A 144,179-nucleotide genomic window follows, 5' to 3' on the forward strand; every position below is an offset into this window, starting at 1 on the left:
TGTTTTCACTTCAAGGTCAAGTGAACTCCAGCTGCATCTGGGTGTTACTCATTTGCCGATTCAACCAACATTCCTCAACTACAAGTCCATTGCACAACATGTTGCAAAAATACTTTTAATACTTATATCTGTGTATTTTTTTCACAGACCTACAAAACATAACCCAAAACAATATATTGTGTGAAGGGTATTCATTTCTACATTCAATAACCTTTTCATTACATTTTCAAGCATGCCATGTTAATGTTTGTAATCTGGTAGGAGGAGTCATTCTACGAACACACGTTTCCACAAATGTGATACAAAAAGCCACCCCACTAGGATCCACATTTGTCCTCCATTTCCTCTTCAGGACCATCATGGACACACATCATGTTTTGCTTGTTCTGCTGGTGAGTGCATGCACTGTCCAAGGTAAGCAGCCATGAGGATTGTTCAATCAAAATGTAATTCACTCAGATGGATTTTTCAAAGACTTTTCACTTTTTCTTACAGTCACTGTGGTGCATGACTCCTGCACTGTCCTTGTTTGTATTTGCTGGGGTCACTCATGTTGTATCGTGTCGAGCTTAAAAAAATAGATCTATCTATCTATCTATCTCTCTATCTATCTATCTATCTATCTATCTATCTATCTATCTATCTATCTATCTATCTATCTATCTATCTATATACAGAGAAAGAGTGAGAAAGAGAGAGAGAGATCTTAAGTGCCCTCAGTCCCTCTCCAACCAGTATACTGGGGAGAATACAATGGTTTGTGAGATATCAGAAAATGAGCCGTGTTTACTTCATCTGTTTTTTTTTAAATGACAACGTATTGTTTTTCCCTCCCTCCATTTATGCCATCAATAGGCCAGTTAAACCACAAATACAGAATTAGTTTGGATGTCCACTTTTTGTGCCAATATTGGTTTGGTGAGTGGTTTAATGAGATTTTTTTTCCCCAAATGAAATTTATGTAACTTGGCTCAGTAGATTTTGTGAAACACTGGTCCAGGTTGCACAGTACTTGTGCGCACTGAACTAGTATTTGTTTACACAATTTTCATGGTTCCAAGAATTCATGCATAACTGCAGCGATCAATATATAGCTGGATCTCTGAACTCAAACAATCCAAACGTTGTATCACACTCTATTTTCTGGTCGATTTAAGAAGATAATAAAACAAAACATAGTGCTAAGCTTTGATTGGCATACCAGAGAACAGCATTAGGCTTGTTAATGTAAGTGTAATTTACAGTGGTGTACAATTGCAATACAACGCAATGTAGGATGTTCCTTTCAAAATGGTTCTACACCGCACAAACAACAACCCCAAAATTTTGGATTACACCTCTCTGACTGCATTTGTGAATCTACCTGTTTCTTTTAATAGAGCTTTGTGAATCTCATGATTCTCATCTGAAAGATTGTGCCAATGTACTTTCCTGATAAAGTGTGTTGTATAAACATAACTCTTAGCTGACTAAAGTTATTGATGCTTAGAATGGGCCTGGTTTCATTAAAACGCATACACTGACAAATCTTTGCACTTTGACACGTATTGATGTCCTCAACAGGTTTATTTATTTGTTCTTGTTTACCCAGCAAAGTCCATATTCAAGACAGAATAAATAATGAATGAAAAAGCCCTTTTTAGCCATACTCTCTGTTCCAACAGAACGTTTCTTTATCAAACAAGATGGGAATCCTACTACCAGGACGACCAGGCTGCAATGATGCAGAGTGGGCAATATTTAACAAAATATGGAGGTATATATTGATAGTTCGAATAATGTTATTTGATGAAGCGCTGCAAGGAGACACACTCAGTGAAGTAGTTCCTCCTCAAAACCTGGCCCAGTTGGTCAATGCAGAATCCTCCATTGCAGCGCCTCCAACACTTCAGATGTTGTACCAATCAGTCAGTGCGGAATCCGTTTAGCAACATCCAATCTGCTCATCGTCACATATTCCCCTGTCCAACCCCGCAAAAACACGTGTGGCAGGTTAATGGAACACTCTGTCCCCAGGTGTGAGTGTGAGAGCGGACGGTTGTTTGGGAAGTACCCCGCCTACTGCCCGAAGACAGCTGGGATAGGCCCCAGTACGCCCCGCGACCCTTGTGAGGATAAGCGGATTAGAAAATGGATGGATGGAAATAACAAAAGGGTAAACAAAGCATACGGAATCATAAAGACTTAATGAATAGGAGTCCAAAGGACTGCACACAGGTAATGAACCAAAAATAGGACTGGACTCTCAAACGGGAACTGACAGGATCACCAACAGAAGCAATGACCCAACAAAGACTGAAAGGAAGAAGTGAACTAACTGACGAGACAACAAGGAATGTCCGGACTAGACACAAAGGAGCGAGCTGATTGGTTAACACAAAGGACCAGGATGACGAGAACAACGTGGAAACAAAGAAGACAAAAGCATACAGGAAGACAAGGCAAATCATGAAACAAAAACAAATGTAATCTAAACAAAACAATCATTACAGATGATTGGAAATGTCTGAATTGTTTCACACCAATCATGGTTGCTTGTGAAATAACTTTATATATATAGCATCTTTAAAAATACATATTTACAAAGTGCTTTGTCCAACTGAAATAGCAAATAGTGATAATGGACACTAAAACTGTCTAATTATATACTGTATATATAGTTTCTATTCAAGGGCCAAGTGAAAGCAGACTGTTTGAAGATCTGTTGCATAGATACAATAAACTGGAGAGACCAGTCTACAATGAGTCTCAGATTCTTAACGTTGAAGTCGGCATCATCCTGAGGCAGATCATGGATGTGGTGTGTACCTTGTTGTTATTATTATTATTATTGTTACTATTGAAACGCTACAAGTACCTACCAATTTGCTAATTACGTTTGAAAACAAACACACACACACACATATATATATATATATATACACAGTATATATACTGTACATACATGTATGTAATCTAATTGGATTTTGAAGAGCTATCAAATGCCAGCCCATGATGAACTATCAATCTTAAACTCATAGGTGCCACAATCGATCATTTTTTTTTCTTCTTCTCAAAGGATGAGAAGAGCCAGGTGTTGACAACCAACATTTGGCTGCAAATGGTAAGATTTCCAAGTCTGAACACTTGCAATAAAAGCATTAGTTTGTTGATAGAAGGCCTTTTTGGGGAATACAAGCTCACAAATGGCCTATGAAAAATTTACAATGTCAAATATATGTTTCGTTTTATTTCAAATCAGAAATGTAAACATTTGAAAAGGTTTATTCACGAGTATGTTTCAAGTGACCCATGTCCGCTTTAAATGATGCACCCTGCATGTGGAATACAGTATACCACTTTTTTGTAAACCCTGGACCTTTTCTGAAGACTTGTTTACTCTTTTCCCCTCATTCTACCCACAAGAGGCAGCAGTGAAACCGTACTTTTTACATCAAGACTGACAAAATCATCAATATTGTATTAGTTTATTGTGCAATTTAAAAAATGGTTCGCAATTAACTGAAAGACTCATCCTGCCCATCAATTGGTGAAAATATATCTCTTCATTAAACTTAGTTCAACACTGTCTGCCTCTATTGTCGTGTATGTGCTTATGTGTGTTGGTACTCCGTGGAGTTTCAGACTTTTATGTGGCATCATGCTTCGGCTTGCTGAATTGCTAAATTGGGGGTTATCCCAGAAAGGTGGTTCAACTTTGAGTTGACTTCCTCTGAAATTGAGAACTCTAAATATTCAGTCCGAGAATGACTGATCTTAATTAGTCCAACCAACTCTGAGTATGTTCACTTTGAGCTGAACACGTGCACATAATGCGCAAGTGAATGTAGACGTTCAAATGCACTTTTTCACGCAAGGACTTCACATTTCCAGCTAAGTCATGTTTGTCTCAGGTGGGAGGGGACTGACACAAAGTCAGCCAGCAGTTTGTAGCGATATGTTTTGAGAAGCAATGACTCTGAACTTCTCGTACCGATTTTCTGGACTGGATAATTCAAAATTCCCCACATCTGTGGGTTAACTTAGTTCTTACAAAACCTGCTTTCTCGAATGGCATGTGAATTGTGAGAAAATGCTATATAATTATAATTGTAATTCTTTGCTCCACAGTCCTGGCATGACTATAATTTAAAATGGGATGCAGCTCAGTATGAGGGCTTGGACACTCTACGAATTCCTGGTGATCTCCTTTGGAAGCCTGATATTCTACTTTATAACAGGTACAACTGGATGCGCATGTGAATGCAGCATGACAGATTTTGGTGTAAAGGAGCACTTTAACAATTTTATATTATGTGTAAGGCCCGGTAGTCCAGTGGTTAGCACGTCGGCTTCACAGTGCAGAGGTACCGGGTTCGATTCCAGCTCCGGCCTCCCTGTGTGGAGTTTGCATGTTCTCCCCAGGCCTGCGTGGGTTTTCTCCGGGTGCTCCGGTTTCCTCCCACATTCCAAAAACATGCGTGGCAGGTTGATTGGAAGCTCTAGATTGTCCCTAGGCGTGAGTGTGGGCGTGGATGGTTGTTCGTCTCTGTGTGCCCTGCGATTGGCTGGCAACTGATTCAGGGTGTCCCCCGCCTACTGCCCGAAGACGGCTGGGATAGGCTCCAGCACCCCCCGCGACCCTAGTGAGGATCAAGCGGTTCGGAAAATGGATGGATGGATGGATATTATGTGTAGTAGTAGCGGTGGTGCTGCTGTTATTGTTGCTTACATATGTCCTTGACTTACGGTGCGTATTATACGTACTGTCAATAGCGTACAGTATTTGTGTCCTTAAATGTTTTGTCACTATATGAAATATGAGCATTAATAACATGACACTAAGTTTATTTGAGGTCATAATGAATTCATCTCTACTAGAACGTTTTTGAAACCCAAATTTACTAGTTACTTTAACTTGAAATAAATACAAATATTCATAAACAAAAATGATGGGAGCAACCAAATTTGATTTGTCATTTATTGCAAGGAAAGTTCATTGCAAGAAAGTGAAATTAGGCAAACTCAGTTCGGTTATCCTTTACTCATGGTAAAAATCGTTCCCATCCATTTGTACTGAACCATCAAGTTGAGACTGGGTTCAATGCAGATGCAGAACATACATGGAGCATACAGAGCATGGAAAAGTGAACCATTTCTGTTTGTTGCCACTTTTTGAGACCACAAATCGGAACATGCTGTCAAAAGTTAAAGAAAAACAGTATACAGGATATTTTACTGACAATACAATACAATACAATACATGCTGATTTATATAGTGCTTTCACAACAGCGGCAGCTGTAACAAAGCGCTTAACAAAACAGTTAACATAAAGTAAAATGATAAACAGAACACATAACATAAAACACGGACAGTCGGGCAGTCCTAACCACTTTTCCGTCACACGCTTTGTTGTTTGAAGCAGTTTGAGATGAAAGAGGAGAGAATCAAAGTGGATCAGAGACGTCACGCTCAAAATGTGCACACGTCGGCTACAAGCTAAGTTTCAAAGTCAACAAGAAGCTGTAGCATCCATTGACGAAAAAAGAGATTGGTTCACTTCTCCTGTCCCATGGAAATCCATTTCAATTCCAAGTGGCGGCTCTCGGTTCCAAATACGCATCGGCGCTCTGCGCCAACGCTCCTCTCTCCTCATCCTCAACTTCAGCAGCCATCCATCCAGCCGCACCAACACCGACTGTCCAACAGTGCCGACATCTCCACTGAACAAAACAGGGTTGTGAAAAATGCTGCCCATTACAGGCGCAAAAAACACAAGGTCTGTCCAGCACCGACAGTCAATGGCGCCGACATTCCTCCCAATCAAAATCTGTGCTGGTACAGGCGTGCTGCCGAGAAGGCGCAACCACCAAGCACAGATACTTCTCCTTTGACGAATGTCGTGGCCAAAAAACGCTGAAAACAGTCCATATCAGGTCCACACGATGAAACAACAAGCAACATGTGACAAAACAAAAGACAAAAAGAACAAAAAAGCAAGGCTTTTGAAAAAAATAAACCTCAAATAAATAAATAGTAATCAACAAAAAATGTGGTTTTAAGGTAAATAAAGTATTTGCTGTACAATCTTGGACAAAACAATTAGGGAACCTCCTTTCACATTTAGAAATACTGTAGTTACACAAAAAGAGAAAAGCAGAAAAGGACACACTGCTCACAGTAGTATCTGTCAGGAAATTCAGAGTTCTCTGGACAGAAATTGACTCGTCAAATGTGCACTCAGATAATTGACAAAAAATTTTAGTGGCGTAATACAAAAAATGCACAAGACCGACAAAGTACATCAAATGATGCTCGTTACAATAAAAGAGAAAAAATGAAACAAACCAAAAACACTTGCAAAAGGCAAGGACAAGAATGAATCAAAATGTCTTGTTCTGAAAAGACAAGAAACCCCAAAATGCATACAATATAAACCGAGACTATGATTAACAAACAAAAAACTACTTTCATGCAAAATAATGCAAAAAATATGGCGAAGCATAAACATATAATATAAAATTCGAACACTTGGAGACAGAGTCGTGAGCAAGGCGAAAAATCCAACACTGGGCGGTCGGCATGGCAGTCTTGACTGAACTCCACTGTAGCCGGAACTGAAACAAAGCAGAATCATGACAGTATGCAAGACATTTAAGATGTCCTATACAGCATGTACACAACCATAATGGCACCACTCGTGTAAAAGTCATTTACTTTCAGATGGCTCTCAGTGTACCGTACTGCACCTGTCATTAGTGAGAACAATTGAAGCCAAGTTGCACAAAGTACACACATGTAAATAAAATACTTTCAAGGATTTGCAACCACGCTATTTTATTTATTTTTGTATTTATTTTAACTGCATTCAGAACAGAACTAAAAAGAAAGGCCAAAACAACCAACATACCAGAACAATTGAATTAGCTAATTATGCCAACTGAAAAAAAATACACTATTTTGACATCGTTTTTATAAAGTAGGACCCCAAAACACACATGCAAGACTGAGCGATCAAACAAGACTTATATTAAGTTAAGGGAAAAGCTTGTGTTCTGTTCCTACCCTCCACTGTAAAACACCAGATTTTAAAAAATGCTGCCAAGGTGCCCTTGCAATTCAATTTAATAGCAGGGTGTTGACATTTTACAAAGTCATCATTCAAATATTCAGTACGGTGCATGCTCACTCACTGGTGCTTTTGCATGATAAAAGTGTTTTTACAGGTCCAGTCAAAAATGGCTTTGAAAGGTGTGTCAAAATAGAATCTATGTCATCCACAGTGCCGACCAAAACTTTGATCCCACCTTCAATTCCAAAATTATGGTTAGCTCCTCTGGCAAATGCTTGCGTATCCCTCCAGGTAAGGAAAATTGTAGTCCACCCTCGCGCTTGCACAAAAGCATTATTGAACACATTCATTTTACCTTAATGAGCCTTCAGTAACTCAAGTGTCCCGTTATGTTTGTCAATTTTGAAGTACATGTGCATTAGTGTGACAGAAGCTGTTGTCGTTGATTACTCCCTTCACTGTGAAACGCTTCATCCCCTCTTCATCCTTCAAGAAAAAGATCTGTCCTGTCCTCTTGCCTCATCATTTGAATTAATTCCAGCACTAATGGCTCTCTCAATGTGTTTCTTCTGCATTGATTGACTTCGTCTGAAGAAATTGCCTCTCAACCATCACTTTCTCAATGCTATGCATTTAATCATTATTTGGATGGCACTTGCCTCCTGAATGATTACTGTCTTCATTGACCATATTATTATTTCCTCTCAATACATGAACTCCTGATGTTGATTTCCTGCTGCTTTTTTGGGGGGTCTCATTACTTCATGCGTGTCACTGCTTCCTTTAGAGTAGATGAATATGATGTCACCCTACTATGTGTCTTCTTAATTCCTTATTTGAATTTATTTCCCTGTCAGGGATATTTAAGAGCACCTGCCGAATTGATACCCGCTGGTTCCCCTTTGACATCCAGAAATGTGACCTCAAGTTTGGCTCCTGGACTTATGGGGGCTTGTCTTTAGACTTATCACTGATCGAGGCAGACATCAGTGAATATGTTCCGAATGGAGAATGGGACCTTGTTGGTAAGAATAATTTGACATTGTGCATCACAACCATGGATTCTCATACAAGGCGCTTTTTGTGGCATCCTCGGGATGGAATGCCCATCTCTGTTGTTATCATATCGTTATTGAGGTATCTGTCATGAGTATCAAGATATAACATTTTGTCCATGTCGCCCAGAACTAGAGGGATGGATGGATACTGTGAAACAATCATTTTTTTTGCATGAACTGTTTCCAGATTTTCCATGAGTACACTCAATTATGTTTCATTTTGCCTCACAGTGGTTTCAGGAAAGAAGAATAACCGCATTTATGAGTGCTGTACGGAACCCTATCCTGATGTCACGTACACCATAGTGATGCGCAGACGGACTCTCTTCTATGTACTCAATCTGCTCATCCCCTGTATCCTGATCTCCATTTTGGCCCTTTTTGTCTTCCTGCTGCCTGCTGACTCAGGGGAAAAGACAACGCTGGGTAGAGTTATTCGCTTTAATTTTGTTAAAATTCTATGTACCCGACAATTGTGATTCCTCTGGAATTTAAATTTGTATTGATAGCCTAATAACATCCTAATAAAAACGGGGTCTATTTAGCATCAGAGTTAAAATTTACCTCCAAATTAAGTAATTGCTTGTAACACAAAGCCGTTCGTTCATGTAAGGTTCATGCTAGCTAGAGTTTCACTTAACAAGTTTGACTAGTTGTGAAATAAGCAAGTGGTGATGCTGAAAAAGTAATATTCGTCTCCCGCAACCAAATTTTTCACAATAACACACACGCACATGCACATGCACATGCACACACACGTACACATCACTGGCGTCAGGCCGAAACCTCTTATGGCAAAATGTATTTTTAAAAACTCTATATTATTAGTTAGTCCACACAAGTGTGCTATTTTTTCAAATTACTGACAACTCTCAAGTGTTAAAAAGCGTGTGCTTTGTGTAACGATGCAATGTTTACCATTCAACAAACATGGGATTTTTGGGGTCTCCCGAAACTAATTTTTCTTTAAATGACAGTAACAGTTACTTCATCAAAACAATATGTGTTGTTCTGCATGTTTGTATGTAAGATGCAAAGGCTTTGCAGGTTTGGTTTTGAAACACTAACTGAGATTTGGTATTTTCAGGAATCACAGTCCTACTCTCCCTCATCGTCTTCATGCTGCTACTCGCAGAAATTATGCCAGCCACTTCAGACTCTGCCCCTCTAATAGGTAAGCGGGGAATTTCAGAATCTGTCTGGAAGGGTTTCAATTAAATTAAGCAGCCCCCCAAAACGCTGGCCGGGTATTTGCATCATTCTTTCATATCTGCACTTGAACTACAATTTGTTTGAGCCCTGAATCAGAGGAGACAGGCTCCAGTTTACCCCACACCGATCAGGAGAAGTGGTATACTGTATCCGATGGATGAACTAATTGACCAATAATATTTTCCACTATTCTTTCACTTTCTAGTTCAGTACTTTGTCATTACCATGGGCATTGTTGCGCTCTCTGTGATTCTCACGGTTGTGGTCCTACAAGTTCACCATCGTGACCCTAACGCAGTAAGGATGCCAAAGTGGGTGAGTGTCCATTTTGTTGAATGAGAGAAAATCATCCTCACATTGCATTCAGCTTAACCTTTATGTTGGACTGGTTTATTTCTTGTTGAAATAAAATCCAATCCTAAAACTTGTACTGTATTGGCAGACACATGCAGGTAGTTCCTGTAAGCTTTTGGCAAGCCAACACACTACAACTGTTGGGAACTCTAAACTGCCCTCGCCAGGGTGAAATGCAACTTTCAGTATAGAGATGAGTGAGAAGATACGCTGTGGGACTCTGTAATGGTGTGATGTGAGAACGAGTGGCATGAAATGTTCATCGACATACAATCAAGTCTCATTATTGATACGCAACATGGTGGCAGTGGTTTGCAAATATGTTTGAACATATACGAACACACCTAATTCATTTAGCACAATTTAAAAAAGCACAAGGAGGGAATGAAGCCAGAAGGGCTTGTCCAAGATTCAACTCCCATTCACAAAAGTATATCAAATGAAAAGTTTCTGGATGAACAGTGCAATTGAAAAGACGAAATAAAATAAATATTAACAAAATCAGGCATTACAGCATGCACATAAATGTAGACTTGACATTTACATTCATTATAATGAAAATAAAGGGGAAGAAATACGATAAATTTACTCAGAATTTAGGCGCCTCAGTGATTGACTGGTTATCACGTCGGCCTCACAGTGCAGAAGTGCAGGGTTTGATTCTGGCTCTGGGCTTCCTGTGCGGAGTTTGCATATTCTCCCCGTACCTGCGTGGGTTTTCTCCAGGTACTCTGGTTTCCTCCCTCCATCCATCCATTTTCCGAACCGCTTGATCCTCACTAGGGTCGCGGGGGGTGCTGGAGCCTATCCCAGCTGTCTTCGGGCAGTAGGCGGGGGACACCCTGAATCGGTTGCCAGCCAATCGCAGGGCACACAGAGACGAACAACCATCCACGCTCACATTCACACCTAGGGACAATTTAGAGCGTTCAATCAGCCTGCCATGCATGTTTTTGGAATGTGGGAGGAAACCGGAGTACCCGGAGAACACCCACGCAGGCCCGGGGAGAACATGCAAACTCCACACAGGGAGGCCGGAGCTGGAATTGAACCCGGTACCTCTGCACTGTGAAGTCGACCTGCTAACCACTGGACTACCGGGCCGCCCTGGTTTCCTCCCACATTCCAAAAACATGTGTGGCAGGTTAATCACACACCCATAATTGTCCCTCGGTTTGAGAGTGAGCGCGGATGGTTGTTCGTCTATGTGTGCCTTGTGACTGGCTGGCAACCGGTTCAGGGTGTCCCCTGCCTACTGCTCGAAGACAGCTGGGATAGGCTCCAGCACGCCCCGCAACCCTTGTGAGGATAGGTTACTGAAAGAGCTGCTTCGTGATTTGGTGACATCCCTCATGGGATAACTCAGCAATGCATTTCATATGAACAATATTAATGAGTCATATCTCTTTTTGTTGCTTGATTCCAAAGATCCGTGTGGGCCTCCTTGAATGGTGTGCCTGGTTTCTGCGCATGAAGCGTCCAGGTGAGGACAAAACACAAAGCAATCCGACCAGCATGGATGTCAAAGCCAGAATGGAGAGTGGTCACTCGGCCTCACCAGAGCCTGGTGAGGGAGAGCTTCTCCTCACCAAATATCCGAGCCCCACAGTCAGCAGCAGCGAATCAGAGCTCGCCAACATCCTTGATGAAGTGCGCTATATTGCTAAACGTTTCCGTGACCAGCAACAGGTGGAGGCCATGCGCAGTGATTGGAAATTTGCTGCTGCTGTGATCGATCGTCTTTGTTTCGTGATTTTCTTGACATTCATTGTCCTCTGCACCTTTGGGTTTCTTATGTCAACACCAAACTTTACTGAGGATGTTTCCAACGTGCTCTTTTGAGAATGTGGTACAAAAATAAATGCCACAGTGAAGGCAAAAATTCACATCATTTATTTATCATTTTTTTAAGCACGTGGTCATCTAGAAACAGTCAGTCTGGTGGATCACTATATATTGTATGTTAGTTATCCATATACTGCCAGGGTATGGCTAGCATTTGAATGTACAGTGCCTTGCAAAAGGAGTCAGTCCCTTGACTTTTTACCATTATTGTGACATTACAACCATTAATTCAAACAAGTTCTTTATTGGAACTTTATTTGATGGATCTGCACAAATGAACGTGTGCTGGTTATTTTATCTTAATGCTTGCTATAATCACATCAATTAGCAGAAGACTGTATATCCTCAGTTGGATTATTTAATCACGCCTAGAAGCTCGACGATACGAGGCCGCTCTACCGCACAGTTGTAGGTTCAAAATGATACCTGTTCTTATTTTGTTTTTGGCTACACCCATGCAGGAGAGCAGCAAAACTTAACAAATGAATGCCAAAGTCCCAAATCTGATTTAAACCATTTGAAGAGTGTATACAATACAACTGCAAGTACGATGTGTCTGCAATATGAACGCTCATTCGTTCACATTCGACCTCGACATGATTTAAAGCCCAAATTTTCAACTCTTGGAGTGGTTTATAGCTAAGTGTGAAGCGGTTGGGATGCTGACCAGCATCTGCAATTCTAAAACCATGATACTCAATCGGAAAAGGGTGAAGTGCTCATCGATAAGATCCTGCCCTACGTGGAGAAGTATAAGTATCTTGCAGGCAGGTTGGCGCAGTGTGTGCAGTGATTCGGACTTTGCATTGGTCTTTTGTGGTGAAGGAAGGAGCGCAACTGAAAGTGGAAACTCTACCTGGGGCCGACATTCCCATAACGTAGATGACGCACCACGTGCCGGGCCCCATCATCTATGGGAATGGTCTTTGTAAGTGGTAGGTGGGCTTTCGCTTGTACAGCGCTTTTCTACCTTAAGTATTCAATGTCGTGGGATTTTGGCCTATTTTGTACTTTCTGTAAATCTTGCAAAGTTTTCTTTTGGGAAATCAGACTGTCAGTGGGAAGGTGTGGCTGAATCCCATAGGCTCAAAGGTGCATTACGGTTTGGCTTGCAGTCTGCCACGGATGTCAGTACATTCCTTCCTCCTGGACTGCGATATTGTGATGGGTTCCTCATGTTTCTAATGTGGGTCTGAGGATGGCTCTACACCAGTCTTCCTCAACTGGCGGACCGCGATCCACGACCGGACCGCCGACCTCCTCTGTCCGGACCTCCTCTGTCCGGACCCTCGGCAAATTGTATAAAATAATCAATTATAAAGTGATTTTTACGTTATACATTTTATATTTTTAGACTATAATCTGCGCATTACCACGATCGCTTGTTAAAATTATCCGTTGTAGTCTTTGCGTGCACTAACAGATGTATTGCAGAGGACCGCAGCAGCTCGACTGTGTGTGTATAATGTTTTGACTAACTGGAGACCCTGGCTGAGCAGGGCATGTCGGCGATAACGATGCGCTGATTGGCTCCTCTGAACTTAAGGTGTGCCCATACATAAGCGTCAGCATATACGATGCGCTGATTGGCTCCTCTGAACTTAAGGTGTGTCCATACGTAAGCGTCAGCACGCGTCTATCCCAATACACACGCATTCAAAATGGATGATTGTGTCAGGAAACAGACGCATGCGCGACGCCACAGTGTGCCTACAGCTTCAGCCCAGGAGAGCCGCACACAGACAATTAGACAAGACGAATCGCGGGAGGTTTCGATTGTGTGCAGTTTTGCTCCCGTCTACCCGGGGATCTTTGCAGCTGTTTAACAGCAGAATAGCGCAACATGGTAAATGAACATCACAATGGCGTCCTCAAATAATATTTGCATGCCTCAGACATTGCATTCACCTTTAGTGGAAGAACAGCACTGCACATTCGTGTGCTCCCTTGTGTCAGTATTTAAAATGGTTCTTAACTCCTCTTCTGATATATTTTTCAGTGATTTCAGAGGGGATGTGAAAAGGGGAATTGTACAAATGAAAAGGATATTTTTGTTTTCATGTTTAGTATTTATTTTGGTAAAATGAGTATTTTGTTTTGCTTTTGTTAAATTAAGGGAAAAAAAAGACAACTACTGTTTAACAAAGTTAAAGTAAAAAGGTCTTATTTCCCTAAAAGGGCTATTTCTATTATTAAGCAGGCACAACTTAACAAAATATAAGAGTTCCTGTGCCTCAACACAATACCTCTCATTATTTGCTGTGTACTGGCAAAGTGAATAATCGTTATTTTCACGCACCCCATTATTGGTCGGTTGTGAGGAGTGTTGATTTGTATAAGCTTGGCTTGACCATACTAAATGGGCATATAGCCCTGCTCCCCATGACCACCGTGCATGGGACCGGACCTTGGTCTTATTAAAAAAAAAATTTTAAAAAGTGGGCCGACAGCATTTCTAGTTGAGGACCACTGCTCTACACTCACAATCTGATCGATAGGACAGTTGCCTGAAAATTCCAAGCTGTGTCTCTCATTTGACTCACTGGAGCATTTTATAATATGGATGGTGCTGGTCAGGGGGACAGAGCGTTGCATGTTCTAGGCCAGCTATCGAATAAAAGATGGAAATGAGGACTATTTCCAGGGTGACCACAAATCACTGCTGAACAAAATACAGAGCAGTGAACTTAAGGGGTGCACGTGCAACCACAATTTTTTTTTTTTTGGTTTGTTTTTCAACTGAATTGCGCAGGTACGTCTTCTCATATTTCCTTGAAAAAACATAAGAGGTGGCAGAGGACTTCAGTAGAAGAAAATGTCACTCAGTGTCGTCCACAGTGCAGCAGAAAGTTTTGGTACGACCTTCGATGACAAACATTTCTTTCTACCTCAACTTCTTTTCTTTCTACTTATTCTATGCCCTCTTCATACAAAAGCACAGTGCTCTGTCACTAAATTCCTTCTGTATTGCTTGCCTTTGTCAGAAGGAAATTGCTTCTAAACTGTCTTCCACGGGAACGTTCACTGAATACTGTGATCACATCACAAAATCTATAATAATCATTTAGTCATAGGTTATTTGTCCTCCTTCTATTTCAATTTATTCAGCAACCTCATGATGAACATGGCAAGACCACTTTCTCACATTTTTTTTTCATATAGATTGGAGTTTGGACGGTGCTCAATAATTACTATGTAACCATTTTCACTATATTATTAATATTATTATCATTCGCTCTTAGTACTTAACTCCAAAGGTTGTCAGAGAACCTCTTGCTTTTAAGTCGCTCATTTCAAATGTCCCACTGCTTTCTTTATCCAAGAAAATAAACATTGTTTTTTTTTCTCACAACAATGTGTCTCCTTTGTTTTTTCCTATTCCCGACATTTATTTCCTTGTCAGTGATGTTAAGGAGCACCTGCGATATCGCTCTCCGCTGGTTCCCCTTCGATAGCCAAAAATGTGACCTCATGTTTGGCTCCTGGAATTAAGGGGGCTGGTCTTTGGATTTAACCGTGAGAAAGGCAGACATCAGTGACTATCTTCCTCGTGGAGAATGAGACCTTGTTGGTGAGAATAATTTTATATTGTGCATCACAAAAACAGATTCTAACACATAATAGATGTACTGGTGAGGGAGAGGGCGGAGGAGAAGTCACTGAACTCAGATTTGAAGATACTTTCAGAAGATGTGGTGCTTACATCTAATTCGAGAAACACTTTCTGTAGTTTGGAAACATGCCCTCAACTTTGTCTCGTGTCATGGGTTAATTTTTAGTTCAAATATCACAATTTCCTGTGTGAGGTTAGTGTCGGTCAACAATGAAAAATGTTGTGCAAGTGACTTCCAAAATGTAATATGTTACATACGACTAATTACTTGCGCAAGGCCCGGTGATCGACTGGTTAGCACATCAGCCTCACAATGCAGAGGTGCAGGGTTTGATTGTGGCTCCGGGCTTCCTGTGTGGAGTTTGCATGTTCTCCCCGTGCCTGCGTGGGTTTTCTCCAGGTACTCCGGTTTCCTCCCACATTCCAAAAACATGTGTGGCAGGTTAATGGAACTTTCTAAATGGTCCCCGGGTGTGATCGTGAGCGCGAATGGTTGTTCGTCTCTGTGTGCCCTGCGATTGGCTGGCAACCAGTTCAGTATGTACTCCCACCTACTGATCAAAGACAGCTGGGATAAAAAAAAAAATGCAATACAATAAATCTGGTCTTTTCTGTCTTGTGGATGTTTAATGCATGTTTTGGAATACGGAAGGAAGCCCTAGCATCCGGAATTCAATTCCAACCTTAAGAACTCCGAGGCAAACATGCGAGCCACTTGTGCAATATGTTGCAGAGATAGCTTGGATGGATGGATGTATGGGTGGGTGGGTGCTATGATAGATAGATAGATAGATAGATAGATAGAATTTCATTCCACGGGGTAAATTCGTTTTTCTATCTTCATGAAGTTTTTCAAACCTTTCCACGTAACCAGTGTTTGTGTGAAAGGTAAAAAAAAAGAGACATGCACTAATTCATCATTTTGATTTGATGACTATGATACGTGACATCAACCATGAAAAAAAATGATGATGGTGGTAATATGGTGTTTAAATAGTAAAGATGTGGGGTATTTGTGCCGGGAATTAGTGAAATATTTACTTCCAAGGTGCGAGCGTCAGGTTAGCTCTCCCACAAGTAACCAGTAGTCATGATGATTTTGACAATTCACACATATCTTTGATAATGTTACCGGCATTTAAAATGATTAGGCCCTCCAGTGAATATGATACAAACGGTCACCACCCGTTCCTTTTGAACCGCGTTCGAAACCGACCGCTTTTAGGCCAAATGTATCTGTGTCATTTGCTTGCTTGCTGACCAACAAAAATTTACCAGGAATGAGCAACAGCGATCTATTGAGATAGATTGTGACCAATTATCTTTACTGTAGGAAAGAATGTTTGGCCAACTACCAGTAGTTTGAAAGCTGACTCAACTGCTAGTGTCTCTTTCCCCACATAAAAACCCCTGCATAATCCTGCAAATTAATCAGATTTCAGTTTCAATTTAAATTAATGTACCTGTAATTTTATTCTGTGTCTTTGTCTTCTAACTAGTTACACTTTTTGTAGCCTGAGTATGTAATGCGGGTACATGTATTCTGTTACTCCTCAAGTAAGGATGTAATTATGTAAGTAATCCTTATACTGCTGTGCCGTAGCAAACCTTTAGATGTACAGTATACCCTTTTTACTTTATCAGCCTTTGCCTTTTATATTACAATGGTAAAATTTAAAAAAAAAAAGTTGCTCTCTACTACACAGATGTTTTTATTGAAGCACAAAAATATGATGTGATTGTCATAGAAGAAACGAATTGCCGCAAAGAAGAGGAAATGTGCAAAATAAAGAGATATTTTGAGAACTTTATTTCATCAGTGCCCTATTCACAAACTGCATCCGTGCATTTCAGCACAAGACTCCACGCTTTGCTTTCTTGCCACAGGTACATATAATAAATCCAAGTAAATATTATTGTAAAATACAAAATTATTTGTAATTCGTGTGATTTTGAGAACCACACTTAAACTGTTTGTGGTGCGCCTACTCTTGCTTTTACTGACAACCGCTATAGGAAAGGTTTATATCAAGTCTTGAGCTATTCCACGTCTAAAGTAGAAAATATAACAGTGGTTCTGTGTTTCTGTCTTTTGGATGCGATAAATAAGATGTAGTTTGGGGGATTAGTCCCTTCCTTTGAATTTGAGGTCAAGAGAGGTCAAGAGATCAAATCAAGAGGTCAAGTCTTGCTATCCTTGTCCACAGTCTCGTCACCTCCCGTATTGATTATTGCAATTCACTTCTTTTTGGTGTCTATCACAAATTCCTCCATAAACTTCAAGGGGTCCAGAATTCTTCAGCTCGGGTCATCACTTGAACCCCCTCCTTTCATCACATCACCTACAAAATAATACAAAAAAACTTCTCCATACATTTAAAGCCATCCATAACCTTGCCCCCCACAACACCGCCCCCCCACCCTATCTGTTTGATCTTCAAATTTCCGTACCCCCTCGTTCCCTCAGGTCCTCATCCTCCCACCACCTCTATCTACCCTCTGCCCGTCTCAGCACGATGGGGTGTAGAGCTTTCAGCCGCTCTGCCCCCAAACTCAGGAACTCCCACCCAACATCTGTAATATTGATTCTCTTCCCACGTTCAAATCCCTTATCAAAACCCACCTATTCAAAATCACAGACTCAATTTAAATTGATCTCTTCTTTTATTATTTATAATTTTATCTGTGGTTTATTGTTCTTTGTTTTGTCCTTGATTGTAAAATGTCCTTGAGTGTTGTGAAAGGCGCTTATAAATAAAATGTATTATTATTATAATTATTATTATTATAATTATTATTATTATTATTATTATTATTGTCTGCGTTGTATGGAACTCTGTTCCAGTCGTACAATTTTTTCTTCAGGAAGGCATTTCGTGCTGCACCGTTCATTTCGTGTGCTGGTCTATAATTCAACCGGTTGGAGACATCTCCATGATCCCGAGTTGGTTGATTTGACAACCTATTTTTTACTGGCGTGGTGACATGGCAGACTATTTGTTGCGGTGGTGTTTGGAGCAATTACAGAGCAAGTTTGGTCTGGAGGCATCCGAAGATATCGTCAAGTAAGAAATCTTTTCGATGACTTGCAGCCTGTCTAAAGCGAAGACTGACCTACGTTCGTTTGTCAAGCTAGCTCGTCAGACGAATGTGATGAAATAAAAAAACTACAAAAAATTGATTGATTTTCTCCCAACGTCCTTTTTATGAAAGCTTGTCATTAAATTTGTGAACAAGCAGGCTCAGGTTACGAGTTAACGACAAGCTCCTTCAACCACTTGGTGAGTTGAACTCACTTTATAAATCCTTTGTTTTGTTTAAAGATAGAAAGAATATGACATTGAAGGATAATTCTGTAAAAGTAGGTGGTGATCTCCAGATAATAAATACTTTACTTGTTTGGTGATTATTTATTCATTGTTTTATGATTTAAACTAATGAATTTATTTAGAATATCTCAAATGATTTTTTTTCTTGATCATTGTATTGTCTGTTCTGTTATTTTATTGTATGTGTTGCAGCTCCATTGTAATAATAATCATACAATAGTACTTTATTAGTTTTTTTTAGCGCTTCTTTTTTTGGACGCTCAAAGGCGCTTTTCACAATAAAAGAGAACATAATGACAGCAAGAACAATAACCATAACACAAATAAAGACAACAGAATATTGAATTTAAAAAAAACAGTTTTAACCAGTGGTTTTTGAGGAGGGATTTGAAGTTTAGGAAAATTTAAATGAATGTTTCAAATAAACTTTAAAAAAAAGGAAAACGTGTTTGTTGACGGGAAAAATAGGCTCATTATTATGTTAGCCAATTGTGTAGTTGTCCTTTAAAGTGAGGATCATGCATACGCGATTGAAGTTGATCTAATATGGACAATCTATTCTTAAACTAGTATAGATTATTGACTGTCCTGTTATAGACTGGAAGCTTAAAATTTAATGTATAGAACTGAATGTGTGCATTTCTATGGAAAAAAATAGAATATTATCAAACCATCACTGATGCAAGAAATATGATTTCCAGACATTAAATGCAAGCATCCTTTGCAAGGACGGGGCACAGTCAAGTATGATGTTCCTGTTAATTGTATTGTATGTCATCCTGTTGTTTAGATACATTATATCCATTGAAAAAGCTGAGGAGATTGAGGAGTATGTGGGCGACCTTCTCCAGGGCACAGATGGGAAGAAAGGACAGTTCATTGAGGAGTTGCTCTTCAGGTGGAAGAAGACTCAGAGACAGGCTGGAGACACAACTGGTCTTTTCCTTCTCAAAGAGTCAATGTCAACAAGAGGTGGGCAGGCATTATTTTCAATATGAGTAAAGCGTCTCTGAAATATTCATTTTACAATATAAATAAACGGTTATGATATTTGATCGGGGAAAAATAAATACAGAATGTACAGCACTTTGTATGCAGCAATGGCTGTTTGAAGGTGCGATATAAATACAGTTGCGTTGAGTTGAGAATGCTGATTAATCAGCCTATTATGCACATAATAATCTTTTGGGTCCTACATGTCCCGTAACAGCATTTTCTCTTTTTAACGGTAATTTTCTATTGACATTTTCCATAAAGTTCTTAAAATACATTTTGTGAAACTGTTTGAAATGAGTGATGGCTTTCACCTACGGTAAACGGTGATGCAACGAAGCAAGCTATTTTCTGGTTTCAAAAGCATAAGCACTTCAACTGCCGTGATACGACATGCAGTAACAGTCCAGCACAGTGAAGTTGGTGGCGGCAATGCTCCCAACAAAGGCAATGCATGCACATTGAAAATAAGTCATAACTTGCTCTTTTATCAACCGAGTGTCATTGATCTTCTTCTTCTTATTATTATTTGTCAATGCCAAAGTGTGTTCTTTCAATATAGCACCTAATCTTGCTATTTTGGTTTTCGTTCCATCCACAAACATCGAACGCACCAACACTAGCTTTAACCTCACTGTTGGTAGGAGTGTGTCATCGGTAAAATATGAAATAGTGACACCCTGGTCAATTCCTCCATATCAGTTGTAACGTATATGTATGAGTTACTGATTGACTGAACCTTTGAATGGCTGTTTTTGGCTGACAAACATCTTGCATCAAGGGATACAAGTTTTTGTGTAGTTTTCTGTGTAATCAATGATTATAGATGTTTGAAAGGTCTATAATCAGTTGGGCTCTAATTTACAACATTATTCTTATTAATTAGACTCCCAAGATACAACCAAAGATTCCCAGAAGAAGTCTAAACGTAAGGGTCGGAACAAACAAGAGGTGTTGACCGTGAGCCAAATGGACCCTGAACCAGAGGCAGTCAAAACTCCCATGGATCTAATGAGGGTCAGTACACATTGCCTTGAATATTGATCATGATCTGTATACAACACATTTGCGGCTTAATATGTTCTTATTGTTCTTATTTTCTCCACCTACAGGTTCAAGAAAGCACCAGCACTTCTTCAACAAAAAAGAAAAATAAGTTCACAAACCTTTATGCTAAAGAGGGTCAGGACAAGCTGACAGTTGTACTTCCCGGCCGGCACAGCTGTGAGTGCCTTGCTCAGAAGCACAGACTCATCAACAATTGCATCAGCTGTGGTCGCATTGTATGCGAGCAAGAGGGATCCGGGCCTTGTCTCTTCTGTGGTAGTCTGGTACAAAAAATTTTGTTCATCTTTTTTGCCCCAGTCTATTATAATGTAAAGTTAATCTTTATCTTTGGACATCTTTCTATCCCATTTCAGGTTTGCACCAAAGAGGAACAGGAGATTCTGCTCAGAGACTCAAACAAAAGCCAGAAACTAAGAAAGAAGCTGATGGGAGGTGAGAATCTGTGGTTAGCAGTACTGCAAGATATGAACTGTGTAGTATAAGTCGCAACTTGGTTCAGTAACCTTTTCTTTGGCGTTTACGGTTTAAACTAAAATGACTGACGGTTATTTTGGATTTTTCAATCCCACAAGCATCAATTTTTCATCTCAACTAATTTTCACTGACCAAAATCACACTTATGAATACTAATGAATGTTTCAGTGAGCTCCATGTTGAAGTGGTGACTGTTCACATTTTGAAATAAATTCTCAACATGTGACCGGTATTTAGCTCTTCTCTGGTCAAGCGATTGACCTGGCTTTTGAAAAAGGCAATTGAGCCCCTGCATAGCTTCTAGTAAATGAATCAATGAAAACTCTGGACCATATTTTTTTTTTAAATTTTTTTTTTGGTTGTGCAGATTTTGTTGTGGCACAAGCAGTATTTTCTCTTCTGTTTGCAATTGTGTTTATTCCCGACAGTAAAGTCACCAGTTTTGAAAATGTGAAAAAAAAAAACAGTTCAAATTTTGGTCTATTCATTGGGTGCATTTTATATACTGTTGCGGTACCTACATTGTATTTTACAGTATTCATATATTTCTTTGCGACAGATTGTGGTGAAAGAGATTACCTGGCACATCAAGAAGCCAAGATGAAGGCTGGTTTAGAGAAGGCTGTCCAGCACAAAGACAAACTGCTGGAATATGACCGAACGAGGTAAAATAAGTTATACAGTATTGTAAGTCTCAGTCCAATCGGAATCACAAAAGTTTGATATAACATTGTGCTGCTGTTTTATGTGCAGTGTCAAGAGAACTCAGGTACTTGATGATGAGTCTGATTACTTTGCCACTGAATCAAACCAGTGGTTGTCAACCGCTGAGCGTGACAAGCTAAGGAAAAAGGAAGAGGAGCTGCGCGAACTTCGCCATGCATCGCGTAAAGATCGGAAAATCACCTTGGACTTTGCTGGTAGACAAGTCCTTGATGAGAGAAACAACTTGAACGAGTACTACAACAGGTGAGCATGAAGCAGTTACATCATTTCACTCGTGAGTCTCATGCTTGCAAGTGTCAATCACAATTGCTCACTGTTGGATATTTTTACCATGCAGATTAGATGAGGCCCTCCAGGCAATGAACATTGACTCTGTGGCCAAATCCCCATTGTATAAAAGACAAGGTGGAGAACAGAACCTCAGAGAGCTGGTCAACCCCAATATAAAGCAGAGAGCACCAGAAGTAAGTCGCTTTTTACACACTGTATCTCACCTCTGTTTTACCGCTTTCCTTCTGTTTTCCTACAGACTTTTTCAAAGGAAGTCTGCCTTCCTTTGTACTAGAAAGTACATATAGGTCAAGAAATGGGCCTTCCTTAATTGGAATTGTGAATTAAGACCACTCAATGGCGACATAATCATTGAATAGTTTGAAAATGTAATGGCAAAAAGTTGACAGTTCTTGATGGAGAATAACCAATGAGAACATTCGTCTGTGCATTCTATCTACATGATGGCCGACAATACTAAGGGGATTATCAGAATAAAAATGAATGTTTTTTTTAAAAAAAAATCCAGATTTGTTGATTTTCCTGGCAATCACTTGACATTGTTGGCATGAGAAGATCAACCCACAGGCGATATAGCCCTGTGGCCTTTATTATAGTGTCTTAATAGTTTCATATTATTCTGCCACTTGTTGAACTTTGTCAGTCCCTTAGCCGCTGCAAAAGTTGTCGAAGAAGCCTGCTCTATGGAGCCTCGGGCTTAATGCTAAAGGGTCTATTGCAGGGCATAAAATTCCACATTATTCTCCCATTTGTTTAGTTATTTATTTCATATTGCGCCATCCACAGACCAATCACACATCCGTACGATATACTCCGGACTTCATTTGCACAGTCAAGCTGACAGGACCGTAGCAGCAGCAGTTTATCAGTCAATATTCTGTCCAACTGAATTCACATCTCAGTTTGATGAAAAGGACATAATAAGATGTAAGTACAAGCTGGACAGGTTGAAGATCAAAGATGCACCTTGAGTGCGTTCTAGAACTATTACGACAGCATATGGGGAACATTGCACTGGTGAGTCCTTGTGATGAAGCAAAGGCTCTGAAGGTTAGAAATTTAGGTCACGTGACGTGTATACTTTTGCGCAAGAAGAGCATGCGATCTCTCTCGGTCTTTCTGTTGCACCCTGTTGATGACACTCTCACACCTTAAATTTTCATTTCGCTGCGCCATTATGCAATTTTATCATGCGTTACATAGAGTCCCTTAAATCTTTATCCATCTCCAGTTAAAAAAAAAATCATAGAGCAGCTTAGCATGATCATGACAGACATGGCTCAAGCAAATAACCTCCCATCCTGCGTTGAAGCTGTGCACACTCGGGCATCCTAATGGCGAAATTAGAGATGCAGGACTTCGCTGAAATGAAACTCTTGATAGTTCTCCTGTCTGTATTTCTTCCTCTTCCTTTTAACTCAAATTGACCAGACTGCATGTGTCTCTGTCGATACAATTTACCCCCATATTAAACATGGTGCAGTAAAGCTTGGTATGCTTTTCATTATTCAATCTTTCAAAGGCGACATCTTTGGTTTTTCCAGCAATTCGACAGAGACTGTGAATTGGAATTCTGTCAATCAAGCACCAATGTCCGAGTGACAAAAAAAATTAAAACATGAGCACACACTATACTGTTAAATGGTTGTTTCTCCAGATGGGCATGCGTAGCACTTCCTTTATACACCCAGTGTTCTTTTGTCCTGTTTATATTTTTAGTGGGTAGATGTTGGCAGCAGAGAAAACAACAAAAGGAACATGGAAAAAGGACAGAATTTGGCACAGGGTAATAGAGGAGGAGAGCGGTCCAGGTTGCGTCTCCAAGACAAAGAGCTGCAGGAGATGTGTGATGGTGGCTGGTGTCTGAGCATGCACCAGCCATGGGCATCACTCCTGGTCAAAGGCATCAAAAGGTACGAAGTTTAAAAATGTAGTAGTGATCTCTCGCTAGTAATCGAATGGTTCAAAGTACGAACATGGAACTCTTTATGTATAGAGTTGAGGGCCGAACTTGGTACACATCTCACCGCGGCCGTCTTTGGATTGCTGCCGCAGCCAAGAAGCCCACTCCTCAGGAGACCGCTGAGGTGGAGGCCATGTACCGTTCCATCTCCCAAAAAGGTACAATGTCAAGTCGAAAATGTGTATCTTCTCTAATTTCATGAACTTCATTATTACATACTGTATATTGCATTAGACAGTGCACTCTGGGAATCAAGTGGCTCGACCAAGTGACATGTTCTGCATTGATAGCACAAACGTTTGCATTCACACACAAAAAAACCCCAATGAAAAGCCTTTGAGAATTGCGCAAGCTATGGCTTATTTTCAATGCATTTGTATTGGCTTGTACTTCTATGGGGACAAGCGCCACGCTGTCAGAGGGCTAACATTAGCATCAGCATCTTGCTTTGTTGCGCTCAGCTCAGCTGTTGGAAGCATTCAATGGCATTCAAAAGTTTCTTAATGGGTGGTGATTTCTGTCTGAACTTGTTGACATACAAGGTTGATTGCTGCAATCATCGCAATAGTCAGTCTTGTATTTATTTATTCACACATTACGGTGTAGCAGAGCACCGTGAAATGAAGCGCCTCTATTTTCGTTCTACACATTTTTAGTATGAAATTAATGATTGAGTTAATTTTCATACTCATACTCCTCCTTCAACTTTTTTATGATACTCTACTTCTACTTAATTAAATTAACTATTAAATTATTAATGTCATCGTAATGCTCATGCATGATTGGCGACAGGAATGCATTTTGTTTCACCCCTTCGAGCCCAAATGAAAATTCATTCCATTTGGTAATTGGCTTTCATTCAAATTGGAATACAAGGCTCTGTTTCCCTGACTAGTGATTGTCTTTGTGTTTAAGCTGTGTAGAACATTTGCAAAAATCAGCTTTTAGGAAAAAAATTATCCACATTTCCCCCTTTTTGTGACATGTTACAGACCAACACAATAACTAAATTAGAAATTGTTTGTGCCAATGTCCTCTTTTTGAATAATAAAGGGATAGACATTTTTTTAAAAGTCTGATTAATCAATTGATATCAATTGAAAAATATGGAGACTAATCAAATTTTTAAGAAGCATGGTGGTTGTAGCTCTAAAATGTTAAATTTTACACCAAATCCATTTGATTGGTATCGGCCGATCACACTCAGGGATGATCGTCTCGGTAACTTAAAACCCTGATCGGGACATCTCTAGAAAGAATCCTTGAGTGATTTTATTTATTCTGCCTACATACACTGCCCCTGTTGGTGAAGTAAAACAGTCAAGAGAAGTGTAGACATTCTGCTTTCACAAAATTGAATTTCACTGAAAAAGATGGTGCCCTTTGAAATGATTGGAAATAATCTGACCATTGGTACATGTTCAACCAAAGGTGTTTTCTCATTAGAATCACAGGTGTCTTCAAACTTGTCACGGTCAGTCAGCCTATTTAAAGGGCAGCAAGTAGTCACTGTGCTGTTCAGTGACATAGTGTGTCCAGTGAATCCACTCAAGATAACCAGAAGAAGCAAAGGAGAGAGTTATCTCAGGAGATTACATTGAAAATTAATAACATAACCATTCATACTGCAAAACCTGGAACTTTTTGCCAGGCCCTCCGCCACTTCTCAAATTTGCGTTGTGGTGATCACTCTATTCACTGGACCTTGGAGTTGCACATTGCATTGACCTTCACCTGGCACCCTCCTGGTCAGTTCTTAAACTCTGTTGATCCACTGGAGTGATTGGAGCATAACTTTAAGACGATTTCAGACTACATGAATGTAGCCCGATTTTGAGACAACATGTGTTACAGACAAAGGTAGTGTTTTGTAGCTGATTTTTCTTCTTTTTAACTGCATAAACTGTCAGCAGGGCACTGCCAGAAGTGAGGACCTGTGTTGAAAACGGCTTATATTCTGTGGTGGGTTTTGCCTGCTTAGGAACTTCTCGACAAATTTTGTTCATTGGGCCAAGATGGATTAAAAATAATAATAATAAAAAAGTAGTTCATCATGACAGTACATCTGTCCAAAAACTGTTCCATGAGCCTTGTTATATCATTGTCTGCAAGTCGTTCTCCTATGGCACGGCTGAGGTCTTTTCCTGAGTGTGGCATGGCATTGCATATGTACTTAGTGTCCAAGTCTGCTGCAGTCAAAAACTTTATTCCAGATTTGTGCCACATAGATGCAATGTATTACACAAAAGGACATTGAACCTGTGTTGGAAATAACTGTTCGTCAACCATTTTGTGTTTCCCAGAACACACAGTTCTGAACAAAGTATCTCAAAATGCATGAAATAGCAGCAAATTTGCCCGTCTGCATAGTTCCAAATGAGTGTCCTTGATATCATTGCGTAAATAGTGCAGCAGCTCTTGATATCGGTCTCGGAACATTGTGGATGTGATTTCAGGAATGCGAAAAGCATTTTGATCAGCAGGCATGCATGGCACTGGTTCTGCTAATCGCTCCTCTGGAAAAAAAACAGCAATGCCTTCAGCTGGAAGACACTTGTACTCCAATCAGGGTTTGTTCTGCGGGCCTTATGTACTGTGCAGTTCTGATGGTCATCAGCATTTTGATGTCAAATAGACAGAGGAAGCTTTGCAAAGGATGAGCAACCCTGTGTCTTGCAAATTTGCAAACGAGCATGTAGCGGTGATGAGGGCTAGTGGTGATCACCCATTTGACTGGACATTTGAAATGCAAATTGATTAATGGTAAGGGCCACAAGACCATCTGACTGCCCAAACTGCATGAACTAAATATCAGACTATCAAGGTATTATTGAGAGAAATATGCTGCCCAATGTCCAAAAGCTTGGTTTCAGTCACAGGTCATGGATCTTGCAACAGCTAAAACACACACAAGAATGGCCAAGAGCAAAATATTGGATGATTCCAAAGTGGCCATCGATGAGCACCTATCTAAATCCAATTGAACATCTGTGAAAGCAGCTGAAAAATGCCATCTGCAGAAAGCACCCTCCAAACCTGTGACAACTAGAGACTTTTGCTCATGATGTGTCGGTCAAAACACCAACTGAGAGGTACAAAAGTCTCATTGAAAGTCTATTAAAAAACCTTTGATTGTAGTAATTTCCTCAAAAGGTTGTGCAACAAAATTTCAATTTAAGGTTACCATCATTTTTGTCCAGGCCTATTTCATTAGAAAACATTGAACCACAGTTCAAAAGCAATTTCATATTTTCATGTATTTTTTTAAATTAATACATTCTTTTGTAATATTTAATATCCATCCATCCATCCATTTTCCGAACCGCTTGATCCTCACTAGGGTCGCGGGGGGTGCTGGAGCCTATCCCAGCCGTCTTCGGGCAGTAGGCGGGGACACCCTGAATCAGTTGCCAGCCAATCGCAGGGCACACAGAGACGAACAACCATTCACGCCCACACTCACACCTAGGGACAATTTAGAGCGTCCAATCAGCCTGCCATGCATGTTTTTGGAATGTGGGAGGAAACCGGAGCACCCGGAGAAAACCCGCGCAGGCCCGGGGAGAACATGCAAACTCCACACAGGGAGGCCGGAGCTGGAATTGAAGCCGGTACCTCTGCACTGTGAAGCCGACGTGCTAACCACTGGACTACCGGGCCGCCCTAATATTTAATATTAGTATTATAATTATTCAACAGATGGGTACCAACACTTTTGTCCACTTTTGTACTGCAAAGGTGATCATTTGGGCATCTGGTTGGCATTTGATATGCGAATAGGTCTCACACCGACAGAGGTGATCATTAATTGTAATTCCAAACTTCCGGGATGAACTGTTGAGTATTGAAAGCAGAAAACCACTAGCCACCATCAAAACGTAAACAGCCTTCGAAGACCACAGAGGACAGCTTAATTGCCAATTCCTGAAAAAAAAGAAATCACGTAAACAGCAAAATAAAATCAAGAAGAATACAAAAGGTAGTTGTATCATTGTTTAATCAAGAGACAAGAATAAATAAAGGCTTTAAAACAAGATACAAATGACTGGTAACATTTACGATACTCAAAGCCAAAAATACATCTGATGAAGCCTCCTATAGGAATGTTATTGATTTTGTAGCAAGGCGTCAAGTCCGTATAATGTTACAAATATCCAAGGTACAGTAGTGTTGGCTAGATCACCTTTATTTAATGTCAACATCATCTTGCAAAGCATTATTGGACGCTCTTTAATGTTGGTGCTGTATTTCTATTCTTGCCTGCTTAGACCTCAGGTTTCCTTCTGAGTATCCCACTGGCTGCCTGTTGGGTTGTGTCAACATCACCGATTGCCTTTCTCAAGACCAGTTTCGAGAGCAGGTTAGTGAAATATACGGTACTTCTTTAAATGCTTCTTTTTCCTGTCATGTTTCATAGTAAAGAAACAATGGCGCAAACAAATGGAAAAAAAATCAAATTAATAAACATTGTGAATTTGTGACATGTCCATTTAGTTTAACCCCCCCCCCCCCCCCAGATAGGCACAGTTGCAACGAAATGGACATCTTTAAAATGATGAGGTTTTCATTGCAATGTTTGAAAACTTTAAATTATTCAATCTTTGGGGAATTTAACTGTTTTAGGTTGTAAAATAACCTTGAAATTACAGTATATTATTAGCAGGAGTGATTGTTGTAGTGTTTGTATAATAGATGCAATGCCATTTTGCTACCAGCAGAGGTCAGGCTGCACCTCTTTACTCATACTTCCCTGATACATGCATACAACAGCATACCATATTTGCCACCGGAGGCAGTACACGCCACAAAACTAAACCTGAAACTGAAATCTCATCCTTCGTCCTACGACATGACAAAATGGTGGTGCTTCTACAATTTATTGCCAAAAGTAAGTTGTGTGCCAAGTAATGGGAAAAATAAAATCTCATCTTTTGAGTCCGCCTGAGAGCAGTAATGCATTTTACTCACTGACTGGACACATATGTTGTGGTGCTCCCCATGCTTTCTACATGATTTCTTTCAATGGGCACTTAAATAAAATCCATTCTGAGACGGACTGGGCCCCTGAAAATATGATCCCATTCCGCTATTAGGTCATCACATGCCTACAAGGTCAATAGCTCATTTGTCACCGCAATAAGCAGCTGTAATACTACTGCTCCCATTTCAGCAGGCCACATTATAGCTTAATTGGACACTGGCATTTGTCGGTTTGATAAGGTATCATTCTATTTGTGATTTCACAGCAAACACACGCGGGAGAGGGAATGTGTAACGTTAATTCTACTGCACAACATGTCCTTTTTCCTAAAAGTCATCATAAATACACTCTTGGGAGAATAACAGTCATTCCATGCATCTCAAGTATGCTTGCATATCTTTACCGATGTAGGTTTTCAGAAGTGTAGAAAGGGTGGAAACAAAACCTTCAGTGCTCGTACATGGTTTGTATTCTGACTACTGGTATCTGTTTATTTCAGGGCTTTCCCCTTTTGTACTCTGGCCTCATTCTCTCCTCCAGCACTCATTCCACCCAGGGCTGTAAAATCATGTTTGCAGGCTGTGTGACTGCCCTTTCATCCTGTGAAAGGGTGTGTGCATGTGTGTGTGTCCACTTGTGCACAGGAGCCATAAATAACACCCCCACCCCACAAAACGCCCCAGTGAAAAAATAAAGGCAGATGTAGATTAAAAAAAAAAGAGGAATAAAAGCACCAAAAATGTAATCATGGTTCTAAATCTGAACAGTTGTCCGGTTTCTGTATTTACCATTTGGAAGAGGTTGGGCCAGAGACTGTTAGCTGGTTAACACAGCTCTTAGTCTGCTCACATTCATGTAAGTTGACATGTGAGTGTAATGCTTAGTAGCACATATCCATGCTCCTCGGCTGGAGGAAAAGGATGAAGTGTAGGATTTACAGGCCATTTCTGGCAGCTGTGGGTGGTTAAAGGGGGGTTGTGGAACACTGACAGCCATTATTCTTCAGGCTCTACTCAACTTGTTTCTAATGGAATATGAGAGATTTGGAGAAAGTGGAATATGGGGAGATGAATTTTGCATGAAGCAACCCAGAATCCCCAAATACTGTACTTGAAATGATGTAAATACTTCAATGATGTCATGTACACTACCTGCATTTGCGCTCCAATTTTAGTGCTGTTGGACAAAGACCATTATGACAGAAACCCCCCAAAAAAACAAACATCCCAGGCGAACTCGGATCTCCCTTGGTTCAATTCCTTCCCTCATTAGAAACTAACGAGTGTATTGATACCTTCTCCCAGTAATCTCTCTGCCTCCACAGCTCCCCTTCCCCCCCATACAATCGGTAATTGGCTAGCTATTATGATCTGTGCTCAGCCTCGCCACCTCGTCCCTCTCCCTGTGCTCACTCATCAGTCCGTAAGTGGATATGTACATTCGACTTGGCAACGATCAGATTGGTCTATTTGTTGAAAATGATATAAGGCATTCTACAAAGTGATACTGGGAAAGCTTTTGGAGGAGTACTGAGATAAATGGATTGGATGTGTTGTGTACCTTGACCGAGCTTGGGTGGTGTATAAACGAAATAAACACACTTCAGTAATAATGCATTTCAAATCTTTACATTATTTTTACACTGCGTACATGTGTTTGTTTATTCTTGGTTTTGACTCGCAGCACAAGCAAAGGCACAGCACACCCCATACAGAGCCTAAATAGCACTTTCTGCTGACTCCTGCAGTGAAAAAATTGATTGGATCAATCCACACTCCTAATAAGGATTTGATTTGTTACCGGGCTGCAAAGACCCTGTCTCCAGATGGCGAGCTACAGTGAATACAAGTCCAAGAGGTTTAATCTCCTGGACAAGCATGCCAAGAGCAAATCCAGTGACTCTTAAATTCTGCATTGATTATACTGAATGTTTAACAGGGCAAGAAGCCAACATGGTCTCTGTATGTGCTATTGCAACCTACAATGAATCACTATCAAATATCATCACCAGTTCCCTCAAGTTGAAATGTTGACATTTTGATGGAAAAGTCTTCAGTCAGAGGGTTTTATTGTTCAGTAACAGCACAGACAGTGGTGCCAAATCTGTTACGTATAACAATATTTTATTAACCTCTGGTGTCAGGAGGCCTGTGGAGTAGCAGCTTTTTCAAATCAGATAGGCACTTACTTTACACAAAGGTTTACGACTTGCTGTTTGCCAAATGGTGAGGACTGATGCGTTACATTTCTACTTTATCGTAATGTTAAGGTTCATACATAGCCCAGTGAATAACATGAATTTACAGAAAGGCATAATATACAAGGAATTCATCATTTTACCAGAAATGGTTTACAACCGTTGTGTGTCTGTGTGTATGTATGTATGTGTATATATATCTATATATATATGTACATACTGTATGTATATGTATGTGTGTATACATATATATATACACATCTACATATATATACTGTATATCTATCTCAAGGGAAGAAAATGTGTCTGCAATACTGTGAAATCTGGTGATGGATTGTCAAGATCTATCTATCTATCTATCTATCTATCTATCTATCTATCTATCTATCTATCTATCTATCTATCTATCTATCTATCTATCTATCTATCTATCTATCTATCTATCTATCTATCTATCTATCTATCTATCTATCCATCTGTGTACATAACAGATAATACAATAGATTTGGGCGGATCACCGAAAGTGTGGTCGAAAAGATGGTCAAATGCTGACCCACTTTGAAAGTCATTATTTTCTTCCCTTGACAATTAATCTCCAGATTTCACAATATTGCAGATATATTAGAGAAATTTAAAAAAAAACAACTTGACGAGATTTGTGCTTTCGTTTGTTTGTGAATGTATTTTGAGTGTCTGAAAAATAGCCGTCGCGGCCACTTCTTTGTACCATGACAATACATCCATGCAATTTAGAGCCCATTATTCCCTTAAAATGTGTCAACTTCAAAAACAGTTGTTACCAATAAACTTGCAGAATGTCAATGCAACAAAATACCATTTAATTGAGTCCCATGTTGTCCGTAATTTGATAATGTGTGACCAGAAAAAAAATAGCTCTTGTTCGTTACATGCATTGGTTGCACTAATGATTTACGACAATAATTTACTGTATACTTAGAGCTGAATGACTTTAAAAAGTTGAACCGGAAGTTCAGTGGGTTTGCTGCAAAATACAATATCCATCCATCATTTTTCCGATCTGCTTATCCTCACAAGTGTCACGGGGGGTGCTGGAGCCTATCTCAGCTTCGGGCAGTAGGCGGGGGAACACCCTGAACTGGTTGCCAGCCAATCGCAGGACACACATAGACGAACAACATCCACGCTCACACTCACACCGAGGGACAATTTAGAGTGTTCCATTAACCTGCCATGTATGTTTTTGGAATGTGGGAGGAAACCGGAGTACCCGGTGAAAACCCACGCAGGCCCGGAGAGAACATGCAAACTCCACACGGGGGCCGGAGCTGGAATTGAACCCAGTATCTCTGCATTGTGAGGTCGATGTTCGAACCACTGGCCCACAAGGCCACCCCCAAAATACGATAATAACATTTTAAATTAAATAACCCCCCCTTTTTTTCTTTTTTCTTTTTTTTAAATTCTGTGAATACCGAATCAGCTATGTGTGAAGCGTGGCATCCTTTTCTTGGTCAGTTGTACGCACTGTTTCTTGTGTATTTCTGCGTGCGAGTTGCCAGGATTTTAACGCAACATTTCAGCTGCAGACATTTACGTATTTTCATTTTCATATAACCATTTGAGCATCCTTATTTTTCACACACTGCAACCCCCCCCCCCTCCAAACTGTCGAAACCAGGGGAATTTACACAAACAATCGGACTTGATATGATGCGTTGTCTCCCGATTAAATGGTTGTTTCGCCATGTCACAGTGTCTCATCCTGCTTCGTTTTTGTTTTTTGTTTTCCGACACTGAATGGGCGAGGCAATGGCATTTGTTTTTAGTGCAGAAACCTACCAACAAGTGGTGCAATAATTGTTCTGTGAATACTGTAACCAATCTGAAATCGCTGCAGAGAAAAGTGTGGGATTCATTGCATTATTTGCAGACACACTTTTGTGTTTTGGCATGCCCTTTGACGCATGTTATCCTGGGGCAATTTGGACGGACAAATTGGCCCTTTGCCGGAGTGCAAATATGGGAAATATTTACCACGCCACTCCCCATTTCAACTAGTCATTGGCAACGTGGCGAACGGGGAGTACGAACCCTGCCTAGCATTGCTAGTTAGAACATGCATTTTGTGTTTGTACACTATCATGTAAAGATGTGGAAAGTTGGAAGTAGGAAATTATTTGTTTTAAAATGCAAGAAAGCTAAACTTAGCTTAGCATGAGGGAAAATGTGTAAAAGAAATAAATAGTGACATACTTCCCTGGTTCCTGTGGGCGGTCAACCACATTCTCCACCACCTAGATATGCACCACTCACTGGCTGGATCTTTTTTTTTTTTCCCCTCTCCCACAACTTTTTGCACACATTTTCATGAATTTTCTTTACTATTAGCTGACTTTAATTTTACTTTGCAACCATTTTAGCAAACTTAAGGCTTACCTGGCAATGCTGTGCAGAGGTGTGTTGACACCCAGACCGTCGGATTCGTTGGGGAACATTCTTTGGTGGGGGTGCAAACCCATTTGATTATCGATTTAGTCAATTCCTCGGTGCAATAGTCGATAGGATAATCAATTCTAAAAATACATGACAGTGACAGTTCTAATTGATATGTTTCATTGAAGAAATGTATTGAAATCTTGTTTCAAACTGACACTTCTCAAGCTTGGTTCTTTTAATATTTGTACATGTATATCTCATGCCACTGTATCCACACTTGTGCCATAGCCTTATATACTCCATCATCTAGCTGCAAGCCTCTCCCCTTATCAGCAACAGAAGTGATGTTTTCTGTTGAATTCCGTTTGTACAAGCGCTGCCTTTGACTTCTGGAGTGGAGCTCCATTGCTTGTTAGGCTGGTTGGGAGCTCAATCTAATGCCTGCATTTCCTTGTGTGGTAATGTGATATTTATATGCTGAAAGCCTTCCCTCGAGCAAGCCACACAGAACCACACGCACACACACGCACACTCACACTCTCACTCTCACAAAGAAGACTCTTAGGATATGTCGGATGCATTCCAAAGGAACTAAAGTTGCTCTGTAAATGCAATTTTTTTCACTCTCCTCTCTTTGTAACATTGTGTAAATGCTTTCTCTCTTCATATTTTCCCCAGTTTTGTATCCAACGGTGTGTTATTTTCAGGCCAAGACTGTGGAGTAAATTAACTTTTGCGTAGGATTCAATTTATGTTCTATCAACACACATGCATACTTCCCTCTCACTCTGCACAATCTCAGTGGCACTTTAGTACGCTCCTCCCTTCCCCTTACTGGGCAGTTTGCCATAGCAGAGAGGTCAAACATCATGCTATCCCGCAGTCGTGTGTAGAATGCATTCAGCTCATCGTCCCCAGGCGCCGGATGACAACCAAGCGAACCTCAGTCACAGGTTTCTGACAGCATGAAAAATACATAGAACCATCTGGTTGGCAAAAATGGTCTTCTGCACTGTTTAGAATTTGACTGCTGTCCTCAATCCACTTCACTGAATGTCAGTTAGGGTAATTGGCTTTGAAGCCCTTTTCATAATATGTAGAGCTTTGGCTTTTTGCTCTGCTTAAATCATGAAAAATGCTCATTTTTTGTTGTGTTGATCCATGGAGCAATGATACTGATATGGGAGGATTTTTAAGCGGCTTCGTTCTTTGACTTAAAAGACAAATGAAAATGAAGGTCAGGACTGAATGCATTTCCTGAAGTGGCTTATATTTTCATGGTCGATAATAAAGTGTATGAAACAATTCATATTTGTAGTCATGTTTGGTGTAAGTGTTAACATGAGCATGAACAAGAATGCCTGCTAAGAAATAACAGCACAGCTACATATCAGTTAAGTCGAAGACAAATATTATCTATCAACTGTCAAGCAGTGGAACGAAAGCATTTTCAATTCTGACTCAACCTGTTCTTGCTTTGTTATTGGGTAACACATAAGTGGATGATTGCTTCTCCTTTGTCAAGTAGTACAAGGATTCTATTGCTTTTTGTGAGTACTTTTCAGACCTCTCTCACACTTATACTGAAAATAATCCTTATATCCTAATTTGTCAAAAAGCAAAAATCAACACATTATAGCTTGTATAGACTTGTACTCCCCTGATTCAGAAACATCAAGATAATGTCATAGAGTAGCATATTTGGACTCAATCTATACATTCTTTTGTCCTCAATTGTTTATTTTCTGAAATAGTGCACAGCCCATTTGGCATAAACCCATGTATGAAATGCTAAAATGAATTCAATAGCTTGCCACATGCAGTCTCAAATTCCCTGAAATGTGCTGTAATGAAGCATAGAATCAATATGTTAGCCAGCTGTCTTTCCTTTTGCTCATGTCCGTTGTTTGTTTCACTGGCCCCAAATGACCTTTCGTCAGACCAGAGCTGTGTTTGCATTTTGTGTGGTGAAGTCTCCAAGTTTGTACTTGCATAAAGTCATCAAGAAGCCATGCTATCATATACCGTTACGAGGAAATGCAGATTGTAATATAAACATATTTTCTTTGCTTTTTCCCCAAAGGCTATGCTTGTCACGAGTAAAATGTGATCACACGTTTATGTTTTTGCCTCAGCTGTCGAAGCAAGTTCACCATAACAACTAACAGAGCAGCCCTGAGTGCTCCAATTTAGACATTGAGAAAGTCTCTTCCACTGCCTGAAACCTGAGTGTTCTTGGTGTCGCTTGGAACATGTCCACTTGGCATCTTCCTCCCAGGAATATGTTGTAAATGGGAGCTGCAAGGGAAGCTACATATTCCGACAGCATTGTTAATCTTTGACAGAAAATATATAAGCCTCGATTTATCGCAAGACACAAACATAGGGCCTCTCAGACTCGGCAATTTGTACATAGCCGAGTTGGGGTATGCATATGGGGTATGTAGTATGGGACGTATCACGAGACATGGGTTGCGATATGATCCGAGGACGAACACACATGTGCACGCACGCATGCACACACACACAGACATGAAAGTGTGAGCTTTGGACATACAACTCAATTGACAGTATTATTTACTTTCTATGGCGGCCTATATCCTCTGCTTATGTGTACAGCCAACGTTAGAGGACACTCACTGTCGCATAGATTGACAAGCAGGATTGTAGGTAGTTTTACTTTAAAATTTTGCTTGGATATTGGAGACAACACAAGTAATTTGCGCACTTTGCGAAACCAAATTTATTCACCATATTCATTTTATGTCATCATCTCAGAGCAAAATACTCTGATCAAGTTATCTGATCAAGTTTTAAATGACAATTCATTTGATGAAAGCACGAAGAAAAATCCAAACCTTTCTGACCCTCTGTGAAAGAGCAATTGCCCCCTGAACATAATAACGGGTTGAGCCCCCCTTGGCAGCAATAACTGAAATCAAACGTTTGTGATAATTGGTGATGAGTCTTTCACATCGCTCTGGAGGAATTTTGTTCCACTCTTCTTTGCAGAAATGTTTGAACTCCACTATATTGGAGGGTTTTCTAGCATGAACTGCCCATTTAAGGTCACATTACAATCTCTCGATTGGATTAAATATATACTGTAATATATATACTGTTTATATATATATTTCTTTGAGCCATTCAATGGGGGACTTGCTGGTGTGTTTTGGATGTGTTGTCCTGCTGCAGAACCCAAGTTCGCTTCAGGTTGAGGTCACGAACAGATGGCCTGACATTCTCCTACAGGATTTTCTGGTAGACAGCAGAATTCATTGTTCCATCAATCACAGCAACTTGTCCTGATCCTGAGTGAGCAAATCAGCCTCAGACCATCACACTGCCACCACCATGCTTCACTGTTGGCATCATGTTCTTTTTATCAAATGCTGTGCCATTTTAACGACAGATGTAACAGGCTGTACATCTTCCAAAAAGTTCACTTTTTGACTCGTCAGTCACAGAATGCGTTTCCAAAAGTCTTGAGGATCATTCAGATGTCTTTTGGCAAATGTGAGGTAAGCCATTGTATTCTTTTTGGACAGCAACTCTCCCATGGATGCCATTTTTCAGTCCTCATGTGTGTTATTCTTAACATGATTCTTATTGATCAATCTCAAAATTACTTTCTCTTTGACAATGCAACATCAACTTCACCCCCAAATTTTGGGGGGTTTCCTGAAAAGTGATCATTTTGGAGATACAATCCCAGCGAATATGGATCATGCTGAAAATCTGTTTACTCCATGAGGCTTTTTTTTACTCCTTGCTTTAAATATTGCCTGATGTTCCCACTCATATTTTGGTAATTATATCGAACCATATCAGGCAGAAGCTCTTGCCACACTCCACTGGCCAAATATGCTGTCAAACGCTTTTGCAGATTTAGTCTGTTGAGGAGAGTATTGATTTCTATGCAACATCATTTCCTTTCCACTGAAATTCTGGTGGTGTGTGCAGCAATAATGCAAGTCAGCATAACGACTTGAATAATGCTGCCACTTGATTATTCGCTACCTTCAGCCATTAATACTTGTCTAAAATCATGGTCAATTTTTTGTCTGCAAAACAAACATTCTATATGTTCATGACAGAATTCAGGCTAATGTTTTTGTATTAAATTAGGCCCTCTGTGAATTTATTTTTAATTTACAGTACATTCAATTGTCATAAAATGATACAGTGTCATCCCCTTGTCTCATTACTTTACATTTAAATTGTCTAATTGTTTTCAACGATGAGACCTGATACTATTCTTGAAATATGCTTTCATTCAGCTGCATATTTGAATTCATGAGAAATTCCGAGATGCCTGAAGTATATAAAATAAAATTGGTTGATATTTTCTGCAGTAAATGGGAGCACTTTGTAGTGTTCTGAGAAAAATAGAGTTGGAAATCAGATTCAGGAGCGAATTTGATCATGCCATTAATCTTAATTTCAGGTTTGACATTTTAGGAACTGCTTTTAGAAGGCGAATTTTAAAAAAAAATATATAAATCTGTACCATTCAAGGAAATAAGATAACCTTTATTTGTCCGACACTAGGGAAATCTGCAGTCTACAGCAGCAAAATTGGGGGGGAAGAAAAAAAAATCAAAACAATTTCTAATCTTGAGTAATGTAAGGAGTCAATTCAAAATGTAGGGCTGGATGATTTTGGAAATAATCATAATCACAATTATTTTGATTATAATAAAAACAATTATTCATTGATTTCAAAACTTTGTATTTATTTAACAACTAAAATTCAACTAATCCACATGACCATCATAGCCTCATGCCCATTCAGACCTACAAGTTGAACACTTCATTCTCGAATTCCATACTTTCTGTGAAATGCAAATGACCTTGTAAATATCATGTGAAATACAAGCCACTTGTATTCGTGTTCGATTGCATCTACATCCTTCAAGCCCCGTGTCTTTGCACACATTCAAACCGTGAACAAGCATCTCCCTTATTTCTTATGACAGGCGCCAAGTCATAAAAATACAATCAATCTACAGTGATCCCTCGCTCTAACGCGGTTCAATTTCCGCGGCTTCGCTGTTTCACGGATTTTTTTAGTGCAGTTTTTTTAATGCTTTTAAACAGTGAATTGCGTTCTGCATCCTGATTGGCTAAGGCACTGACTGGCGTGAACAGTCTCCGCACCTCGTCTCTGTACAGCTTACCAAATTTACCTTTGCAAATTTTTGGTCTTTGGTTACATTGTATCAGTGGCGGATGCTGGTCTGTCAAGGAGGGGAAGCTTAATTTCGGCCTACATCATAAAATGTGTCCGTTTATTTATTCGTGAGTTCTACTATCCGTTCCTTTTCAAAAAAATGAAAAGGATGCTTTCACCATAAGATCGGTGATTGGCTCATTTCGCTGTCAATCAAAAGGAGATTCAGCCTCAGAGAGATCATCCAATCATCATGCAGAAAAGCTGAGCTTCCTGGTCAGCTTATAAACACCCACTGTCCATAGACTCCCAGAGACGCTGAGCGTCCGATGGGCGGGACAAAACCAGCATTTATCTAATGACTCGTCTCGTTTCAATGCATTGGGACAACCTACACTGAACTCTCTAGACCAGTGGTCACCAAATTACGGCCCGCCTCCACATTTGGTCCGGCCCCCCTGAACAATACCAGAGAGTCTTTTGATTTATTTTTCATCTATGTATATTTGTATTTTATCATAAAATTTGGCTTTTGCAATAAAATAGTAATAAAATAAAAAATTAGTTATGAACTATTTTCATGATTAACTATTAGCGAGTGACAATTTCATAAACACATACAGTATAACGTGACATTTGTTCCATCCTTCTGCGGTCTGTGCCGTTATCTGGCAACCCCAGAAAAAAAAAATCCTAAACCCGTCCCTCTCAAAGAGAACGTAATCATGGCGAAAAGGTGAGGTAAGAGAAAAAATTTTATTCAGAATACAGGGAATTTAACCCAAAATGGAGAAACAATTTTTTTTTTCAATGCAAAGAAAGATTGTCTGTCTCATCTGTCGGTGGCGGTATTCAAAGAATACAATCTGCGGAGACACTATGAATCCCGTCACAACAACAAGTACGATTTTTTGCATGGGCAAATGAGAGCAGACAAACTGTCAACGCTAAAAAGAAGAACGTTAGCTCAGCAAAATACATTTGTACGCCAAGCTCAGCTGAACCAGCCATCTGTTTGGGCTAGCTTTCGGTTTGCTCAACTGATAGCAAGCAGCGGTAAGGAGAGTTTGTCAAGAAATGCATGAATGCTGTCGCAGAGGTGGTGTGTCCCGTCTTTAATACCGCGAGTGTATCAAAAAAAGTTATTTGATTTTGTGTGGGTTTCTGGGAAACAATACATTTTTACATCTAGATCAGTAGTGGGCAAACTACAGCCCGTGGGCCGAATCTGGCCCGTTGGTCTTTTTAATCCGGCCCGCCGAAGGTTGGTCCAAATTAAGGTTCGATGTGAATGATTGCATTCATTTCAATTGGACTTGTAATGACAGGCATTTCACCGCCAGGTGGCGCATTGACTTGAAGTTGCAGAACACGGGGGGGATCTTTTCGACCACCTAGGACCTCTGTATCGCTCTACTTCTACTGGTCTGATCCCAACCCATCTGCAGCAATGCACAGGCTAAAATAGGTCATCAACAACACTGTTGTCATTTTTAAAAAGTATATTAATACAGTACTTTCATGCTTTTTTTCTTTTGATATTTGATGATGTAGAAGAGAGTCGTGTCGTAACAAGTAATAAGAAGCTTATTCGGAACAAAAGTTGAGCACATTGAGCGCATATTTTGTCAATGACATGTCCACACAATTGTACGTACACACATAAATTTGATCACTTACGTTTTGACATTTTAGGGGAAGCTGAGCTTCCCTTGCAGTCTTAGAGCAATCACCTCTGCATCGGATATATAGTTCAGTATTGTATAATAAATGTAAAAAATAAAGCTGACTATCAAGGACCAAGTACAACTTTATTGTCAAATGTGCTGTATGCAGCACATTTGAAATTTCGTCCCTCTCACATTTTTTTGCATTTTTTTATAAATCCAACTTCACGGATTTCACTTATCACTGGTTCTTTTTGGAACGTAAACCCCGCGATAAACGAGGGATTACTGTATACAGTAGACATCATTGTATTTAAAACAGTATTAACCATATTTACAATTTCAGATGTCTAAATGGGTGAAATAATGAAGCTTGGGATGAAAACATTTCACGCACATATCCCACTGGCCAAGTTTGTTAACTGGAATGATGAGGTCTCCAGCCGCAGCTGGGGGCCTTGCCGCTCCTCAGGCCTGACGGTCGTGGCCCCCGCCTCACAGCTGGCGGCTTTAGGCGGCCATTGGAGGGCTTCAGACACCACAGAGTGATGCTGGCGAGCTGTTGACTCGAAGAGCCAAATTAATGACACGGAGCTCTCCATTCAGTATGAATGAGTGCTGGCGGCGAGCTTTACATGCAGCTTGAGAAGTCATGATTGCACTATTCCATGATCATCCATGGTACATATGAAATTATAAATACATGTATGATAAAATATTGTTGTAAAACACAACATTTTTATTGTTCATACTGTATTTTTGTCGAAAGGGCGGCTGGCCTGGGAGTGTCTGTGTCTCGCTGTCCTCAGCCCGGAAATTGATTTTTCGTGTATCCAGATTGTGAAAGCTTTGTCCTTTTGACAGGCTGCACTATGCAACATAGCCACATCATGCAATGGCAATTCCTATTTTGAATTGCCACAAAAACATTGGCCAAGACTCATCACTTGTGCAATGTTATGGCTAGAACCCTAGCAGCTTGAACTGTGCAGCACATGCTTACGGAGTTCAGTTGATCCATCACCCATCCCAGCCCGCGCCTCTTGTAATGGAAAAGAAACTTGTCGTGTGGTGCCAGGACAGGCAGAGTGGTCTGGTGTGGCACTCTTTGGGCCTAATGGAAAAGCGGTAAAACACCGCACGAATTACGCGCAATGCTCTTAAGAAAAAAAAAAAAAAAGAAGGTGGAAGCTGTTTTTAGCTCAAAAGTAGGTGACCAACTCAAGGTAACAACTAAGCACATGGACATGTGGACATTTTAAACTTGCCATCAATAAGAAGAAATCAAGAATTCAAGGATGGGGTTCTCTTCAAAATTCCTCCCGTGATTGCCTTTAAAGTGACATTTCCGCAGAGTTTGAATGAACACACAGGGAAAAGCTTCAACTGAATTTCAAAGCAACCATTCCCCTCCAGAGACAGACTGGCATGTTCATCAACCATCTCAATTACCATGTGATGAAATCATATGCTCGCTGTGAAATACTTTGTTTCTTTTGGTTAAATAAGAGCTTTTTTTTTTTTTTTTTTTTTTTTTTTTTTTTTTTTTGCTCACAGCACCTGTGCTACGAATAGCCGGGATTGTGGCCCTGATTTGCAAAAAGAAAATATTTGATGGGACCTGAAATCTATTGAGGACTTTGATTCCCTCAATTCTTCGCTTTTAATTTAAGTCACGGGTTGGAAGCTTAAATTGTAATTGTCTACTTGCTGTCTCGAAATATCCGGGTTTTTCCTGGCTCACATTGAGGGAAAGGTGGTGCCATCTTTACCATGCGCCATGACGTGCATGTATTCTGTAAATTAAATAGACTCACTTTCTTTGCCCCACGGACCGGTTTCATGTCAGACAATATTTTCAGGGACCTGCCATTTAAGGCCGGATAGATACAACAATATAATACTGTATGATATGGCCTGCATGAAAAGTGCAGTGGTTTCGAGACATAATAATAAACACGAATTATGACACGAGGAATGTCCTATCTGGCCGCAACATTCTCTGGTCGCTATGGTAACATTTAAACGTGCCTTCAAAATAAGATACGTCGCAAATAAAAAGTGCATGAAAAATACGACTCACCATCCCCGCTTATTATGCAGAGTAGGCTTGGTGTGTGTGAATCTCTCGAGATAAAGCCGTATTTGAAATAGGACTCCTGATACTGTCTATTAACTCTTTCATTCCACAAGACGTACTCGTACGTCTTTTTAAAATTAGGCCCCGCCTACCAAGGACGTACTTGTACGTCTAAGTTATTTTTTTTTTTTTTGCGTCATAGAGAGGAGGAGGGTCTGATGCAATCTGTGAATGAGAATAAGCCGTTTGCATTGTAAATCATTTTAAAAGGCGACCAGTAGGTGACAGCGGTGCCTCACGTGCTTGAAATGCATGCTTTTACAAAAAGCTCTTTTTCTCAGTTTTTTGCCCAGGAATCGCCATCTTCATGAAACTTAGCCATTTTGTAATGCCGATTGCTGAAGAATGGAAAAAGATAGAAACAAATTTGAAGAGAGTCCAAACTTTATTTTGGTAGGCTCCATGTTTATATAGCATTAGAACCAAATATTCTGTAGGCCTTGCAAAATTAGTCAAAATCCAGTAAAACGCTGCGATTGAGGGGGTTGCTCCAGTGAAAATGGCTGGGATTGAATGAGTTAAATGTAGCCTTCTCTTTCTTGAAAGTCGTAGGCTCCTCTTCTGTCTCCTGGCTGGGCCTTTTCCAGTTCCCAAAAGAAAAAAAAATGTTCAAAGAGGTTTGTTTTTTTTATGTGGTAACCTATCACGTGACCGAGAAGCGTGCATTCACCTGCGTCAAGAGTGACATACTGTAGACTGATGTAACAGAGAATCCGGTAATTTTTCAAATTAAAACATCTTTCAGATTCCGAAATGAATACAACGAAAGGAATGTAAGTTGTTTATTCTTTCTGTGCGGCCAGGCACAAAATGACCCGCAGACCGGTGATTGGAGACCCCCGCTTTAAGGTACGAGTTCCATCCATATTGGATGTGTCAAAGTGAAGCAAATTGTGAAAATGCCTCCTTCACTTGCTCTTTGGAGATGGATCATCAAGCAAAAACTAAAACGGAATTATTGCTTTTGATGGCATAATGTCACTGTAGCTCAATTTTATGACATTATTTGCAAAATCTATGGCTAATATTAAAGCAACATACAATTAGGCGGTTTGGGCTCGCTTCGACCCGGCTCAACAATTGTCTGTTACAGAAATTACAAGAAAAAGGAAAAGATGGATTTTCATTTTATATTTCCAAAGAGTTTGTGGCATCCTGAATTAAACGGTTCAATGCCGACACTAATGTAATATGTCCCTCTTCACTTGCCGCATAGTGACGCACCAACACAAAAACGGCTACTATGATAAAATAAAAATGCATAAATGAATGAAAGTTTACTTTTAGAAATCTGTGCCTCAAATGGCATTTTGCTTGTTTACAGCTGTTCAAGTATCAACCAAGACAGCATTTAGCTGCCAACACAACCACGGTCGACCACCAGACTGACTGGCGTCGTGTAAACTTTTTGGGACGGAGAACGAGTGCTCTTTCTCTTGTCCTCTTGAAGCAAAGTAAAGCCACTCCCTCCCACATACAAACACGATGAACATGCACGGGACATGTGGCGCATTGAGATATTTCACATTCGGTCAAGCGATATCAATTAGTCTGGCTGGGGGCGGCACAAAATTAGCTGGATGTGGCCTCCATGCAAATTTGAACGCAGGAAAAACCCTGAGTATATATGTGTTGTACGGGAAACAGGTTGCCTGCTGCGCATTAATTTTTATGCATAGTCTCGCGATCGACTTTTCTTAATAATTTAGTCGTCATTTCAACACTTGGCAAACAGATGCGTGCGTAAATGACTGAAAGAGACAACATTTCCTGCTCGAATGTTCCCACAGTTACCGCTTTGAGACTCAAAAGCTTACATTGTTGTCAGGCAGTCTTATTTGCTTCTTGCCAGAGGGCCACCGCAGGAGGTGAAGTCATAAACATGGCTGGGAAAGTCGAAGTGAGCTGTGCAAGAAAGTCTCTGTGAATCTCTTTGCGAAACCACATGGCTTTACTGCACCTGTCAGCACTAGTGCTAGCTGAGGGGCTAATCTGTGGCTGGCTTTTAACCAAAATTTTCCCAGAGCTGAATTGTTATGCAAACAAGAGCGCATACACTTAATTATAATACCTCTCCCAGCAGAATGTGGACTCAACATTCCACGTGATAATTACACTTAGGCCGTTCCAATAAATCCTTCAGACTCATAGAGTTGATTGTACAGAATAGCTCATTTCGGTTATGTCAGTGTCAAGCGTGATGTTGAAATGAATTTTCATTTACATACACACACACACGTGTATATATATATGTATATGTATGCTTCACTTGTATAATATATACTGCATATTGCTTCACTTTGACACAACCAATATGGATGGAACTCGTACCTTAAAGCAGGGATATATATATATATACAGTATATACACACACACGCACGCACGTACACACGTGCATGCACACGCACGTACATAGCACACCCGCCTCACAGTGCAGAGGTGAAGGTTCGATTCCAACTCCAGCCTTCCTTTGTGGAGTCGCCCCCCCCGTGGAAGCGTAGGTTTTCTCTGGGTACTCCGGTTTCCTTCCATATTCCAAAAAACATGCATGGCAGGTTAATGGAACACTCTAAATTGTCCCTTTGTGTTATTGTGAGTGTGAATGGTTGTTTGTCTATGTGTGCCCTCCGATTGGCTGGCAACCAGGTCAGGGTGTCCCCCGCCTACTGCCCGAACGACAGCCGGGATAGGCTCCAACACATCCTGAGACCCTTGTGAGCACAAGTGGATTTGAAAATGGATGGATGCCTTTTGTGGAGTCAAATGTCAATGAAGCTGCACTGAAACATAATTTTGAAGGGACGTGAGTTTGTTTTACATTTGAACAGACGGACATGTGCACAGTAATAAAAGCTACTAATAAGGAAGGCTCCCCCTCCATCTCTGGGAGGGCTAATAAAAATGCAAACATTCTGAGCTGGTCTTTGAAACTCACAGATAATTAATGTACACTCTTCAAATTGACACCAGTTGATTGTGTCAGTGAAGGACTGTTTAATTTTTAATCATCACCATGCATCACATCCAACTTGTGCTTGAGATTCATCAACGATGCATGATTTGCAATTAACTGCCTGTTCAGACTGAAGTACCCTTATTTTCGAATAGCTTTAAAGCTTTAGAGAGAATAATGTATATTCAATGTGTAAAAATAAGACAAAGATAATATTTTGAACTGAAATGTAGAACAAGAAAAAATCAAGTATTCCATTTGTATTTACTATGCAAGCCCTCTGTTTGGGTTTGCTTGTTTGCGCGTGGTGTCGTCTGTTCTTGTGCAGTGATGGGGGGAACAAATAATCATGGTATAACGTGCTATAATGCTATAAACAGCAGCTCTGTGAAGTTTCCTTAGGGCAGCTGTGTTCTCTTAGAAGGGTTAATGAATGCAAACAAAAAAAAACAGGCTTGTGTTGCTTACTGAACATCATAGATTAAAGAACATTTGGCGTTCAATTGCTTCTGCGCACAGTTCCCAACAACACCCTTTCACCTCCCACATGTAGCTCATATCTTAGACTACCCATCTGTTTCTCCCTCCCCGCATGAAAAACAGCCTTGACAGGACTGGTTGCAGTTGTGCTTCCAAGAAGTCTCACTATGTATAGTTCAGTATCCATCAACATCTGCCTTTTTGTTTCAACCTCCTCACCCTACCTTTCCTCTTCTTTTCTGTCTTTCTCACCATATCACATTCTGTATGTTTACTCTCTGGTTCTTTATTCTCCCCACTCCCACCCTCCTTCCTGCTTCAATCCGCCCTACTCATTTTTAAAAGCCACATGCTCCCAGCCCGTCTGGCTCAGTTGCTCCCTGCCAATGAAGGCCTTTTTATTGGGCTGAGATTGTGTGCAGCCAAGCAGTGCCTGGCTGGGGCCAACCACACACACACACACACACACACACACACACCACTGCCACTTCCACCCCTCCCCCCCTGCAGCATGGGCCTCTCCACATGCCTGTTCTGGTCTGGCCCTGTCGCCCAGAAGGAGATTACTTGTTTCTGCTGCCCTTAATTGCTGACAGCAGCTTGAGTGGAGTCAGAGAGAGAGACATTGTAGAAAGCTGCAAAAGGGTACACTGTTAGCTTGTTGAGCTGTTACTTGACATGCATGGACTCCAAGTTTGTCTTCCTTTCCTCAAATAAATGGCTCTACATTTTCTACTTCTGTAAAAAGCCGGGGTTATTACTACCCGTGGTACATTAGCTTGAGACATGGGTGAATAGTGCACACATTAAGCTTAATTCAAGGTTTTAAGCAATGCACAGGCTCAAGAGTATTAGGGTGCATTCATAGCATGAACAATTTTCATTGTTTTTAAACATTTATGGATTTTTCTTATGACATGTAAAAACATATTGACATATTTCTACACTAATCACACGTGAGCACCAACTAAAAATGCTTTTTTTTTTAAACACCCTTTGTTGGTGCATGTTATATAAGAAATGCTATTTGACTTAACCACATAATGTGACTATCTTATAATGTTGCCGTAGATGGACACCTGCTGGTTACGATAACAAATCCTTCAATTTACAGCATAATTTTTAAAGTCATTTTTGAAATTCCTGTTGTTTAGTTGCCTTTCTGAATCTGAATCTGAATCTGAATTAATTCAACCTTTACAGATGACCATGACCTGAAAGACTGAGAATCTACACAGACATAAAGAACAAATGCAAGTTTTAGCAAGCACATTTATATTTGTCATTACAGTTGTGAAAATAAGTTAAAAATGACTTTGGCAATTATGCTTTTAGGCTATTAACGTCTTTCCCCCACAGTATGTGCACTGTCTTTGCCCCGACTGTATAATGCTTATCATTTTGAAAAGGCAATGATTCATTTCAGCCTTCTGATCTGTGGGGTTGCTTTCCTCTCTTTACTGAAATTCAAAGTGAAATGATCAGTTAAGTTTTTATTGAATTGTCTCTGTGTGCGTGCGTGTGTGCGCGTTTGTGCGTGTGTGTGTGTGTGTGTGTGTGTGTGCGTGCGTGTGTAACTTTTTTAGTCTCCCTTTTTATTTTAATTTTTATTTAACAGGATCAATATATAAGACATTGGATAATTATATGCATGTAAAACATCTAGCTTCAGTGTATTTGCAATTTTTGTCCCCGGCAGGCTGGTACCATATCATCCCCTGGTTTGAATATTCTCAACAGATGGACACGGCGTATTGTTACGCTTGCAGACATTTTAGCCCTCCTAATACTGTTTTTTTCTCATCACTGTAATGTTATAACTACAATTTCAAAGTTTGAAGAAATAAAAAGTCAAATAAGATTTCGAATCTGTATTTTTAGCCCTGGGTTGAATGTGTCCCCCCATCAAAACCCCTGGCCCGAGCCCGGCCCCCTCAGTGAAATTGATCCAGAACCTCCACTGCCGCCTGCATAACTGGCATCCACGGCATAGCTTTATTTTGCAGAGAATCATCTGTAACTGGTGGTAAAACTCAAGGCATGCATTTTTAATGCTCATGTCACAACGAATGCACCGCCTCAGATTTTTGTTGCCACAAACCGAACATACCCTCATAGTGACATGAGTTATTTGAAGAATTGCCACTTGGACTGGGATCGCCCATACATTTATTTGATCTGGCAGTTATTCTCACCAGCAGTCTTTTCATGTGTATCTAGTTAATATCCTATTTGTGTGTGCATGTGAGTGTTTCTCTCAACATCAATTGAATTTGTAAGCAAGTCTTCTTTCACTCTGTTCGAGCCTTCCCGATGAATATGGAGTGCTTTAGCGAAGCGTCTTGTCACTCAACCACAATGTAAAGTGCCCTTTTGATTAACATGGTCTTGAAAAAAACTATACGCGGGGGAGGGGGGGGGGCTAGTAGGCAAAGTAGCACATTCAACGGCTTAAAATGCTAATTAGCTAATGTAGGATAAAAACAAGTAGTCAGCTGGAGGGGATGGAGGATTCACAGGAACTAAGGTTTCTGGTTCATCTTTACTTTAAGACCGTGCACCATTTTTTCCTCAATACTTTCGAGCTGTGATTCTTTGGGCTCTATTTTTGTTGAGAGTGCCTATGTACTCCGACGTAAAAATGGTGCATCTTGAGTTTTGTGCCAGTGCAAGCCTCATTTAGTGTGTTTGTGAATTTAGCAAATTGCGCTGCGGTGGACTGAGTACGCATCTGACCCCTCTGTCCATGTTCCATGTTCAGCTGTGCTAAACTCTTTTGAAACTGTGTCCTTGACGCTTTTGGAGGATGTAGTTCGCCAGACGAAGCCATTTGGCTCCCCCTGCGACTCTCTTCCCCCGCACTTCTTTCAGGAGGTTCTCCCGAGTGTTGCCGCATCGGTCTTGGATATCATCAACAGCAGCCTCTCTTCTGGTATAGTTCCCCAACAGTTTAAACATGCTGTGGTCCAACCCTTGATCAAGAAACCTGGTCTTGATCCAGATGTACTGTCAAGTTTCAGGCCCATTTCCAAACTGCCTTTCATTTCCAAAATTCTGGAAAAAGTGGTGCACATGCAGTTGAAATTTTTCTTGGATGAACATAACATCTTGGAGGTCTTCCAGTCAGGTTTCAAGACAATGCATAGCACGGAGTCAGCCCTGCTACGCGTTTCTAATGACATCCTCCTGGCAAATGACACTGGAGACCATGTGTGTCTAGTTTTATTGGACTTAACTGCAGCATTTGATACAGTGGATCACAGTATTCTGCTGACTCGTTTGCAGCACTTGGTGGGCATTGGCGGCAGTGCTCTTGAGTGGTTTAGGTCCTATTTAGCTGACAGAACCTTTTGTGTCAGCCTTGGCTGCTCTGAGTCACGCACTGCTCCCCTATCATGTGGTGTTCCACAGGGCTCAATTCTGGGGCCTCTGCTGTTCTCGCTGTATCTGCTCCCATTGGGTTCCATCTTAAGGAAACATGGTATTCCCTTCCACTGCTATGCAGATGACTGCCAGATCTATGTCCCACTGAGCAAGAAAGACGCCTTCTCATTAAGGCCACTCCTATCCTGTCTGGAAGAAATCAAAACCTGGATGGCACAAAATTTCTTGAAATTCAATGAAAAGAAGACAGAGGTGATATTGTTTGGTCCCAGTGGCCCTTGTACATCCCATCCTGTAGACTTGGGCCCCCTGTCTCCTTATCTTAAGTCAACAGTCTCAAACTTGGGCCTTAAACTGGACAGTGATTTCAAACTTGATCGGCAAATTGGTGCCGTTGTTAAATCCACCTTCTTTCACCTTAGACAGCTGGCCAAAATAAAACCTCTCCTCTCACATGAACACTTTGAGACAGTAATTCATGCCTTTGTCACATCCCGGCTCGATTACTGCAATGCCCTTTACTTTGGAGTCAGCCAGTCCTCCATTAAGCGCCTTCAGCTGGTCCAGAATGCCGCTGCTCGCCTCTTGACTGGTACTCGTAAGAGGGAGCACATAACTCCTACTCTGGCATCCCTTCACTGGCTCCCCATACATTTTAGAGTTATTTTCAAGATCCTCTTATTTGTTTTCAAATCTCTGAATAATCTCGCGCCACCTTACCTCTCTGAGCTCATCCGCCCCTAGACACCTGCCCGGCGCCTCAGGTCTGTGGACCAGACATTATTAGAAGTACCAAGAACCAAACTGAGGCTCAGAGGGGATCGAGCCTCTTCTGTTGCTGGTCCCTCTCTCTGGAATGACCTCCCACTGAACATTCGGCAAGCCTCCTCGCTGCCCATCTTCAAAACCCTCCTCAAAACTCACTTGTATTCTTTGGCATTCAACTCAGCATGACTTAGATTTGTTCTTGGTTTTACTGTTTGGTGCTTTCTACCGTCTTTATTACCGATTTGTCTTACGGTTTATTGTGCATGTTAAATTGCTCCATGTACAGCACTTTGTATGCAGCGATGGCTGTTTGAAAGTGCTCTATAAATACAGTTGAGTTGACTTGACTTATTTTAAACACCCTTGATGCACTAGACAATTTGGTGGCTGAAAGTAGACCAAACTTTATGCCTACTGGAAGCAGGTCTCAGTTGTAGCGCAATTGATGTAAAGGGCTTTGGGTAAATTTTACCGAAGTACAGAGAGCACTGTGCTCCGGGCATGTGTGGCAGATTTCATTGTTATTTCACAGATTTGACAACAGTTTTCATCAAACATTCTGAACTATTGTACAAATGAATTCCATCCATCCATCCATCCATCCATCCATGCATCCATCCATCCATTTTCTGATCTGTTCATCGTCACAAGGGTCGCGGGGCTTGCTGGAGCCTATCACAGCTGTCGTAGGGCAGTAGGCGGGGTACCCCCTGAACTGTTTGCCAGCCAATCGCAGGGCACACATAGACGAACAACCATCTGTTCTCACACTCACACCAAGGGACAATTTAGACTGTTCCATGAATCTATCACACATGTTTTTGGAATGCGGGAAGAAACCAGAGTACCCAGAGAAAAACCACACAGGCATGGGGAGGACATGCAAACTCCACACAGGAAGGCCGGAGCCAAAATCAAACCCTGCACCTATGCACTGTGAGGCCGATGCACTATAACCAGTCAACCACCGGGCCGCCCACAAATCAATTCATTGAACACATGAATTTAAAAATATTTGTATATTGTTAAAATCACCAACCAGGCTCCTGGTGATCAGTGATTGCTGTGGCCAACTTAACATCATCCACCAGTGGAGATCTTCCTGCAGTTCCTTATAAGCGTACTTTGCACGCGTCAGTCTCCTGCATGGACTCCAGCAAGTCAGTTTCTTCTTCCGCTATGTTAACCGTTTGGAGCCACGTCCACTGGCCGGAACGTAAGTCAGCTGTGTTCACGCCCACAACTGCGGAAATGCCCCTTTTGAACTGCACGCGTCTGCCACCACAACAAACGAGTATCCACTGTGTATTTTTATTTATCCTTTAGGCACCAACACTGTAACAAGGCGAACATCCATCCATCCATCCATTTTCCGAACCGCTTAATCCTACAAGGCGAACAACAACACTTTAATATGGTCAGTAAGATGTTTAAACATACAACAGACACCACAGAACAGACCTGAGGTTTATGAATGATACAAGCAACACAAAAACGGTGGTATTTTGTGAAGCTACATTAAATGAAGAGCCATATTTTTATTTAACTACAGTCGAACTCCTCTACAATGAAATCATGTATGCAGCCAGAAATTTTTCACATCAGGGGACTTTTCACTATAGCGAATTTTATCTCCGACGTAAACACAAACACACACAAAAAACGTATATGTGTACTTTTAATTTTTATTCCAATAGCGCATAAGTATGAGCATACACTTATTTGACACTTCATATAGCCAACGGAGAAAGAAAAAAAAGGGAAAGAAATTGTGAAATTTACGATCAGCATTCACTTTCACTTACATCAATTTCTTGCACAATATCTTTTACTTTGCTTCCTCCATCTTTCATCTTTATTACTTTTATCCTGTCTTCAAGTGTTAAAGCTTTTCTTAACTCCTTTTGAAGAGCCTTGGGTCCGCAAAGGTCCGTTTTGTAGCCATTTTATACCAAGCAATGCAACGTTCGTGCTGTGTCTGAAACTACGAGTGACATTTCTAACCATGTGCTAACAATAACAAATACTTCCTGTACTGCTGCGCATGTGTAAGCCAGTGTGGTGGTTGCTGTTGCCGTTTCCTAGCTAAGCAGTAGGAGTCGCTGTGACAGGCTGAGGTTGGATTAGACTTATGCGGAAGGCTTGTTTTCGTTGTAGTGAATGTCATTATTAGGCAAGGGTGGAGAAAAGGATTTCGTATTACGCAACAGGGGGACTTTTCGTTGTCGGGGGAAGCAGAAAACAGGGAATGGCTTTAATGCATGAAGATTTTTTCACAGTAGGGGTTATTTTCACACATGTAGGTTTTGTTGTAGAGGAGTTTCACTGTAGTTTAGTAGCACCCTCTTGAAATGCACCAGTATTACAAGGCACCGCAGAACAAACCAAGCCCATGAATAACTCTCCATAACGCTAAATCAAGAGCAGCTCGCCGCTTATGGTGCAGAGAAATCCATATTTCATTAGGTCTCCTGCTATTGTCTGTGAAATACACCTTTTTTCCTTCTTGGTCATAAGCTCTTGTGTTCTCTCATCACTGGGCCTTTCCCCCGTTGCAAAGAAAATGTCTACGACTGTTTCAAAAGGAAATATTTTTCAACCTTGAATAATAAACCAAAGGTACTGTTATGTGTGTGATTCTTTCAATTGTGCGTCCCACCGCAGCCTGGTACCGGCGGTTGAGGACCATTGCTCTCGGAGGTGAAATGAAGATTGTTTAACTGTGCTTTAACTGCGCTTGTGATGTGAATAAAATAAACAAATATTGTGACTTTCGTTCTAATATTTTCAGGATATGTTTTGTGGACACATATACATGCGCACATAAACGTTAGTGACAATCAATTGTTTTTGGGCAGGCTATGCTTTGCTATGCTTTTTAATTGGTTCATTTTACTGTACTTTGAACAAATGTTGGCACAAAAAAAGAAATAAAGTACAGCCTAACTATTTCATTGTATTTTCTCCATCATCGCCTTTAAAAAAAACAGCGGTCAAATTCCTCAAGGACGGTTAGAAATGTCCTAACCTGAGGTTGGTGTACTTGACCACGAGACCCTAATTTAATTGGAATGTGCAATAGGATGAAGGAGACAAAGGGCTTGACTCAAGTCACCATCTATCTTTGACTACCCTTGAGTGTTTACATATTTTATCACTTGTGTATTGCACTCTGGTCCAGCGGTCACAGACTGTAATCTGAAACGAATATCTCTATCATCTCTTCCCAGTTTGTCAGAGACCATATGGCTGGGTTACTGACTCTGCTGATCTCCCCTAAAAGCCCCAAATTTGTCACAACCTTCAGTGCTCCTTCGAGGGAGATAGAGAGGCTGTGATTAAGTGAGAGGGGAGGCGTGGGGGAGTGGAAGCATGCTGTCAGGAAGAGAGCCGCTTCCTGGCTGCCTCGATGCAATCATGGGCACTATCTGATAGTACCGGGGGAAATTGGATGAGCTGAGAGACATTGGCTGCCAGTGATGGAAAAGATGACTCCTTTGTCACTGTGTCAGTCAATTCCCTACTCTTACCTGAGAGACCAATCAATAACACATGGAGAAATAGTTTCCCTTTGTCTCTCGGGCTAAGGAAAACATCTTCTCGTTATTACAAATTTGTTTTGCACGCAATCTTTGTGATAAGTCAATAATTGATTTTGCGCTGACTCTGAAAAAGACTCAGGATTTGCGGTTGGTGTTGGTTTGAGTGCATGTTGTCTTATTCCCAGTTACAGTTACAGTGCAGAAGGGCCTGGTAGGCTTACGTCAGCTGACATGATGTGCTTGAACACTGAATGATTCATTGCAGAGATACAGGGGATCACAGTTAAACATTCTGTGGAAAATATGGTCACGCTCAGTCAACATTTAAATGCCATTTTCTCTCCATTTCTACCCACAGTTCCCTAGTACATGTGAAGAGTCTGCTTCCCCTTTTGTCTTCATCTGCACTAACCCCCAGGAGCTGCTGGTGAAATTCCCAATGAAAGGGAAGCACAAGATCTGTAAGTCCAATCTCTTTTCATGACAGGGGAAAATAAGTGCATAAAAATAGGCTCAGGCACTTTTTAGTAATGGTTCTGTACTGAATTTTGCATGCTTGCTGCTATACACACATTAAATGAATATGTAAATGATTAATGTTGGTAACTATACTACAAGGGATACAAAGGTGCGGACACACAAAGTATTAACTTCCGCATTCTCTCCAAGAGATTTTTTTTATTTCCTGGTTGCCTGGGAAGACAAGCCAGTCTGTATGTAGGGGATGTAAAATTGTTGCTGTGTTGTTGTTTTTTTTTATCACCGCCACACACATCATATGACTTCTGCTTCTGCTGCAGACCTGAAAGTGATTGTTTACGTAGTCGTGCTACGTTCAAATCTTCCCAGATGCATTAGATTAGTGGTTTGGTTTCAGTGAGGGGTAGTCAAAACTTGGCCTAAGTGCAACCACCTTGTTGTTTTTGTTCAACTTTGGAATATTTTTAAAAAGTATAGGTGGAATTTGTGGAAAGATGCACACATTGAGAAGTAAAGTCGCCATTTTATTTAAAAAAAAGATTCAAGGATGTAATATTAGCTTTTTCTGAAAGATTTATCAAAACATACGAGCCGTGATATTGCAAAGCAGATAACTCACTTTTGAGTGAGGCAGCCTCTTGATGCACAGCTCTCTTTCTTGGACAATACTGCTCAGATTCTATCACTTCACTGCACCTGCACTTGACTTGTGTGAATACCAGTTTTATCATCAGACAAATCCATCTCATCTGAAATTTGGCCATTTTAAAAAACCAGTGTGGTTTATATGTTGCAAACATAAACAGTAGTGGAGAATAGCAAGGCTATATTATCATAGCAGCAATTTTATTAGAACCAGACAACATGACTTATTGGCATGTGTCGCTGATGGTGTACTGGTGTGTGGGCAGCCCAACTGGTTAATTGGCTAACTGTTCTTAACTCAGTGTACTTAAACCATTTACAACAGTTGCAGACAATTGGCATTAATCTAATTATTTGGTGTGTTCCAATACAAGTTTTTCACTTCCGATATGATAGTGATATTGTAGCCTACTGTCCGAAACAGAAACAGATATCTGCAGGAATGATCCTTCCCTTTTTTTTTTCCAAGAATGAAATGTTAGAAGAGACTTGATCAAGTTATATTCAAACAAAGAACAATAGTCAGCAACAGTGAGTATGAGAAAGTATGAGCTACTTATTCCAAACATTTGGGTTACATAAATTCAACCTCAAAAATGAGAATATACTGCACTTGCCTGCCTTTTTCAAAAAGAGAAAACAAATGTGCTTAGCTTCTTCCCTAAAGTGGATATGTGATAGTTTTATAAAACATGCGATTATCTGCCTTTAAGTAAGCCTGGAAACTGTGGCACAAATGGGATGGATGCTGTCAAAGAATTAAATCACTGAATCTTCTGATGGACAATACCTTGTCACTGAGGTGGCATCATCAAGGGCACTGCTTTGGTACTCCTGACACTTGACTCGGAGTTTGAGAATAACGCAGTACATTTTCTTGGGCTGCAAAAGGCGCAAGCAGTTACCTTAAAGTCCAATCATTTTCTCACGACGGTATGGTATGTTATTAGTAGATACTGTGAGTAACAGAATCGGACTGATACTGCTATTCGCAGGGGATTGGCAGAGAGCCCTGGCACGTATAGGTCAAAATTGACCTTCCAAAGTGATTTGTAATTGAGTATACAGTAGGTTGCATGTCAGCACGTGAAATGGAGCGGATCATAAATCATCAACGCCATGTTTCTAGAATGTCCACAATCATGCACTCATGTTCCATCAATGACTGTATTCAGGAGTTAAATTATTCAACACAAACCACCATCACATGAAGCTAGCTCATCAATCGTATTAGCTAGCAAACTAGCCTAAATAGCACGCCAGCGCTAACTGACATCGCATCACGTGTGGCCTAAAGAAATATGTGCCCTAGCACACTACACAAAGAGCATTAAGTCCCGGTATTAGTAATAGGGGCCGACTGGCATGGACTTTTATGAAGCCAATGCAGATTTTTGGCAGAAGTAAATACTGGATACCAAAAAAATGAGCTGATTAATTTAAACAATATGCAATGCATAAAATCACATGATATTTTTCCCACAAAGCATTTCAATAGGCATGGTTCCTATTTCCCATGAAAAGCAGGGGTCAACTGTAAATATTTCCTTTTTGGTTCCTAGAATGCATTGCGTGGCACAATGAATGTCATGAATGAAGTTATAAGGACATTAATCCTTGTCATATGTGTGTTTGAGTAGTTGAGTTTGTGTCATATTCAACACATTTGTTTGCCGTATGTTGTACTGTTTTGTTTTGTTTTTCTTTTTTGAGATTGTGTATGCAGTTATGGGGGAAAAATATTGTTCAGTTCAGTTTCTTGTTCCTTTCAAATTTCTGGTACAGCTAAAAATACATTTGTTAAGACAAGTATGATGATGACAAAAATATCATAACATTTAATTTAACACCTGATATCTGGCCATTTTCCATGTTTTTCTCCATGAAAACAAAAATCACTTACTGTAAGTTCTTACTTTAATAGGTTATATTCTTGTACTGCCCAAAGACTTTGACTTTAGGCATTCCAGGTTTCCTTTTCATTCTGTTAAAACATATGATACACCTTTTAGTGGAATCAGGAATTCAAATGAACAAGAAATTGAAGAACACAAGGTATAATTTTTATCCCCAAAATCACAAATAGTCAAGTGTGAAATAACACAACCACATAATTCATTTGTGAGATACCCCTATGCGAAAAAGTGGCTCTGTGCAAGTCGTTCTGAGTTGAGTCCATAATACTGTCCTGGGTGTAGTTTCTCAGTCCACGACGTGACAGCTAGGCTGGGCGAGACAGCGCGCAATCCAAACACTAAACAGAACTGCATTATTGGCAGAGATTAACACTGCCTTATCATCTCCTGATAAAAGGCACATAGTCAAATGTTCTGGATAATTGATGTGACATGTTTGTGTTTTTTGGCGATGTGTCAACTGCATTGATAAGTGTGATTGGGCAGCTTGTTGGTGAGGTGAAAATAAAATATATACTTTATGCTTTTTATTGTCTTCTGGGAGACCATACACAGTTGATATAAAATGTTTACACACTACGGTTCCAATGCCAGATTTTTGTGACAGTTTATATTCATCGGACCAGAACACATTTTCCCATGCATTTGGGAGATTCCAAGGGTATTTTTTTCAAACCTTTTAAACCATGGCTGATCTTGGCCATGAATGCAAAAGGTATATGTGAAAGCAAGTACAACGCTACTCAGCACCAAACGAACACCCTAAATACTAGAGTAAAGCATAATTGCGGCACTCTTCGTTGAAGGTGGAGAGAATTATGAACAGTTCCAAAGAGCAGTGAGTGTTGATACAAAACCTCCAGGCTTCTTCTTCACAGGAGAAAATATTGAGTGGTGGTCCTTATTGATTTTCTTTTTTCCCCATGAAATAGGATGTTTATCAAATTCCACACAATTGTAATTTTATGGCTCTCCAAGTCTGATCTAATTCACAATTTTCAATTGTTCTTTGTTTTGTAAAATGTATGCCCCGTGTTGACATATAGTATGCACTGGTCACAATGATAATGTTTTAATTGGTTGGGCTTCAAACTTGAGATCTTGTCAAATTCATGCGTTAAGAGCTGACCCCCCCCCCCCCCCCCCCCTTCTCTCTTTTCTCGCAATTCCCAATGCTCATGGCTCTCACCGGTCAAAGCATGACAACTCATCTTCAACAGAGAAGCTGAGCAAGGCTGTGTGCCTTTCAGCAGCATTCATCCTGTCTTGTCTTACAGTCTCTGTCTGTCGTCGATAAACTGCAATTTCATGTTAATACCTCCACTTTTTTTTGAGGATATTCTTTTGTGAACCATATCTAAACATTATACACAATATAAAATATTTTTTCTCCTATGGAGGACAGTCATTTTCAACAAGCATTATTATTACCAAATGTGAACCTTTTTGTTTGAAATAGGAAGGGAATGCAGCCTGTATTTCGGAATCAGAATCATGAAATCTTTGTTTCCGCTTTTCAATCTGCATTTAAAAAATGCCTATTGAGAAATTATGCAAGCTTATGCTGGACGCCAGCTGAGGTTGATCAGTCATTACCCTCGAGAGGAGTCTGTGACATTTAAAATGGCAAAATGCCAAGACTGACTCCCAGTAATAAGGGAAGTGCATAATGGTTTATGCTCAGATCCGGCGGACATTTGTGTCTGTATGCACACTTGTTTTTAACCTGAAGGTCATTGTGGGTGTTAAAAGCTATTTGGTTGTCTGTCAGTAGCCCAGATTTCCTTTAGCCTCTTCTTCTCTAGGTCTGTCACTTCACTGAGGCTTGAATTGACCTGACACTCACTTCAAATACTGTGCAGAATGAAAAGATACAACCAGAAGCGCAAACATTTGAGAACTGAACTTGTTTTCAATTTACTGGGAGTTTACCTAAAATCATTTTTTCACTGAAAACTAAAACACTGTCCGTTTTCAGGGCAGTGGAGGACATGAGTGTGAGTGTTAAAAGTGTTCACACTAGACATATGCGACCATGTCCAAGTCCATTCATCATGACTTGTTTATGACAGCTCTACATACGTCATTTTCAGTGTTAACTTACTTGTTTTGTCTCCATTAATTGTTGGAATCCTGTTATGCTTTGTTAATTATGTATTTGCCCATTGGGTGATGAGCTTTATTATGACGACACTCTTTGTTACTGGGTACTTCTTGAAAAATCTGGCCCAAATGCATGTTCAAACACTGATTGACTTCGAGTGCCATTATTTTCTACAACTGCCAGATTTCACTGCTTACAGTATTGCAGAGATACTGCAGAGATGAAATACATGTGCTGTCGTTTGTGTGCAAATGTATTTAGCGCGGTGAAAAATCGCTGTCGCGGCCACTTCCTGGTCTTGACATAGCGACATGCCCATTCACTTCAGACCTCTTTCTACCCTTAAAATCCATCAGCTTCAAAACAGATGCTACCAAGAACACACCCCATTTGACCAAGTCCAATGGTGTCCATTATTGTTGATACGTTGCTATTAAAAAATAATAATAATAAATGGTAAAGTCCATTACCCTAATCTGTCTACCACTGCAATATACATGTATTCTTACAGCCGGATGACCTGAGTATGTTGACCCAGGAAGTCCAATTCATTTGCTGCCAAACACGATGTTAAACGTTTTCTAAGCTTTATGTCAAGAATGACGTCCTTTTAATTGATAATGAATGAAAAATAAAATGGATACATTAGTTCTTGCTAATTGCACAAACGATTTCTTTCTTGTATTCTGTTCTGTATTTTGCAAAGCAAACACTGATCATTTCTTTGTCAGATGATAGTGAAGCTGTTCAAAAATAAAAAGAATGCATTTTTTTGTTGTTTTCTTTTTAACTTGAGTGCTCAGTGCTATCCAACAATCTCTTGCGTGCAAAGGGGCGAGTGAACTATCTTTATTCATTCAGAGCACATAGCATGAAGCTTTAATTTAAAGCATCTATCATTTCGACCTGGATTTGAACAAATGTATTTTTTTGGCTCTCGTGTCGCACGTCTGATCCAACAGCCATTGTTACATTAAAATTCATACCTACAACCATTTTAGTTTTGTTGACTTGGATTTCTTGCCTGTTTCTTTTTTTGCAAGCCACCATCCTGTCTTACATCTGCCCTTGTGGTTTTCAGCCAACAGAGAGATATAATGTGTGAAAGTACAACAATCACTTTTCAGAGCGTGTTTGATAAGATTAAAGGCCTTCTTTTCAATTTTGGATTTTGTGTGAAATGACCTGAAAAAGCTCTGATTTAGTGATTCTGAAATACAGAATTTTCTTTTGGCAAGCGCAACAAGCCTGAAACCATGATCTTTTAGTTTCTTTTGAGAATTAAAAAACAACACTTTGACCGCCTTATTCAAACAATTACGCATCAAGTGTTCACAGCAGGCGGCCTGGTGGTCCAGTGGTTAGCGCTTTGACCTAACAGAGCAGAGGTGGAGGCAAAAACATGCATGGCACGTTTATTGGACTCCAAATTGTCCCTAGGTGTGATTGTGAGTGTGAATGGTCATTCGTCTATGTGTGTGCTCTGCGATTGGCTGGCAACCAGTTCAGGGTGTTCCCCGCCTACTGCCCAAAGACAGCTGGGATAGGCTCCAGCACCCCCCGTGACCCTTGTGAGGATAAAACGGATCGGAAAATGGATGGATGGATGGTGTTCGCAGCAGCTATCCCTCAACCAAGAAATGTTGTCCGGGAAACAATATTTCTCATAATTTCCACACAATTTCACAATGGGAATTGTCTTGGATGTCATCTTCTGGAGAGTTGTTTTGGTAGTGTATATGTGTCATGAGTCGAACAGTCGCAGGCAGTGTTGTAAATTATCACCCTGCAACCTGCCAAATACAAGTTAGAATTCATTTTGGTGTTTGTTGAGAAAACCTTTGCAGCCAGTTTGGCCAGTGATGCATGAGGCAATTGTGTCAGTCAAATATAATTAGAGGTGGGCGTTAAGTCTTGGGAATCAATTGGAATGGGACTATTCTCCTGGAATCTTTTGCATTTTAAATTTCCATTTCTCCGCTACGGTGCCTCGTCTGCCGACCGGAAGATCAACTTGATGAGATTACTGAAGAAGTGCGCGCGCTCACCCGGCGCCAATCATGCATCTGGCTAAACTTTGTTAAACTAAATAAAGAGTCACCTTTGTGCAACATTTACACTATAATTATATTGTGCAAAGGAGGTGGCATGACGCATATATGTTAACAGAGGGTCGTGTTTGACGAGCTTGCCGTTTCCTCTCACTTCAAGCCAAAGCCTAAAGTGGGCTAAAATTCTGTCATAATTAGATGGGTTAAAAAATAAAAATAAAACGTCAATTGCCAACATTGACACATCTTACAGCTAAATGGTGGGTCAACTCAATCACCAGCTAACATTGTGCATGCATAAAGAATTTTCTATGCCAAGGAAGCGTGTGTGTCAATCTACCTGCTGCTAACATGAGATGTGCTGTCAAATTGCTCTGCTTTTGTCAGGTTAGCCCATCAGTGGAAGCTCAGTGTAAATTCATGTGTACTTGTGTGTGAATTTATTTTAATGAGGTCTTCAAAAATAAAGCTCTCGTGTAAGGAAAAAAAAGTAAAGGAAGTACGGCAGGCAAATGACAAGAGGGCCATATTTGGGACACCTCAAAAATTATCGAAATCGAGAATCGTTTGTAACCGGAATCATTCAAATTGAAGAGATGCCCAATCCTATGCTACAATATGTTTTGTTCTCGGTCATTTGTACCCCTGGCAGTGACTCTCACATTTCCAATAAATACTGTGCTGTAATGCTATGTAATGCCATTTAATATGCCCATTGGCAGTGCAAATGCCTGGATTTCACACAAGTCTAGAGTGCAGCCAGCATGAGAAATAAACAGAGAGAGACTGTGAGGGAGGTAGATAAATAGAAAAAAAAACAGCCATAGAAATTCAGATTGGCATGTAACTTTAGAGAGGCACCAGCCGCATTGGCTGATGTTCAAAAAAGTTCATTGAGCACCCTGGAAGATCCTAAAAATGTGCATACACAAATACAGCACAACCTTTCCAATTCTGAGCTGAAAGACCCCGACTAAAAATAGAGTCTAAAATCTATAAGCATTCTAATTTGTTACAGTATCATAATTGAAATTATAGTAGCTGGTCTGATTAGGCAACTCAGCTGTCTTATTGGATTTAGATTGATGTGTCAACGGGAGCGTCAAATGACTTTTGATATTTGTATTTCAGTGGCCCTGCTTTTTGTACTCTTTTCGCATACTCCGCTTGTGTTCTGACAGTTGCGTGCTGTGTGCATCCCTCAGGTTGCACCACATATGAAAATATCACGTGTCCCTGATGACAATATCACCTCTGATTTCTTTTCTCTTCTGCCATCAATTTGTGCTTCCCTCTTTGTTTTAGATGTGAAGTCACCATGGCGTTGCAAATAAAAAGAAGCCAATTACCCAATAAATGTCTACCTTCTCTCTCAAGGCGGTTATTAGTCTCCCCTGTGCTTTCCCCCCCCCCCCCCCCCTTCAGATGTCCACTGCTGGGAGATAGAGGTTTTGAGAGCTAAAGAGCTCTTTTACTATTCATTCCTATTTCCATTTCATATTCATGCATTTTCAGGTCAGTGTCGATTTTAAACAGAATGTGTCGCTTCTTCGGCAGCAGGGACATGTTTCTCAGCTCCAATGAGTCCGACAAATGAAGGAAAGTGGGAGGCAGGGAGAGGGAATGTGAGAGCGGGGTTTCATGTGTTCTCTAGTAAATGAGAGGCAGGCCTTGAAGGTGACAGGCTGTGTTTATTATGGCTCTGTCAGCCGGTTAATGGGGAGAAGAGGAGAGGAAAGGAGAGAGCTGAGCTGTTGAGCCGAAAGCAAGCACACAGGCTTGGGAGCCCTGAGCAATCCTTTTCTTCCACTCGATCAGCCTGCTCTCTTAGATTGATAACACTCCTGTTCCACTGAATACCTTTTCACTGATAACTGCGTGTGAAAGATTATTTTCCTTTCTCCCTGCAAATATATACAGTATATAATTTTTAGATCAAACATTGTCTAAAAATATACATGGGTTTTGTCCCTGTACTTTTGGACTTTGTTGCATATAAGCCGATTCTCTCATTGAGTAGTATTGTGTGTGGCATGTTTTTGTGGCTCCTTGAAAAATCCCTTTATTTAATGAAACCACTTGCCCTCTCATTGTAAACCTGAGCCGCTCAGATAAGGCACAGAGCACAGTCCTCTGCTTTCGGCTTATTGGGTGAACAACTCTCAGATTGTGGTATTGATATTTTGGTCCCTCGACTCGAAAAATAATTCTGCTTCTGGATGAATTTGTACCTCCTTTTAGCTGTTAACATCCTATGTGAGCGCAACTGGAATAGTCAACATTGGAATGAACATATAGTCTGAATCAGATGGAAATAGAACTTACCATATTTTCCACACGATAAGGCGCACCGAAAAGTCTTCCATTTTCTTAAAAGCTCACCGCGCGCCTTAAAATCCGGTGCGCCTTGTGTATGGTCATTACGGTAGTATGTCAACCCCCAAAATGGCTCCTTGTTGGAGACATGCTTACAATGTTATACCTTGCTGTTGGTTCAGTGAACTGTGTCGCTGCTTTATTAAATAACTGTTTGTTGCAGCTCCGAAAAAAGGAGAGCTGTCGTGTTGTTTTTTAAAAGGCACACTTTATGAATGGTTTTCACAGTCTCAACAAATACAGCTATGTCTTTGTCCATCTCCGTCCCTTCGCTTCTGTTCGACTCGAGAGGCGTTCATGACCGCCTCCGAAAAACATAAATTAACGATTACTTCAATGAAACTACGAAAATTGAAAACAATGCATCAAAACAGAAAATCAAGCGAGGAAATCACAAAATAAATTCTATAGCCCCGCTACAGAATTTATTTTGTGATTTACTAATTTGTGAATACAGTACACAACAAAGGAATAAATATCAAACACTTCTGAGGCAATCCAGTCTACATTTTACTGACATTTCAAGTCAAGTCAAGTCAATTACAACTTTATTGTCAAATGTCCTGTACAGCACAGATGAAATTTCCTCCCTCTTAAACAGACAACATCTGATCGTTCTGTTGGAGCTACGGTCAAGGAAATGCCAAAATAAATTCTGTAGGGGGGCTATAGAATTTATTTTGTGATTTCCTCGCTTGATTATCTGTTTTGATGCATTGTTTTCAATTTTCGTAGTTTCATTGAAGTAATCGTTAATTTACGTTTTTCGGACGCGGTCATGAACGCCTCTCGAGTCTAACAGAAGGAGCATAGCTCCATCTCGTGAATGCATTGTAGATTGCGCCTTATAATCCAGTGCGTCCAATATATGAAAAAAATTACAAAATAGGCCATTCATTGAAAGTGCGCCTTTTAGTGCGGGAAATACGGTACATAAATATACAGTAATTTCCAATTCTTCTTTTTTTTTAATTTAAAGTCATCATTGGGGTAATCGATTCAAAAACAATTTGATAGTCACAGCCCTAGCTGTCACATGCAATATTATATTGCTTTAAAATTTGGGACATTTAGTTTTCCTTTAAATGTTCGCTCATTCTGGAAATCATGCCTACATTTGCACTTTGGTACATTCTTTGCTGTGTAAAAACTTTTGTTTGCGGTGTTCCACAAAATACTGCCCTGTGATCAAAATGTTTTACAGCTGCGACAAACAATTATTTAATACTTTTAATAATTAAATTATTTCATTATTATGAATAATGTGAATACAGTACACAACAAAGGAATAAATAACAAACACTTCTGAGGCAATCCAGTCTCCTACATTTTATTGACATTTCAAGTCAAGTCAAGTCAATTACAACTTTTTTTTATGTTTTATGAAAACTCAGGCTCAGAGGGGATCGAGCCTTTTCTGTTGCTGGTCCCTCTCTCTGGAATGACCTCCCACTGAACATTCGGCAAGCCTCCTCGCTGCCCATCTTCAAAACCCTCCTCAAAACTCACTTGTATTCTTTGGCATTCGACTCAGCATGCCTTAGATTTGTTCTTGGTTTTACTGTTTGGTGCTTTCTACCGCCTTTATTACCGATTTGTTTTACTGTTTATTGTGCATGTTAAATTGCTCCATGTACAGCACTTTGTATGCAGCGATGGCTGTTTGAAAGTGCTCTATAAATACAGTTGACTTGACTTGAGTGATTTATCCATCAATTATTTTGTTGATTGATGAATCGAAATTAACTCAGCGTTTTCTTTCCATCCCTTTATTCCAAAACAGGACATTATTTCAAATTGGCAGTCCAAGTAAAAGCAGATGTTTTGCTCATGGTTGCAAATGTTTTCTTTTGGGGAAAAAACCCCAACACAATCATCATCAGTCTACATAAATGGAAGAAATCTGAAAATATTTACTGGTATGAGGTTGAAATTCCAAGAATTCGAACAATTTTATTTTTTAACGAGGTCTCTAAATGATTAGTCAGTTTTCACAATTATTGAATGATTTAATGTTAGGTTAGTAGTTATTTAATTAATTGCTGCACCTGTGCAATTTTTGCTTGTCCCACAATGTCATTAGACAGAGACAATATTAGTTTAGATCTGACAACACAATGCTCCAGTCGCAGTTGGAACGTGAACATATTGACATCGCTACCTTGAGGCCTTTTCCATTTCTTTCAAGAGCCCATCTTAATATTACATCTAAGCTGCAATGCACTTGGTGAGGAAGTTCCAAAGTTGTAATTACCGGTACTGTACTCCTCAGAGGTGACTGTCAGTCTTGCTTCAGCTGTCAGTTGCTTTGCTCCTCCCATTTAAAAAAAAAAAAAGACAATTTGATTGTTGGAGTTTTTTGCTCTTCTACTGAAAAGAAGCAGACAGATGGAATAGCCATTAGCCTCAGGGAGCAACAGCGCAGATGTGTCAACAAGGCTTGACTTTTACAGTCCAAGTGAATCCTGAGCAAATAGTAGCTGTAAAGATCCCTGTGTGGTTGAGCAGTGATCCAGGGATATGGTCGCATGGGGCTGCCCCGGGACACCAAACAGACCGTGACGCCACTTCTCATTACATGAGTGGGTCAGACCACCTCAATATGAGAAATAAATAATGCAAGAGAAAATGTGAGTTGCTGCCACCTTACTGACAACAGCTACCCAACCTTAACTGTCACATACAAGCGTTTCGGCCCTTCATGTACTCCCACCATGGGATGTATTTTGGTCTCTGATTTAGGAATGCGCATCTAATCGATTAATTCAATCTTTGTTGCAACCAATAGAGGCACTGATTACTCTCAGCTACATGCGACATGACTGCTATGGGATTACCTCCACTGTAACAAACTCCTTCTAAGCAGCATTCTGCTCAGTGTAACCCTGTCCAAAACAGAAATACACAAAGTTTGAAAAGAGATCCTCCCATACCCTTAAAAATACATATTTTGATGCACAGTGTAATGAGCTGTTAATTTTTCATATACTGTACCTGATCACACAAGCTGTAATCTGTCAGATTTGACGAAGACCGACACATAGATTTAATTATGCTTCTTTGGTGCTCAGAAAATCATAACATAGCTGAACAACGAACGACTATTATTCATCTGAGAGGAAAATAATTGCACCTGTTCATTTTGGTCACTTTTATCAGAAGGTTCTATGGCAGTGGTCCTCAACTAGAAATGCTGTCGGTCCACTTTTTTTTTTTTTTTTAATAAGACCAAGGTCCGGTCCCATGCACGGCGGTCATGGGGAGCAGGGCTATATGCCCATTTAGTATGGTCAAGCCAAGCTTATACAAATCAACACTCCTCACAACCGACCAATAATGGGGTGCGTGAAAATAACGATTATTCACTTTGCCAGTACACAGCAAATAATGAGAGGTATTGTGTTGAGGCACAGGAACTCTTTTATTTTGTTAAATTTGCCTGCTTAATAATAGAAATAGCCCTTTTAGGGAAATAAGACATTTTTACTTTAACTTTGTTAAACAGTAGTTGTCTTTTTTTTCCCTTAATTTAACAAAAGCAAAACAAAATACTCATTTTACCAAAATAAATACTAAACATGAAAACAAAAATATCCTTTTCATTTGTACAATTCCCCTTTTCACATCCCCTCTGAAATCACTGAAAAATATATCAGAAGAGGAGTTAAGAACCATTTTAAATACTGACACAAGGGAGCACACGAATGTGCAGTGCTGTTCTTCCACTAAAGGTGAATGCAATGTCTGAGGCATGCAAATATTATTTGAGGACGCCATTGTGATGTTCATTTACCATGTTGCGCTATTCTGCTGTTAAACAGCTGCAAAGATCCCCGGGTAGACGGGAGCAAAACTGCACACAATCGAAACCTCCCGCGATTCGTCTTGTCTAATTGTCTGTGTGCGGCTCTCCTGGGCTGAAGCTGTAGGCACACTGTGGCGTCGCGCATGCGTCTGTTTCCTGACACAATCATCCATTTTGAATGCGTGCGTAGGCATGCAAATATTATTTGAGGACGCCATTGGGATGTTCATTTACCATCTTGCGCTATTCTGCTGTTAAACGCAAAGAATACAACGGATAATTTTAACAAGCGATCGCGGTAATGCGCAGATTATAGTCTAAAAATATAAAATGTATAACGTAAAAATCACTTTATAATTTATTATTTTGTACAATTTGCCGAGGGTCCGGACAGGGGAGGTCCGGACAGAGGAGGTCGGCGGTCCGGTCGTGGATCGCGGTCCGCCAGTTGAGGAAGGCTGTTCTATGGCTTATCAAAGTTGTTTTTCTTTAGTTGTTCATTTTAAGCACACTTCCATTTACGAGTGCAGGTCATTACAATGTAAACCGATTCCTTCTGTCTTTACCGTGTTTGGGCTCCCTAAATCCAGTGTAGAAAATTCGACATTCATGTTTTCATTGGATCTCTTTCTTCAACCAGTCGCAGTGAAATGCAACAAACACTGTTGAAATGCTAATCAAACATATAATACAAGTGGCAAGGATATTTTGGATTCCTCAGTGTACATTTTCCCGTGTCAGCCCTCTCTCTCAATGTTTAGCTTGATCTTTTCAAATTTACTTCCTGCTCCATAACCAAAGGCAAGAAAGAACCCTTGACTTACTGCCCCCTCCAGCCACAGCCAAGGCTGCCATTTAAGTTGTGATTAAAAATTAATGGTGGAGTGAGAGGGAGCAGCAGAGAGAACAAGGGAGGGCAGGCTAGGAAACAGGCAAAGCTTGTGCAAGAGGGGAGCAAGCCCAAGCAGCAGCTGCTCCCTGATAGAAGATTGGAAAGTCTCTCCACAATACTGCCGTGTTTAACTGCTCTGCTCACACCCCACCATGAATATTGCATTACGGCACTGCGGGGCTCTTTGTGTGACGTCCTACTGAGTGTTGAGTCAGGCTGCAGCCACCAAACTCAAGCACCCACATTAGACTTGCACTCATTGGCGGACCATACAAACTGGTGCTGCTTTGTCCCCCAAATAATCATCAGGCTCATTCAGAGGGACACTTATTTTCTGACACTACCAACAAACAAGTTGCGGAGGTGCACATGGCCACACCATGTTCACAGGTTTCATCCTTTTTTTCTTGCTCATTTCTTATTTAATGAATAAAGAAATCTATTTCCCCTTCCAAAAATGGTAGTGTGCTTTAAAGCAACCCACAACAATTATCCTGGTCATCCACAATATCGTCCTACGATATTCCTTATTTTTGACAAGCCTGGAACCTCTGTAACTAAAAAATATTGGACAGGTCTCTTTATTTCCTTATGTAAGTACAGTTTCTTATAATTAATAATAATAATTAAAATATTAATAAAATAATTTTAAAATTCAACCACATGGTATTTGCACACTTCCTTAGCCACTTGTCATCTGCTACAAATTAGTCTTGCCCCTATTTTATATTCTTCCCCTCCTCTCTTGAATGAATACATTTATTTTTTGAGTCAGTAGCAACCCAACATTCAAAAGAATCTTTATATCATCATAATTAAGAAATGACGGTCAACAATGTAATTTGATCCAAAAACATGAACATGACATAAAAGAGGGACAATCACCAATTAGAGGACATATTTCAGTACTTCTTTCCAATAATCAGTTTGATTGATACCATTCTAAGAACTTCAAACACTGTAGCTGTTTCTGACAAGAAGTTGGAAGAATACTAGAATTAATTTATTTGTACAATTATTTGGAAACAGATGCATCATTTCCATTATTGGTTTATGCACTATTTAATTGTCTGGGCTAACCCTCATATCTTGACTGCAATTGAATTATAGCATTATCTGCCGATCCCATACAGTGCCGTGAAAAAGCATTTTGCCCCCCTTCTTGATTTGCAGAATTATCATTGCACACAAAGTTTTCATTTCAACAAACCAATTTTAATATCACACAGAGACAACCCAATGAAATAGAAAATGCAGTTTCTAAATGCCAATGCAAAAAATAAAATAAAATCTAAACCAACCTGTCCCTATGTGAAAAAGTAATTGCCCCATAAACTTAATAATGGGTTGTGCCACCCTTGGCAGCAATAACTGAAATCAAGTGTTTGTTTGCATTTCACGCTGTACTTTGTACAGTCCATTTTTTAAACAGTTTTTAAATGGGGGGTTTTTGTGCATGCAAAGACTTTTTTGTTTTTCTACCTTCTCTTTTTCATAATTTTTGCTGCTGCAAATTGCAAATTTCTCTATTGTGAGACAAATAAAGGTTTTCTTCTTTTTCTTCTAATTGGTGAGCAATCTTTCACATTGCTGTAGAGGAATTTTGACAAACTCTTCTTTGAAAACTGCTTCAACTCTGCCATATTGGTGGGTTTTCTAGAATGAAGTGTCCGTTTAAGGTCACACCACAGCATATCTATTGGATTCAATTCCAGACTTTTGTGGGGGGGTTACAGTCAGAGGTGGACTTGGTGGTGTGTTTCAGATCATTGTCCTTCTGCATGATCCAAGAGCGCTTGAGTGTGAGGGCGCAAACTGATGATCAAACGTTTTCCTTCAGGATTTTCTGGAAGACAGCAGACTTCATTGTCCCATTTATCACTGCAAGTTGTCCTGGTCCTGCGGTAACAAAGCAGCTACAGACCATCACACCTCTACCACCGTGCTTCACTGTTGGCATAATGTTCTTTTTATCAAATGCTGTGCCATTTTTACGCCAGATGTTCCGGGGATTCACACCTTCCAAAAAGTTAAATTTTTGACTCGGCAGTCCACAGAAAGTTTTTCCAAAAGTCTTGAGGATCATCAAGATGTCTTTTGGCAAATGTTAGATGAACCTTTGTGTTCCTTTTTGGGCAGCAGTGATTTTATGTGTCTATCTGGAAGAGTCATGAACACTGACCTGAACTGAGACCAGCGAGGCCTGGAATTCTTTGGATGTTGTTGTAGCTTCTTTTGTGAGCTCCTGGATGAGTTGTTGTCACACTATGGAGTAATTTTAGCTGGTAGACCACTCCTGGGAATGTTTTCCACTGTTCCCAGTTTTCTCCATTTGTGGATAATGGCTCTGACAGTGGTTCGCTGGAGCCCAAGAGTTTTGTTTAACGACACCAATCCCCTGCTTGCCATTCCACTCATAATCGATGGGGGGAAAAGACCCCCAATGCAGAGTGAAATATGTCGTTGCGCAATTGAAGCATATTACCATGATGTGCGATGGTCAATGTGTGGTCCAATTCACACGAGTAATTGCAGTTCCCTGCTGCCTTGGTCATCATTGAACGAGCTGTTAATGATCACGGTTTGTCTCGCTCATAGCCAGTAGGGGTGGGGATATTTTCAGATTCAGACAATGACGAATACAAATCGTTCCACAAATGTCCAAATTTCAATGATTTAAATATGTTAATTAAAGTAACAAATGATGCGCAACTAAGAAGCACCATCATTTCCGGGACACTTTGGGAAATGCACACGGCAACATACGCACAGAGGAATGCAAATAATGGATGACCGCCACCCACCTCGCTATGAGATCCCAAACACTCCTTATACTTTAAAAGATGATGTGCGCAAACAGTATCTCAACAGAGGAAGCAAACTGGACAGGAGCTGCATGTAAGGTGTATCACGCTAACATGAAATACAAAAACACTAAACAACGCTAACATGAAATACAAAAACACTAAACATGAGAAGTCATGTAATTCAATTTCACTCGACAGAGGAGTCGGGGAGACGGCTGGCTGTTGTTGCTGCAGGTACTAGTGGTGTTACCGACCAAAGAACAATCGAGGAAGCAATTAAAAAGCTGCCAGCCTCATTGGAATAGGCAAAGCGAATCACAAAGGCCATTGCGCAATTTATTGCCAAGGATTTTCATTCTCATTTGCTGTATGTACTGTGTGTGTGTGTGTGTGTGTGTGTGTGTGTGTGTGTGTGTGTGTGTATATATATATATATATATATATATATATATATATATATATATATATACAGTATATATTAGAGCTGTCAGTTTAGCGCATTTTTATTGGCATTAATTTCAATAAATTTTAACGGGATTCAATTTTTTCTCGTGAGATTAACGCGGCACACGTCACAGCGGATGTTACGTTGCTCTATAAATAAACCAGAAACAAAACAACAAGCGCGCTGCACAGGTCCGCGCACGTTTGTTTTGCCAGCCACTGCAGCGCGAGACACCGAAAACTGAACCAAAGTTACCTGTATGTTTTGCAGTAGTAAACTGAGCTATCATCATAGCACGTCGAGTCTGAAATACCACTTAATGGCCAAGCACACAGCTGACGTGAGTACTCCGCCCCCTCGTCTAAGACAGACAGCTATGGATCATTTCAAAGCAAAGAAAATGGATAACACGACGATAAAAGAATTTGCTGACGCCATAGCTAAATGTATGGATACTGCATGCAAGCCTGTCAACATTGTCCACAGCCAGACTCAAGCTGAAATCATTCGCATTGCGTCTAACGACTCCACTACGGATTGCCAGCGAGAGCCTCCATTACAAGCTGTGTACAGAGATTGTACGTAGCGGAGAAGGCTGAGGTACACCAAGCGGGAGAAGGCACTGTTTTGGGAGAGAAATAAGAGACTAGGTTGATGAGGCTCTGGTGAATAAAGAGCAGGCATTCTGTTGAGTTCGATGTATGCCACTGACGCGATTGTTACTTGTTTGGAACTATTTTGTGTGGAAGGTTACCGTGTTCCGTGTCCATATAAATAATGGGGGTGGAGCTTCTCTGTGTTCGTCTGACAGCGACGGTGCGCTGAGGCACGTCGAGAGTTCAGCGGTGCAGTGCTAGCACCATACTGAAAATAAAGTCTCCAGTGTTGTCATCGAACCAAGTGTAGTCATCCGAAATGATGTCTACACCGTAGAGAGACTTGCGTGCAAGAAGGACCAACAGAATCAACATAGCCTGACTGCTGTGTTCAAAGCAAACTTGAGAAAAACGAAGTATGCAACCATGGCTTAAATCCACTATAGGCTGAGTACTAGTTTACCTTAGAGGTGCACTTTATAATGTTATATTGCTCTGTTTTGATTCCATAAAAAGAGCTGTTAAAGCAGCTGTTGTGTGACAAAATATTTTTTTCACTGTTGTTGATGGACAGTAATATTGCGTGAGAGATTATGTGTGAATAACTGCTCCAAGTGAAAAATGTTCATGTAAAATTGAAAATCGAAATTGTTATTTCAGTAAATATTTGCATTTTGCACTTAGAAAACTGATTCATGATTCCATGTTGATGAGAGCATTAAAATGGGGGAAAATAGGACAAAAAATATAAAAGGAAATTCAGAAACGATAAAAAATGCGTGAGTAATCACGATGAATTTTTAGTTCATTTGAGTTAATTATGACAGGTGCGTTTTTAATTGAATTAAATATTTTAATCGTTTGACAGCTCTAATATACAGGTATATATATATAATATGTATGCACGCGCGCAGGTCACAGTTCAAGCCTTCTTGAATATGACTTGCTATAGTTGAATTTGTACTTTTGATTTCCTATGACATTGTTACAGCCAAGGATGAAGCTTGCATGTAGATAAGCATGTAATCTAAGAATATCAAGTGTAAGGTATTATCTACTTTACAATATGCTCTTAGCCACTTCCCATTTGCTACACACACTGTTCTCTCCACTTCTCCACGCTTCTTACATAATTTGTTAAATCTGTCCTATTTCTTTTGCTGCCATCACTGTTTTTGCTCGAGGTGGTATTTGTAATGCTAATGAGGCAAGGCAGCAAGTAATGGGTGGTCGGGAAAATAAGCTGCCTGGAAAGATGGTGATATGGTAAAATGGCTTGCTGTGGTACTTTATTATTTTACTTTGCAGTGTTATTATATCATCAGTGTTTGGACTGAAGAGTTGTATCAGTGCTGACCTGGAAACATTAGTGTTGGCTGACCAAGAAAATGGTTCATGAGCCGATCATGCAATGGTATCTATTCCCCCGCCCTTTAATTATTGCAGAAATATTTTACATATGATGTAGCACAGGAAGTGCATTTTTTATTTTTTTGCCTTTATGCAGTAGATATAACAGGTCGATACAGGCTCATACAAATGTTTTAATACTATTATTTACTTATTGTGATAATGATGATGATTATTATATTCAAAAATATTTACCTTTCCATTTAACTCATTCACTGTCAGCTTTTTTCAGAGCATTTTGACTGATCTTCGAAGACCCACTCAATCTTCAAGAATTTAGACTTTTTATAGCCACACTATAAAGTGTCAGTTTAATAGGCTTGCGTGTTTTTGTTTTTTTGGTGATTGTTCTTTCTTTTATGATGTCAGATTTTATTCCACTCAGTAAACATAGTTGAATTGATCGCCAGTATGCCAGTTTCTTATCTATATGGGATATTATATACAAAAGGTCTCACACTACGTCAGTATATTTTGTCTCCAATCCCTCCTGCTTTGGTCAAAACTAGAAGGCATTGACATTTTAAAAGTCATTCACTCCCAAAGACGTAGTTAGATGTCTTTTCACACGCCACACATTTAATCCCAGGTCCCATTGTTTAGGATTGCGCAGAAGTTAGGCTGTAAAAGGAAAAAAAAAAGTGTTGTGGGTAATACCGTGGCAGTATCTTGATCAATACTCTTGGGACGAAATTCCATTCGACATACTGTGTTAGAGAATTTTGGCAACAGAGAACACAGGAGGAGGAATCAAGAAAACCGATATTGTTTGCCCTTGTATGCAAATGGCAGGATGAATATGTAGGTTGTCTTCCATATGGTTGTAATTGCTGTTGATGGAACCCCAGAGCTCTCTGGAGAATTGCTTTAGCTTGATCTTGCAGCATTTACGCTAGTGTGCACTGGAAACACTACAGGCTTCTCTTTCCCAGAATAAAGCCTGCAGTAGAAGCATTTTTTGAACATTCATTATCAAATAATGAATTTTGCATTTGCTCAGATCATCTCATTGTTGCCTTCTTAAGACGTTTCCAAATGTGAGTGCTTTAGAACATTTTCATATAGTACGTCCTCAATATTGATTGTTGGGATCATTCCGCCTTTTTAGGTGTTGTGTTGTTCAATAAAATGGAATTAGTTTGATGACGAGCCGCTTTCAGTTTTTTTTTTTTTCCTTGAGAAAGAAAAAAAGCACATTGGATTCAATGTCAGTGGTTTGATGTTCATACCAAAACAACGCCAACACTGCTATCAGATTAAGCACATCTGTTTGATCCTCATTCCATGTTCATGAAGCATGGTTAGTTAGCCATCTGTCTGATTATAAATTTCTTTGCAATAGTGGGAAAACACGAAGCCAAGTAAAGAATTCTCTGTGTTTACTCAATTCTTGTCTTTCTTACTCCACTTGCCACATTAAACATGTATTAATCATTGTTTAGCTCAAATTTGTATGCGCATGTGTTTGAGCAGCATGCCACTTGAAAAGCCTTTTCATGCGAGATTGCCAGCTCCCCGTTGGGGATTGTTCCTGAGTCTCTGCAAGCAGACTGAGAAAGAGGAAAATGAAACGACAGGAATAGGATCAATCCTAATGTTAGGTCAGGCAAATTGAGAGTGTGGAAATGTAAACACGGACAAAAATGACTGAATTATTCACTAAATGTGTTATACTTGACATCCATCCATCCATTCACCTCTGCACTGTGAGGCCGACGTACTAACCAGTCGATCACCGGGCCGCCCTAAACTTGACATATTATTTGTATTTTTGGACAACAATTATTTTATTTCTTTCTGGAATTTACACCACGGTTTCAGTCACGAATTAATTTACTGTAGATCAGGGGTCGGGAACCTTTTTGGCTGAGAGATCCATAAACACCACATATTTTTAATTTTATGTAATTCCGTGAGAGCCATACAATATGTTTAAAACTAAAAATACAAGTAACTTGTGCATTTTGTGTAATTTCAACAGTTTTGAAGTACAATAACACTCTGAATTATTTTTAACAACATTGTTATGCTGATGCTAATTAATGATGAGTATTTCTTACCATTGATGTGACTTCTGGTGCTGCATGGTTTTGCTGATGGCTTTGTAGTCTGGTTGATACTTGCTTCATGCAAGCGTTGAGACTTCCATCCGTTAAACGTGATCGTAGGTTGGTCTTAATGTTCGTTAGATGTGAGAAAGACTGCTCACATGTGTCGGTAGAGCCAAACATTGTCAGTACAGCAATACTCACACGCTGCAGTGTGTGGTATGTGACGGGACGCTCGTTCCAAGTTTTGACAATCAGCTGGTCTGCGGATTGAAGTTTTTTCATTTCTGCCCACTTGTGTTGGCTCGCCAACTCTGCTTGCTGTCATTCAAGTCTTTCCAAATCTTCATTCAGTAACTTGAATTTATTCACCCACATGTCTGAGGCCTTCAGGTCAGCAGCTTGTAACTCAAAATCGCTGACTGAGACACCAGGGAAGTAACAACTCAGGTCAGCGCTGTCCTTTGCACACTCGTGCGGAAATTCTCCAAAGCGCGCTTTGAATGACTGCAGGAGATTAGATGTGAATCCTGCTAGCTGCTGAAGATCAAAATATTGAGCAGGGTCACTTGCTGTGCATGCCTCTTTAAACTCTCCCAGTTTTTCAAAGTGTAGTAAACGACCTGTTTCAATGTCGGCGATGATGAGTTGTAGCTTGTTTTCAAATGCAAACACTTCTTGTTGCAGGGATAAAATTGTATTTCCAACGCCTTGCATTTTCACATTGAGCTGGTTTAGATGTTCAGTTATGTCCACGAGATAGTAGAACGTCAGGAGCCACTCAGTGTCAGCTAACTCGGGATGCTCGACATTTTTCTTTCCAAGAAAAGTCCGGATTTCGCTCAGACAAGCCGCAAAACGGCTGAGCACCTTCCCCCTTGACAACCAACACACGTTGCTGTGCAGAAGCAGACCAGGATAATTATTCCCAACTTCATCCAGCAGTGTCTTAAACTGGCGATCATTTAAAGCTCGGGCAACAATAAAGTTGACCACCCGAACGACCAGCGACATCACCTCTCCAAGCTGCTCGCCACACATCTGAGCACAAAGCGCCTCCTGATGTAGGATGCAGTGAAAACTTAGGAGATGTCTCTTTTAATGCTCACGAAGAAGCACCACAAATCCTCTGTGTTTCCCCACCATGCACGGAGCACCGTCAGTGCACACCGAAACAAATTTATCCATCGGTAGATTTTTTTTTCTTGAGCGAACTCAGTGAAGGACTTGAATACATCCTCCCCTTTTGTTTTCCCTTTCATAGTCAAAACTGAAAGACTTTCCTCATGTAGCGTGTCACCGACGACATACCTTGCAATCACGCTGAACTGGGACAAATTGCTTACATCCATTGACTCTTCCAAGGCGAGAGAAAAAACAGGTGCTGCATTTATGTCCTTCACTTGCCTCGATTTGATTTGACATCATGACGGTGCAGTCGTGAACAGTTCTTGCCGACAGAGGCATGTCTTTTATCCGTTTAATTATCTTGTCTTTATCCGAAAAGTAATCAAAAAGTTCACTGGCAACATCAAGCATGAATACTTTGGCGTACTCCCCATCCATGAAGGGCTTTCCGTTTCTCACAATTGCGAACGCGGCAGCAAAGCTAGCCAAATTCCAGTCACCTTATTGGGTCCAAACATGGAGTTGCTGCTGACTAGCTTGCACGCTTGATAGTAGCTCTTGACATGCTTTCTTCCTGCTGTCCACCGCAGGATATTTCGATGCAAATGTAGTGTGGCGGGTGTCGAATGCCGCTTTATATTGGACCCTTTTATCGCCGCATTTTCGGAACCTGCTGTCTCCATAAAGGCAAATTCCTCTGTCCATTCCTGCTGAAAAGTACGATACTCTTCGTCTTTTTTTCTTTTAGCCATCTTCTCGAAAGGGTTTCTAAAATTAGCTGACAATGCGATTACAACGAGGGAAGTTTATTTCCTGATCTCACGCACATGCGCAAATCGGCCGCTATTTTTCACAGCAAATTACGGCAACCCCACTTGAACAGTGTCTCTGCCTCATCTGCGTTGCCGATGTGATTGATAGATGGATAAATACACACAACATAAATACTTTCCCGCTAAAATTGCCGTGAACCAGCTTTCTAGTCGCCGGCTCGCGCATACGCAAAGGAGTCTAACGATTTTTAAAAAATAATTAAAGATTTGTCTGCGAGCCAGACGCAGCCGTCAAAAGAGCCATACAGTCATACCTCGGTTTTCGACCATAATCCGTTCCAGAAGGCTCTTCGAAAACCGATTTGTTCGAAAACCGAAACCACGCTCTTTTTAAAAAAAAAAAATAATCTTTATTGAACACGTCTGTTCACAATGGAACGCTACACGATGAAGCGTCACTTCCTCGTGTAAGGAAGGCGAGAGGAGTCAAGTGACGCATTCAAGTGCGCTCACTTTGTTCGAAAACCAAAATTCGGTCATCATCCGAGGCATAAAAAAACTCGAAAATTTTGGTCGAAAACCGATTTGGTCGAGAACAGAGACGTTCGAAAACCGAGGTTTGACTGTATATGGCTCGCGAGCCATAGGTTCCCGACCCCTGCTGTAGATGATAGGATCTACAGTAAGTTATCCACATATCAGGAATATATGGATGAAGAATGTAACTTAAAATGCAACTAATACCTGTGTCTTTGAAAGGTTTTGTGTACGGGCAGCGATGTTGTCAAAACAAAACACGTACAGTCATATACAGTATAGAGCATGTCAGTTCAGTAATGATGGCACTTTGAAACACTATTTGCGCTCGTACCAAATCTTTGTCCTTCTGGATGAAAATATCGTTTAAAATAAAAAAAATCAAAAAGTTCGCACTGTGTTCCCCTGTTTGAGCTTTTGCAGTGAACTACAATACTCGTACATGGACAAACTGGATCCTAATCACTAGAGATGCAGTCAAAATCTCACGGGACAATATCTTCACGGTATCAAGGTCAGGGTGTGGTCTTGTCATCTCTGCTATGTATGTAAACGGTTTTAGTCTAGTTTTAGTCACGTTTTCTAATTAATAGTAATGATTCATATTTATATTTTAAAAGTTCATAATAAATGTCATAACTGTGAAAGAATACTACCTACCGTTAAGAATGTAGAATGGCCTTCGCTATCAAACAAGAAAAATGAAACGGCTTATTAATCACATGACTAGTACCCACCTTTTACAATTTTTTTCATCTTCCACTCAAGCAATGGCTACAAATATTGGGTTTGTTAGTTTTTGTTTTGTGTGTGTGTGTGTTTGGAAGGGGCAGCGACAGCTCTAAAATGCAACATTTCCCTCCATATTTTCGAAACTCACCAGCCTAAAGTCCCTGTATGTTTCCAACATGCTCACACACATAAGCTCATGAGGAAGCAAACACACATCGGCTCATGAATTGATATTCGCACACAAACGAACATTTTTGTTCTGTCTCGTCTCATCAACAAAATTCACACCTTGTCTCGTCATGAAGGAGCCATATTCAGTCAATTTTCTTCGTCATCACAATTTGAGTTAAAAGTTGGACCACACCCTGGACGAGTTGCCAGGCATGTTGCAATTGGCTATGAATGCTGAGTGAGGATTAATCCCATGCCAGCTGCACGAATGTCACCTCCGTGAACCATGACACAACCACGGGCCTCGTTATTTTGAATTGTCTCGTCTTTCATCTTAATTAATGTCTTAGATCTCGTTCATAAACCTATGGCCACGACTTGATTTTTTTTGTTTTTGTCGATGAGCCAGCAATGAGTGGAGCTACACGGAGAATAATCAAAGTGTTTTACCATAGGACATAAAAAAGATTGCCTCTCTAATCATTTTCGTCGGCACACAAATCAAGCGGCTTTGCTGCCTCGAAAGGGCAGAAGCAATATAAAACAATACTACATCCCAATGGTTTAGCTTCAAGACTCTAAAGAGAAATTATTAAAATGTGTTGTAGAAATAGTCCAATACATCTTCATAGCCAAACATTCTCTCATCTTGATGGCACTCCTGAATGTGCCCCCCCCCCCCCCCATTCAAGCTCGCCTTCCTTTTGCTGCTAATTATCAAGTGGGCTGCTGCATTCCTCCAGCAGCTTGTTAAATTCTCCAGGAGCATAGTTGACCCACTTTACAATCAGATCCGGAGGCTAAACTTCCTCTTATTTTCCAGTTAATCTGATGCTGCACGAGTCCATATCTGCACAAATATGTACAGTCATGAAGAAAGGAGAAATTTTTAGGCTGTTTGGTGAATCTTGCCATATTATATACAACATGCAAGACAAATTAACTCACTTGTGTCAAGGGTCTCTCCTTGACTGTTACTTGATGTTAACAAGAATTTGTCTTCCACAGCCAGATGTCGTAAAAAATGGGCAGCCAAAACCAGCATTGAATTATTTCAGTAATTCCAGATATGTTAATGTATTTTCTTATCAATTATCAAAAAAATCAAAGCACATTACATTCAGTTTATTTTATAGTTTCATTAGATTCAGTCAATAAAATAGATATTCAAGAAATATCACAAGTCGTTCATTGCAATTGAGGAGCATTTTGAAAATGGTTAAGTCTGTTCACCAATCTGTAACTGCATGAAACATGGAATCGATATTTGTAAGCTACAATATATTACTGTGTTTTCTTGCTTTTTGGTTTCTTGCGAAAGCACTTCACAGTGTTGACATCTTCCGCATCAGGATAATCTTGCATGGTTTGTTTTTTAGTTGGCCTGCCATCATCTTCATTTCCAGTCAAGCGCTTGCTAAACTAAAGTGTCAAGACGGTTTGTTTCTCTGGTGTTGACAGTGGAAATGCATCTCCAAGTCTAGACATTCAAGGACATTGTGCGATTATTTTTCGATCTAATCAGCACTAACACAATGTCTGCATTTAATCTGTTTTCACAGAGAAAAGCGATGTTCACCTTTTCTGCAAAGGCTGTTCACCAATGGCTGTCTTTTTTTCCCTCTCCTGCTCTGTTATCTACCTCCATGTTTTTATGCAGCTGAATTATCTGTCTCATTTGCATACTTTGGTCGTTAAGATGAACTGAGTGTGAAATTGTGCTTTTATTGTGGCCCATTAATCTGGACAACAACCTCCCGCACGTAGCTGCTCTTATATTGATATGTTTTTCGAAAGTGTTTTTCAAATATCTGACCACTTTTTCAAAGTGACGATTGAGACGACTGACAGAAACAACCAATCTCCTCACCCATCACAAGGGTCTATTAAATCATGTTACTCAAGTGGAAATGTATAAATAATTGTAGCACTTAGTTGAGGGATTGATTACCAAAGTAATTTTCTTGGGAGAGGGAAGAGGAGAGGTTTGGCGAATTTCACACCAGTACCTTGTTATAAGTACATGTCAAAATATTGGATCTAAGCCACACAGTAGGCAACCCCCCCCCCCCCCCAAATAAATCTATTCCTGGAGATACGCCAACAAGTCCATAATCTATCGTTTTCAGTGTTCCTTTATTAATTCCCTTTAATTATATTGTGACAGACATGAAATTGTGTTTGTGTACGGATTGTAATTGTGTGAGCATATTTGTCTTCAAATTTAGCAAAGCAGTATGTACACTGATGTCTATTTACACTAAGACTCAAGTCACAGCCCCTTTTCCAAAGCACATTTGTCAACCCCTGTGCGGCTCAAACTGAGATTTCTTTATGGTGTCAAGCAGACAACTCAGCTCTTAGTCGTACTGCTTAAATGTCTGCAACAGTGCCAGACAACGTACTAAATTCTATACATTTTATATTGCATACGTTTGTAACATTAGACATGAATTATATTGCAATGCAATTGCCTTTATTACAACCTCGAGGTACTGATAAATGTTTTTATTGAACCTTGTACAATACTGGGTACAAATTAGGATTTTTTTTTCTGAAATAATCGGAAATTGCGGTATGTTTCTGTCAGCTTTGAAGAACTAGTAGCATTGTATAAAATGACACAAAGTTCCTGATTGCATTGAAATCAGCAGACATGCATTATTCTCGCTTCAGTGAAACTGTCACAATTGTATAGCATGTTTTTAACCCAAGCTTATGAACACGCTAAAAGAATGTTACAACAATTGTCTCTCAAACTGGCAAATGAAGTGAATGGAGCAGCAAGTTGTGAAGCAATCTGTTGTTTAACGTGATGTGTTTCCATGGGTATTTTGCCGAGTAATGTACATCCTTGTGACAGTATTGATAAATGCTCCTATATTGACACTGTAGCATGAGAGATGAGAGAACAATGCAATACAGAGGTTGTTTTGGCCCGCACTCGTCAGACTTGATAATGGCAATTGCAGTCTGATTTGAATTGCATCGCTTAGCATCAGCTGGGCTTCAGCCATCACTACTTGTGTTGCTTCAAGAGTAGCCCCTTTGCTCTTCTTACACCGGGTCCAACATCACGAGATATATAATTTATCAGGCTCAAGGCTCCATTAATGCAACTCACTGGTCGAGCACTGAAGCCACTCCAAAAATTTCCATCATTAGCCAAACCTCCTCTGTGTTTCCCAGCCCCCTCTCTCCAATGAAAAGAAAAATCTATAGCATCGGCTACCACACTGCTTTAGCCTGCTTCGTTGCTGAAGGAGACAAATAGCGGATGAGGCACATTGATTGTGCACCCATCCACCCGTATTTAGAGATGATTATTTTCCAGAATTGTCTGCATTGATAAAACCGTAAAAAAGATGCTTTGAATCTGTGGAGAATTTTGTGTTCAAAACAAATGATTCCTGAACCAGCTCAAACAAACATGAACATGTTACCGTCGCTTGTCACATTGTTTGAAATCATGATAAAGGGGCTTGAGCTCACTTGGTAAGCGAGCACAAAGCATTTGTCACATGCCTACAGTGCTTGGGGGTAATTACCGTGTGACACCGAACACCGCTAAGTTAACAAATGACACATATAAGGGAGCTAATTGCATGCTGTGGCATATTTTCGTAATTACAAACACCTACCACCTTCATCGCCAGCCGCTTGATTGAAGTGTTATCCTCTTTAAGTATTATCACAAGACACGACGACAGCTCACTGTTAATCACAAAGAGGCTTTGCTTCCTTCCCTCAGCTGCCTGTTTATTTGCTCTGCATCTGTTTGAAGTGTGTCTTTGCTTGAGTAACAGCGTTGCCCTGGTGTAGGAAATGTTTGTATATCGACTGCATAGGTCTCCCTGAATTGTTGGCAGTCCTTGTAGCGAAAATATTGATCATTCGTGTGCTTTCTTAAGCTTATTAGTCCCACACACACACGTTTGAGGCTACATTTACTTTTAGATTATTTCCAGTATGTGCCCCCGTTTTGACTGTTGAAATGTGAATAACATGGCTCACTTTCCATTTTTATGATGCCATCATGTTACATCTGTCATTGGAAACGATTGCGTGAGTTCTGCTGGATTAATGTCATCGTGCCTCCAGCATGCCAAGTAGCTTTTTAACGGAGTTGCGGCTTCCATGACTTCCATTTCTCCTTTCCCCCGCACACATTTGTGCAGTAACAAGGGCAAGTACATCTACTTTGTAATATATACTGTACTCCGTCCCTCACCACTTCACCTTCTCTGCTCGCCATTTCTCAACCGTCAGTAGACAGGATATATTCTGACATTTGGCAGCCCCTTCAGCATTTTTCCTCCTCTCGGTTTTACAGCCAGCCAGCCTGCAGTGATGTAAGCATAACCTTGAGCTAAGTTAACCATAAGCAAATGAGCTACTTAACCAGTCCCAAGGGAATCAATCCTCAGATTATTTACTGTTCACAGTGTTTGTCCTAAGCAATGTAGCCCGCTAGTGTCGAATGAAAAGATGCAGCATGCTTAAGTATTCATTGGGAAATATCGGTAAACGAGGTTGATCACTTTTTAAACCCCAGCTGTTAATTCTATTCCACTTGCTATGTCCCCCTCCAACTGCTAAAGCACACTCACGCATATACTGTAACATTTGGCATGGGCCTCTATCCAAAGTACTAAGAATTATGTGCAGTGGGAGTAGCGGCTGCCAGGGTTTGTGCTTGTACTCCTCCCCCACACAGAGCAGACACAAAAAGAGGAATGCTAGACAAGTGGAAGACCAATCAGTCTTTCAAAAAGTATGATACAAATAAGATGCATTTTTGCTGAAGCAAGACCACATCAAGTCCCCCAGTGGCTGTTAATAACAAACTGCATGAAGAAAGTCTTTGAATGTGACTGCCCCCTCCAAATATTATACATCACTATCATGTCTTGTCAAATAAAGCTGTCTGAGATTTGGCTCAATCCACGAGAGGATGTTAAATATTTGAAATCATGAAAACCAAATGCTATGAAAGGACTTATTGCGCATCTCTGCATGTCCTAAAAATTGTGTCATTAATAATTCAGGAAGGTTCCGTTCCCGTGTCTGTGATTTATCTGAGAAGCCTGTACAATCAATACGGAGTAGAATCTGTTATTATCTCAGTTACATTGCCTCACTGTTTTTTGCCTCTTTTTTTTTACGCTACGGTATAGCTGCTCAATCACTTAGAGGAAGAAGCTGAAGAGCTGTAAATGGAAGCAGATTTGGATCAGTAGACTCACACTGGTCTCCCCTGAGCCTATGCTTTTAACAATATATGCATGGTACAGCGTCTCTGTGATCCTTTTATCCTGTCTTCCCCCATATTGGTCATGCCTAAATGTCTCATGCAGCATGTTTTTTTTTAAACCTTGTAACATGATTTACAAACCTTGCTCTATTAGGATACATACCTATTTATACACATGCGACTAGTTTTGTCTGGGATTCGTGGGTGAACGGCCTGCCGCATTGGCTCCTTTCCCTAGAGATGAGTCTTGTACTTGAGCTGAATGTTAAACAACAGGCACCTCTGTACTTCACCGTGCAGGGACAAAGCAATACACAAAGCTTTCCATCCTGACCTCGAGTGTGTGCGCGCTTGTATGTGGAGAGTGTGCAGATTTGGTGTTCCCTCTATATCAGTGTTTGTGAGGATAGTGCCTGCAGGGGTGTCAGCGGAGGTTTAAGATATGCAGCTTGCTGTCAGTACCGACACATTTCTCCCTCTGCACTGCTGCACAGATATGCAAATGGGGGCTCCTCAGAATGCAGAGTACCGGATCAGCTTCAATTTATTCCATTCTGCTCTCTTCTTTTTTTTTTCTTCCCCCCTCCCCTCTCACTGCTGTCTCTGTTCAAGCTTTGGTTTTGTTTGGTCTTTGCTGTTCAGTTCATGGCATCTGCCCCCAATGAGGAATTCCTGAGAGGTGAGAGGATTTCAATCACGTAGCATCAAGTTGAGGTTTAGTGCAAAGAGGTGATTCGTGATGTTGTTGTGTATGTAAGCATGTGTGTTCTTGCCTCTAATGCAGTGAATGGTTGTTGCTGGTGTCCAGATCCCACCAATGCTCATCTTTCTTGTTAATTACCACAGAGGTAAACGCTTTCGTTGATCGTGGTAAAACACAATTAGTTAGTTGCCAAGATGCTCTCAAAAAGGCAATCTCTCCAACACATAGTGTCATCATTAATCTAGTCTCTGCAAAATCTAAATGCCGATGTCTATCCTTTGTGATCCATTTCCAGCCCACACTACATTTACATTCTAATTAGATGAAACCAAGGCTGCTTCATAAGGACGTCTTTGTACTCACCTTTCCCAAGTCCCTTTGTGTCTGTAAAAATGAAGAAAAAAGAAATAATAGAAGTAGCTTTTTAAAGACCTCTGCATCCAAATTTATGTGGAGTGTAACAAGAGGATGTCTGGTCTTATAAATGGAATAGGAAGAAAAAGAGATGTGGTGTCAAAACAGTAATGGAAGTGTAATGCTATATATGTATGTGTGTATATATATATATATATATATATATATATAAGAGCTGTCAAACGATGAAAATATTTAATCTAATTAAAAATGCAACTGTCATAATTAACTCAAATTCACAAAAAATTAATCGTGATTACTCAAGCATTTTTTATCGTTTCTGAATTTCCTTTTATATATTTTTTGTCCTATTTTTTTCCCCCATTTTAATGCTCTCATCAACATGGAATCATGAATCAGTTTTCTATGTGCAAAATGCAAATATTTACTGAAATAACAATTTCGATTTTCAATTTTACATGAATATTTTTCACTTGGAGCAGTTATTCACACATAATCTCTCACACAATATTACTGTCCATCAACAACAGTGAAAAAATGTTTTGTCACACAACAGCTCCTTTAACAGCAACGTAACATCCGCTGTGACGTGTGCCGCGTTAATCTCGCGAGAAAAAATTTAATCCTGTTGAAATTCATTTAAATTAATGCCAATAAAAATGCGCTAAACTGACAGCTCTAATATATATATATATGCACACACACACACACTTTTCCACAATTATGTTTAAATGACATAATTTCGACTGTCAGATTATTTTAGACTTTTTTTTTTTTTTCAACATCCCGCTCTACTAAGAGAGTAAAATCCTCTGGATGTGGGTCTTGTAGACTTGCCATAACTGCAGTTGAACTTGAGAGGTCAAACACAATCCATTCCGAGGCACTGGTCCAAAATACTTGTTTCTGTAGAAACCATTTCAAATTAAATGAATCCATTCCAGGGTCAAATTGTCAGCAAAAGCTTAAGTAGAACGCAAAACAATTAAAATTTTCAGCAGCAACTAAAAAAAAAAAAAAACGTTTTTCAGCAGAAAGGTAACAGTAACAGGTCACAAGAATGTAATATCACAAAATATACCCATGTACATATTTACTACATCTAGGGCTGTTCACACGGCAACATTTGCTCCGGTGCTACGCCGGTGCTACCCCAGTAGAGCAGTCACATGTGCAAAGTTACACCTGTGTAGCCCCTGAAAACAACTTACTCCGGAGCAAATTTAACCCACCTCAGGGAGGTGGTTTAAAAATTTGCTCCGGAGCAAATGCTCGTTTGCGGGGCAGCACCGATGTAAAATGGTACGTGTGAACGCTACAATTTGCTCCGGAGCAAATGCTCATTTGCGGGGGGGGGGGGGTAGCCTCGCTACGCATGAGAAGAGTTGATTACATACGGCGAGAATGCGTTGCTTTCATGCTCTGTTGTACTTCCGTCATGTGTTTGTTTAATAACGACACAAGACATGATGACTGGCAATAACAGTAGCAAGCGCCACCTTGCCTCTTGGGTTATACCATCTCAACTACAACAGGGGGCGGGGGTTGGGGGGATAGTCCCCAAACATCAGCTTTCCTTTTGTAGGAGACTGGGCTGTCTCGGAGTTGTTTGTGTAGTTTGTTCCTTTGTTGTGTGTTACCCCCCCCCCCCCCCCCACCATAGAATTTATTTAGTGATTTCCTCTCTTGATTTACTGTTTGGCGCATTATATATTTGCTTTTCTGAGTGTCATTGAAGTCATCGTTGATTTACGTTTTCGTGGGCGGTCATTGAACGCCTCTCGAGCAGAAGGCACGGAGACCGAGAAGGAGAACGTGCCTGTCCAGTAGTTGCTTGAGTTGTGTGTGTTTTAAAAAGAAAAACACGACAGCTCTTTGTTATCTATCATTTTGCTCCGCTGCAGAAACTGCCGTGTGACCGCAAGTGGGGCTGCACCGGTGCTACGCCGGAGTTCACACGCTCAGCGGCTTTGTACGTGTGACCGCTCCACAAAATTTGCTCCGGTGTAAAATATATCGCAACAAAATACATCGGTGCAGCACCGGAGCAAATGTGTGCCATGTGAACACCCATTTTGATAATGAGAGGTTCAATGCAGGTGGCGGCGGCCCGGTAGTCGAGTGGTTAGCACGTCGGCTTCACAGTGCAGAGGTACCGGGTTCGATTCCAGCTCTGGCCTCCCTGTGTGGAGTTTGCATGTTCTCCCCGGGCCTGCGTGGGTTTTCTCCGGGTGCTCCGGTTTCCTCCCACATTCCAAAAACATGCATGTCAGGCTGATTGGACGCTCTAAATTGTCCCTAGGTGTGAGTGTGGGCGTGGATGGTTGTTCGTCTCTGTGTGCCCTGTGATTGGCTGGCAACTGATTCAGGGTGTCCCCCGCCTACTGCCCGGAGGTGGCTGGGATAGGCTCCAGCACCCCCCGCAACCCTAGTGAGGATCAAGCGGTTCGGAAAATGGATGGATGGATGGATGGATGGATGCAGGTGGCAAGTGTGCATGAATAATAGATACTATAGCTATGGCCAAAGGTATTGGTTTCCGTGGTTTGTTGGCCATGGACCAAAAATGTTAAATGTTTTGTTTCTTTTGCCTGAACGCAAGGTGCTCTGTCATTCTCAAAAAGTCACTGTCTGTTACCAAACTGTCCTTGGAGGGGTGGCGAAGTTGTGTTTTGCTGATCCTTTTTTCCCCCAAATTCCCAGGAAAGGGAATTAATCCAAGAAAATGAATTTACCCCAAAATATTCATCAGGATTCAAATAATCTGCATCTTTTGCAGAATATCATTCTGTTGCTAATATATCTCTTGGAGAGAATTGGCTTCTTTCCTGACCTTCATGGCACCAGGTTATCTTCCAATTGGAAATTACTCACACCTGTCTGCTCCTATTCCTGAGCATGCTCTCAACTGATGGTGCCCCAATCCTGCAACTGAGTCAACCTTAGGAGGCATGCGTCACAGTTCTGGTTTAGGATGGACTTTCTTGGGCATCCTACAACCTTATTCACAAAAGTGAACCTCTCTCTCTGAAGTTCTTGAGGATCCAAGAAATGTTTGACTTAGGTCCAACCGTATTAGCATCAGGAGAATTGCCTGTGCGGCCATTCTGATAGTATATCATTCTCAGTCGTTTTTGGCATGGTAATATTGTGTAAATGTGAATGGCAAGGTGTACATGGATATAAAATACAAAATGTGTTTCGATTCATGTGAATTCAACTGGTTGAGGGATCAGACAAAGCATGGCTCAAAAAACCCCCTCCAGTGATGAATTGAATTATAGGACTTTGTACTTTTCCACATAGGTTTGGATTTTTTGGTCTGTCAAAATAAATTAAATTGACATTTAGAAACTACGTTTTGTATTTACTTGGGTTGTCTCTGTGTGATATTAAAATTGGGTTGATGAACTGAAATCTTACAGTGTGATCAATATGCAAAGAATACAAAAATCAGGAAGGGGGCAAGTATTTTTTCACAACACTGTACATGTGCGTTGTGGACGAAAGACTCTTTTTCATTGATATGTTCCGAATGTCAACTATGGTCATGAGCAGAAATGAGTTTCCTCCATAGAAGCACGGTCATCCGAGAAGTGCTCAGAGTAGAGATGCTGCTCCTCTACATTGAAAGTCGCCAGATGAGATGGCTTTGGCATCTGGTTAGAATGCCTCCTGGAGGCTGCCCAGCCAAGGTTTCCCGGACATGAGCCACTGGGAGGAGGCTCCAGTGAAAACCTAGGACACAGAAGAGATGGGTGAACTGACTGGGGAGAGGAAAGTCTAGGCTTTTGTGCCTTTTGTTGCTGACATGGCAACCTGACCCTGGAGAAGTGTCAACAGTATTTAAGTCAAGTCAACAGTATTTATAGAGCACTTTCAAACAGCCATCGCTGCATACAAAGTGCTGTACATGGAGCAATTTAACATGCACAATAAACAGTAAGACAAATCGGTAATAAAGGCGGTAGAAAGCACCAAACAGTAAAACCAAGAACAAATCTAAGTCATGCTGAGTCGAATGCCATCCATCCATCCATCTTCTACCACTTATCCGGGGCCGGGTCGCTGGGGCAACAGCTTTAGCAGGGAAGCCCAGACTTCCCTCTCCTTAGCTACTTCTTCCAGCCAGCTGGGTGACATAGTCACTCCAGCGTGTTCTGGGTCTTCCTCGGGGTCTCCTCCCGGTGGGACATGCCCGGAACACCTCACCAGGGAGGCGTTCAGGAGGCATCCGAATCAGATGCCCAAGCCACCTCATCTTGCTCCTCTCGATGTGGAGGAGAAGCGGCTCGACTCTGAGCCCCTCCCGGATGACCGAGCTTCTCACCTTATCTCTAAGGGAGAGCCCGGACACCCTGCGGAGAAAACTCATTTCGGCCGCTTGTATCCGGGATCTCGTTCTTTCGGTCACGACCCATAGCTCGTGACCATAGATGAGGGTTGGAACGTAGATCGATCGGTAAATTGAGAGCTTCGCCCTTTGGCTCAGCTCCTTCTTCACCACGACAGACCGATACAACGTCCGCATCACAGCAGACGCTGCACCGATCCGCCTGTCGATCTCTCGCTCCCTCCTGCCCTCACTCGTGAACAAGACCCCAAGATACTTAAACTCCTCCACTTGGGGCAAGATCTCTCCCCCGACCCGGAGGGGGCACTCCACCCTTTTCCGACTGAGGACCATGGTTTCAGATTTGGAGGTGCTGATTTTCATCCCAACCGCTTCACACTCGGCTGCGAAACGCTCCAGTGAGAGTTGGAGAGCCCCGTTTGAAGGAGCCAACAGCACCACATCATCTGCAAAAAGCAGGGATGCAATACTGAGGCCACCAAAACGGACGCCCTCAACGCTTCGGCTGCGCCTAGAAATTCTGTCCATAAAGATTATGAACAGAATCGGCGACAAAGGGCAGCCTTGGCGGAGTCCTACCCTCACTGGAAACGATTCCGACTTACTGCCGGCAATGCGAACCAAACTCTGACATCGGTGGTATAGTGACCGAATAGCCCGTATCAGGGGGTTCGGTACCCCATACCCACGCAGCACCCCCCACAGAACTCCCCGAGGGACACGGTCAAACGCCTTCTCCAAGTCCACAAAACACATGTAGACTGGTTGGGCGAATTCCCACATACCCTCAAGGACCCTGCTAAGGGTGTAGAGCTGGTCCACTGTTCCACAGCCGGGACGAAAACCACACTGCTCCTCCTCAATCTGAGGCTCGACTTCCTGACGGACCCTCCTCTCCAGCACCCCTGAATAGACCTTACCAGGGAGGCTGAGGAGTGTGATCCCTCTGTAGTTGGAACACACCCTCCGGTCCCATCCATCCATCCATCCATCTTCTACCGCTTATCCGGGGCCGGGTCGCGGGGGCAACAGCTTTAGCAGGGAAGCCCAGACTTCCCTCTCCCTAGCTACTTCTTCCAGCTCTCCCCGGGGGATCCCGAGGCGTTCCCAGGCCAGCTGGGTGACATAGTCACTCCAGCGTGTCCTGGGTCTTCCTCGGGGTCTCCTCCCAGTGGGACATGCCCGGAACACCTCACCAGGGAGGCGTTCAGGAGGCATCCGAATCAGATGCCCAAGCCACCTCATCTGGCTCCTCTCGATGTGGAGGAGAAGCGGCTCGACTCTGAGCCCCTCCCGGATGACCGAGCTTCTCACCTTATCTCTAAGGGAGAGCCCGGACACCCTGCGGAGAAAACTCATTTCGGCCGCTTGTATCCGGGATCTCGTTCTTTCGGTCACGACCCATAGCTCGTGACCATAGATGAGGGTTGGAACGTAGATCGACCGGTAAATTGAGAGCTTCGCCCTTCGGCTCAGCTCCTTCTTCACCACGACAGACCGATACAACGTCCGCATCACAGCAGACGCTGCACCGATCCGCCTGTCGATCTCTCGCTCCCTCCTGCCCTCACTCGTGAACAAGACCCCAAGATACTTAAACTCCTCCACTTGGGGCAAGATCTCTCCCCCGACCCGGAGGGGGCACTCCACCCTTTTCCGACTGAGGACCATGGTTTCAGATTTGGAGGTGCTGATTTTCATCCCAACCGCTTCACACTCGGCTGCGAAACGCTCCAGTGAGAGTTGGAGAGCCCCGTTTGAAGGAGCCAACAGCACCACATCATCTGCAAAAAGCAGGGATGCAATACTGAGGCCACCAAAACGGACGCCCTCAACGCTTCGGCTGCGCCTAGAAATTCTGTCCATAAAGATTATGAACAGAATCGGCGACAAAGGGCAGCCTTGGCGGAGTCCTACCCTCACTGGAAACGATTCCGACTTACTGCCGGCAATGCGAACCAAACTCTGACATCGGTGGTATAGTGACCGAATAGCCCGTATCAGGGGGTTCGGTACCCCATACCCACGAAGCACCCCCCACAGAACTCCCCGAGGGACACGGTCAAACGCCTTCTCCAAGTCCACAAAACACATGTAGACTGGTTGGGCGAATTCCCACATACCCTCGAGGACCCTGCTAAGGGTGTAGAGCTGGTCCACTGTTCCACGGCCGGGACGAAAACCACACTGCTCCTCCTCAATCTGAGGCTCGACTTCCTGACGGACCCTCCTCTCCAGCACCCCTGAATAGACCTTACCAGGGAGGCTGAGGAGTGTGATCCCTCTGTAGTTGGAACACACCCTCCGGTCCCCCTTTTTAAAAAGAGGGACTACCACCCCGGTCTGCCAATCCAGAGGCACTCTCCCCGTTGACCACGCGATGTTGCAGAGGCGTGTCAACCAGGACAGCCCCACAACATCCAGAGCCCTGAGGAACTCCGGGCGGATCTCATCCACCCCTGGGGCCCTGCCACCGAGGAGCTTTTTAACCACATCGGTGACTTCAACCACAGAGATAGGAGAGCCCACCTCAGGGTCCTCAGACTCTGCTTCCTCCAAGGAAGACGTGTTGGTGGAGTTGAGGAGGTCTTCGAAGTACTCTGCCCACCGGTTCACAACGTCCCGAGTCGAAGTCAGCAGTGCCCCATCCCCACTGTATACAGTGTTAGTGGTGCACCGCTTCCCCCTCCTGAGACGTCGGATGGTGGACCAGAATTTCCTCGAAGCCGTCCGGAAGTCGGCTTCCATGGCCTCACCGAACTCTTCCCACGCTCTGGTTTTTGCCTCGGCGACCACCGAAGCTGCGTTCCGTTTGGCCAGTCGATACCCGTCAGCTGCCTCTGGGGTCCCACAGGCCATAAAGGCTCGATAGGACTCCTTCTTCAGCTTGACGGCATCCCTTACTGCTGGTGTCCACCAGCGAGTACGGGGGTTGCCGCCACGACAGGCACCAACCACCTTACCGCCACAACTCAGATTGGCCGCCTCTATTGTTGAGGTGGTCCACTCGGGCTCAATGTCCCCCGCCTCCCCCGGAACATGGGAAAAGCTCTGTCGGAGGTGGGAGTTGAAACTCCTTCTGACAGGAGATTCCGCCAGACGCTCCCAACAAACCCTCACAATACGTTTGGGTCTGCCAGGACGGACCGGCATCTTCCCCCACCATCGGAGCCTACTCACCACCATGTGGTGATCAGTTGACAGCTCCGCCCCTCTCTTCACCCGAGTGTCCAGAACATGCGGCCGCAAATCCGATGATACAACTACAAAGTCGATCATCGAACTGCGGCCTAGGGTGTCCTGGTGCCAAGTGCACATATGGACACCCTTATGTTTGAACAAGGTGTTCGTTATGGACAGTCCGTGACGAGCACAGAAGTCCAATAACAAAACACCACTCGAGTTCTGATCGGAGGGGCCGTTCCTCCCAATCACGCCCCTCCAGGTCTCACTGTCATTGCCCACGTGAGCATTGAAGTCCCCCAGCAGAACAAGGGAGTCCCCAGCAGGAGTACTCTCCAGCACACCCTCCAAGGACTCCAAAAAGGGTGGGTATGCTGAGCTGCTGTTTGGTGCATATGCACAAACAACAGTCAGGACCCGTCCCCCCACCCGAAGGCGGAGGGAAGCAACCCTCTCGTCTACCGGTGTGAACCCCAATGTACAGGCACTGAGCCGGGGGGCAATGAGCATGCCCACCCCTGCTCTGCGCCTCTCACCATGAGCAACTCCAGAGTGGAAGAGAGTCCAACCCATCTCGAGAGAACTAGTACCAGAACCCAGGCTATGTGTGGAGGCAAGTCCGACTATATCCAGTCGGAACTTCTCTACCTCACACACCAGCTCGGGCTCCTTCCCTGCCAGAGAGGTGACATTCCATGTCCCAAGAGCTAGCTTCTGCAGCCGAGGATCGGACCGCCAGGGTCCCCGCCTTTGGCTGCCGCCCAGCTCGCATTGCACCCGACCCCTTTGACCCCTCCCACGGGTGGTGAGACCATGAGAAGGGGGACCCACGTTGCCTCTTCGGGCTGAGCCCGGCCGGGCCCCATGGGTGTAGGCCCGGCCACCAGGCGCTCGCCAACGAGCCCCACCTCCAGGCCTGGCTCCAGAGGGGGGCCCCGGTGACCCGCGTCCGGGCAAGGGAAACTGAGTGCCATCGATTTTATCTATCATAAGGGGCTTTGTGAGCCGTGCTTTGTCTGGTCCCTCACCTAGGACCTGTTTGCCATGGGTGACCCTGCCAGGGGCATAAAGCCCCAGACAACTTAGCTCCTAGGATCATTGGGACACACAAACCCCTCCACCACGGTAAGGTGACGGCTCACGGAGAGGGAGTCGAATGCCAAAGAATACAAGTGAGTTTTGAGGAGGGTTTTGAAGATGGGCAGCGAGGAGGCTTGCCGAATGTTCAGTGGGAGGTCATTCCAGAGAGAGGGACCAGCAACAGAAAAGGCTCGATCCCCTCTGAGCCTCAGTTTAGTTCTTGGTACTTCTAATAAAGTCTGGTCCACAGACCTGAGGCGCCGGGCAGGTGTGTAAGGGCGGATGAGCTCAGAGAGGTAAGGTGGCCCGAGATTATTCAGAGATTTGAAAACAAATAAGAGGATCTTGAAAATAACTCTAAAATGAATGGGGAGCCAGTGAAGGGATGCCAGAGTAGGAGTTATGTGCTCCCTCTTACGAGTACCAGTCAAGAGGCGAGCAGCGGCATTCTGGACCAGCTGAAGGCGCTTAATGGAGGACTGGCTGACTTTTTTTTGGCCAGCTGTCTAAGGTGAAAGAAGCTGGATTTAACAACGGCACCAATTTGCCGATCGAGTTTGAAATCACTGTCCAGAAGTGGTAGAAAATGGATGGATGGAGCAAAACTGCAGCAAGAATTGTCATTAGTATGGTGTGGAACAAAAAAAATGTGTGCTTGTGTCTTTAAATAGTGCTCTGTCTCTCTCTCTATCTCTCTCTCTCTCCCTCTCTCTGTCTCTCGCTATATATATACTGTATATATATATATATATATATATATATATACTGTATATATATATAAAGTACATGAGAAGTAAACATAAAAAATTGTAATATAAAATAGTGGTGTTCTGATCAGTTGGCCACCAATGACGATTGGCCTATTTCCATGGAAATGTAAAAACGTTTGTGCATTCGAGAGAGATGTTAAGTTTGCATGTTGCACCAAAAGCCAGGAAAAGAAACATCACAGGGAAAACACATTAAAAACGCTTCAAAACAGCAAATGGAATATGACGTTTGAAGAACATACTTGACGAAATCTGGTAACTTTTTGAGGCACGTGGCAAAGAATGAAAAAGAAGGCAGACAAAGCAGCAACTGTCAAGAAGCAGCTCATGCAACCCAAAACTGGGCAACTTGTGCCCATTTGAGCGCGAGTCAGAATATGAAACAAATAACCCCAAAAGTAATTTAATTCATTGACATGATGAACAGCCGTTTTCAGTGATGGTTTTTCTGTCTGTTCTTTCACTTTGAGCTACCTGGTTGCAAATATTTCACAGACTTGGTTGGCCCTGCCAAAGCTCCACCAGACTGTTTACGCTCACATTGAAAGTCTCATTTAAGAAGACGTCTCCTCTTCTGTCAGTTTGATTCTCTTTATTACAGAGAATTTTAAACACCTCTCAACAGCAAACATCTGCTTTTAGTTTCGGAAACGATGATTATTTTTATTCGTGCATTATGCTCACATTAGGAAGAACATTTTCTCCAAAAGAGATGGAACCCGGACATTTATTTTTTCAGTTTTTTCATTTCCAAGTTAAGTGTAACAAGAAAAGTCTTATTATTTTTCCACAGACATTCAAAAACAGCTGGAAGTCCTCAAATCTGGATCCAATTGGCTTTGAGCTGGTATTTCCACATTGCTGGTTCTGGTTTGACTCTTTGATTATACACAGTCATTTTATTAGTTCTTTTTTTTTTGTTGTCATACAGACATGCCTAATTTGCCGTGAGTAATAGCAGATTAAACAACATTCAGTCAAACAGCTTGGGTTTGGTGACAAGTCATTGCTGTAACTGGAGAACTTTTGACAGAAGTTAATGTAAAAGGAATAAAACGTCTCCTGGAATACTGCCCTGATTTTTGCTTTTTTGTTGTGGTCAGTGTCACTTGGACCATGTTTCCCCATCAACATCACTATCGTGTCAGGCTGAGAGCACTTGGCCAACATCATTAGAGTGCACAAACTGAACAGTTTTGTTTGCTTTTTGTAAATATCTCTTTATCCTCTTTATATATGTGCAGTATGTACAGAACATTTGTCATTTTTTTTCCATAATCCGAATTTGAGTCTTAGTAGTTATTACCACTTCCTCTCTTACTTGCTTCAGTACAAGCTGAACCAATCAATGATGAACACTTCATATCTGAATATATTTGCAAACTACTTTGCACTGATTACATTTGGGCTGAGAGTAGACCCCAAAGTGTCTGAGTTAGTGAGAGGGAATGAAACGAATATTTATTAAGAGCTGTCAGAGAGGGTTGAATTATTGTAGCAATATTATGATTGCTTTAAGAGTCTTGTATTTAAGATTTGGACTGCTTCTAATCCTACTAATACTACTGCTACTAATGACAGTGAGTCAGTAATTTACTTGAGTGTGTACAGTATGTCTTTTGAAAAACAGTCTAACCTTGATTATTTTTCTCTGACTGGAATGATGTTGACATTAGGACTTGAGTCTGCCTACCCACTGCTCATGAAAGTGACAAAAGTGGCATTGAGATCATCTTGTGACATCAATATTTTTTTGTGCATACTGCGAATAATTAAACGCTTGGACTGGCCGGATAAAATAAAGAAGCAAATGAATGGATTCAATAAATCAATGCGATATTTTGTTTGTTCCAAAGCTGAATTGAAGTGTTTGATTAAGTCAAATCACGACTCTTGGCGAACTCTTCATTAAAAAAAAGCAGAATACAGTTTCGTTAAAAATGAGGTACACCTACATCAAATTCAGTAAGGTAAGGATTTCTTTTTCATCAGGAACCTTTCCGTTGTTAGCATTTCTGCTTTACTTGTTATTGTACAGGTGAGGGGTTGTATTAAAAGGCACTTTGTGGCAGTATAGCAACAGAGTAATATTTAAGCTCTGCCTCTCTTTGAACAATGACTCAGGATTGCATAGAGAGCTTGCTCCCTGATATGGAATGTTGGACGAAAGTAAATTCAGCGCAGAGTAACCAATTGACCATTTTGTTCAGTTCCTGCAGATTATATGCTCAAGGAAACCAATCACCAGTGTGTGTGTGTGTGTGTGTGTGCGTGTGTGTGTGTGTGTGTGTGTGTGTGTGTGTGTGTGTGTGTGTGTGTGTGTGTTTGCAAATAACACTCTTCCAAATGAAGGACCAAACATCAATGGTGCCCTGACAATGTAGGACGTGTAACACATGGCTTCCAGAAGGAGCATCCATCTGTTCCTTTTTTTGTATTCAACTGTATTCTCAGTGTATTTTAGGAAGAACAAACACAGAATCACAACCACTTTCAGACTTCCTCAAAACAAAAATCTATTTTCTTTTCCATATTCATACTTTTTTGTTGGCTTCCTGTTTTTTGTTTTTCATAGGTCATGGCAGGTAGTTATTCAAAGATTGAATTCAATATGATTTGAATGCTGTACAAATTTTGACCATATTATCTGACATCAGAATTGTATGTATCTCCGTCAACCTCTTTTCAGCCTGGAAGGGTTTTTTTTTGTTGTTTTTCGTTTGTTTGTCATCTCCAATTGGAAATAATTGTCAGTAGTCATGTACATAATTGAGCCAAAATACTGTATTGGTCCTGTTAATTAATGTTTTGTTTCATTTTAGTAGTGATAGTTTCTTATTTATTTATTTATTTCTCTCTCTCTTTCTCTCTCCCCCTCTCCGTACAATTGACGTTGGTTTGATGGGACACTCAGCCAGAGACAGTATTGACAAGGACCGTGCACGAATCGATGGCAACTCGACTAGAGAAGCGAACTGGCAGATTACCTGAATCGGATTTTTCGAATTCAAATCAGAACGAGTCACACCAATACGCTAACTGGTATATAGCTTACAACGTCATTTTTCTCTCCACCCCCCTTCCAAAGTCATTTTTCTAGTTACCTTCATGCCCCCCCGCCCCCAGATCAGGGGAAACCACAGAACTTGTGATAATTATTACTGTATGTCGGGAGTGCGTATCTGGAAAGTGTGCTGCGTTCAAATGAGCATTAAAATAAATTGTTACGCAGTCAGTCAATAACGCCCAGCTAGGCAGTTCATCAAGTGCTTTGGTTTACTCGTTGTTGGTTTCCCCACACCGTCTGAGCGTGGGAAGTGAAATATTAAAATAAACATTAGCATATCACCAGTTTATGGTTGGTATTAAACAAGGGAATGGATTTAAAATTGGTCTAAATGAACACTATGGACAACATATTATCCATTCAGGTGCACCCAATTTACCATTATGATCAAAATGTATTTTTCATTTTTTGGACTATTCCGTCTTTGTCGGCACATTCGAATTTATTCAGGACTCACTGCCTTTCCAGTAAACAAATAGCAAATGCGGATTTTGAGTGGTAGTGTTGACCAACTTTGATGCATGTGCATATTGTTCTGGTGTGATTATTAAAAAAAAATAGTTGACCTCAGTGGAAATTTTGTTGTGAAAAAGTCAACAACAATTTGCTATCTGAAGCTGGTAACTGGATAGACACACTTTAAAGTCACATTTTGCTCTTATTCATTGTCATATACAGGTACCTGACATTAGCCAGGCATTGCTGTATAAACTGCTTATGAAATCTTCTCATATTTCTTAAAGGTCAGGTATGAAGTAAACTTGGCTAACCATCTTTTGAGTAATACTTGGTGCTAAAACTATTTCAAGCATACTTCATGTTTTTTTTTATTTTAATGCAAGCCACCCTGGTTCATAGTTCGACCCATAGCAATGTACTTAACAACAAAATTTCCTTTGGTTGTCAATCTCCGGTGAATGACGTCATTTATGGAATGCTGAGTTGCCAGTCAGCCATTGTAAGGCATTGTTGATTGTCCCCTTAACTGCTCTCTGCCATTGTTAATGAGTTATTCACTGAAATACCTCGGCGCTGTGTAGCGATGATGTGTAGGGATGCACTGTACACATTCAGGTAAAGGGTTGTAAATGGCCCAGAATATTGGAACAATACAGTTTCGTTCTCGCAAAGCGAAAGAATTTTCACCCCGGTGTCGACGAGCATTTGGGTAGGCTGTGATGGTCTCAGTGCAATATTCACATGGAAGATTGATGGTGTCGGTATCTTGCTAACCTTTAGCTGAGCTAGCCGGTCAGCATGTTTACCCCGCTGTTGTTACTGGGAGCAATGCTCCCTGTTGTTGGTTGCTTCCCATGCTGCGTATCTTTCGCTCATTTCGAAGGATATGAGAGTACTTTTCAACATAGATGAAATAGTTGACATTGAACCCTCTGCACTAAAATTGTCTTTGACGTCTTTGTAAAGGGGCTTCATTCTGGTAGCTTGAGAAACCAATGCATCGCGTGGCCCTGTCATCTTGTTTGTTACTTTTATGTGGCTTAGTTCCATATATACTTAAAGCTAGCCGGATGAAAAATACATTTTTAAACCCCCCAATTATGTAATTTGCCCGAGACAAATTTAAGTTTTCTGTTATTGGACAACAGCCCTTAATCAAGCAATTAAACAGATTTGGCAACTTAAACTTAACCTTATTCAAAAGGCATTAAAACTGTGTCATTTCCCCCCCAAACATCATGAAAAACAAGGAGATGTACTTTAGTATTATTGTATACTGTTCCAGCAGTTTTCTTACTTTGAAGTGTAGTATTTTTCTGAGGTTAGAAATGTGTACAGAAGTTTAGCTTCCGTGACATTCATCTGTGCCAGCCAGTATCAAATGTCAAGCCACATCTTTCCTTGTAGCAGTCATGCCTATGCGCCTTACAGTTTAAGCCAGGTGGAACTTTTTGGAACAACTGACAGAGCTACAAACAGGAGGCTTCCTTTTCTTCATCCAAGTTCCTAATGTAATGGTTTTCATTAAACGCCCTGTTTATTGGCTTGGCCTACGTGTGCTCCAGCTTGGAACAGCAAGTGGTGCACAACAAGCACAGCCCCCCTTTACGATCTTGTGTTATTCCCCTCTGAATACAGAATACCTAAAGCCTTTTGTACTGCTATCCCGTGTTAATGGGGTTGCAGCAGGCTCTTCCTGCCTTAGGTTGCTGCCCTTACAGTTGAAGGAGCAGTTATTATCCTCCGGCAAAGGGCACGATATGCTAATGAACCTGAATGTACTTGAGTGCGATTACATTAGAGCTATTACAAAATCATAAAATGTGAATAATAATAAATGTTAAACCTTTAAAAACTGGGGGAAAAAATATTTTCCTCTGTATTGTTTGGTGATTGACACGGAATATAAAACCCTTCAAGTTTCCTTTCAAAAGCAAAACACAAAACATATATGGCTGAAGCTGTTATTTGCATGAGCAGTAACATATTCCAGCCATCATAATGTCATCACTACTCCAGGACTTGGACCCAGCAAGCAGCAACACCTTTTCTTTCCATGACTTGTCAGACACTGGTTCTCCTGTGAGTGGTGACGAGCTGTCATGTGCGTGACTAAACCATTTCAACAGCCCACTGTTGGTTGGAGAAATCACTCAGCCATTGCACTCTGTAAAAACAGCTTCAGGCGTCAAGGTTTGGAGAGACCCAAAGATGCAGAGAGGCGGTTTCCTCTTCAGTGGGACGCATGGTTCATGCTTCTCCCAAAGCTCTTGCAAACAGCATGCAAACAAGTCTCAAACAGCACCTTCTCTATCCATTTGTAAATGAACTCACTCGCAAGCTTAGGAAGGAAATCTAAATTAGATGTGACTAACAGCAAGATGGGAATCCAAGCGGGGGGCTTTCCACTCACTGTTTTGTTGTTGTCTGGTGGCTTCCAGGGTTTATATTCACATCCACAAGAGTGTCATCAGCTTGGTTTCACATTCCAAACTCCATTAGCTGGAGGTTTAGTGTCAGAAAAAGAAAACTGTCAAGGAGCTGTGTTCTTTTGAGAGCGGCTGGCACTTTATTTTGAGATACTCACGCCTACATAATCTTGTCTCTTAAGTACTCACTAGAGATATTTGCATCTGCGTGCGCGCACTCACACACATATGTTTATTTATGTATTTATTTTAGACATTCATTCTCTAAATAAGAAAAATCCTATTAGATGTTCCACCCGCCCTCGAGCCTTTAAATGAAATATCACCGATATTCAATTAAGCCATTACTTCAGTTTCGTTCAGCTCAGAATGGTTAACTCAGATTTGGCTTATGCTTCTATTGCTTTGTGTGTTGGGAGCACAGTGACAGGTTTGTTCGTTTGCGTCAACGAAACACTAATGAATTAAACAAAGAATACAAGGGGCACAGAGTAATGCTAGTGCATGTTTTATCTGGAAGCAAGTGACACAAACATCAAACATTGCTTTGCTGTTGGAAAATCACAACACAATGGCACTTTTTGTTTCCTTGCCATAGGAATGTGCCATTATAATACAGAATTGACCATTCTCTGTAAACAAATTAACAGGGTGTGTGTATATAGGAGAGGTGGGCAGCATTTTATCAGCAGCCTGGGCACCCCTCGGTCATTGTCAGTCCATCGTGTTTGTTCAAGCTGAACAAAACTGTTAACGGCAGTTGGTCAGTCCGTCATGTTAGTATGTTATTTTAACCAGAGTTCCGTCATTGTTTCCGTCAGTAAATGTACCGGTCCTCCAGTCCATTTATCATCATACCATCAGCCCACCCACCCCCCACCAAAAAAGAAATCATCGTCCAACATTAAAATGGTTAATGAAATGCACGATGTATCAGTGTATGATTGGCATCAGTATGTGTCAGTAGATGTCATACAAAGAGCTTTACACACACACACACAGAAACTCTTACATTTCACTTAGATTTTTTATCCAATCTATGGCACTGCTAAGTACAGCCAAGGGTAAAATCCAATCCAAGTAACTCGCATTGTTACTCCTGTCTATAAAATGCTCTTCATCGTCGTCATCTTCTACTCCTTCTCCTTCTCCTTCATAGTGAATATATATATTCAGTGTGTAGTCACATTCAAATCACAAAGATTCTTAATACACGGTCCATGGCGGTCCTGTGTGTTAATAATGTCACTGACAAATGTCAATATCAATGTCTATGCCTTTTGTAGCATTGATAAATATTTTCCTCATGACCGCCAAGGAGTTCTCATGGGAGTATGGTTTCCAGCATCAATGAGCTTTCAACCTCGATGATACGCAATGAGAATTAATTAGCAAATATGTGACACGGTGTTACGGTGTCTGAATGAGCATCTGTGTTCAAGAGCGTGTTGTACCGTCTTGATGATGGAGACAACCTGTGCTCTTTTTATGGCCTTATCTAGCAAACTCCAAGCAGTGCAGCAATCAATGGGAAATTATCCCGGGCAATCGATGGGCCAGCCTTTTATACTTCACCCTGTCTCCTGCTCTCCTGCTGTCTTCCCGAGCCTCTCTCCTCCACACCTCAATCTCTTTGTCCGTCGGCCGCTTCAGAACCATTAACGATATTCATCCTCACAGGCAGACTGACCTTGCTTGTAAGGTAGCTGAATACTGTATGTTCATGAAACCGGAAAAGTGCTCCCTCTCCAAGTGATGATGTTCATATTTATTGAAGGTTTATGTGTACGGTTTTATTGCAATGTAAAAAAAAAAGAATGCAGTTATTATAGTTGAGTATTTATGTATATTACGGCAAACAACATTAAAGGTGCTTGCTTATTTTGGGTGATCTCTGATTCTGCAGTGCCATTTTGTCTTGTTTGTTTTTAGAGCTCACAAGACCTTTGTATTTTGTGGCTCTGAGTGCAGTTGTGCAGAGAAATCAATTCAACTTGAAAAAAACTACCGTATTTTCACGACCATTCGACGCACCGTATGGTTGGGCGCAGTCTCATTAATGGGTGGTACACGAGGAAGTGACGCTTCCTCGGGTAGATGAGGAAGTGATACTTCCTCGTGTCGCTTTCCATTGTGAGCAGACATGTTCAGTAAACTTTTTTTTTTTTTAAAGAGCGTGGTTTCGCTTTTCGAACAAATCGGTTTTCGAACATCCTTCTGGAACGGATTATGGTCGAAAACCGAGGTTTGACTGTCGCGGTCGCCCCCCCCCCCCCCTTCCCATTCATCCGCCCTCTCATTACATGTTATGTCTTGTGACTTGTTGTAACTGTCATATGCTTATTTATGTGCTAGGGTCTTTTTTTTTATCCTGGACTTAAATTATCCTCAGAAGAGGATAGTTCGAGCGTGTTTTTTTTCCCTCTCCCCTACCCAGTGTTTTCCTTTCTGAACTCTGACTGTAAATTTCCCCATTGCGGGACAAATAAAGGATATCTTAATCTTAATCTTATATAGAAGCAATGGGGGGAAAAAAAAAACCCTTCCCTGATTAATTCTCATTCCGCAGCCCATCGTTATTTTTCTTCTTGGTTTATGTGGCAATGTGCTGATTTGCTCCATTGCAGGAGTGTCATGTATGCATACATACCTTTCGATCTTTTATCATAAAGTGGCTCTCTTGAGTTAATGAGCTCTTAACATCTAATATTTATTGCCTCTCAAATACATGAGCAGAATGATGCTCATGCATGTCATTCTAGATTTGAGTCTTAGTCAGCTTCTTTTTTTTTTTTGGCATTTTGTCATATTTCAGTGAGCTATTTCCACAGCTCAGCAGCTCTTCGTGGTAACAAACCACTTTGACTGACAGCCATTCACAAGTCTTAGAAATGGTGAGCAAACAGCACTTCTCTCAGGCAACTTGTTCATTCCGCCCCTACCCACTGAGTCGGTCCATAACTTGACAACATGAAGGAGGAGAGCACAAGTGAGAATCACCACCCTTGCCCATGCAGTGTTTTCCCTTGGGTCAGCCACGGCGAAAACAGCCAGCTAATGTCAGTGTTGGACAACACAATGGCTGTGTTTCACAGTGATGCACACGACAGTTATCGGATCGGACACTTAACCCCGGAGCCAAGACAGCTGATCCAAAATCCAGCAGCAGTGGTTATTTACTCGGCAGTAATGCGCATACTTTTCAGCAGCAACATCATAAAATCTGCTATGTTCCTCCCGACAAATGTTCTCAAAGTGATAGTAACATTTTATAACCGTCGCAAATTGACAAAACAATGTAAGGCTACTGTTTTATAGCGTCTAAATGGCAATGTGCTAAACAGTTTGAGCAGGTGCACTTAACATATGCTCGGTGATGATATCCTGGTCTGTTCATTCTTGACATAGACAGGATGATTAGCCCACATATAGACTGTCCCGCTAATGTATGAATTGCATTTAGGTATCACCTTTCCGCTATGTATTGCTTACTGCTGTTAGAAATGATTTACTGTCATGGCTCAATCCATTGTTGGTGTGTCGATTGTCTTGTTTTCCCCAAATTCTCTGAATAGCAGCTTCACAAGACGTAAGTGTTTTTTTACAATCTGCATTTTTTAAGAATGATGACCTGGTCATAGTTTTACGGCATTTCGCAAGCTGGCCAAATCCCCAGAAGTTTTTATTCCATTTTTTTTTTAAATTGCACTCATTATTCAGATTATTGCAGGGGAAATAACAGATTGCTCCCCAAGTGCAGTATGTGTGTCGACCACTCTGTGTGCTCACTTGACTACGAATGTCCTGCTATAATTGTTGGGTAGAAGGAAAGCATTTCACTATACACAACAAAACTGCAGAAAAATGCCCATCAACTACACACCATTATACTTGGCGAGACACCGTCATTTCCTGACGACAAAATGAACCTGATTACAATCCGCAACAGCTAAATGTAACCATAGAGCGTTAGCGCGGAGCGCCGATGCGGATTTGGAGCTGGGAGTCGCGGCTTGGAATTTGAAGCGGATTACGTGGGACAGGAGAAGTGAACTAATCTCTTTTCGTCAATGGACGCTACAGCTTCGTGTTTGCTTTCAAAATTTAGCTTGTAGCAGACGTGTGCACATTTTCAGCATGACGTCTCTGATCCACTGGAGAAAGGACACTTTGATCCTCTCCTCTTTCATCTATAACTGCTTCAGACAACAAAGTGTATGCAGAAAAGTGGTGAAGATTGCACGACTGTCTGTGTCCTATTTGTTGTGTTGTGTTATTTTTGTTATTTTGACTTCAAAATGGCGCCGCGAGAGTGGCTGTATATTTTGTTGTTCTACTTCTTGCTTTCATAACTTTGCTGCTGTGAATTTGGGAATTTCTCCATTGCGAGACTAATAAAGGTTTTCTTATCTTATCTTAAAACAACATTCGTACATACATTGGTCCACTCCCTCTTAATAGCCATGTGTCTCTGCATTATAACATGGGATATTTGCCAAGAGGTCACACACAGGTGGATTTTTTTCAACTTTTAGTTATGGTATAGACCAGTTGATGTTTTTCCCCCCAAACAGTGGCACGTGCAGCTAGTTGTGCAGTGGCATCCCAGAACCTTTCTCAGTCACTCTTGTCATCATACGAGGCCAATTCGCAGACGCGCTTCATCAGGCAGCACTGCACAAAAGTCATGGCCATGCAGTCTTTAGAAAGGCATCTGTTAAGTGTTTGGTAGACATAGGAGATGTCACTCCATGGCCAGAAATGCTTTCTTCCGTGGCTGTCCATTAGCAGCTGTCGACAGTTGCCAGTGAAAGTGGAAGTTGGTTGCCAAACAAACAACAGAGGGACCGGGGTCGCACTGCAGAGATGGCTGTATTTATGGCGCATGATCCCTATGCTCATTGAACTCAACTCCTCATGCCTATTTTTGCTCTCCTGTATCTTCCATATTTGTTCCTACACAATCGTGTACCGCTAGGCTCACAGACGTTGGCATTTCAGGCAGTTCGCAAGTGCACTGCACTCGCAAATAGCTGATGAATATTCAGGGTGAGGGTGGACTCAGGACAATTTTATTCGTCCACATTGAAAAGGTAGGTCATTTAATTAATTGGTCTATTAATGGCTTGAAGCTGTAAATGCAAATGTACTTACTATATGTTTTCCTGTTATCCATATGCATTAAAACATTGAAGGTTGATCGATGGAAGTACAATTTGCAAAACGCAAATTTCCAGTCAAACATCTGGCGTGTGTTAATCCATCATTGAAGTGTGAACACAGTTAGATGAAAGCGTTTTTATGCATTTTCAAGCAAGTGTGGTTTCGATGGATTTACTTTACCGCATTAGTCTGAAAAATATAAGTGTGTGTTGCTTTTCTCTGTAGTCTAACACAAAAACGCTCCATTAATAAGCTGTAGCCAAGAGTAGCAGAGAAAAAAAGCCTTACCGGACCCTTGGTGGGAAACCATCTGCTTTATTGGCACAGCATTTTGTTCTTTGTCGAAGCGTGGCATTTAAAAGCATATCAAGTCTCTAACATTTAATCCCTGATAATTACCAACGTTCGTTGTCAATCACACCCTGGCATACAATCTAACATTTTTTTTTTCCCGTAAAGAAGATCTTGATATTAGTTCAATTTAAGATGATATCAGGCTTGGAAACATTCCAAGGTTCAACCGGTGAATTAGTTTATCAATTTCTTTTTTATTTATGTATTTCTTTTTCCAACTCAGGGAGAGTGTTTTTCAATTTGTGATAGGAACCGCTTTCTTTGTCTTTCCGGTGTATGTTACCACTGGGTGTACTGGACATCTTTATAACCAGATTAAAGGACACCTTATTTTGCCGCCAACAAAGGCTGTATTCTAATCTCTTTCAGCCACGGATTAAAGAGTCTCGTTGGCCTTTTAGCTCTCTCTTACTCTTGGTGCTCCGCTCTCTACCGTGTCTACCCAAGGCCGCCTCTAATCAGCGGGCCTTGAGCTCTCAGAAAGGTCACCCTGTCCCTTTGATGGTGTTTTGATTCATCTCTTCCTCTCCCCTTCCTCCCGCCCTTCCCTTTCACCCCCTTTTCTCTTACAGGGAAGTTGGAGAGTCACTACCACCAGGGTGCCAAAAAGGGGCTGGTCGCGTCGGCCGCAGAGTGACGTCTCAAAACAAGCGGAAAGAGGAAGAAGAAACCGACTGGTGGGCCACAACCCACAAGTCCGTCTCACCTCCGGTTGTATTCAGAGTCATAGCAGTGTGTTTGAATGGCGGGTAAAGCTCACAATCCCTCCGAATAGCTTTTATTTTCAAACATGAAAATGTGGTCTGCACATTGCATATTCTATTCAAAATCCAAACAATAAAAATGTGTTATTCCTTTCCAGAAAATGAAGAAAAGGGAATGTGCAAAAAAAGCATCGGCGTCTGCATGTTCTTTCCAAATTTGCAATGTCAACTGAAAAAAAAAGCTTTCAAATATAAATGAAAAGCTGAGAAGTATTGAATATCTGCCAGTGTGAGTGCAGCGTGAGTGCACAGATCGAAAAGATTCAACGTAAGCTTTGACATCATCGAAACACACTGATGGGTGTCCTGTGTATGCTCAACAACAACGCAAAGAAACACAGGAAATTGCTTCTTCGTTTTGTGCTCGTAAACAGTCACAAAACTGTGTTACTGCCTTCAGAATTGAGCGGTTAAGGCTGCACTGCAGAGCCAGCCTAAAAACTGCTCAGGAATTGTGGACTGTACGAAACTCATGCTCATGGGCACAAATGGCAATTCGCTGGTGCCAGAAGGTGGTTGCCTCCCCGCAACACAGAAGTTAATTCAGTGATTCAGAGGAAAAGCACAACCTTCCAAGCATTTGTCAGTGTGTAAACAGTACATGATTGAGCCGGTGAAAAATACAAGCAAGACACTTTTTTTTTTTAAATGTCCTTTATCTTCACTTTCTGTAAAGGAAGATTATTATTCTGAATGTAACTGTATGCTTAATTGAATAGCAGAAATGCTGAACTCCCCCCCCCCCCGATACTTTTGTCCCCCTTTATTACCCCCAAGGGGGTTTATAAAGTATCTTTAGCTACGATGTTTTAAATGTAGTAGAGCAACTACTGGTGGTTCGAGAAATGCGGCAACCCCCCCTTTTCATATGCAGCCTGTCATTACCCTCCAAACACCTAAGGCCACATTTAGACCGACAATAGTTTGGGAAGTACAAACACAGCCTACTCATTTATTTCAGACAGAGAGACAATTACTTCGGCACAGTAGGGGTGATTATGCGGAGGGCTTTGGCGAGAGAGCCAAGGTCATCCGAGCACAATCCAAATGGCTTACATTTCTTTCCCACAGTGCAGCAATGTACAGCAAGCCTTAATCACGTCCCTTTGTTTGCCCATTCGAGGTATAAAAGGTTGCATTGTGTGAAGGGCAGTTTGGATCATTTTGTTATTCACTTGAGCCACAGTGGAAGCGATCCTCACAGCCGGGATCGCTTTCGTTCCGAGGAGAATAAACCACACTGTGAGAAACACTCCGACTCATGCTCTTATTGTTCAGTCTGGAATCCTTCATTGGTATTTTCTCTCGTTGTCATACGTGTGCCAACATGTTCCACCTAAGCTAACTTGTGAATATTTTGTGACATGTTCAGTCTAAACCTTGCGGCAGGTTTATCATGCTCCTCTATCGCCCGGGGCACATCTGTCACAACAGTTGTAGTATTTTCTGATTTCCTCACATGTATTTAGCTTTGTAGGAGATGTACGTAAACCACAGCAGTTGTAGGTATGTACGATATGCATTTTTTAAAAATCTATACATGAGTAGTCAATACATGAGCATTTATAAACTTCTAATTTAGTAAAGGAAAACATAAACTAACTGAATAATAGAATGATATTTGGCTTCTCGTCGTCGAAATAATTTTTGTCGCAGGCCACTTTGGGGTTATGTCTTACCTCGGAGGGCCGTTACGACAGTGAAGCTAAATAAATGTTGATATATTATTACTTGTACACAACAGATTGATGAATTACCCATTTTGAAATCAGTCAAATCAACTATAATCGTTACACAATTATTGCAAAATCTCAATGTTAATATATTACACAGGACAATTTGACATTTCGGTGCAGATTTTAGCAAGGATCATGGAAGTTGACACACTTCATTTGCTTTTGCGGGCCAAACAAAATGATGTGGCGGACCAGATCTGGCCCCCAGGCCTTGAGTTTGACAAAAGTGACCTACAGTATCAAAGCATGAGCATCCTACCTGATATATTAATCTCATCATATATTATGTTAACAGAATACTGAACTTCATTTGCTCCCTGTCTTTCAACATTTGAACAGAAACGTTTCACATTCTCAGGATATTTGGTATATGGAAGAGCCTTTTAGTTTTAAATGACGGGCAACTTTCATCTTGGGTTTGTTTGCACGACAGTGGGCTAATTTTTCATGAACATCTTGTGCATTAGCAACTTCCTTCTGCAAATCGACCAAAGCCCCCTAATAATGCAGTAGTTTTCCTGCCAGGCCAGTAGTTGGCAGTCTAACTATTGCTGTTGGAATGTAACATTGCAGAGAAAAGAATGAAACAGAATTTCTGATTCGCCGACGCCTAATGTTCACTTCATGCTCCTTTCTGACCAGACGTGAAATATTGCACTTGTTTCATGTGTGTTTGTACGTGGGGGTGACGACACTGGAGTTGTGTTGAGCGGGCAAGGGGAGGGGCTCTCCTCCTCCAACAGAAGAAAAAAAAATACATATTGTTCGTCAGTCTGGTGACTGGTGATTGTGTTGTCTGCTAAATGCTATCTTGGTTGACGGTTCAACAGTTGTAAACAATTCAGTCCTCTCACAAGATACTCCAACTTGCTTGTTACCAATCCTCCAAGCCCGCTGCTCCTTTTTTGTCTCGGTCCCGGCCGGTAATGCTATTTGGCTGTTTTGTTCCTCTTGGTCCCACAGATCGCAATGATATTGTCCCACATTATGTATATTTCACCAGTAGTATCGTGTGAGTGTGTGTGTGTGTTTTAAACGTTATTGCGCTGCTTCTCTGCTTGTTCTGTGCATGAGTGTGACATAGTAAGTGCGTTATCGATGGGATGCTGGTGTGACACCGATTTTTTTTTTTTGTGTGTGTTTGAGGTTTTTTTTTTTGAAACATCAGACATGCAGTTATGCTACCAGACACATAGGGAAGTGAATACCAGAATGTTATTTTTTTAAAAGAGAGCTGCAAAACAACAATGAATTTGACCTTAGATATTCTTCTGTTTTCTTGTCATCACTTTTCTGTCCAGTGTGGAATTAATTGAAACATAGCTTTGAGAACAAATTCCGTTTTTACCTTCTTTGAAAGACATGTTAAGCTAATCTTCCCATTTGGGTTCATGTTTTTCGATCTGGCTCGAGGGGAGTAGTGCCTCACCAGTCATGAACCTCACCGCATGTCACTGATACGTGCAAATTAGTCAAACAATCTAAACACTGCTAAAATGACGCACGATATCATCGAGACCATGTTGTCTTTCTTTTGTGTATATATGTGAAGAATGTTCTTGGAAAGGATCATCTAGCATTTTGGCAAGTTGTTTTACTATTAATGGTTTATTGAAATGGTATATAAATAATTCAAGTAGTTTCAATAATGTATTCTAAATTGACTTGCACTGGCCACTCACTGGTTTATTTATTTTGAGGTTAAGACAATAAAAGCTTATCTTGATGAAGTAAAATGAAATACAGAAGTCCTTGTACAATAATTGCGGGGGATATTCAAATGATTTCTGTTAAGTGAATGGAATGGTGACTAAAAATATATGGCTGATTCTGTGAGTCGTTTTAGACAAGGGTTTCCAAAGTCTGGTCAAACCAGATAGACGAATGGACTGGTTTTGCATTGATATTACAGGAACTCTCATTTGTCCAGTCTGTGTACGTCTTGTTGTCACGAGGAGTTGATAGGATCTGCGCCGTTCATATTGCATGTGACCCACACCACCACATTGGCTGACTTGCTTGGGTTGCTCGGTTCCAGCGTGAAGAGGGGATGCCAGGCTGCCGCGGTTGTCTGGGTATGGCCCGTCCACACGCGATTGAGGCTCCCACTTGGACAAAAGCCAATATGGATTGTTTCTTGCTTGTTACTGATATGACTTCAATCTACCACAGAAATACTGAGCAAAAGTCAAGCGCGACAGCAAAATAGGCTGCTTGCCACAGACGTTAAAAGATTTGGCTCACTTTACATGGGCACAACAGTTTTGTGGCTTCTCCCAGAAATACATGTTCCTTATGAATGGCAAGTCGTTTGAAGAAGGAAATAAACAGCCCTTGCAGTGGCCTAGAGTGATTCAATGAAAGCATTTTCCCGACTTGTTGATGTTTCCTTGTGATCCACCTGAAGTCGATCTCATTGGACTCAAACTGTAGTAATCATTCAGTCAAAACGTTTTAATGTGCGTTGTGCCTCGACTGGCCTTTTGAGGACTTATGTTACATCAAAGACCGCAGTGAGGTGGTGTTTTTTTTTTTTTTTTTTTTTTTGTGGAGGGGGCGGTTGTCCTCATCTGCCACTGCAATGTCGGGTTTCAACATTTTACCTGCTCTTGTGAGGTGGTTTCCTCCCCAGCTTGTTGAGTGGCACTCCCGAAGCCTCTTCTTGAGGGCATACAGTATTTCATCATAGGGAGTGAATCACCAACAGCCACACAAACGCACGCTCGTTCTGGGTTGATGCTTTTCTCACTGTGCTTGGCATTGTAATTCGCTGTTGATTATCTCCCATTTACTCTTGTTTGAGTTGCAGATTAGCTACAACTCCTTGCTCCACGGTATTCAACATCCAAACGCAAAACACAGGCCCTCCCAGTAATCTCCCTCCAAGAGTCTCCTTTGTGAAGTTTCTCCCATAGAATTTTTTTTTCTTCCTCCGCTGCAGAGGCTGCTTAAGAATTTCCTAAATTCAACCCCCAGTGAATGAACGATGACAGCTCCTTGCCCTGTGGGTGGCCTTTTCTTCTGTCCCCCACATCAGGGGCATTCCTCTGGATGAGAGCAGACATCCAAGTTCACATAAACAAGGCCTCTGTGCTGCTCGGCGGAACAATTAAGCACATGCTTTCTCACTGGGTCTTTTCTGAGCACATCGCGTAAGCTCATGTGCTGTTGGTTTTTCACGCACAAAGGATAATATGGGCCACTTCATGTAGAACTAATACAGAGTAAAGTGGAATACATTGACTACCATGGGATCAATGCAATCGCCCTAAACATTTGCAAATCTCATATCACATCAGAGCCCGACGGAGTAACAGTAATGTTATTGCACATGAAAGTACTACAGATGTACCCTTGAGTTGAAAGTTTGAATTCTTTTCACTTAGCCGCATGTGTTACCTTCACGTCATGTGCGAATGTGCTACTCCGCTGTTCTTTTTTTGATTCAACTTAATCCATCTGGCATGAATAAGGCAGGTTAACATGCAGGAGGCTCTTTGCAAATGTTCTTATCGTCCTGGTTGCCACCATGTTTCGATTCTGTCCACTACACCGTATTTATTCTTGAGGCGGGCTTTTACAAGTCGCCTGGTGTAATTTCCTGGAGCGGGGCCTTTTGTGTGTTCACTGAGAGGCTGATTGAACTAAGAGCGCCGGGTGTCCCATCCCCCACCCCCGCAGGCAGGCAGGGCGGGGGGGGGGGGGCGGATTTGGATTTGGAGCTCTTTGGGAGAGGTGCTGGCAGGCAGTCAGGCAGCGGAACAATACGTAGTGGAGACCTCTTTTGGCTCATCCGTCTCATAATATGCCACAGAGGGATGGGCATACAAAGGAAATATTTAGGGAAGGAAATTGTCCCTCTTTGGTTCACTGATGATAGAGTGACAACATGAGCAGAATTATTCATACCCCAGCCTAATGTTGAGTGACTCTCGAGTGAGAAGTGAATTTCTATCTGGTGAATCTTTTTAGCCGCAAGTGTTGCATGGGAAGAAGAAGCCATTCTGGAGCTGTAATTGTCTTAGTAAACAATGATTTCTAAATCTATTCAATTTGATGTTTTACATTATTTAGTCGCTGGCCACAATATGTTTCTTCAGTGGGCTTCTTCTGGCAACATTGTATTCAGAGATTGCTGTGTTAAATAGCAATCTCTTTTTTTATTATTAATACATTGATACATTGATAATGATTTACACCCTTATGGGACAATTGAGGGGGAACACAGTCTTTTGCACCATTCGGAAGAATCCACTGCATGTTAACAAAATCTACAGTGTCTTTCCTGCGTTCAATTTCGATCAGTATATGTGGTGCTTGATATGAATGAGTACCAATAATTTCGGGACATGAAACATCAATCCATTCTCAAGACCAGTTATCAAGTCAAGTACAACTTTATTGTCAAATACAGTAAAGAATGAAATTTCCTCCCTCTTAAACAGACAACAAGAGGAGCCACTGCGGGTGCCCGCGCCACCATCAAAAGAAGACTTAACATAAAATGACAAAATAATTATCCGGAGTTAATCCCTGACTCAGGTTGAAGCTGATCCTTGACTCAGGTTGAAAAGCGAACTAGACTCTGGAAACAAACATTCTCACTCACATACATACTCTCACTGAACTCATCAAGATCAGGCCATTACAATATCAGTGTCCAAAATCTTCATCTTGAACCCAGCACTGTCCAGCTAAGAGAGGCGTTCAACTGACTTTTACTCAAAATTCATTGATGTGAGCCAAAGTGAAAGTATTTTGGAAACGTACAGACCGTAAATCAGATTTCCGAACATCCACTGTGATTGCCTGATCTTCTTTGCAATGTTCAATTGTCTTCCGTAGAGCTGCAGAGCGCCGCACAATTCAACCATTCTCACGAGTCGAGTATTGCTTTGCCTAGACCAGAGGTCTCGCTTGGGCCCCATCTGGGAAGGGAAGCACATGTACAGTTGAATGTGGTTGTCCCTCAAGGCAATTTAAGACACGGATGTGGCTTATTTTTCTCTCCTTAGCCAGCCAACATAGATGGGAACATTAGATCTTTTTGGCGGCTTATTCTCATCAGTGGAAACCGATGTTCAATTAAAAATGGATTTGCCATTACAAATAGCTTACATCTAACTGCATTTTTAAAGAGGTGCTGCCAAGAGATTGATTTGGTCCGCAACCCTTTTGACCTCGCTGAATGAGGTGCGACCTATAACAACGCGTGGTCGGGTGTTACCCCCCCCCCCCACACACACACACACGTATACAAAAAAGATCCAGCCAAGAGCCATTCATACGTTTGTTTAACAGAGTGAGAGCCGAGTCACATCCACACGTTTTAAACAAATAGAAACACCCACAGGTCTTGTAACATGATCCGCGATAAAGAGACTCCTCTGAGCTCGACATTAGGATCTAATGTGTGTCCACATGGGCCCCTCCCAAGGGTTTCTCCTGCTCAGCGTTTCAACACCCCACAAGATAGTTCAGATGATAGTTTGCCTTCAAGGCCTTCTCTGTCAGGAGGGCTGAGCGTCTGAACACAGTGATTTGTCAAGCTTTAGTCTCTTGAATATGTAAAAGACCTCCTTCCCGGCTGCTGTTTTCTTACCAGACAGGAACTGTAGCAGATTCGTAACAAGATTAGTCTGGATTACCACTGGCCAATTGCGATCTGATGGGCGATAAATGCAACGCCATGTTTGCCACAAGCTCTGCCAATGTGGTCGACGGTTATGTGTAACCATAAAGAGCGATTTGGCAACTAATGTTTTGTAACAACCGCCACCAAAACGGTTTCTCTCTTTCTAATTGGGTCAAAATGGAAGCCAGGCCAGTACAAATACAGCATGCGGCGGAAATGGTAATTATCTAAGCAGACGATCCTGCGTATGTTTAGCGAGTGGCAAAAATGTTGTTGACAGATAAGAGTGGAATAACAAACGACAAGTGTGGTTTTGTTTAACTTCAACTTCCAGTGCTCAGCAGTTTGAAGCTTTTGTTTTATCATTTGCTCGAATTGCTGTCATTCTTGACTTTGGGCTATTTTGATGAACACGTGTCACAAAAAAAAAACACTTTTAAAACACCTTGGAACTGTTGCAGACTGCAACGATTATCTATGACACACCATCACACGTATTTCCTTCCGACCAGACTTCCTTCATTCGTACCACTTCCCTCATTTCTCTAGAATGCCCTTATTATTTTGTTTCAACCTGCCTTTTGACTTGACAGATATCCCTCAGTATTATTCCCCCTGTTGAGTTTGTCTTGGCATTTATTTTCGGAACGACGGTAAAAGCACGGTGATCTCAATTTATCATGAGAAGCACATGAGGGTCACTACCTAATTTCGCTCCGATCGATCAAATAGATTGTGGCGACATCCCTCTCACGATCATAAATATGAACATGCTGCCGGTGCTGGCGTTGTCATTAAGGTTAAACCCTCCGGGAGCCATCAGTCTTTGTCCTCTTCCATCCCCAGAGCTCCACTCCATAGAAGAGAGGACGGCGTAAGTGAATACCAACAAAGAGGTGCCGATCAACAGAAATCGGCCCTCTACCTATCAATCAGGGAAGGGAGGATCAATTGGGTTTGGTGAGCCACTTGAAATCATCTATAATTACGCTGCAGTGTCGCCCATCATGAACTGCCTGGCTGGCTGCAGTGCGCCAAATGTGCGGCAGTGTTTGACACAGACCTTTAATTGTGAGTATGTGCCGGCGAACACGACTGTTTTCGATCTCTCCGAGAGCTTTACGGCGTCTTTTAGAGAGTAATGGAAAGATGATCGCGCGCGAATCAAGCCAGCCCTTGTGAGATTCCACATGGCTGGCTGATTAGGTCTTTGGAGCTGATGGAAAACACATGTCGTCCACATCGCCTGTACACTTCACTTTGTAGTCGGCGTGACTCTTCGAAAGAGCCTCGGAGGGCCGGCCACCACCACAAATGTGTCCCCTGCAGTCCTGCTGGCCGCTGACTGTTACTTAGCCCTCCATTGGAGGCTGCCAATTCCCCCGGGAAGGCAAGAGTGTGCCTGCCAGCAGGAATGCATTCGAGGCAATCGAGCAAGATGGAGGATGGTGAGGAGCTTCTGCTGCTGCTTCCCCCTCTGTGTGAAAATGAGTCCATTAATTCAACCCCCGCCACCCCCATTCCTCCTCCTCCTCCCCATCCTCTTTCCCAGTCCTCTCTGTGCCTGTTGTCTGTGTTTGTTAGCAAGATGATTCCCTCTGTCATGTCAAAGGCAACATTATCATATTCTTGTTGCCTGGGAAACCAGTGCTGAGAGAGACAACGACTTAAAGCCTCACTGGTGTGTTTGAAGCTGCTGGAACATGAAAGGTTATTCATGGTGTTGCCAGAATTGGAGGACTGACATATTTGAAAGGCTCTTATTCAGAGAAGATCAGCGTTTCATGAGAAACTCCCTCTTGGATATGCTTCAATTAGATCTGCTGTGCTAATATTAAACCAAAGGTTCGGGGAGGCAAAATGGTATATTTGTCCGATAAAAAAAAAGAAAATACCTGTGTCATTTCAAAGAAACTAGAGTGAATATACAGTATTTTTTTTTCTTCAATCACTATGCAAGCGGGGGGGGGGGGGGGGGGGGGTTTCTTGGTTCCAATGGCGGCAACACAATGAATTTGTCCACAAGTCGGAACATGCTGTAGTCTATCACAATCCCCCTTTAGCACACTAGTTAAGACTTAATGACAGTATTTGTATCTACCACGCGATGATGTCATCTTAGGCCGCCGTGCCAACTAATTCACTGTGCTCCATTTGTCATTGCAAAATCCCAGTGACAGTCAACAAAAAAGAGTTTACGGTTATTAATAGAAAACACTCATGAAAAACAGTAAGAATCGGGGTACCTGAGCATGCATCCTTGTGCCGCGTAACGTTGAAATGCTGTATTGTCATGTTATATGGAGTAGAACGATGTTGGCTTTCGTCCAAATTCCCATGTTAAGTTATTCTCCAATCGACAATCTGAACAAATGGTTTCCTTTTTCATATAATCAGTTTTTATTCATTAAATCCACATCATAAATAGCAGCTAAGTGTATTTTCTTGTCTAGAAACATGTTCAGTCGGGCAATTTCAAACACAAATATACATTTCAGTTACATGAATGGGTTAGATAAGATAAGAAAAACCTTTATTAGTCTCGCAATGGAGAAATTCCCAATTCACAGCAGCAAAGTTATGAAAGGAAGAAGTAGAATAACAAAATATAGGAGCTGCTGGAAAGGCAGCCACTCTCGTGGCGCCATTTTGAAGTTAGTCATTTAGCAACGCAAATTTGTTGTTGGGGTTTTTTTGGTGTTTTTTTATGTACTGTAATGTAGTTTTGAAAACATTTATTCTGCACATGTCAAAATTCATAATCTGAACTCAGTACTGTATTATGGAAGCAACATATTGGCCACACCTCCTGGCTGATGTACGCGCAACAAAAACATTTGTCTTGGCTTTGTTTTGCTGTGTAGCACTATGAATACTATAGCTGTGTCTAATATTCTCTCCAGGCACATAAGAAATTGCCTGCTATTTTGTTGATAAAAATTGGCTATGCGCTGCTATAATGCGGTTCCCGCCAGACTTCTGTGAAACGTGTCCTCGATCACCGAAGCACTCACTTCATTACAGTGTTTCGCAATTACAAGCAGTGAGCATGGCTTCTCCGTCATTCTTCGTCATTCCTTCATGAGAATAACAACTTGTCAGTGTATTTTATTCACCACCAGAGAGGCGATGATTACTGACTGTGGAACGACTCCGCAACGTGTTTCGCTGCACTAATAGCCAGCCAAAACTCAATGCTAGCTCGCTGGTTTCGCATAGGCAACACCCAGCTTGCTCGATCCGCCTACTTTCCGCAGGTGGATCATGTAAGCACATTTTGTCAAATTCCAAACGTTTGTCTACCCCAGTAAAGCTTTTTGGGGCAGTCTCTGTGGTTAAATTATTACAAAAACTTAAAAATCTATAAAAATTCAAAATCAGCTCTGTTATTAAATGTGTTTTCAGGAGGTGGAAATTGCACATTTTGACTCACCAACTGCGATCCGAAAACACTTACTTCGAGCCTTGATATTTATACTTTGTATATTTCAAATTGATTATTATTCCTAATCTGCCCTTGTTTTTTTTCTTCAGCACACCCGTGACCCTTATAAATGGATTAGAAATGGATGGATAATAATAGTAATGACAATAATAATAATAATATGTAATATCAAAATAGATTTAATAATACAGAATGTAATATTTATCGGGATGTCCTGATCACATTTTCTGTGAACCAAATCTGAGTCGGCTAATTTTGAGTATCTGCCAATGCCGCGTCTCGTTCCGATATCTTGGCCAAGTATTAAGGAGGAAAGAAGACGGCCTGCAAATTATCTTCATTTTTAAAACTATCCCAACATGACGCATTTCATATAGAAAGTGGAGGAGAGGTTTGAACCAAGTAAAACATTTAAATATTTCTTTTTTTCGACACATCAGATTTTGAGGTGGCGTATAAAATTAGTCTTGTTAAATGCAGCTCTGCCCTCCAACCACGCGAAATGGTCAATGGTACACATTGCAAGTCGACTTTTCACTTTCCATGTTTCCATATTTCCATACTGTGTAAAGCACGCGTGTCAAATTCAAGGCCCGGGGGCCAGATTTGGCCTGCCACATCATTTTATGTGGCCCGCAAAAGCAAATCAAGCATGTCAAATCCCATAATGCTTGCTAAAGTCTGAACCAAAATTCCAAATTGTCATATGTAATCCTCACTAACAGTTATTATTCTTGACTTCTGATTTTAAAACTAGTTATTCATCAATTTGTTGTACGCTGTGTTTGTAATATGTAGAGGTGATTAAACATGTATATGGTTTCCCAAAATTCATAACGGCCCTCCAAGGCAAACCGTAACTACAATGTGGCCCGCGACAAAAATACGTTTGACACCCCTGGTGTAAAGTGTCGACATTACCATTGTTACATGATGCATGCTTCACGTTAGCTTTTTGCGACAACTACCATGGCGTACTTCCCACTGGCTGTTTTTTTTTGTTTGTTTGTTTGTTTTTTTCATTTTTGGCATTATGTACAAACACACTTCATTTCCGCATTCACAGAGGCGTGCTAACGTCCAGTCTAACGCACAGTGACTGCATCAAACTCGACTCAAATATAACCGCAGTCTACTGAAATGGTGTGAAGTTACCGTAAATGACGTGTTACCTTATTAAATGCTCCAGTTATCCTAGTGTCTGCAAAGCGCTCAAAGCACCATATCTCATTTAATGAGCCATTTGCTCTGTCACAGTACGTGCAGGTCCGTGTGAACAGATGCTTATTTTGACACCCTCAACTCAACTTTGTTTATAAAGCACAAAAACAAGCGCAAAATAGAATAGAAAGCCTTTAGTGTCACATTCTATGGTTCAGATGCAACAAAAATCGAGCTTATGAAAACATAAATAACAACCAATAATAAAATAATATTGACAAACATATACAATACTACTAACTGAAGGATGAGGATAAATGTTCTTGCAAAGCTTTGTGACGGAGCGGTCAATTTCATCGCCTCGCTATAGCCGCAGTGAGAGAGCATGCAGCTTCGTAACTGGCCGGGTATCCGAACAAGGAAATGCAAGGGGAAATAGAGACAGATTACCTCCATTGATTCGATGTTGCATTTGTTAAATTGTGTCTCAGAATGTACCAGTAAAAATGTTTGATCTCCTTTGTAGTACCAGCTCACTGGTGAACGTTTTCAAATAAAAAGCTGAACATAATGGTCAGCACGCTACAGAGTTGGCAGGAGGAGCTATGCTTCGTCTTTAAAAAGTAACTTCTTTTGAATGTCATTTCCGCCTTGCAAAACACGAGCGTTGAGCTATTGAATAAAGCTGTTAGAAAAACTCACGTTAACACAATTTTAAAGGTAAATACCTTAGGACTGATGTCTCAGCCAGTCGCTCACAACACTTTTGAGTTCATTGTCACTTTCAAACTTTATGCCAACTACTGTGAACTGCTGAGGCAGGTTACGAAAGACAAAGACAGGGGTAATCAGTCAGAAGGGGTCATCTTGCATCATGACAACGCAAGGCCTCACAGAGCAGCCCAGACGTCAACGAGCTGGGCTGAGAACTGCTCCCTCATCCCCCTTACAGCCCAGACCTTGCCCCTTCAGACTTTCACCTGTTTGGTCACTTAAAAAGCATTCACGAGAGGCACCAAGTTTTAAAGTGACAAAGTCAAAAGTGTTGTGAGCCACTGGCTGAGACATCAGTCCAATGATTTTTATGCTGAGGGAATATTGAAGCTTGTGCACGATGGGACAAGTGTGTGACAGTACTGGGAGACTACGTTGGGGGGAAAAAAAGTAAGCTTCTCTCTGTATTAGAAGTCCCTATACTGAAAATTCACCTTATTTTTTGAATGACCCTCGTACAAAAAAATACAAATATTTCAAAACCTGATGTGCCAGAAAAAGGTAGACATTTTTTCCAAAATACATTTTGGGAAACATAAAGCCATATCTGACTCAAATTTGCTGTTGAAAAGTGTCATTAGCCAGTCTCTCGATGATCGAATTTCAACCACAAGATGTCTTTAATTCCAGCATGTCCATCTTCTTAATCAAGTCATCTGTTAAAAGGTAAATTACTGTCAGTGTTCTTTCTCCCTTCTTCAACTGACACTTAACACATGCAAACTACGTTCACCTCTTATTGTTTTTATTGTTATTTTTATTATTGTTATTATTATTAACCAATTAATTTCTTTCCCCAATCCTCAAATGAAATGGAACAGTTTGTTTCCTGGTGGTGCTGATGGAGACCACGATGTGTCTCACGACCCGGAAGTACACGTAAATTCATGAAAGGTTATCGGCTGAAACGAATTCTGAATAATTTATATTTGAATTTTAATCACTAAACTTGAATAAATGAATTGAAGAACTGAATCTGAATTTCATGCATTGAATTTGCATTGAGATCAATTTTTTTTTCCAGACTGTGTCACATGATCATAACGAAGACGCTGATCGGACAAAGAGGAGATTCAAGTTGTGCAATCGATTGCTCATCCTCAAGTTACCCAGATGTTCTTCACACGACCTGAATTTGCTGAGATCAACTAAAACACAGTTTCTCCCGAAACACAGTGAATTGAAAATTTGAATTTTTACTCATAAAACTGAATGTGAAAAGTCGAGCAAACTGAATCTGTGTGGAAAAGATTAGAATTTGTATTTATAATACTGAACGGGGGGGGGGGGGAAATATATATACACAATGTAATTTTCAGCGAGGAATTCAAATACAGTGGTAGAAATTCAGATTCAGTTTTTGAAAGTAATTTTTTTTTAAATTAAACCATGCAAATTCAATTTCTGCAATTCCGATTCATTTTTAACGCACCTAAATTATGATTCAAATTCAAAAATAAATGATTCCGATTCAGTGTCTGGTGGCACACATTTCAGCCCATAAAATGTGCTTTTGTTTCTTGATTGCTGTGTGATTTGTGATCCCTCTTCTTTCAATGATCCACTTCCGTGTGTTCCATCGGTTCAATCCGCGTGGAGTTTGTGTCCAGGTGTTCCAAGCGTCTCCCTCTTCTGCTGCTGCTGCTGCTTGGCTACACTGTATCAGTTCCCACACGGAGAGCCACCGCCGCCGCGCTGTTTCACGCACAATCGGCGAATGCAGAGGAATTAACCTGAGTGGAAAGCTATTCGCTGTGGGATTACATTGGCCGAGGGTCGCGGGAGAGGAACGGGCTTGTCATTGGGTCTACCGGCTGCACCTCGAACATGTCCTCTTCCTCCCCCCCGGGCTCGGTCGTCTTCGTTGTTGACGCGAACGTTATCTCCGCTTGAGATGGCACAAGTCCAGTGAATCGCTGGCCTCCCTTCCTCTCCTGTGGTGGATGTCTTTGGGGATTGCGCCGCCACTGCTGTCGCCCGCTCCAGTCTTTCTCGAGCTGCTGGTGCAATTCGAAAGCCGTTATTCTGACTTGCACTTTTTCTTTTTTTTTTGGACGGAGTAGCCGTCACTATGGAAAAACGAAGACCCGGAATACGCATGGCGAGCTAAGTCAGTAAGTTGATCCTCCTTTATTGTTGTTATGACTCTTTGGATGTTTATCGTTAGCCCCAGGTTGGCTAGCTTGGGAACAGATAGCCAACACAGCATGCCGCAGAGACGGAGCTAATGTAGCCCAGGCTGAGCTCATTGTTTCAGTCTACTCGTCAGATCAGCTTATCGCAGCCAGCCGAACTCCCCGTGTGCCTCTAGGGCTTCAGCTCATCTAAACAACATGGAAAAGTACGAAAAATATACACGTCCTACCGACGAACTATCAACCTCACATAGGTGGAGTACTTAAAGTGCTGTAAATCGAGTAAACAATTCGCATATCATCTGATGTGATTGGCCGAATAAAGGCACGCCACTAAAGTGGAAAGGATTAGGGGTTAGGATCAAAGTACTGCACCTCGTGTCTGACACACAGGGCTCCGAACGAACTCATGCAACTTCCGAAATACAGTGTACCAGGTACCCCAGGGGGTCCTCGGGCGGGGGGTTCTCACGAGCATCTCGAAGGGAAAGCATGTTGTGAACGGTGTCACTGTTGAGGGTATTTCCCATTTGCTTGCGTATGTTGCTGTCAACAAGAGTAGGTGCAGTGTTTCAGTTTGTTACCAAATCTTGGAGGAGCATTCTCAGGAGATGACACCATGGTTACCAGCTTTCCATCGAAAGCAGATTGCCTGCATGCAGTTTGCTGTGGCAAATGGTTTGTTTATAAGTTGTCTGCTTTACTCCAAGCACACAGCCATCAATTCAACAAATATGGCTGCTCCCGTGTCATTTGGGAAGCTGGTATTTCGGTGTGCTTTCTAAGCGGCTAATCATCTTGAGGCCTGCCAAACAGTCTTTCAAGTTGAGGAGTGAATCTCAGGTTGTCCATGTCAGACACAATCGAGGCTCCAGGAAATACTTTTACTTGAAAAAGGGGGTGTGGCCCTTGGGTAAAGACTGTCTGAGGCAAAACTATGTGTAAAACGTCTGTTGTGGTCACATAACCGGTTTGTAATGTGTTCGGTCAATCAAGTTTTTGTCAGTCTACCATTTGCATTATAAATGCTTGCCAACATTTAATTCTACCACAATTGTATTTTGATAATTGTTTACCTTAATCAAGCAAAGGACAGACTCAGTTGAATAAATAATATAAGATAAGAAAACCTTTATTAGTCTCGCAATGGAGAAATTCCCAATTCACAGCAGCAAAGTTATGAAAGGAAGAAGTAGAACAACAAAATATAGGAGCTGCTGGAAAGGCAGCCACTCTCGCGGTGCCATTTTGAACTTAAAATAACAAAAATAACACAACACAACACATAGGACACAGACAGTCGTGCAATCTTCACCAATTTTCTGCATACACTTTGTTGTCTGAAGCAGTTCTAGATGAAAGAGGAGGGGATCAAAGTGTCCTTTCACCAGTGGATCAGAGACGTCATGCTGAAAATGTGCACACGTCTGCTACAAGCTAAGTTTTGAAAGCAAACAGGAAGCTGTAGCGTCCATTGATGAAAAGAGATTCGTTCACTTCTCCTGTCCCACGTAATCCGCTTCAAACTCCAAGCCGCGACTCCCGGTTCCAAATCCGCATCGGCGCTCCGCGCTAACGCTCCTTTCTTCTCATCGTCGGCTCCTCAAGACTTACATCCATCCGGCCGCAGACCGTTCAACAGCACCGATCTCTCCGCTGAACAAAGCGGGGCTGTGAAAAATGCTGCCCATTACAGGCGCAAGACACAAGCGCCCCGGGACTGTCCAGCAACGACAGTCAAATGGCGCCGACATTCCTCCCAGTCAAAAACAGTGCTGGTATACCCATGCTGCCGAGAAGGCGCAACCACCGAGCACAGAGTCTCCTCCTTGATGAATGTCGTGGCCAAAAAATGCTGAAAAAAGTCCACATCAGGTCCACACGACGTAAACAACACAAAGTGACAAAACAAACAAAAACAAAAAAAACAAGCAAGGCTCATGAGAGCACTTGCTGACGGCTGCCTACTCGGGCGCCATCTTGACTTCAAAGTGGAAATATATGGAATATAAAAATATGGAAATAGTTGTCTTTGGAGTGAGGGCTCATTTGATTATGATCTAGCTAAGTTCAAGGAACAATATTCATCAGGAGTAATCATTATCTTGAGTTTAGTGCTTTCCATCATTTTCACATTGAATCTAAGAGAGTTACAAGAGTCGTTTCCTATTGAGAATGCCAGGATTCTTTGTTGCTCTGTGGATATTATACCTGTACTGATAAAGGTGGAACAGAAAGATACACTAAACCCGCTTACTTGAAGGATAGATGCTTATTGATATGTGTATTCCGAAATGGTACTGACAGAAGGTTAGAAGAGCTCTTTTATAAATCCAATAGGTGCTGACACACGATTTTGCATCGATGAGTTCTGTGTCAACAAGCAGAGCAACATGTTGGCTCACTCAAGTTTTAGAGTGGGGTTAGTGTTTTTTGTCCGACCACTTTGTGCTCTGAGTAGTCTCTTGAACACAGACAAGTTTTATTTGTATTTTTCAATCAACTAATGCTATGTTTTTATCAAATGGCACCGTTGTGTTTGGCTCACATTATGTTTTTGAATGATCTAAAGTGTGACCTCTAATTAACATCAAAGGTGTCTTCAAAGTTGTAATCAGTCGGTCTATGTAAAGCGTGACAAGTACCGTATTTTCACGACCATTCGACGCACCGTATGGTTGGGCGCAGTCTCATTAATGGGTGCTATTTCTGTATTTTACACATAGACAAAACGCACTGTATTATTGGGCGCAATTTTAAAGTGGTAAAACATACGCCAGCTTAAACATACGGCATGCATGCGCGCACGCTAAAAACACGTTAGCTTGTAGCATAGGGTAGCATGCCAAGACATACAGATACAAGCTAAAAACACGTTTTTAAAAAGGCAACGGAAAACTGAGTTCCGTTGTATTTCATTTAGCCATCGTACAATGTACTCACGTTTTTCGATCAATCATCACCCAGAAATCCATCAAAGTCCTCATCCTCTGTATCAGAATTGAACAATTGTGCAAGTACCGGTAATCCATCAAAACCGCCGTGTTCCCTCTCGTTGTCAGTCACTCTCATTGCCATGTGGCTCCACAGAAATGATGCCGGCTTTGCCAAAAACTCGAACAACAGTGCAAGCAGACACGTTCGTCCAAGCAGCCACAATCCATTCGCAAATTGTGGCGTAACTCGCCCGGCGCTGCCTCTCACTCTTTGTAAAGTTGTGTTTGCCATCGATCATTCATTGTTCCCATGCCGCTCGCAACTTTACTTTGAACGCCCGGTTGATGCCGATGTCCAGCGGTTGGAGTTCTTTAGTCAAGCCTCCGGGAATAACGGCAAGCTCAGAGTTCATTTGCTTGACTTGGTTTTTCACCGCTGCTGTGAGATGGGCACGCATGCCAAAAGCATAACCGATGGCTTGAAGTTTGAACTGAGCTTCGTAGGCGTGTCTCTTTGTAGAATTTATTTTCGGGGGTTCTTAGAAACCAAAACCGAAGTTGTTTTGCAACAATGCACATAGCCACACTCTATACAGGTGTTGGTACCTGCTTGTCGCGTCCCTTTAGCGTCCACTTACACGCCCACCCTTCACTGATTGGCGGACTTCTTCCCCGCATGCCTGTCACTCACGTCTGCCTTTTCTCGCTCTTTCTCTCCATATATGTATATATACACGCACACCCTTCACTGATTGGCCGACTTCTTTGCCGCATGCCTGTCCACAGTCACTTCCGCCTTTTCTCTATATAAACAGCGTGTCGGCTGTCAGTCAGGTTTTGGAACTCAGCGCATAGACAAGACGCTCCGCATCATAAGGCGTCCTGTCCATTTTGGAGAAAATTTTAGACTTTTAATGGCGCCTTATAGTCGTGAAAATACGGTAGTCATTGTTCTGTTTGGTGTGTACCACACTAAACATGGACTATAGCAAGCAAGGGCGAAAGTTGTCTCAGTTTAGAAAGAAAATTAAATACAAGCACTGAAAGGTAAAGGCTATAAAGATGTTCTCGAAGCAGCTTTTTGTTCTTATGACTACAGTTGCACGTATTACATATACAGCATTGAAAGGCCGGGCTCCCATTCAATTGAATGGTCTGCTGAGGCATGGGCTGCTGGTACATTTTTACAACAAGCTCTGCTATTTTATCAACTGGTCAATTTTGAAATGATAAATATGGACACCCAATGTTCTAAAACCTCGATACATGCGTATTATCAGTGTATACTTGACAGCGAACATGGAAGTAGACTTCTTGTGTCTATTATAGGCTGTCTTGGCAGCAGCGGCTGCGTGTGTCCTTCCTTCCTCTAAGCTTCCTTAAGATGATTGCCATTGGCTGGATTTCGGTGTCGATCAGCGGCAAATTTGAAAGGAGCTATGTGGTTGGTTGAACTGAATTTAACATAAGATTGGCCAGGTCATGTGACTGATATCGTCCTCATTTCGATTTTAATCGGTCGAATGCTCAGAACTCGATTTAGATACCATAAAGATATACTGCGTGGTCCGACCCAACACACAGAGCTAAAAATACTTGAGAATGGCTAAGAGCAAAGCTTTGGACTATTCTGAAGTGGCCTTAATCTGAATCCTATTGAACATCTCTGGAAGGAGCTGAAACATACCATCTGGAGAAAGTACCCTTCAAACCTGAGACACCTGCAGCAGTTTGCTCATGAAGAGTGGGCCAAAGTACCTGCTGACAGGTGCAGATGTCAAATTGAAACTCCCAAAAATTGTTTGTTGTAGCGATTGCCACACAAGGTTGTGCAATAACCTATCAGAGAATCATCATTTTTGTCCAATCTTGTGTTTGTTTGTTTTTTTTTTTTTTTGCAGGATGATTCTCTTGAGGCACATTTCAAAAGCAGCATCTGATGTTCACTGGTTAATGTTCATCTAATTTTTATTCTTTTTTTTGTCAGATTATAATTATTTCCGGGACCACTGTGGGGTTTTCTTTTGTGAAAAGGATCACCAATAATTGTTTCCTCAGAGGTGATGTCATAGCAGAGTGACACATTTCAAACTCTTCCTATTTCAACAAAGATGATCACGACATGGGTCATTCAAATTCGGTGTCAGTGTGCGATCCTGAGCGATAGCAGCTCATTCAAGAACACAAAGCTGTTCCACCTCAGTTGAAGGGTCCCCAAAAGCTATCAAAATTTACGCGCCATAGCAGCTTTATGACACCATTGTTAACTTGTGTGTAAAAAAAAAAAAAAAGACTGCATGGTCACTTTGTCGTCTTTGTCCAATCTGTTTTTTATGATTTGATCTCAGTATACACTTGGAATATTAGCTCCTGATGCATTCTACATTGTTTCTTGACTTGACTAATGCAGTCTTCTTTTTGGCACATCAATATCATGTGTGACATGTGGCAACACAGAAGTACACCATATAACATACAGTATGTAATACAAATATGGAATGCTATAATAAATATTCACAACCCCTGGTTGAGATGTGTTAAATGCCTTAGAAATTATCCAACAGTAACTGTCATGCGCACCTTTTTCTTCTTCCTTTTTTCCCCTACTCATTTCCCACAACAATCACGTCATGTTAGACTCGAACATCATCACTAACGTTGAGATGCGTTTTGGACCAAGCTAAACTAAGTTTGCAAGTAACTTGCGCCATTTGCAACATGAACACGATATAATGTGTTCTAACTAGTGATGACAGTCTATATTAGATTAGCTATTGAGTAAAAACACCACAAATATATCCTACGTTACCCCCTCATAGTCCTAAAATGGTAAGTGACCACCGGCCACCGGCCGGAAGTCACATTTTTACGTCCCCGTGTTCCCCTCTCCAAGCAACCCAGGCTCCGCTTCGCAGTTTCAGAAAACTTTTTGAAAATTCTGGGAACAAATACAACTCCAAACCCTGGGCATAATCCCGGAGACATAATTCAGTTTTTGGAAGAATAATAATAATAATAATAATAGATTTTATTTATAAGCGCCTTTCAAGACACCCAAGGACACTTTACAATAACAAATAACACAAAACACAACCGTCAAACATCCGGCAGTCCGAGGCAACAAAGAACATCCATCCATCTATTTTCTCATCCGCTTATCCTGACGAGGGTCGCGGGCGTGCTGGAGCCTTTCCCAGCTGCCTTCGGGCAGTCGGCGAGGGACACCCTGAACCAGTTGACAGCCAATCGCACAGCACACAGAGATGAACAACCATCCGCGTTCACACACACACACACCAAGGGACAATTTTGAGTGTTCCATTAAGCTGCCACGCATGTTTTTGGAATGTGGAAGGAAACCAGAGCACCCGGAGAAAACCCACGCAGGCACGTGTAGAACATGCAAACTCCACACAGGAAGGCCCAGAGCCGGAATCGAACCCTGCACCTCTGCATTGTGAGACCGTCGCTCTGAGCAGTCGACCACTGAGCCGCCCCAACAAAGAACACGCATTGAAAAAAAACCCAATGAATAAATATTAATTCGTTGGTTCACAGTTTGGACCGATTTATTTTGTGGTCTAAACAACCGAGTTGGTGGGCTTTTTTTCCCCACCCATCCTAGTTGTATTATAGCAGGACTGTCACCAGGTGTCAACTTTTGTAATCTTGTCAAAACGTTTCGCTTGGTAAAAAGGTGCAAATTTTGAAATGGCAAATTTGTAGGATAAGTAAAATCGAGATCCGCACATCTGGAAAGTCCCTCCTCCTCCAGATTTCTTTATTTGGCTTGATCAAGGCTGTGGGAAAATTGCCTTCCGCGCTGGGCTCACAGCAAGCACCCTGTTTGATCATTGAATGGGACTTGGGTGACTTGTACTTAAGAATTTGATACGGTTCAGTGCTTTGATGTCACTCTGAATCACTTATTTTCAACATATCCTTTAAGACGCCTCCGTTTTGCAACAGCAAAATGAATGCCCTTGGAAATGTTATTGTTCTGTTTTTTCTTTAATTATACGAGTTACTGTAAACAAATGAAATCACATTCTAAAGTGATTGCTTGAAATAATGCGTTGTTTATTGTGAGCCAATGTGTGGACGATATTATTTGACTGAGAGAAGAAGGCAGAGGTTTGCGGTTCACATTGTAAAGTGGTGTTCCCCCCGGCGTTGACATATGTTTACCATAAACTGTGGGGGTTGGGCAAAAAAGACACAGACAAAATCGCGAACTGCTGCTTCAAGTCGTGTTTTCTTGAATGCACTACGTACCAGCTGTTGCGTTTTTATAATGTCTACGGCCATTTGTTGCATTTGGGGCAGGTCCGACATCTGTTGAAGTGATGAATATAAACACTTGGGTAGTTAAGACTTTCAGACACGGTCAAAACACCTTCTGAAGTTCAAGTCAACCATAGGCAAGGGGAAGAAGACGAGATGATTTAAGTGACTGAGATTGTAACATGGTTGTTGTTGCCAGGTGGGTCGGTTTTACTATTTCAGGAACTGCTGATGTGATGGAATTTTCATACACCTCTTGGCTGACAGAGATTGGTCCCAAAACGGAAAACAATGTGCCGTGGTTTCTGCTCTGAAATTCCTCCGTGATGACAGAGGTTAAAGTCCTCCTGCGTCAGTGCTCATGGAACGGAAATTTCAATTATCACTCTGGAGAACAATGCGCAGTACACTCAACTTAGACTGCGTTACATTTTTCTTAAGCGCCAAGGTGGCAGACGCTACTGGGAGCCCTGGATCAAATTTGGAAATGGAGGATTGTAAAAAAAAACACCACTCTCCTTTTGCAACGGCTGATGAAAGTGTCTTTTATGACTGGAGTGAAGTCAAGTCAAGTCCAACATTATTGTCAAATGTGCAAATTTCTTCCCTCTCAAGACAACAAGAGGAGCCGCTGTGGGTGCCCACCCTCCATCAAAAGAAAAGTGAACATCAAATGACTGATGTGAAATGAAATGAAGCTCTGACTGTACCTGCTGCCGGCAGGATAATGGGCCATGAGACATTGCTTCATCTTCAACTCTCTTCTTCAGGATGACACTTCGGTCATTGCACTTAAATGGCCTCACCTTTAGGTTGAACTGCAGCAATGGAAACATTTGGAATGTGATGCCATATCACCTCTTTGCGTGCATACAGACTAAGACTTCCCAGGAAGCCTTGACTGGACTGTGAAGAATCTATGCAATTCTCGAAGGAACAAATTCACGTGGCCACATATTGTGGCCAGTATGAACTTACAGGATACAGGCCTGCAATGCAACTTCCAAATGTCTTGCAGTGTTTATCCGTGGAGAGAAAAGTAACGTTTTGAATCAGATGGGGGGGGGGGGGGGGGGTGTCTGGCCAGATGCGAATCAGCTCTTGCATTCTCAATTGGACAGGAAATGAAGTTCAAGTACTTAAGAGACACGCCGTTCCCTTTCTGAAATATTGAAATGTTACAACACACCATATTTCCTGCTGCACAAAGCAATTTGGTCATTTTTCTCAGACCTTATCTGAAATCGATTTCAGCCCTTTATTTGTCCCACCACACCATTTTTGTGTGTGGACAACCAGGTTTTATTTGGAACATGCTGACTTTTTTGTGTTTGCGAAAGCGCTTGAACTTTCAAATGTGCCTAAAAGATATTGTCTTCTGTTTTGACAATTGTGGCATTCTTGGTCGTGAATTTAATGTCAAACGCCAAACTGTAAAAAAACAAATAAACAAAAACACATTTTACCCCAAAGCTGAAAAGAGCCATTATCTATATCAAAAATAGATTGTGAATGTATTATTGGAATTATAAAGTTTTATTATGGCTCGCAAAACTCTAGTAGAGTTGTTCATAAGTGCATTGGTTGGAGTTATCACCAGCCAAGAGTTCATTCCTGCCGAACATTGCATAGCTTGAAAGCTGGTTGCACAATACGTGTTTTTTTTGTTTTTTTTTTTGCCAGGGATGTGTGATCCATCTTTTCCTAGGATATGTGCCCATGTCATCCTCCACGCTCTCTCCCACAAGCCATGAAAATATTGTCAGCTTCTGTATTGCGACAGTCTGTGCCAATGTAAAATGTCATTTTTAGTACCGGCCTCTCAATCATTTTTTTTTCTCCATTTACTCTTGTCAAAAGAATCTGTATCAAATAACTGTGGTATCTTTGGTATTGTTGAGTACCGCTTTCATTCTGCCGTTGAAAAGCAGCATGACCTTGTTAATTGCTCTTGCTTCAGTTGCTCTTAATGCTGCAGCTCACAGGTACTTTCCAGCTATAAATCAGGCCTAAGACCGCAGAAGTGAAGGTTCAGCCCTCTCTCACCCCCCCCCCCCCCCCCCACCCCCCCAAATGGTATATCATAAATGGATTGAACTGTAAAATGTCAAATCATAATGATGGATATGTTATTCATGTTTGAAAAGTTAAGTTCAATTTAGACAGAGATTTTGGATCAGATTCAACCTTCAGCTCAATTGTTGGTTCTCATAATTAAATCCACTGGACGGCAGCTCTGATCAGGCAGCGTAACACAATTATTATACGGTGTGCTCCGTTCCTTTTCCAATTAGTTTCACAACATAATCAAGCCAGATTTACATGGTTGGAATAAAAATGGATGTCATACACAAATACAAAGAAGCAGGCTAACCATCTCAATCGCGGCGCTAAGAAGGCATTTCGTCAACAAGCAAATTGTTTTGCATTTGTGGGAGCCTCACTCCTCTGCTCTGACAGATACCATCAGCAGCGATAGTGACAGAATTGTCGAGCTGCTGCCGGCACACAGTAGTTTCTTCTTTTACTGCGACCTTTGTGCCATGTCAAGCTTTGTGACAAAACCACTTGCAGTGTGTGGATGGATACTTGACCAGTCATGCTTCAATCCAATGAACCGAGTTGCTTTCTGTCAAGTTGACTGTACTTTCTGATTTGAAAGACGTAAGGCATTTAGTCAGTCAGCTCAAGCAGCAAATCTCTGCCACTGATTCATGAAATCTCAATGTGTGGTGTGTTGGAGAGCCCATAAGTGAAATGGAAACCACATTAATCGTAAATTGGGCATCTTGTGTGTGTGTGTGTTGGCCCCATTCATTTTGGCTGCTCGTATCTGGAGAAATGGAAATGGAAGGCACCACAGAAAACAAAAATCAAATCTGTTCACAATTTTTTTTCTCTCATAAAAACCTGAACCATTCATAATTTATATTTATTTTAAGATGTATGCTTTTAATTGGACACCCACAATATGGAGATTAATTGCCGCATTCCTTTCAAACAATGCAGGAGAGCTGGGCAATTACAGTAATGGAAATGTAATCATATTTCAATGTTGGCTTCTAACGATCATAAAACAAAAACATTATAATTGAAAAGCGATAAATGTGCCGAATGCCATGGTGTCTTTGCAGGTTCGTGATGTCAAACTATCCGTAATGCACCTTGTTGCTTGTGCAGCAAGCAAGTGACATGTAAACAACAACAACCAAAACAACAAAACACATTGTATATCCATCCATCCATCCATCCATTTTCCGAACCGCTTGATCCTCACTAGGGTCGCGGGGGGTGCTGGAGCCTATCCCAGCCGTCTCCGGGCAGTAGGCGGGGGACACCCTGAATCAGTTGCCAGCCAATCGCAGGGCACACAGAGACGAACAACCATCCACGCCCACACTCACACCTAGGGACAATTTAGAGCGTCCAATCAGCCTGCCATGCATGTTTTTGGAATGTGGGAGGAAACCGGAGCACCCGGAGAAAACCCACGCAGGCCCGGGGAGAACATGCAAACTCCACACAGGGAGGCCGGAGCTGGAATCGAACCCGGTACCTCTGCACTGTGAAGCCGACGTGCTAACCACTGGACTACCGGGCCGCACACATTGTATATTTAAATACAAAATATGCTTCAATTTAACAACACCGCCAATGTTATTGTTAATGTTATCAGTTATCACCGCCAATGTTAATGTTATCAGTGTAAAATTCCATTGACAGAAAAATAGCCTCAACTTGGGGTAGTGACATTCTTTCAAATAACGAATATTCACACAAATGTTGTAGGAACAGATACAGACAGGTAAAAATAACAATACTCAAAGTCAAATATTCTGCCTAATCAGTGAAAAAAGTTAATAACTGGAACTGCGAGAGGCTTGAATTTCATGATATTTACAAGGTAATTTTGTACTTGACAAAAGAATAGTGTTGAAGAATACAATGGTCAACATGCAGGGATGAATGACCTTGAGGGTATGATCTTGAGTTCTCTCTAGTTTTGGTAGTTGAATATATGCATCCATCGATCCATCCGTTATCTGAACCGCTTATCCTTATGAGGGTCACGGGTGTGCTGGAGCCTATCCCAGCTGTCTTCAGACAGTTGGCGGGGGACAACCTAAACTGGTTGCCAGCCAATCGCAGGGCACACAGAGACGAACAACCTTCCGCAGTCATAATCACACTTAGGGACAATTTAGACTGTTCAGTTAACCTTTGGGGCGGCCCGGAAGTCGAGTGGTTAGCACGTTGACTTCACAGTGCAGAGGTACCGGGTTCAATTCCAGCGCCAGCCTTCCTGAGTGTAGTTTGCAAGTTCTCCCTGTGCTTCCGTGGGTTTTCTCCGGGTCCTCCGGTTTCCTTCCACATTCCAAAAACATGCACAACAGGCTGATTGAACATTCTAAATTGTCCCTAGGTGTGAGTGTGGGCGCGAATGGTTGTTCGTTTCTGTGTGCCCTGCGATTGGCTGGCAACCGGTTCAGGGTGTCCCCCGCTTACTGCCCGAAGACAGCTGGGATAGGCTCCAGCATCCCCCGCGACCCTAGTGAGGATCAAGCGGTTCGGAAAGTGAATGAATGAATTAACCTATGATGCATTGTTTTGGGATGTGGGAGGAAACCATGGTACCCGGAGAAAACCCACGCAGGCACGGGGAGGACATGCAAACTCAGGACAAGCAGGAAGGCTGGAGCCCATATTCGAACCCATGACCTCCGTACTGTGTGGTGACTATGCTAACAAGTAAGCCACCGGGTGGCTCTGTCGATACACTAATCGTTTTTATTCTTAGTGATTTGAATATCAAAATAATCAGGATTATTTTTCTATAATCAGACAGCCCTAATCCCTAATAATAGTTGAACTCTTTTTCTGTTATTTTCATATGAAAATATGATCCTGATTTTCTTGTGTGTGTGCGTGAGTGATTTACATTGTTGCGTCACCCAAGACATCATCTTTAAAGCCCATTAAAGGCATTAAAGGGAATCGTAGTAGACAGGAGAAGGGTATGAAATGACAATGATGCATTAGTCCACAATGATTAACATGTATGGAAAAACGGAATGGAAAAGGAAATGAAAAGTAAGTTTGGCTGAAGGCTGTCAGGAATGCTAAAGGATCATCAGGCACTTTCTGGCAAGCACTGATGATGTAAAACATGTGACTTAAATTTTTTGTTTAGACTTCGGGCGATAAAACAATGTCATGTTGTAAAAAGCATACATTAAGTTAGCCTGTTTTTTTTCATGTATTTCCACAAAGAGAATCGGCGTCAATATTCCAGACACAGAGATCGCATTTACAGACGGAAGCAATGTGCCTTCTTTGTGACCCTCAAGTAGAATCTGAACAGCTCTCTTGTCACTGCCACGCTCGTAATCATTGTTCACTGACAAGAACCAGTATCGTATTTTTTCACCGCAGTGTTTCATCAAAGATGACAGTGAAAACCTTTTCACTGTTGTGCGGAATGTGACCCGTAGAAACGCTGTACTTTGAGCAACCCAAATTATTTACCAAAACCGCAGAAGACAGACCATTAAATTGGTCAACTAAAAAGACAGTCACCCTTGAAAACAAGCAAAAATCGTGTCTCAATCTCAAAAACCGCTCGACCCAAACTATAGAAAACATGAAACCTTTGGGAAATATGTTTTGTGGACTGAATATACATTTTTCATCATCTGTTAAGTGAACTGAGATTGATCCTTCCGTGTTGATCCTTCCAACCTCCTTTGGATGTGTATAAAGACATTTGAGTTACATTGTTGCTGCGTTTTGGATGACAACAAACAAAATGAAAGCTGTGCTCTCTCGGTACAGTGTACCGTAACAGCGGCATTGACAACTGAGTAGTTAGCTCATAGATGGATCATGTCTTGCCCGGTTTGATAAGATTGTAAGAGGATCTTAAGTTGACTGGCTCATGTTGAGCTGCCGCTGGGAGCAAGGCAGGCACTTATTTGAGGTTAATGGTTGTCGGTGCCCTCTCTCGTTAGACATTTACATGGAAGCACATCAACTGTCAGTGGCGCAAACAGTGGAGCAGTTTATTAGTCACTCAGCGGTGGCCTGTTATGTTTTTGTCACGAGGGGCCTGCCTCTGCAGGGGTTTATAGATGAGCATGTGCAACGCTTGGATTTCTCTTGACAGTATGCATTTCAGTCATATGCTCATTATAGACGCACATCCGAAGAAGTGGACGATATGTAATTGGGTCAACAGTGAAGTGAGAGCGTCAGGAAGCTATTTTTAACAGTGGCCATTTTGTTAACCCCACAGTGCCAGATAATATATGAATCAGGTGATTACCAATTGCTGTACTGGGAGATAATGATGAAAATTCTTTATTAACGTTGGATTAAAAAAAAAACCCTTGATGTGGGTCCCAATTTAGCTCTGCAAATGTTCTTCACTAGCTGCTATGGCTTTTAGCATTTTAAGTGGCTTTGTGACATTTTTAAGTCATAGAATGAAGGCAATGAATAATTGGATGACTGTCTTTCATGAGTCATTGTAAAATCTAAAAACTAAGCATGTCTTTCTTCTTCTTTCTTCTTTCTGCCTACATTCTTGCTGCTGGAGGCTGTAAATTTCCCCAGTGTGGGACAAATAAAGGATATCTTATCTTATGTTAATGCGATTCCTCTTCTTTCGACCTGTGACCCCCATGAGCAAAGTCAAGGTACTTAGGGCACCCAAGAATTTCCCAACCCCGTCCTTCATTTTAGCTGTCGATTACATGATCTAGGTCTTCAATTTGTTGCCAGTAAAAGTCTCGTAATGAAATTTATAATTAGTTATCTTTCACTAGCAGAGGATACGCTCATTTCCAAAAGTGAGGTCACTTCCTGTATTTTTGCTGTAATTGGACTTCCTCCGATCGGATCGGCCAATATTTTAGCATTTTATACACATTTTCTGATTGACTGTAATTCACCCAGCCTGCAAATTAAGACATGTTAGCCACGGTGTTTCCCACATATACCTGTGTATGTGGTGATAAATTAATTATAGCCCCCACGAATGCAAACGCCAAATCCAATTATGACGTTGTACAAAACATAAATAAAAGCAGAATGCATTGATTTGCAAATCCTTTTCAACCTAGATTCTATTGAATACACTTCAAAGTCAAGATAGTTAAAGCTGTAAACGTGATTGTTATTTTGTTGCAAATATTCACTCATTATAATGCCTGCAACACGTTAAAAAAAACGGGACAGGGCATCTTTACCACCGTGTTACATAACATCACCTTTCCTTAACAACTGTCAGGATACTATTTGTGGACGCTTTGTCTGTGGAATTCTTTACCATTCTTGCTTGAAGAACAGCTTCAGCTGTTCAACAGTCCAGGGTCTCTATTGTCATATTTTACACTTCTTAATGTGCCACCCAGCTACCAAGACATGAGAAGAGGGGGTGGTGGTGGCTATAGAGCTGACTAGACAGGGGGTTTTGAGAGTAGTTAGGTATTTACTGATTTCTCCTAAACAAATGGATAAAATTCAAAATGCAAGCTAATATAATTTTTCTGATCAAAAATTACAGTGTTTTTGAATAAAAAAAGTGGGCCGTCCTGACCGGATGATCAACATCAGCAGTGTTTGCTAGTCTTTGCTAGTTATTTACAAGTATAAAATGTGCTTGAATGTTTAGATACATAGTGCAATTTAATTGACTGAAATTATATTTAGAGTCTGGAAAATGGAAAAAACATGAACTCTTACTAGATGAAAACCAATCAAAGAGCTTCACTTGTGGACAGTCAAGTCGCCTTCCTCACTGCTCGCTCCCATTTTGTTTGTGGCATCAACACTGCCTTTGAAATGACTTAGGCAGGTAGTGCTTTTGGATTCTATTAAGTGTTGTGATTGGCCAAGGGCAGAGGAAGAAAGCCAGGATGATGCAGCAGTACAAGGAGTGTAAAGTTACATGCATGCAGATACCATTCTTTGGCCCAAAAAGGACTGAAGCAATTACGCTATGTGGCCAACGATATGCAAAGGCCTCATCCGCCTTAAGCTTTCAGATCAAAGCAATGCACCCATTGTGCACTTTTCCAACGATGGTTACGCAGCGCGAGAATTACATCGAGACTGCTCGTATATTGAAAATAGCATGTGAATAGAGGTCATTTTTCTTTGAAGATTTTGAATTGTACATAAAAAGGGCCATTCATAACTAGAGGTTCCACTGTACAGAGTATCTTTGAAGGCAGAAAGAGTGTCATGAAGCAAGGTCGCCACATTAGCAGTGACTAAGTTGCCTGCCATTTTGCTGTTCAAAGTAGGTTATTCACCCCTATAACGCAATTCCAGTCAGACCTATGTGACAGGTGGACTGTATCACCCAATCACTTATTCCCATGTTCCTCGACATGTAAGATAGCTCTGGAATTATCATGGTTTCGCCATCTTTCTCTGGCTCATCATACTAATAATACTACGAACTGCGCCCAGAAATGCCGGCGGCGCTTCTGGGTGGTGTTGATGAATGGCGTTTGCTTTGCATCGCAGAGTTTTAAGTTGCACTTACGGATGTAGCGCCAAACTATATATACAGACATTTTTCTGAAGTGTTCCTGCGCCTCGGTGGTGATATCCTCAATAAATGTGCCGCTATGCACAATGTGAATTTATGAAAAATTGATTATTATACCAAAAAACCCCCTAAAAAACAAAAGAAACCAATTGTTCTTTTGTTATGAAGTGAAATGTGTTATTTTCTCTTTTATAGTCATAGTTGCCTGTGAAAATATATTTTATCAGTCTGCTCAATTATTTGACTTTTCATTAAGATACTCAAATACAAAATTACAACTCCCCTGTTCTATTGTGGTATTTTCTGATTTCATAAAACTCTTTCTTTAGATCCCTGGGATTAACCTGCAACAAATTGTCTCTCAATATTATAAAATGGCCTCACAAATGAGGTCATTGATTAGCAAAGCTACTCTGGAGATTTGCATGAGATGTTTTGTCTACATCTGTGTCACTTCGTGGACACTTTCTGTTCACATTAGTAGTGGACGAATACATAAAGAGATTGGATTAAAAAAAAAAGGGGGAAAAAATTGGGCATAATGCCCTGCAGTGGGGGTTCTAAGTTTGAACTCCCTGTTTTTTTCCAAGTGATGCACTCAGTTTCACGGCCGCCTAAGAGGTAGTCCTCGGCTGTCGGGCAGCATTCTCTCCCCCCTGGGGCAATGACCTGCTACCACGGCAAGGGAATTTTGGGCTCATTTCCCCACCGCACACCTCTGCTCGTGCTGCTACGAGTACCCCAAGCTCCAAGGCAGTGTACCGTGGCATCACGGTCGGCCACAGAGACCGCTGTTTCACAGTGGTCAGCTACCCAGAGTGCTTTAAAGGTTTTTGCTTGCGTCATCACAGCATCTAGTCTTGACCGGATTCTTTTGGTGAGAAAAGTCTGGCGTTTCATGTTTGCTGACAATATTGTTGTCTGATTTTGTACATTTGTTTAAAATCATTTTTCATGGCGCTGAATCAGGTTTGTATGCAACTTGCTCAATTCACTGCTGCAGGTTATTTTGGATATTCATCATGAAAGCAATGCAACACGTAACTTTCCGAGAACAATCCGCTCAATGTTTACATCGTTGGGTTTGCTGGTTGTGACTTTTCACTATCTTGGCCTTGTATGTTTTCCACATTCCGAATGTTAAATTGCCCGAACGTTTTGGGTAGGCTTGTCAGAGCTTTAAATGTCATCAGGGTGCATGCTTGTCTCTCCACCCCCCATCCTCTGCCCCCCTTTCCAGTTGCAATTCTCAACTGACTTTCCTCTCCAATGGTCTGTGATCATTTTGCTTCGACTTGACATTGTTGTTTGCATCAGCTTTCCACTCTCGATGTAATTGGTAGCTTTATGCCTCACTCCCGAAGCATTGCGTTGCTTCGCCCGATGTCCAAATAAAGATGAGCATCTTGTTTGACATTATGGCGGTTATCTTATTTGTGTCAACGCAAAACCTAAATTGGGAGATCATTAATAGTATTTGACAGTTTAAGTGCTCTGGATTGCAGTATGAATTTTATTTCTGTTTGCAGTAGGCCGAGCCAACTTTAGTTGTCGACCGTGGTTTTGGCACAATTTTTAGTGGTTGGTTGTGCTATAAAATGACTTCAACATTATAGAAAAAAACAGAATGATTTTTACAGTGCTCAGTGTAATATTTAGATATTTGGCAGACTCATATTGACAGAGGTAGTTTTATGATGTCACATAATTGGATTGTATTTGTAGTCTCTTCACCTAGTTCTACAAATGTAGCTACCTACAAAGTAGAAGAGTATTCATTATCCTCAACACACCATTGGTCTAGTAGTAGTCGGCTAGTAGACCATTAATAAGCGGGGGTGTAAGAATGGTTTTTAGTTTTTTTTGTTGTTGATTGATATGTTACATATCGACGTAAGGCCTAACGATTCAACACAAAGCGATATGTCATGTTTTTTGAACAATACAATTCGATACAATAAAGCTGATGTCGAGATTTTGATACATTAACGATGACTTTTCTGTATAGCAACCAACACGAATGAAAGGTAAGACAAAATAAACATCCATCCATCCATCCATCTTCGGATCCGCTTATCCTCACAAGGGTCGCGGGGTGTGCTGGACTATCCCAGCTGTCTTCTGACAATAGGCGGGGGACACCCTGAACCGGTTGCCAGATAGGCATACAACCATCCGCGCTCACACTCACAACTCGAGACAATTTAGAGTGTTCCATTAACCTGCCACGCATGTTTTTGGAATGTGGGAGCAGACCGGAGTACCCGGAGAAAACCCACGCAGGCACAAGGAGAACATGCAAACTCCACACAGGAAGGCCGGGGCCGGAATCGAACCCTGCACCTCTGGACTGTGAGGCCGACACGCTAACCAGTTGACCACCGGGCAGTTGCGTCATTAAATTGTCATAGCACATTTCACTCTGCATTGGCAATGACTACAGGGCGGACGTCTTTTAAGACGATGTCCGTATGATATGTCTGAGCGGAAAACCAATAATAGTTAATTAAAAATAACATTACAACTTGAATACAAAACAAAAGGGTATTAGGAACTGTGAGTGTAAAATCATTTTGTGCATTATATTAAATCAATCAATCAATAACTTTTAAAAATGAAATTGTCTGTGTTGCCAGCATTGATGTGAACTAGTCCAGCGCCAATCAATGTAGCTGGATCGCACGGCAGACACATCGATACATTGAATAAATAGGTGCACCATTACACCCACAACCACCTTTACATATTTCAACATTTACTTTGCTTCAATGCGGAATTTTTTCCTAGTTATACCAAACACTTGTACAAGTATCTTGTAAGTATCGATGGTCGATGGTTAAGATTTGAACGACGCTACTACTCTTCACGATACTGCTCATTTTATACGATTAATCGTAAAACAATTATTTTAGAAAAACTGGTGTCGAGCAAAGGGATTGGAACATGCTCCAAAAAGCACATTTTCAGATTGTGATTGATTTCACTGATGACAACGCGCATTGATCACAGAGGTTTGTGACGTAATCCTTCCATCCCTCTCAAGGTGTTACCATTCGAATCAGGAAAAAAACCCAAACTTTTGCCTCGCAACATAGCCAACCGAATGTACAGCAAATTATACCAGCGTGTGCTGTCTGAGTGGACGTTAGTAAGAAACCTCGCTCCGCTGACCCTTCAAAGCCACTGATTGAGCGGTGGTGACTTCATGCGTTGGAAGCCCAAGCAGGTGGAGCTGGGACGGTGAATGAGCCGCCACTATTACACCAACACCAAACCCGCAGATCAAAATAACAGTATAAAAACTATTGACTGATATGGCACGATGGACAGTTTTATATAATTACCACATATCATATGCTTATATGATCACAGAACTACATTGGCACAGGAAGGAGTCGCAAGTGCCTCTTGTGCACGGTGCTGCAGTGGGGCAAGATGGCACGCCTCCGATTGCGAACATATATCTTAAGACTAATTTTTTTGTCTACTGTCTTTAAAAATGAGATCAGAGAGGTAGAAAGTGCAAAATAGCATTCATGTAGCCTAAATAAATCAAAAATCCATTTGAATAACTTCTCCATGGCCGTTAACAAAACCACTGAAGGTGGAGCTTTTCGATACTGCAGTTAAAAAAAATATTTTTTAAAAAAAGAGCCCCGGAGCCAGTTCAGTACCCGGGCTTGCTTCCCATCGCAACTTGTCAGTTAAAGTGAGCAATGAAATAGCTGATATGGCATACAGAGGCTCTGACACAGACTAAGCAACCTGTAACAAATCAAATCTGTCACATTCCAAGGGGGCAAGCAGGCGACTTTAAATTTTATTTCAAAGCTGTGCTCTCGCTCACGGTCTTTGTGCTGCTTAAAAATAATCTCCGTTCAGCACTACAGCTTGTGACTAGTTAGCAACCTTTGTTACCGTAACCCTGACACGCATAGTATGCACACCTTCCTGTTTAAAGAAATGGTTTAGTGTCTTGCACTGTAGGACAGGTATGTTTTATTGCTGATGTAGATGCAGCGCAACCAACATCAATGTGCCGAAACTGTAGCTTATAAACATTCGTTCTTGAACTACTGCAGGCTAGAATTAATAGTCCTGGGGCATCAAATAGTGACTTGATCAGCTGCGTGAATTTTGTGTGTAGTCTGGCAAGATTAATTTAATGGAACATTATGCCTTTGCAAGACGAATACCGCATTTCAGCTATGATCACGGATAACAGTAATCCCTTGTTTATCGCGGTTAATGGGGACCAAAACCACCCGCGATAAACGAAAATCCGCAAAGTAGCGACCAATTAACATATACAGGTAAAAATAACATTTTAAGTCCGCAAACAGTCCGGGAGAAGCTGCAAAACAACAGCGTGTCACATAGAGCAAACATATACAGTACTGTACTCCATGTATATGGATTTTTTTTATTTTTTATGAATATGCACCGAATCCGCGATAAACGAACCGCGAAATAGCGAGGGATCACCGTATGTGTTAGCTAAAATGTAGGGACGGAATTTAGTCTGGATCGAAGGGAACAAAATATCATACAGTCCTATATAAGTACGATGGCTGAACAATGTTCGGAAAATATATAATTTTGTTTTTTTCTGGCAGATACTGTACTGTGATTTTGATATGATTCATGATTTTCAATGCACAATTCACCATCTGGAAAAATACCACATTTGACCCCTCTGTCCACATTCGGTGTTCAGCTGTGTTAAATTCTTTTGAAACGGTGTCCTTGACGCTTTTAGAGGATGTGGTTCGCCAGACTAAGCCATCTGGCTCCCCCTGCGACTCTCTTCCCCCGCATTTCTTTAAGGAGGTTCTCCCCAATATTGGTACATCGGTCTTGGCCATGATCGACAGCAGCTTCTCTTCTGGTGTAGTTCCCTAACAGTTGAAACATGCTGTGGCCAAATACGTGCAATAAGCTTCCTATAGAATCCTATGTTTCCTGTATGTGACATTTACCAGTCAGTTGAAACCCAAGTGCGTGTCGTCATTCAATAGTTGAGCAGTATCTGGGGCAGGGGTAGGGAACTGCGATTCCTCGAGGGCCACATCCTGCCTGTTTTAGATCTCTCTCTACTTCAACACACTTGAGTCAAACGATCAGCTCATCAGCAAGCTCTGTAGAAGCCTGAAATGATCATGATCAATTGAATCAGGTGTGTCGGAGTAGGGAGAGATCTAAAACAGGCCCACGAGGAACCGGTGTTCCCTACTCCTGATCGTGGGGCATTAGTTTGGCTAAATAACTTGGCAGGGCATTGGGGGCAGGAAACGTCTCGCCGCCCGCCATGCTCATTTAACACTGAGGGGAAAAGCTCTGGAATGGATTTGTCAGTGGTTTACTGTGATTTATTTCATTTCCTTCAAAAAATATATCGCCATTAAAGGGTGATTCGATGCACCTACATCTTTTCAATCAAATCCGATTCAAATCATTTTTTATTACACCCCAAGGGATTACCATAGATATGAACAATAGGGGGATATTACACACGCGTGCCTACGGCAACAGTAAAGTTAGTCGGGGCAAAGTGATCGTGCATTCCATGTTCGTGGACTGCACAAAAATCAAAATATCACGGATGCATGTTATGTATCAATGGCACACGGTTTGACGTAAACAAAAAAAGATCATACAATTGGTTCTGAGCAAGTTAACTGAGTTAGAAATGAGGATGTTGTGATTTATTTTCAATGTACATGCGTTGCCTTTGATCAGAAAAGTTTGCCGTCACCATGTTACGGATAATAGTGACGATCGCGCAGTTTTATTTGTCATGCACTTAACATCTGCAAGAGATCTCAAAGATCATCACAAAGGGTTTCACAGTAGCGGAGGGTTTGTTCTCTGGGCTACCTGCTGTGGACATTTGGGTTTGGTCGGTGTAGTATTCTAAAAAATCACTCGTTTACTTTTTTTTTTTTTTAACTCATTTTTAAAGCTGAGCACACATAGCAACAGAATCCATTCAAATGTTGCCAGATTTCTTTTTACGTGGTGCCCTCCGTTGTTCATACTGAGACCACAGATGGAAAAAAAAAACCCATCCCTTTCGAACAAGAGGACACACGTGTGTTCCTAAAACTACTAAAATGCTGGGCATTCCTCAACGTTACCAAGCACTGTTGTTTTTAGTTGAGTTCTTTGCACTTCACCGTAATCTTTAATGAGGACTTTTTTTCTGGCTCCTGAATGTTTTGTGTTTCATTTATTCGAAGCTAGTAAGATTAAAAGCTGATTGAAATTTGTTTTAGATCTCAAAACTCAGCGGCACAGTGGTAGATGAGTAGTTAGCACATCTGCCTGACTGTACAGAGGTCCAGAGTTCGATTCCGGGGTCCGGCCTTTCTGTGTGGTGTTTGCATGTGCTCTCTTTGCCTGTGTGTTTTTTCTCCACGTACTCTGGCTTCGTCTCACATTCCAAAAAACATGACGGGGGTCAACAGTCAAAAATCAAATTTATTGGCCATTTATTTTTAAGAGTAGTCTTAAAATTATTTCAAGATGATGATAAACTGTTATGGGATACTACATTGTAGTATATATAACATTTAAACTATGAATAATGGGGCATCATTTGCATTCTTTTTTTTCTTTCTGTGGTTTGCGGCAGGGTTCACAGTCCCCTCTCCCTATCCCCCTGTGAGTAGCGGTGGATTAAAATCCTTAACACACCTCACTTTTACACCTTTCTCTTTTTCATCATTTAGCTGAAATTAATAGATTATAAATGAGTCAACTTTTTAAAAACATGTCACCAAATGCTGACTAATGACATATGTGAGCACAGCAGTTACTTTTTTCCCCGGGACTGTTGCCATATAACCTGACTCCTGACGGCAGCATTCGAGCTGACGGCATATCGGGTGTCCGCACGCATGTCCGCCTCATGCTTTTATTTAGCCAATGCTATGTTTGAAGGCACAATAGAATCGCTAATGCC

General features: G+C 41.4%; 3 protein-coding genes across 7 annotated transcripts in view; all 3 read left to right on the forward strand.

Annotated features, from left to right (window-relative positions):
• Nucleotides 1-260: 260 nt before the first annotated feature.
• LOC147207358 (neuronal acetylcholine receptor subunit alpha-7-like) lies at nt 261-11,562 on the forward strand. Of its 2 annotated transcripts, XM_086106505.1 has the most exons (11): nt 336-414; nt 1,665-1,756; nt 2,661-2,800; nt 3,059-3,103; nt 4,111-4,220; nt 7,264-7,343; nt 7,910-8,077; nt 8,342-8,536; nt 9,198-9,284; nt 9,528-9,637; nt 11,105-11,562. In XM_086106505.1, the coding sequence occupies exons 1-11, from the start codon at nt 401-403 to the stop codon at nt 11,516-11,518; spliced, it is 1,455 nt and encodes a 484-aa protein (XP_085962631.1). In that variant the 5' UTR covers nt 336-400; the 3' UTR covers nt 11,519-11,562. The 2 variants fall into 2 exon arrangements, with proteins under 2 accessions (XP_085962632.1, XP_085962631.1); XM_086106506.1 differs by lacking the exon at nt 1,665-1,756 and having other exon boundaries at nt 261-414.
• A 6,478-nt stretch (nt 11,563-18,040) lies between these two features.
• Nucleotides 18,041-107,804, forward strand: trip4 (thyroid hormone receptor interactor 4). 2 transcript variants are annotated; one of them, XM_086107930.1, is made up of 13 exons: nt 18,041-18,199; nt 19,254-19,435; nt 20,343-20,473; nt 20,569-20,787; nt 20,878-20,956; nt 21,558-21,663; nt 21,752-21,967; nt 22,062-22,188; nt 23,735-23,928; nt 24,012-24,136; nt 28,247-28,338; nt 54,040-54,142; nt 106,361-106,573. In XM_086107930.1, the coding sequence occupies exons 1-13, from the start codon at nt 18,120-18,122 to the stop codon at nt 106,423-106,425; spliced, it is 1,719 nt and encodes a 572-aa protein (XP_085964056.1). In that variant the 5' UTR covers nt 18,041-18,119; the 3' UTR covers nt 106,426-106,573. The 2 variants fall into 2 exon arrangements, with proteins under 2 accessions (XP_085964056.1, XP_085964055.1); XM_086107929.1 differs by lacking the exon at nt 54,040-54,142 and having other exon boundaries at nt 106,361-107,804.
• A 12,885-nt stretch (nt 107,805-120,689) lies between these two features.
• znf609b (zinc finger protein 609b) overlaps nt 120,690-144,179 on the forward strand; it is a 90,121-nt gene continuing 66,631 nt past the window's right edge. Inside the window, exon 1 of one of the 3 annotated variants that reach the window (XM_086106571.1) lies at nt 120,690-121,417. The gene's annotated coding sequence lies outside the window, so the exon portion shown is untranslated. The remainder of the gene's footprint in view (nt 121,418-144,179) is intronic. The other 2 variants (XM_086106569.1, XM_086106570.1) reach the window with 2 other exon arrangements.

Source organism: Hippocampus guttulatus, chromosome 3 (genome assembly GCF_054856545.1).
Source record: "Hippocampus guttulatus isolate MCC_2025c chromosome 3, RoL_Hgut_1.0, whole genome shotgun sequence".
In the NCBI taxonomy this organism is placed as follows: domain Eukaryota; kingdom Metazoa; phylum Chordata; class Actinopteri; order Syngnathiformes; family Syngnathidae; genus Hippocampus; species Hippocampus guttulatus.

Coding starts and splice junctions, on each gene's coding strand:
- LOC147207358 (XM_086106505.1), top strand. Junction 3,104..4,110: donor CCAACATTTGGCTGCAAATG/GTAAGATTTCCA, acceptor TTTGCTCCACAG/TCCTGGCATGACTATAATTT. Junction 7,344..7,909: donor ATGCTTGCGTATCCCTCCAG/GTAAGGAAAATT, acceptor TTTCCCTGTCAG/GGATATTTAAGAGCACCTGC.
- trip4 (XM_086107929.1), top strand. CDS start 18,120: ATGGCAGACTATTTGTTGCGGTGGTGTTTGGAGCAATTACAGAGCAAG. Junction 23,929..24,011: donor CTGGTCAAAGGCATCAAAAG/GTACGAAGTTTA, acceptor CTTTATGTATAG/AGTTGAGGGCCGAACTTGGT. Junction 28,339..106,360: donor AAGACCAGTTTCGAGAGCAG/GTTAGTGAAATA, acceptor TTTCTCTTACAG/GGAAGTTGGAGAGTCACTAC.